This window comes from Megascapheus bottae, chromosome 2 (assembly GCF_031878675.1).
Source record: "Megascapheus bottae isolate mThoBot1 chromosome 2, mThoBot2.hap1, whole genome shotgun sequence".
NCBI lineage: Eukaryota > Metazoa > Chordata > Mammalia > Rodentia > Geomyidae > Megascapheus > Megascapheus bottae.
The window spans coordinates 46254840-46394514 of record NC_143510.1 but is presented as its reverse complement, the minus strand read 5'-3'; the positions used below and the strand labels follow the sequence as shown (position 1 = coordinate 46394514).

General features: G+C 45.7%; 5 protein-coding genes and 1 non-coding gene across 11 annotated transcripts in view; 3 read left to right on the top strand and 3 right to left on the bottom strand.

Annotated features, from left to right (window-relative positions):
* Ddx23 (DEAD-box helicase 23) overlaps window positions 1–19142 on the top strand; it is a 20238-nt gene extending 1096 nt beyond the window's left edge. Inside the window, exons 2-18 of one of the 2 annotated variants that reach the window (XM_090325077.1) lie at window positions 3965–4128; window positions 6121–6329; window positions 7371–7481; window positions 10787–10880; window positions 10986–11051; window positions 11612–11750; window positions 12222–12355; window positions 12504–12616; window positions 12851–12994; window positions 13089–13314; window positions 13617–13762; window positions 14618–14795; window positions 15545–15787; window positions 16161–16312; window positions 16899–17007; window positions 17698–17872; window positions 18217–19142. In XM_090325077.1, coding sequence (XP_090181203.1) covers window positions 6121–6329; window positions 7371–7481; window positions 10787–10880; window positions 10986–11051; window positions 11612–11750; window positions 12222–12355; window positions 12504–12616; window positions 12851–12994; window positions 13089–13314; window positions 13617–13762; window positions 14618–14795; window positions 15545–15787; window positions 16161–16312; window positions 16899–17007; window positions 17698–17872; window positions 18217–18440 — 2463 coding nt within the window. In that variant the 5' untranslated portion in view covers window positions 3965–4128 and the 3' untranslated portion in view covers window positions 18441–19142. The remainder of the gene's footprint in view (window positions 1–3964; window positions 4129–6120; window positions 6330–7370; window positions 7482–10786; window positions 10881–10985; window positions 11052–11611; window positions 11751–12221; window positions 12356–12503; window positions 12617–12850; window positions 12995–13088; window positions 13315–13616; window positions 13763–14617; window positions 14796–15544; window positions 15788–16160; window positions 16313–16898; window positions 17008–17697; window positions 17873–18216) is intronic. The other variant, XM_090325067.1, reaches the window with a different exon arrangement.
* Window positions 4894–5018, bottom strand: LOC150066778 (small nucleolar RNA SNORA40). The gene has a single exon (XR_016534671.1). It is a non-coding gene; the product is annotated as a small nucleolar RNA SNORA40 (small nucleolar RNA).
* A 1292-nt stretch (window positions 19143–20434) lies between the features above and the next one.
* On the bottom strand, window positions 20435–32866 carry Cacnb3 (calcium voltage-gated channel auxiliary subunit beta 3). Of its 2 annotated transcripts, none has more exons than XM_090325090.1 (13): window positions 32766–32866; window positions 26043–26165; window positions 25722–25844; window positions 25213–25328; window positions 24856–24920; window positions 24624–24643; window positions 24334–24414; window positions 24126–24184; window positions 23882–23991; window positions 23165–23316; window positions 22840–22935; window positions 22573–22725; window positions 20435–21762 (listed from the first exon to the last, which is right to left on the bottom strand). In XM_090325090.1, exons 1-13 carry the CDS (start codon window positions 32805–32807, stop codon window positions 21448–21450), a joined length of 1455 nt encoding a protein of 484 aa, XP_090181216.1. In that variant the 5' UTR covers window positions 32808–32866; the 3' UTR covers window positions 20435–21447. The 2 variants fall into 2 exon arrangements, with proteins under 2 accessions (XP_090181216.1, XP_090181224.1); XM_090325098.1 differs by lacking the exon at window positions 32766–32866 and adding an exon at window positions 29875–30302.
* Window positions 32867–52674: 19808 nt separating this feature from the next.
* On the top strand, window positions 52675–76434 carry Adcy6 (adenylate cyclase 6). 3 transcript variants are annotated; one of them, XM_090325020.1, is made up of 22 exons: window positions 52675–53064; window positions 59090–59951; window positions 63912–64061; window positions 64464–64585; window positions 64678–64789; window positions 65002–65129; window positions 65608–65766; window positions 65848–65989; window positions 66350–66478; window positions 66958–66983; window positions 67203–67350; window positions 67553–67650; window positions 67800–67887; window positions 68024–68140; window positions 68433–68591; window positions 68858–69036; window positions 70954–70989; window positions 71067–71196; window positions 71935–72198; window positions 73688–73892; window positions 75358–75482; window positions 75683–76434. In XM_090325020.1, the coding sequence occupies exons 2-22, from the start codon at window positions 59091–59093 to the stop codon at window positions 75806–75808; spliced, it is 3504 nt and encodes a 1167-aa protein (XP_090181146.1). In that variant the 5' UTR covers window positions 52675–53064; window position 59090; the 3' UTR covers window positions 75809–76434. The 3 variants fall into 3 exon arrangements, with proteins under 3 accessions (XP_090181146.1, XP_090181153.1, XP_090181161.1); XM_090325027.1 differs by lacking the exon at window positions 52675–53064 and adding an exon at window positions 53149–53219; XM_090325035.1 differs by lacking the exon at window positions 52675–53064 and having other exon boundaries at window positions 59708–59951; window positions 63982–64061.
* A 1679-nt stretch (window positions 76435–78113) lies between these two features.
* Window positions 78114–112677, bottom strand: Spmip11 (sperm microtubule inner protein 11). Of its 2 annotated transcripts, none has more exons than XM_090325057.1 (5): window positions 112601–112677; window positions 107008–107185; window positions 82183–82305; window positions 79129–79273; window positions 78114–78687 (listed from the first exon to the last, which is right to left on the bottom strand). In XM_090325057.1, the coding sequence occupies exons 2-5, from the start codon at window positions 107084–107086 to the stop codon at window positions 78639–78641; spliced, it is 396 nt and encodes a 131-aa protein (XP_090181183.1). In that variant the 5' UTR covers window positions 107087–107185; window positions 112601–112677; the 3' UTR covers window positions 78114–78638. The 2 variants fall into 2 exon arrangements, with proteins under 2 accessions (XP_090181183.1, XP_090181184.1); XM_090325058.1 differs by lacking the exon at window positions 112601–112677 and adding an exon at window positions 112387–112562.
* A 484-nt stretch (window positions 112678–113161) lies between these two features.
* Ccnt1 (cyclin T1) lies at window positions 113162–131881 on the top strand. Its single transcript, XM_090325050.1, has 9 exons — window positions 113162–113340; window positions 114551–114632; window positions 116315–116443; window positions 121089–121149; window positions 122992–123054; window positions 124891–124936; window positions 127631–127794; window positions 127944–128014; window positions 129928–131881. The coding sequence occupies exons 1-9, from the start codon at window positions 113180–113182 to the stop codon at window positions 131335–131337; spliced, it is 2187 nt and encodes a 728-aa protein (XP_090181176.1). The 5' UTR covers window positions 113162–113179; the 3' UTR covers window positions 131338–131881.
* Window positions 131882–139675: the final 7794 nt, after the last annotated feature.

Sequence of the window (139675 nt, the reverse complement as noted above, 5' to 3'; positions counted from 1 at the left end):
CTAGCTAACACTTTACGACCTGAGCCACAGCACCACTTCTGGTTTTCTGGTGATTAATTAGAGATAACAGTCTTACAAACTTTAGTGCCTGGACTGTCTTTGAACCATGATCCTCCTCAGATCACAGTCTTCTGAGGAGCTAGAATTCCAGGAGTGAGCCACTGATGCCCAACTATGTTTTTATTTTACTTCCCATTCTCTTTCAAACTTGGCTCCACTCTGATGGCTATTTTACCTAAAACTGTTGAAACAGTTCCTGTCAAGGTCATCAATAATTTTTTTTCCAAATGCCCTGGCCACCTTTTACTCTTTTTCCACTTCAGTGGTTCTTTTTTTGGGTTTGAACTTAGGGCCTGTGTACTGTTCCTGAGCTGAGCTTCTTTGCTTAAGGGTAGCACTCTACCAGGAGCCACAGCAGCATTTAATGTTTATGTGGTACTGAGGAACCAAACCCAGGTCTTCATGCATGCTAGGCAAGCACTCTACCACTAAGCTACATTTCCAGCCCTTTATATGGTTCTCAACTTCTCCATTCTTGAAACACATTTTTTGTTGTTATACTTTTAAAACTCTCTTTGGGTTGTTTCTTCTTTCTGGTCTTTTTCTCTGGTTCCTTTTGAGTCTGGCTTCTAAATATTAGCTCAATTCTCTTCTCTCTTTTTTTTTCTTTTCACTGCCTATTTAGTTAATACTCTCTTATGCCTCGTGACTTTTAACAGCCATCTATGTATTTAGTGATTTAAGTTCTTGTCTCTTGACTTTTTTTTTCTGAATTTGTGTTTCCATTTGCATTCCTGGAGTTTCTGCTCTTCCTTGATTGTTGTACTGACATGTCACACTCAGTCTAGCCTGAGTGGACCTTTGGTTTCCTCCTTAATCTGTTCATTCTCTAGTCTTCTCTGGTTACTTCATGAATAATCCACAAACCAATTGGTTGCTCAAACCATATGATTTAAGGCCTTTGTATCTTCTGTTTCAATTTTTCCTGTCATTAGTGAGTCCTGTCTACTCTGCCTCTGAAATCCCAGAACTGTACTTCTGTCTCCGTTGACCTCCCTAGAATAAGCCACTGTCATCTCTTGCTTAAATTATGGTTGTTCCCTTGATAGCAGAGCAGAATTTGTTTTAGAACCCCCCGAGTAACAAAATCTCCATACAGGGGCTGGGAGTGTGGCCTAGTGGTAGAGTGCTTGCCTAACATGCACAAAGCCTTGGGTTCGATTCCTTGGTACCACATACACAGAAAAAGCCGGAAGTGGTGCTGTGGCTCAAGTGGTAGAGTGCTAGCCTTGAGAAAGCCCAAGGACAGTGCCCAGGCCCTGAATTCAAGTCCCAGAACTGGCAAAACAAAAAACCTCTAGACATGGTATATATAGTTGAGTACAATGTGTGTATACCCTCCTGTCATCTCTAGATTAATTATATCCCAGTCTAATGTAAATACTGTATAAATAACTTATACTATTTTTTTTAGGGGAAAAAAGTGTGTACATGAGCCAGGTACTGGTGGCTAATGCCTATAATCCTAGCTACTCAAGATGAGTTCTAAGGATTGTGGTTTGAATCAAGTATGGCAGAAAAGTCAGTGAAATTATTATCTCTAATAAACTACTCAGAAAAGGCTGGAAGTAGTGCTGTGGCTTAAGTGGTAGAGTACCACCTCTGAGCATAGAGAGGGTCAGGGACAGGGACCAGGTCCTGAGTTCATACCACAGGACTGTCAAAAAAAGGGGAAAAAAAGTCTGCACATCTTCAGTATAGAAATACGTGTGTGGGGGGGGGGGAGTCTTGATTTGTAATGAGTTGATCTGTAGCTGCAAATGGGTATTGATAGTTGACTATATTGTAATATCATTCTCATTGTTTTTATATTTTAAAACTATGTAGTTAGTTCTTATTTCATATTGTAAAATTGGATCTCATTGTATCTAATTTAAAGCCCATTTTCAGGTTCCCATTGCATTTGAGTTGAAATTCAGATACCTTTGCTCTGGCCTGTAACTAACATGTGTTCATGATATGACTTTCTATTTCACTGTGCGTTTTGTGTTGGCTACCCTATGAAATCACACACAAGTTCTGTTTTATTGTGTGTGTGTGTGTGTGTGTGTGTGTGTGTGTGTGTGTTTGTGCCTGTGTGTGCGCAGTTCTGGGCTTGAACTCAGGGTTTGGGTGCCGACCTTGGGCTCTTTTGCTCAAAACTAACCCTCTACTACTTGAGTCACAGCTCCACTTCTGCTTTTTGATGGTTAATTGAAAGTAAGGGTCTCATCCTAGGTTGGCATTGAACAGAGATTCTCGGAACTCTGCCTTCTGAATAGCTAGGATTACAGGTGTGAACCATTGGTACTCAGCTCACAAGTTGGTTGTTGTTTTTTTCTTTTTGCCCATTGTGGGACTTAATTCTGGGCCTGGACACTGTCCTTGATCTCCTTTTACTCATGGCTAGAGCTTTACCTTTTTTTTTTTTTTTTTTTTTTGTTTGCCAGTCCTGGGCTTGAGCTCAGGGCCTGAGCACTGTCCTTGGACTTTCTCAAGGCTAGAGCTCTACCACTTGAGCCTCAGCACCACTTCCGACTTTTTTCTATGTATGTGGTACCGAGGAATCGAACCCGGGTCTTCATGCATGCTAGGCAAGCACTTTAACCACTAGGCCAAACTCCCGGCCCCGAGCTTTACCATTTGAACCATAGCTCTACTTCCAGCTTTTTCTGTGATTAACTGAAGATGAAGAGTTTCATGGACTTTCCTTCCTGGGCTGGCTTTGGGCCACTGACTGGTACCCAGCTAACAAGTTCTTTTTTTTTTTTTTTTAAACTGCCAAGCATGCTAAGTAAGTTCTTGCCCCAGTGTTTAGTACTTTATGTTCTATTTAATATGCTTGGTTATTTCCCTTCATTTAAATCTCAGCTTAAATGTCAACTTAAGGATTGGGAAGTGGCTTAGTGGTAGAGTGCTTCCCTAGGATGCACAAAGCCCTAGGTTCAATTCCTCAGTACCACATAAAAGCAGAAAATGCTGGAAGTGGCTGGGAGTTTGGCCTAGTGGTAGAGTGCTTGCCTAGCATGCAGGAAGACCAAGGTTCAACTCCTTGATACTCCACACACAGAAAAAGCTGGAAATGGTGCTGTGGCTCAAGTGGTAGAGCTCTAGTCTTGAGAAAGCCCAAGAACAGCGCTCAGATCCTGAGTTCAAGCCCCAGGACTGGCAAAAAACTAAAAGCAGGAGGTGGGGGAAAGAAAGAAAAGAAAAAGCTGTGCTGTGGCTCAAGTTATATAGTGTTACCCTTGAATGAAAGAAACTCAGGGACAGTGTCCAGGCCCTGAGTTCAAGCTCAGAACTGGAAAAAAAAAGTCAACAATTCTTCCCTGAGCAAGCTGTCTCTTGTTTATACCCCTCCCTATCATTACTTTATTTTACTCTTTTTTTCTTTCTTTCTTTCTTTTTTTTTTTTTTTGTTTGTTTGTCTTGGGGCCTGAACTTGGGGCCCATTCTTTTGCTTAAAGCTGGCGCTCTACTACTTTGAGCTACATCGACACTTTCATTTTTCTGGTGGTTAATTACAAAGTCTCACAGGGACTTTTTGGCCTCAGCTGGCTTCAATACCCATGATTTTCAGATCTCAGACCTCTGAGTAGCTTAGATTACAGTCATGAGCCACCAGCGCCCAGCTATTCTTTTTGTTACTGCTCATTACTATTTGAAATTCTTGGCTACACTGGAACTTAAGATCATTAATACAGACACTTTGTTATGTTTATTATTGTGTTTCTAGTACGTAGAATAATTTCTTGCTCATAGTGGATGCTCCGTGAATATAGGATTTGAACTTGGGGCTTTGAGCATATTAAGCTGGTAGTCTACCACTTGAGCCACACCTCCAGCCTGCTTTTTAGTTGTTAGTTTGGAGATGGAATTTAGTGAAGTTTGCTACCTGGGCTGACTTTGAATTTTTATTCTCCAGATCTCAGCTTCCTGTGTAGCTAGGATGACAGACATTATCTGTTGGTGCCCTGACATTTTCTTAAGCATATATGTGAGGAGATGACATTGGAAAGAAGGATTATAAGCTGAAGCCCTGATTCCAATTGAACTATTCAATGAAAAAGAAGAAAATCTGAGAGCCAGGTGAGATGGCTCCTAGCTACTTAGGAGGCTGAAATCTGATGATCACAGTTCAAAGCCAGCCCCGGTTCAAAGCCAGCCCTGGCACTGAAGATCTTGAGACTGTTATCTACAGTTAACCACTAGAAAAGTGGAAGTGGCACTATGGCTCAAGGGGTAAGGTGGTAGCCTTGAGCTGAAGAGCTCAGGGACAGCACCCCAGCCCAGAGTTCAAGCCCCATGACTAACAAAGAACAAACAAAAAACAAACCAGAGAAATATATCTGAAGTCTTAATGATGATAAAATGAGAACATGGAGTATAGGCAGAAATCCTGGCTGAATTAGGTTTCCTAGTGCAAGGAACCTTTGACAGTATGGTAAAGTGACCATTGTTGCCCACGTAGGAAGAAACTAGATCAGAGTTGCTCATACTCTTTGAGACAGGGTAATTTAGACCATTAAGACTGTGAAAATATGAGTAGGGAATGTGAGTCAAGAGCTCTTTAAATTTTGGTAAGTTTGTTGTTTTATTTTGAAATATTTCTAGATGTCCAGAAAGGCAGGGAAAAATGTGCATGGAGGTCCTGTGTCCTTTCATCAGGTTTCTCCTATTGCTTAATTAGAGGTACAGTTCTTTTAATCTGAGTAAAATCATATGTGTGTGTGTGTGTGTGTGTGTATATATATATATATATATATATATATATATTTAGCTTTTATATCAACTTTATTCTCAGAGCTAACCTGTGAATTAACAAACCCCCACATTGCCAACTGTTGTGGGAATCGTATTTCTTCTTACATTTACCAAAATCTCATATTCAGCAATGAGTTCTGGGTTGCAAAAGAGGCTTTACTGTACATTTGGTTTTTTTAATGCACATTTTTTGTGCTGATTATAATGCAAATGTCAGAGTTGAGTGTTTTCTTTTTTGAGCTTTCTTCATGAGTCAGGAGATTTGGTTTTCCTTAGATGAGTTTATGTTGATTGGTCCTGATAGGCTAGCATATCTGATAGACTCCTAAGAAGTAAACTCCCAAGTAAGGTAAGAAATATGTGGGATGTTTCTAGAAATAGCTGGTACACTGCTCATTCATTAACTTATTTTTAATATTCTTTTGTAGTCTAATGACAAAAATATTGTATATTGGGGCAGGGAGTTTGGCCGAGTGGTAGAGTGCTTGCCTAGCATGCACAAAGACCGGGGTTCGATTCCTTGGTACCACATACACAGAAAAAGCTGGAAATGGTGCTGTGGCTCAAGTGGTAAGTGTTAGCCTTCAGAAAGCTCAAGGACAGTGCCCAGGCCCTGATTTCAAGCGCCAGGACTGGCAAAGAAAAAAAGCATACTTATTGTATATATTTATGCAGTGAACCAGGATTCCTGACTTTGGGGGTGAAGACTGGGAAAAGAAAAAGATGGGTTGGGAGGACTACAGCCTAAGTCAGCATAGCGCCGTTTATTTCAAGTTCCAATCTTAAATATTTTTCTTAAAACCAGTAAACTGCCAGGGGTTACATTCATACAAAACAGCAATCAAGTCTCAAATAGGTTAAATGAGAAGCGATTGACATAGCCCAAAGTCGTCATGATAACAGCTTACTTCCTTGTGTACTCAATTGTGCAGGTCCAAGGTCACTGACCCCATACTCGGTCCCCAACATATTTAGATGTGAACAGGTTAAAAAGGACACAGTATGATACAGTAGTATGGGTAGACTCTAGTGCCAGACTGTTAAATGTTAAAACTCTGCTATTTACAACTTGTGTGGTCTCAGGGAAGCTAATTTATGTACCTAAACTTCATTTTTCACCTGTAAAGAGGTATGTATATTCTGTACCTAGGCTCATTTTGAGATTTGGTACTACATGTAATAAGAACTCTTTTTTTAAATTTTTATTGTTATTATAAAGGGATATACAGAGGGGATACAGTTGTATGTCAGGTAAAGAGTGCGTTTCTTTTTGGACAATGTCACCACTTCCCTTTGTAATAAGTACTTTTACAATAGATGGCAGGAGAGCTGGCTGACAAAAAGGACCGAGACATATCACCCTCCAAGGAGGAAAGGAAGAGATCTCGTACTCCTGACAGAGAGCGGGATAGAGACAGGGACCGGAAGTCTTCCCCATCGAAAGATAGGAAGCGGCATCGTTCAAGGGATAGACGTCGAGGAGGCAGCCGTTCCCGTTCCCGTTCCCGCTCCAAGTCTACAGAAAGGTAAAGTGACTGCATGTTGCCTGCATGAGAAGGCAGAGTACAGTTCAAACTCTTTGTAGTTCTCATGTGTGCTTTTCATATATGAATCAACCCCTGTCACAATGGAGCATGGAAGAAGTATTTGCAGTTTCTTTCCCTCAGTGACCCACACTTTCTTCCTTGAGAAATGCAGTCTCTCTGTGTATCCCAGGCCGGTGTCAAACTTCAGATCCTCCTGTCTTACCCTCTCAATTGAGGGAATTACTGATCTTAGAATTCCCTTGGGAAATACGTTCTCCAGATTTGTAAAACATTACTTAAGGGAGAAAAGAACATGGGAACTCAGAGCTGCAGAGAAAGTCAGATACTCCGGAGGTAACCATTTATCTCTTTCTCTGGGTGTCTGTTTCTTTCTTTCTTTTGCCAGTAGTGGGACTTAGTTTGCTTGCTCAGCTAGTACCCTACCACTTGGGCCATGCTTCTAGTTTGACTTTTCCCGATTATTATTTATTTATTTATTTAGTTTTTTGTTTTTTTTGCCAGTCCTGGGCTTGAGCTCAGGGCCTGAGCACTGTCCTTGGACTTTCTCAAGGCTAGAGCTCTACCACTTGAGCCTCAGCACCACTTCCGGCCTTTTTCTATGCATGTGGTACCAAGGAATCGAACCCGGGTCTTCACGCATGCTAGGCAAGCACTTTAACCACTAGGCCAAACTCCGGCTTATTTTTATTTTTTATATTTTGCCATTCTTGGGTCTTTGAGCTTCTTTTGTTCAAGGCTAGCACTCTACTACTTGAGTCATAGTGCCAATTCTGGCTTTTTGTGTACGTGGTACTGAGGAATCAAACCTAGGGCTGCATGCATGCTAGGTAAGCACTTTACCACTAAGCCACATCCCCAGCCCCATGATTAGTTTTTGGAGATAGGGATTTGTGAACTATTCTGTTCGAGTTGGCTTCAGACATCAATCTTCAGATCTTAACCTTTTGAGTAGCTATGTTTATAGGCATTAGCCACTGGTGCCCAGCTCCTAAGTGATCACTTAAACTCACTGTCTTCTAGAGATCGGAGGCACAAAGAACGTGAACGAGATAAAGAACGAGATCGGAATAAGAAGGACAGAGATCGAGACAAGGATGGACACAGACGGGACAAGGACCGGAAGCGATCCAGGTACTTTAGGAATGAGAATAGGTTTTGGAGGATGCTCCTGTCTCCAGATCAGCTACCTCAACTGCTTAGGAAAATAAATTTCTCTTAATATATCTTATAGGTACTTACTGTAGAACTGTCTTCCTTAGCATGTCTTTTCTTTCTTTCTTTTTAGTGTGGGTACCAGGGCTTGAATTCAGGATTTTGCTATTGCTCAGCTCATTTTTTCCCCTCACAACTGATATTCTTCCACTTGAGCCATTCCTCCAGCATTTTGCTGGTTAACTAGAGATACTCAGCTCTCAGCCTCCTAAATAGCTAGGATTATAGACATAGAAGCCACAGGAGCCTGTTGTCTTCTTAAGAAAGTAACAAAATAACTTCCAACAAAGTATATATTTATATTAGTTGTATAAGAATGTTTCATTGTACCATTTCAATCAACCACACCTCCTCCCATTTGTGTGTGTGTGTGCACACGCACGTGTGGAGAGAGGAGGAGAGAGGAAAGAGAGAGAGGGAGAGAGAGATACTAGGATTGATTTGAACTGAAGGTTTCCTGATTGTTCAGCTGGTGCACTATCACTTGAGTGATGCCTTCAGCCCGAATCTTTGCTGGTTATTTTGGAGATGGAGTTTTAGACTTTTTTTGTTAAGATGACTTCAACTGTGAACCTCTGGATTTCAACTTCCTGAGTAGCTAGGATTACAGGTGTGAGCCACTGTCAGCTGGTTCCCTTTGAAGGGACCTCTCTCTTGATTTCCCCCAAAATCCATCCCCTATAGGCATTTCCCTTCTTCTTGAGTACTTGACTCAAGGTGGGAGCTGTAAAATCCCTGATAACAGCTCAGATTACAAAAGCAATTAAACCAGGTGGAGTTACCAGAATTCCTCCCCCTTGGCCTGCCAGGAAACTCTCTCCCTTTCCTTTATAGTCAGAGAAGTGCACCAGAAGCCCACCTAGATAATAGGTCAGTTCAAACAGCAAAGGTGTCAGTGGTTGCCCTAGCCATCACTCAAGTATGTTGAGATTCCATTGGCCACCTGTATGGCCAAGCCCAACCACAGGGCTGGTGGCCTGTAAAAGCAGCCTGTGAGATTAGACGGGGTCGCTCTCTCACTCACATCTTAGAGACGGCCCTGACCGGTCAGTATGATTCTCCAGGCGCAGAATAAAACTCTGTTTAACTTCTGCTTTTGTGTCAGACACGTTTCTTTGATCACGGACCCTAATATTGGGGGACTAGACCCTAACACCCTTTCCCTTTCTTCAGGTCTTGTTCTATTTTCATTTATACAGATAAAGTACTGCTGACCATTTTCACCCTCATTCACCCTCCAAGAGCTCTCTTATCATCATTATTAATTTCAGTTTGTATGGATTGTACTAAAGTATTTCACCATGTTATTTTGCACATGCATATCTTATATTTTAGTCATAGTGATTTCCTCTATTGCTTTATATTTCCTGTATTTCCATCCCTGTGTTGTTCACAACAGCTTCTACTTGAGTTTTCTTTCTCTTTTTTCAAGTCCTGAGACTTGAACACAGGGCCTGGGCACTGTCCTTGGACTTTCTCAAGGCTAGAGCTCTACCACTTGAGCCATAGCACCACTTCTGGCTTTTTCTACATATGTAGTACTGAGGAATCAAACCGAGGTCTTCATGCATGCTAGGCAAACACTTTACCACTACTAGGTCAAACTCCTGGCCCAAGTTTTTCTTTGGCACAAAAGAATATTTTTATTTGTTTTAAGAAGAGTGCATTTTTTTGTGTGTGTAGCAAAGGGAAATATAGAGGCAGTTAAAATAGCCTATATTAAAACTTGAGGCAGGGGGCCAGGAGTTTGGCCTAGTGGTTGAGTGCTTGCCTAGCATGCACAAAGACCCTGGTTTGATTCCTCAGTATCACCTACATAGATAAAGGCTGGAAGTGGTGCTGAGGCGCAAGTGGTGGAGCTCTAGCCTTGAGGAAAGTCCAAGGACAGTGCTTCAGGCCCAGGACTGGCAAAAAAAAAAAAAAAAAAAAAAAAAAAATACTTGAGGCAGTGAGATTTTTTTTCCTGCTATCTTCATATATAGATGCAATATATTTCAATACTGTTTACAGTCCATCATTTACAACTTGTTCTTGGACCTTAGAAATTAATTTGACTTTTTATTTTGGCAGTGCCAGGGGCTTACACATGCTAATCAAGTGCTTTACTACTGAGCTGCATCTCTAGCCTAGAAATTGATTTGGAAAGATTACCAGCCTACAAGACTTTCTGATAGTTTCATTATATCATTCAGTTTCTGTCCAGCATATACAGCATGTGGGTATTGAATGTGCTTAATGTCCAGTGTCTTAAGCTCTTCCCTTTGAAAATTTATATAAAATTCTGATCAGGTTCTGAATGGGCAAGTTAGAAGTCAAGGCAAAGTACAGAATGCTCATAACAGAATGCTCAGTGGGGTTCTCTGAGACCGCTCATAGATTAAGCATACTGCAGGCAAGAGGAAAAGATTGTTGCAGCTGATAGAACAGACTGGTAAGAAGGGGATAAATAACAGTATGTCCTTGGCCTGGGGTGAGGGTGGGGATGCCAATGATCTAGGCACAATTTATTAGATATTATAAAATGAAGGAGTTTCGTTTTTCAGTGCACGAACTTCTATTTGAAAATTCTTTTGGTGGGTTGTAGGGCTTGAACTCAGGGCCTGGGCATGTCCCTCAGCCTCTTTGTGCTCAGGCTAGTGTTCTTTCCACTTGAGCGTCAGTACCACTTAAGTTTTTGAGTGGTTAATTGGAGATAGGAGTCTTAGGGGGACTATTCTGTCCGGGCTGGCTTTGAACCATGGTCCTCATATCTCATCCTCTTGAGTAGCTAGGATTATAGGTGTGAGCCACTGATACTCAACTACTTCTGGCATTTTAGTGATTAATTGGAGATAAGAGCCATATGGACTTTACTTCCCTAGGCTAGTTTTGAACTGTCATACTCAGATCTCAGCCTCCTGAGTAGTTAGGATTGCAGGCATAAGCAACTGGCACCCAGCTTGGAATTTTTGATGTTTGTAGTGAAGGCTCCTTCTCAGAAGAAGATGGACATAGTCCGAGAAGGAGGCCCAAGTAAAATGGGGCCAAGACAAGCCATAACTAGTTTTCCAACTAGGCAGAAGACTTAGAGACTTGGGGATACACATGATGTGTTATGGATTACCATGGGCCAGTCTTACTGTGTCATGGGAAAACTTCCAATTTTTTTAAGTGGCTCAGCCTAAACCTTCTCCAGAACTAGGGTAAGGCAATGATAAGGACCTTCCTGTAATTTTTCCTTAAAGCTTATCTCCTGGTCGAGGAAAAGATTTTAAATCTCGGAAGGACAGAGACTCTAAGAAGGATGAAGAGGATGAACATGGTGATAAAAAGCCTAAGGTAAAGAATGGGAATTTTTTTTTTCCCATCTTCAGCTTGGGTCCTGCTTTGTTGATCCACAAGGAGAAAGGCTTTATGAACTGAACTCCTATGTATTATCTTCAGGCCCAGCCACTATCCTTGGAGGAACTGCTGGCCAAGAAAAAGGCTGAGGAAGAAGCTGAAGCTAAGGTAAGACCTCAACTTGGTGGTCTGAATTAGTGTGCTTGGGCTTTCATGACAAAATAACCACAGACTGGAGTCTCAGCGACAGAAATTTATTTTCTCATAGCTCTGGAAGTTTAAAGTCCAAAATCAAGATACCACTAGGGTTATTTCTTTTGAGGCTCTTGCCTGGCTCATAGATACCTTTTTTCTGTCTTCACATCATCTTTTTGTGTCCTTTTGTCCTTAGTGTCTCTTTGTGTCCAGGTTTCTTATAAAGACTTCACTTACATCAGCTTTAAATGAGACTAAATGATTAAGCCTCAATAGGCTTATTTTTATAAAGGCCCTGCCTCCAGGTAGTCATATCTTGAGGCAGGAGGGATTAGAGATTCAGTATATGACTATGGGGAGTGGGGACAGCACGTAACCCAGTTCTAGGCCTGCTATGTGTGTTTTTCCCAACAGGTTTAATATCTGAGAAAATGTTTTTCTATTTTTCTGTGGCTCCCTGTGGTCTCTCTAGCAGTGATGTGATTGTTCCCAGCTCCCATACCCTTTGTTAACAATTCCCATCTGTTTTGTAGCCCAAGTTCCTCTCCAAAGCAGAGCGGGAGGCTGAAGCTTTAAAGCGGCGACAGCAGGAGGTAGAGGAGCGGCAGAAGATGCTGGAGGAAGAGAGAAAGAAAAGAAAACAGTTCCAAGACTTGGGCAGGAAGATGCTCGGTTCGTCTTTTCTGCCTTGTGTCAAAGGAGAAGGATAGCATTATATATAGTGTCATCTTCAGAGAGATAAAAAGCTGCTTACCCAAAGGGAAGGGGATGGGGTAGAAGTATATGAGAAAAATATCTGTTAGATCTCCTTTTCCCCATTATCATAAATCTGCCCCTGTGTTTTTCTACCCCTGGGCCCCGTTGTCTGCATTTCCCTTTATTACCTCTCCTTTTTTTTTTTTGCCAGTCCTGGGCTTGAGCTCAGGGCCTGAGCACTGTCCTTGGACTTTCTCAAGGTTAGAGCTCTACCACTTGAGCCTCAGCACCACTTCTGGCTTTTTTCTATGTATGTGGTACCGAGGAATCGAACCCGGGTCTTCATGCATGCTAGGCAAGCACTCAACCACTAGGCCAAACTCCCGGCCCCTACCTCTTCTTTTTCTTTGCTTGAGCTCTTCTGCAGCTTTTCTGTTTGGTCTGCAGAAGACCCTCAGGAACGGGAACGTCGAGAACGCAGGGAGAGGATGGAGCGGGAGACCAATGGAAATGAGGATGAGGAAGGGCGGCAGAAGATCCGAGAAGAAAAGGATAAGAGCAAGGAACTGCATGCCATTAAGGTGCAATCCTTGGCTCCATCTTAGCCCTGTTTCTCCTACTCTATCCTCTGTCCCCCACCAAAGAGGCTTAGCTATTTGACCATTCTAACCTCTGTGGGCAAGATCTGGGCCTAGAGCTTCATGGGCTTTGTGCTTTCTTCCTGGTTAGGAGCGTTACCTGGGTGGCATCAAAAAGCGGCGCCGAACAAGGCATCTCAATGACCGCAAGTTTGTCTTTGAGTGGGATGCTTCTGAGGATACCTCCATTGACTACAATCCCTTGTGAGTGGCTCTTGGCCTGCAGGCTGGGGCTTTGACATTGGGTCTAGACAGAGCTATTGACAACAGAGATAGGAAAAATAAGGTGAGCTGGGATGGGGAAATTGGTAGACTAGCATTCAGCCAGCTCTGTGGACGCAGAAAGATGCTGGCCAGAGAGGAGAACTGACACATTGGCAGTCTGCCCTTCCTTCCTGCTGCCTAACTATATCTTTTCCTCCTCTGACTCAATCTCAGGTACAAAGAACGGCACCAGGTGCAGTTGTTAGGACGAGGCTTCATTGCTGGCATTGACCTAAAGCAACAGAAACGAGAGCAGTCACGTTTCTATGGAGACCTAATGGAGAAGAGGAGAACCCTGGAAGAAAAGGAGCAGGAAGAGTGTGTGATTGGGGCTAGGGCTGATGGGGCAGGGCACAAAGTCTCTACCAGAAGTAAGATCCTGATTCTGTTTAATTTTGGTATCTTGCTCCAGAGCAAGACTCCGAAAGCTTCGTAAGAAGGAAGCCAAGCAACGCTGGGATGATCGCCATTGGTCCCAGAAGAAGTTAGATGAGATGACAGATAGGGACTGGCGGATCTTCCGTGAGGACTATAGCATCACCACCAAAGGTGGCAAGATTCCCAATCCCATCCGATCCTGGAAAGACTCTTCTCTGCCCCCACACATCCTGGAGGTCATTGATAAGTGTGGCTACAAGGTAAGGGCAGATTGGCCCTACAGATCTGCCCCTTCCTACATTCTAGTTTAGAAATTCACAACTTTGTTCTTTAACTGTTGGGTGTCTTTTCTGTCTGTGGGCATCAGACTGACAATGTTGATCGCTTTCTGGTAGAAGTCTTGGCTTATAGGGATGGTGTTTCTTTTGGGCCTTCTTTCCTGTGAACTATGCGTGGTGTTCTCTGAAATACATTGCATTTGCATATGTACCCACTGTATTAGCAGTAGCCCTGGTGGTGTGATCATCTCTACATCCATTACCCTTGTTCTTGATTACCAAAGGAACCAACACCTATCCAGCGTCAGGCGATTCCCATTGGGCTACAGAATCGTGACATCATTGGTGTGGCTGAGACTGGCAGTGGCAAGACAGCAGCCTTCCTTATTCCATTGCTGGTCTGGATCACGACGCTCCCCAAAATTGACAGGTGGAGTCAGCTGGCATCAGTTGGGGTGGGTGTAGCTAGGTAGGAAAGGTAGAAATGGCAACAAATGAGTGCTTAGTAACTATTTATTTTTGCCAGCCTGGGGCAGGACCTCAGGGCCTGAGCACTGTCCTTGGACTTTCTCGAGGCTAGAGCTCTACCACTTGAGCCACAGCACCACTTCCAGCTTTTTTCTAAGTATGTGGTACCGAGGAATCAAACCTGGGTCTTCATGCATGCTAGGCAAGCACTCTGCCACTAGGCCAAACTCCCGACCCCTGATTTTTTTTTTTTTTTACTTTATTATTATTTTTTTTACTTTTGGTGCTGTCATGCGATTTTTGAATGCAAGGCCCTGGTACTACCCCTGTGCTTCTTTTTGCTCAAGGTTAGCATTCTACCCCTTGAGCCACATCTTTTCTTGCTCATAGACTTTCCTGCCTGGGCTGGCTTTGAGCCATAATCTTCAGATCTCAGCCTTCTAAGTAGCTAGGATTATAAGTGGCACCCAGGCCAGTCTGATTTTTTCTGCCAGTCCTGGGCTTGGGGTCAGGGCCTAAACAGTATCCTTGGGTTTTCTCAAGACTAGAGCTCTATCACTTGAGCCACAACACCACTTCTGGCTTTTTTCTATGTATGTATGTATGAACCTGGGTCTTTGTGCATGCAAGGCAAGCACTCTACCACTAGGCCAAACTCCCAGCCCCAGTCTCTAATGTTTAAGTGGGATCACTACAGCCTTCTCCCACCAGCCTGCCTATTCTCATAGCTACCCTAAGAGAGTCTTTGTCTTGCTCCTCTTTGTGGTTAAATAAAGATGAAAGCTCATGAAACTGTGGAACACCCCATTTACCACAGGATTGAAGAGTCAGACCAGGGCCCTTATGCCATCATCCTGGCTCCCACCCGTGAGCTGGCTCAGCAGATTGAGGAAGAGACCATCAAGTTTGGGAAGCCACTAGGCATCCGCACTGTGGCTGTCATTGGTGGTATCTCCAGAGAAGATCAAGGCTTCAGACTTCGAATGGGTTGTGAGGTTTGTTTTCCTAGCCAGCAGTCACCTCCTGTTGGGAAAGGCTGTGTCTTGGGGATTTGTTTCAAGTTTCTAGTCTAGATATGGAGTAAAATGAAGAAAGGACTAGATTTGTATGTTAATCATTGAGACCATGTCCTATGTGTATTGTATACACATAATATGCTCTCCCTCTTTCCTTTTCTCTCCCTCCACCCCCATTCTCCCTATGAGGCTAGGAAGCCATATCTCCATTTTAAATAAAGTTGAAGCTCGGGGTAGTAACTTGCCTGAAATTCCACACAGCTGGTACTGGGCAATGGAGGAGGGAACAGTTCCTATGCAAACCCTGTGTGCTTACTGCTGTCCCAGGTCATGTCATTAACTTTACATGTTACCTTCTTCCAAAGAAAGGGGACCAGATCTTTCTGGAAGTCTGCTGTAGGAATAGAGTGCTGTGTAGACTTCAGTATAATTCCTTTATGTAGCCTCTTGCACAGCACTCCTTGGTTTTCCTTCCATCTAAGGAAGTTCCTTCCTAGCCTGCTTCTTGCTTAGCCCCAAGATCTTTTGCAGAAACACCACTTATTCCTAAAAAACAAAAATCCAAGGCAGTAACAAGTCATTTCATGTCAGTTCTCAGGAGCCTTCACTGCCAAACCTGACTGGAAGTTGGGGTTCAGGTTCTTTAGCACTGAGTTCTGTTGCTCAAATAGGTATATAGTTCACAGCAGAGAAAGGAAGGGAGTACCGTATGATTCCACTGTTTCCAGATTGTGATTGCCACCCCGGGACGTCTCATTGATGTGCTGGAGAATCGTTACCTGGTGCTGAGCCGCTGTACCTATGTGGTTCTGGATGAGGCAGATAGGATGATTGACATGGGCTTTGAGCCAGATGTCCAGAAAATTCTGGAGCACATGCCTGTCAGCAACCAGAAGCCAGACACGGATGAGGCGGAAGACCCTGAGAAAATGTTGGCCAACTTCGAGTCAGGAAAACATAAGTACCGCCAAGTAAGTCTCTTTCCTTGGGTTTGGGGAAATTTGGGCAAGTTTCTAAAACTGCCATCAATCCCTTTTTGCCTAGGATGAACCCAGGTTTATGGTTCCAGAATAATGAGGTGTGCCTAGGTGCAGCCTTCTGATATCTCGGGTGGGGCTATTTAACTTAGCCTGGATCACAGGTGCTCTTTGCCTTTCCTGACGTCATAAGACGTAATGTGCCTTGATGAACAGGTAGTAGGGAAAGAGGGGAAGGTAGCAACACTATTTCTTAACAGTTATCAGACTTCTGGGTAATTTAACCTGGGCTTAGCTGCAGGTGATAACAGTGGGCTCTGTGGTTATATTTGTATGGGCCCAGACTGACCCTCCTGTTTCCATATAGACAGTCATGTTCACAGCCACCATGCCCCCAGCCGTGGAGCGTCTAGCCAGGAGCTATCTTCGACGGCCTGCCGTGGTATACATCGGATCTGCAGGCAAGCCCCATGAACGTGTGGAACAGAAGGTCTTCCTCATGTCAGAATCAGAAAAGAGGTACAGGCACAGCTAAGTTGAGAGGAACTTTGGTGGAGAGATAGCAGGACATTGAGAACTTGCTTTTGGGTTTTAGTTTTCTGTGCTGATAGCGTGGCCTATTGATAAGACTGCTTGCCTTACATACACGAAGCCCTAGGTTCGATTCCTCGGTACCACATATACAGAAAAGGCCAGAATTGGTGCTGTGGCTCAAGAGGTAGAATGCTAGCCTTGAGAAAGCCCAAGGACAGTGCTCAGGCCCTGAGTTCAAGTCCCAGAACTGGCAAAACATTATATGTATATATATACATTGGCTCTGGTTTAGTTTTCTTTTGATGCCAATACTGGGATTTGAACCTAAGGCCTGTGGTTTTTGCTCCCCTGCCCCTTTCATGGCTGGCACTCTGCCACTTGAGCTATACCTCCAGTCTATGAGAACTCCTTTCGTGATGAGGGGCAGCTGTGGGGTGGTTGCTGTGCTGTGAAGAGTTTCAGCTTGCTTTTTCAGATTGTCACAGCATTTGAAGATCCTGGCATTGGTGTTCATAGGTCCAGGCTGGAGTGGGAGGTATTCTACATCTCCTTTTTCTCTTTCTCTTCCTAGGAAAAAGCTGCTGGCAATCTTGGAACAAGGCTTTGATCCACCCATCATCATTTTTGTCAACCAGAAGAAGGGTTGTGATGTGTTGGCCAAGTCTCTGGAGAAGATGGGGGTATGTTTGGTGGGGAGTCTGGTCCCAGTAGTGTTGTTTTCTGAAGGTGCCTACTGGGTACCTGCTTTTAGTTCTCACCTATTCCTTAACCTTTTCAGTACCAGCATGTCAGGGTCACAGGAAAAAGGGCGGTTTGAGGGGTTAAGAAGAACTGATCATTTGCTAGCACTCCCTGCAATCCAGCAATGCAGCCAAAGCTGTGGGTGGGTGCCACCAGGGAGAAGCATTTGAGGCACATCCAGGCAGGATCTGAGGGTGTATGCTACAGAAGGTGGGCCTGTTTGTGTTTGTGGGTGTTTGAGAGAGGGGATGGGTCAGGAAGGAGGTGTAGATAATCAGCGTCTAGTACTGGTGCTTGAGGGAAGAGGGTGTCTTCACTCAACTCTTCATTTTCTTGAAATGTTTTATCTTTACATTCTACCGTAATCTCTCCCTGGTTTCTGTTTTTGTCTGGTTCCAGACTGATTTGCTTTTAACCTTAACCTTGTCTGCCTTTGACCCACCCTACCTTCTTCTATCCCATCCCTTGCTTCAGCTCACCTGTGCTCTTCCTGTCTTTCATTTGCACTCCTTTCTTTCCTCCTTTCCTTTCTCTTACCTGTTTTTCTCCCTAACCCTTGTTCCACATCCACATTTCTTCTTCTGTGTCAGCCTATGAGCCCATTGTTCTCTTCACCATTCTTCCAACAGTACAATGCTTGTACACTGCATGGTGGGAAAGGCCAGGAGCAGCGAGAATTTGCACTGTCCAACCTCAAGGCTGGGGCCAAGGATATTTTGGTGGCTACAGACGTGGCTGGTCGTGGTATTGATATCCAAGATGTGTCCATGGTTGTCAACTATGACATGGCCAAAAATATTGAAGGTAAGTGCTGGGGAAGGCAGCTTCAATCCAGGAGTGAAAAGAGACTTTGACTTCCTCCCACTCAGAGTCCCAACCTGAGGTGCCCCTAACCCTCAACTCTGCTGTATTTATTCTCCCAGCACATGGGCTGACACTTCAGTCTGCAGAGGTGTGGAGAAAATGGAGCTAGGAGATACTTACAGTCAGTAGGGAGGTGGGGAGGGCAGGCAGCCAGCAATGGAAAGTTTTGTGCCAGATGCATTTCCTGCCTGTGGAGGTGTAGGAGGAAGACGGCCCTGTGGGTGGATACACTGGACAGTAGTCGCCAGGGTATCTGGTCTGACGTTCTTCTTCCCACTCCCTAGATTATATCCACCGCATTGGCCGCACTGGACGAGCAGGCAAAAGCGGGGTGGCTATCACCTTCCTCACCAAGGAGGACTCGGCTGTGTTCTATGAACTGAAGCAAGCCATCCTAGAGAGCCCAGTGTCTTCTTGCCCCCCAGAGCTAGCCAACCACCCCGATGCCCAGCATAAACCAGGCACCATCCTCACCAAGAAGCGCCGGGAAGAGACCATCTTCGCTTGACAGGACTCTTCTTTTGGGTTGACAGGCATGCTTCAAGGCTGCCTGGGGCCTGTTCTTCTGGACCTCCACACCTCTCTTTCTAGGCTCTCACTCCTGGGCTATGGGAGTATAGGAAACAGACTCTCACTCAGGTCTCCAGGCCTGAATGTGAGACTGCAAAAGGACAGGAAGTTGCTGGAGGCAAGGAGAGCCAATTTATCAGATTTTGCCTCGGTTTTACCTTTTGCAGGGGCCATGGAATGTACTGGGCCATCAGCTCTAGCCTGCTGGGTGATAGGGTAGCTGGTTGGCGCCACCCCTCCCCCCCCCCCCTGGCCTGGACACCTGGATGGCCCCGCTTCAGCACAAGATCGTGTGTAACCAGATCGTGTACAGTGCAGCAGCGTCATTGCCCCAGATGACCCAGGGGATCTAGCACCAGGCAGATTGTGGACCTTGGACTCTGTCTTTTGACAGCTGTTTTTCCATTCGGAGTATATCACAAATCGAGAGCTTTTAGAACTGTGCACGTGCCAAGGGGTGCTGTGCACTCTAGGCGTCTCTCCCCCAGGGGATTCTTTTATTTCTTTTTTTTAGTAGATATGGGGACAGAGTAAGCTGACTGTGTCCATCTTTAAGTCACTGAGTGAAATTTTGCTTTTTTTATTCTCTGAGAAGATAAGTTTGTATGTTCTGAGAATGAATACATGAACATTAAGGTTGTGTCTAGTTCTAGCTGAATTCACCTTCTAAGTTCTCCCTGGCACTACAGAGAACAGGAAGGATAATGGGGCCTGGTGGGTTGGCTGGGAAAACAACTCACATTGAGAGGAAGGTTTAGAGCCAGGCAGGTGGCTTCCACCTGTAATCCTAGGTACTCCGAGATCTGAGGATCGTGGTTCGAAGCCATCCTGGGCAGAAAAGTCTGTGACATTCTTATCAGAAAAATGGAAGTGGCACTGTCGCTCAAAGTGGTAGAGCCCTAGCCTTGAGCAAAGGAGCTCAGGGACAGCACTCAGGCACTGAGTTCAAGCCCCCAACTGGCAAAAAAGTTGAGTTTAGGATCTCAGTTGATGATCTTAAATCTGTAGGTGACACCGGAGGGGATGGCAAAGTATGCCAATAGCATTTTAATTTCTCTTCTGTTCTCATCTCATGGAATTTATGGCGCTAGCCTGTATACCTTTTTAAAAAGCTTTGTATAGAATAAAAGTGGGACCAGATCCTGGTGGCTTCAGGCCTATAATCCTGGCTACTCGGGAAGATAAGATCTGAGGATCTCGGTTCCCAGCCAGCCTGGACAGATAAACTATTAAGATTCATCAATTAATCAGCCAAAAAAAAAAAAAAAAAAAGGCCAGAATTAGAAGTGTGACTCAAGTGGTAGGGGACCAGCCTGCTGTTACTGAGTGAACAAGAGGGCTTCAGTTAAAGCTCCATTACTGGGACACACACACAGGATAAAAAAAGGGAAGCAGATGTGAATTTGGGCAGTTGAGGCAGTCAGAACAGAACTCTTACCCTGTCACCCATGTGACTGATACCTGGTCTCAGTACTTTTGCTAGAGGCTCCCCAATTGCTGAGTTACTGGTGGGAAGGGATGAAAGAGAGGCATCAAGTGATGGTGAGCTGAGTGCAGCTGAGTTCAGAGGATCATCGACCCTGTTTCTACCCCTACTCCCAACACACACCCCTCTTACTCCCATGTTCTTCGCTATCCAGGGCTAGGCAAGTATGTCACTGAAGACAAGTGCTTGTAAGCATCTCCCAGCCTGAGACAGGGACAATGGAAAACAGACTAAGCTTCTCACCAATTAGGATGTCTCTTCTGTGCTGTCAAATTTCTCTTGATACCAGGGCAAGAAGGGGCTGGTGTATTCTTGAAGTATGAGTCTTGTGGCTCTGTCCTTTTCCCTCTTGTCCTTGGAAAGAGATCAAAATACCACTCTCTACTAGGTTTCGACCACATAGAAAAGCACTTGGCTACCTGATCCAACACAAGAGACACATGAACGACTGTGCATGGTGTTTTATTGGTGATGACAGTGAGGTTGGGGCAGGGTCTTGTGGAACATGCTCTGTAGGTCACACACTAGAGCCATATGGCAGGATAACCAGGTAGGGCCTCTGGGCTGCCCACTGTGTCCTATGTCTCCCCATCTAACCCTAACTTAACAAGCAGCAATATGAGTCAGGGAATAATCTTGAAAACTTATCATTCAGGAGGCATGAAGGGGAAGAACAAATGACAGGATGCAAGGACAAAAGAATGAGAAAGGCAAGGAGGCCCCCAAGCTGTTCCTTCTCCCTTCAAACCCCTGTCTAGGTTGGCTTCTATCTGCCTTCTGGTTTGACCATGCTCCAGGTCCCTTATCCTGTCAGATGCTAAGCTTTCTGGTGGAGTAAGGAGTGCCCTTTCCTCTGAGAGCTGTTGCTGTGAGGTCTTTGGCCTGACCTCACCTGCCTGCTGTTCCAGTCTTGAATATGAGTTTCTGTCCAGAAATGCCCCCAGGTTGGGCTCTGATTGTCTCATTTCTGATGTGTGGCAGTGAGGTGAAGAGAGGCCTGTGTAACCCCTGAGTCCCTTTGACTGTTAGGAGTTGTGCCTGCTCAGGAACCTTCTTTCTTCTTCGGGCCGTGTTGCCCACACCCCTATCCTCTGTTAGGCTGAGGGGATATCCCTTCCCTGAGTCTGGCAGGAAGGCCCCCTGCTAGAGGGATCTTGGCCTGAAGGACTTGCCCAGTGGGGCAACTTCTTGTGCAGGAGGCGAGGAAGGTGCCAGGGGTGCAGAACACAGCTAGTACCTGGAATGGGAGTCTATGGGGGTCACTGTGCCCAGGAGGTGAGGGGCCCCCTGTTTCTCCCAGAACCTTTAGACCACAGGCAGCCCTGGAGCTGGGGCTGGGCAGGGGGTGGTGGGAGCTGAGCCTAGTGGCAGCCTAATGCCAGTCTAACTCCAACCTGCCTGGAGTGGGTGCCCCAGCCAGCTGTGCCTATGCCTGCTAGGGTACGGCAGCAGGAGGCTGTCAGTAGCTATCCTTGGGCCAAGGCCGATTGCGTTGCCAGTTCCGGTCATTGTGGTTGTGCTCCGAGTCTTGGGCTAGGAGCCGGTCCTGGGGGTCGTGCCCATTAGCACTGGGCAGCCCCGAGGTGTGTTGGCGGTGAGGCTGGTACAGGTCCCGGTAGGCATCTGCATAGTCCTCTTCCAGGTGGCGGGAGCTACGCTGTGAAGATCCCGTCCAGGCCTGGCGGGAGCTCTCGCTGGCTTCATCTGAGGGCATCAAGCTGTCCCGTTCCAGGGGTGAGTGCTCCTCGCCTCGCTCCCCCAGCAACTGCTGGTTCTGGAGACCACAAAACAATGCAAAGTGAAGCATAATTCCCTCCCACCTCTAGTAGGATAGGGAGTCTTCCTCCTCCATTCAGTTCTCAGATACAGGAATTAATGCATGCTAGGCATTCTTCCAGGTCAGGTATAGATGACTGGAAGTCTTTTTGTGTTGTTATTTTTGGTGCCGATACAGTACTAGGGCTTGAATTCAGGGGCTTGGGCACAGTTACTTAGCTTTTTTGTTTTTGCTCAAGAGTGGCACTCTTCCACTTGAGCCACAGTTCCACTTCTGACTTTTTGCTGATTAATTAGAAATAAAATAAGACTTTCATGTCCTTTTCTGCCCAGACTGGCTTTGAACCACTATTATTATTATTATTTTTTTGCCAGTCCTGGGGTTTGAACTTGGTCTGGGCACTGTCCTTGAGCTTTCTCAAGGCTAGTACTCTACCACTTGAGCCACAGCACCATTTCCGGCTTTTTCTATATATGTGGTATCAAGGAATCAAACCCATGGCTTCATGTACACTAGGCAAGCACTGTAACACTAGGCCATGCTCCTAGCCCCTGAACCATGATCTTCAGATCTCAAGCTCCCGAACAGCTAGTCTTTCTATTCTATTCTATTCTAACATCTAGCTAGAAATTAAGGTTTTGACTCCTGCAAATTCAGGTTCTACCTGAGAAGAATTTGCAGATGTTTCTCTTGACCCTTAGAAAACCTAATCTCTTGATTACCCATCTTACTGATTTACTGTCTCCCACCAGAAATTTCTGTGTGCACTAGGTTGGTACCACAGAACTGGAATAGCTGAAGTAGTACCTGAAGTCCTGGGATGGCACTTGGAGGACCCAGAAGTCCAGGGCCAGGGGGGGCTGGGTGGTGGGTAGCCCTCCAGTAAACCTCTAGGTACTCAGCCAGGTGTTCACAGGCATCTTCCAATTGGTTCTCATCCAGAATCACATCAAATGACTCCTGAGGAGGGAGTGGGGGAAATGGAATTCCATTTCAATAGTAGCCCCTCCCCATCTTTACCTCTCCTATGCTCTGGAAGTGTGGGCAGAGGGAGCAGCTGGCTTGGGTACTCACAGGTGGGCACTGAACCAGCTTATCATAGGCCATCATTTGGACAGTCAAGTGCTTCATCTGTGACTTTCCCCGGGAACGGATGAGCCGCTGGAGTACCTGAGGTGGGAGGGAGACAAGTCATAACAAGGTAAGCGTATTGGAAAGAGCTAGCTAGGCCTGGAAAGGACTGGCTATGTCTTTTATTGGTGATAAAGAATCGGTAGCTGATAAGGACCCAGAATGGTGTTAAGGGGCAACAGGAAAAGGGAGCTTAGGTGCCCAAGGCTGGGCCCAAGCAGACATAAAGCAGCTCTGTGGGCCTTCCCCTTTGTCCCTGCTGTCTTACCTTGGGTGAGGACACTTTGACAAAGACAATGATTGGGGCCAATGAAGTCTTGGCCAGCTGTGCTGGGTGGTTGATTGTGTCAGCATCCAACACCACTAGCTGTAAGGATTTGGCCAGTTCGAATATGCGCTCAATCTCACTCTGTACTTCAGCTAAGAAGGAAAAGAAACACTGCTTATCAGGGCCTTCATTCCCTGTCTCTCCCCCTGCCTATTTTTTATCTTTATTTATTTATTTATTTATTTATTTATTTATTTATTTATTTATTTATTTATTTATTGTGGTCCTGGTCCTGGGGCTTGAACTCAGGGCCTAGACATTGTTCCAAAGGTTTGTTTTGTTCAATGCTAGTTTTCTACCATTTGAACCATAGCTCCACTTCTGGCTTTTCTTGGTGCTTAATTAGAGATAAGAGTCTCATACACTTTTCCTGCCTGGGCTAGCTTCAAACCAGGATCCTCAGATCTCAGCCTCCTGATTAGCTAGGATTCTAGATGTGAGTCACTAGCGCTCAGCACTCTTTGGATTTTGAGGGCTCCCACATGCTGGTCAGAAAGGGCCTGGAGGCCTAGGCAGGCAGAGGACTGGGGAAATGAATGGTGGGAAGGGGCAGGTACAGCAGATGGACAAAAATAACAAGGAGCCAGAGAAAGAGGAAAAGGTAGTTTTTCACTACCACCACGTGAGCAGAGAAAGAGAAGACAGGGGACTTCTCACCAATGCTGGAGCGGGCAGAGGAGCGCTCGATGATGGTCCTCTTGCCAGGATTGTTAAGCACAGACCGCTTTGCCAGCGAGAGGTCAGCTGTGACACGGGTGATGGAGATCCTGAGGGTGGGTTGAAGAACCACAGCTGGCTTTTAACCTAAAGCTTCAGCCTTACCCAGTGATGTAAGTTTCCCTTTAGACGTGCTATGGGGATGGGGATGAAGGCAATTATCTCCTAGGCCAGGCCAGCTTACCTGCCATCAAACCTATGTTTGAGGAAGTCAAAGAGGGCCTTCTGCATCATATCTGTGACCTGGGAAGAAAGCGCGCAGCACTGACAGAGGGCACTCCTGGAGTGGGGCATCACACCATGACTGAGTCTACCCTTTCCACACGTCCCCTAGAGAATATCCACTGTCCCCAAAGCCTTTCTAAGACAGGCTTGGGTCAGAGATCTCTCACCTCATAACCTTTCAGAGAGGGTCCCACCAACACCACAGGCCGCATGGAGGGCACCACATCATATGGGGGCACATGTTCTGCCTACAGAATGGACAGGAAGTTGGACAAAATTATAGCCCTGGTGTCCACCTTATGCCTGACTGCTAGGAGGACAGAGCCAGGAGTTCCAGGCTCCTCCCCTCTGTTTTGCCCCTAAAACAATGAATTTCTACCCAGAAATTTATCCCCAGAGCCATGAGCAAGATCTCCCCCAGCCCCACGCTCCATCCCAGATCCCTTCCCTGACTCACCTGCTTTTGCTTCTGCTTGGCTTTTTTGGAAAAGGAAATAAAAGGTTAAAGTGGGTGAAGGGAAAGGGCCCTGGGGCATGGTTATCCCTCCCCCAGGGGAGATACTGGGCTTTCCAGACTCCCTTTATCCTTCCACCAGCCCCTTCCCACACAACTCACTATGGGGGGGGGAACCCCCTGACCCTGTGTCTAGTACCCATCTACTCAAGCAGGCAGGTTTGGGGCAAGCTACCTAGGGATGGAGGAGGGGACCTTCGGTTGCCAATGTCACTCAGACTGGAAGGGTTCCCTGATCTCCTGAGACAAGAAAGAGAGGGAGGAGGAAGGGAAGGAGGGGAGAGGGAGGAGAGAAGGAAAAGAGAAGACTTATGAATGCACCTGTGTAGGTTCTAGACATTATTTAATAATCATGTGCAAATTTCAGTCTACCTCTATGAGAGTACGTGTGCTACCTGTGCCTGTGGACTTGTAGATGTTGTGTGATGGAGAAATTGTGGCTGTGTCTTTGTGGGGAGGGATGTGTCTACAGGGTGACAGATGTATACTGTGGATCAGCTACATGTGTACTGAATCGCAGCCCTGTGCTTACCTGGCCTTCTGCTCCTGTTTGAGGCGGATGCTCTCCAGACGCTGGGGGCTGGGGATGAAGGCAATATCTCCACCCTCTTTCACTAGCCGCCCGATCCACCAGTCATTGCTGTATTTCTGGGGGTGGGGTGGAGGAGGAAGGGACAGTGAGAGGAGCCAGCCTAGGCCTCTGCCTGGCTTTTCTATGTGAAGGAGCCAGGGAAGGCTTCAGGAAACGTGTCTGAAGAACTCAGTACCAGGAGTGGTCGGCAGAAGATATCAGAGAGAAGGGCAGCCATGTTTCAAAGTGTGGCATTCTAGTGGTCACAGAGGACCTCAGAGGCAGCCACTTTCATTGGACCAAATCGGGTCTCAGGACCTTAGATGGGCAGGTCAGATCTTGGACATGAAGGATGGACAGGTATGAATATAGGTTAAGAGTGGACAGAGAACGGAAGTAACTGGCACTACAATTGGGAAGAGGACTAGAAAGGTGGTAGAGGCCACAGAGGGAAGGGGAGCGCAAATCACCTCTTTAATATGCAGAAAATCTTTGGCTTCAAAGTTGACTCCTGAGCCTTGGACTGGGCATTCCTCGTCCAATACACCACAGTAGCTGACATTGGTCCTCACAGCAAATGCCACAGGTTTGTGCTAGAGAATGTGGTCATCATTCACCTCAGGGGATCCCTTTCTGGCTTCAGCACCCCATCAAGGAAGATGAAGGCCCCAGTGGAGAAGGGTATCAGGCAGAGCCTCTGTCAAACACATTCAACTACACTCGAGACATTGTGCCATTCACCCCAGGGACCTAGGACCCAGTACAGGTGTCTACCTGCCCAGAACATATACCTTGGCCCTCTCTAGCTGCTGCTGAGCCTGGCTCTCCACCTCCCGCCGGGCACTCTCCCGGTCCTCCTCCAGGGAGACGTCTGAATCTAGAGATGGACGACTGGTGTAGGAGTCAGCTGAACCCTGGGATGAGAAAGAGCAAGTCGTGACCTCTGGGTGCAGGTATAAGTCATCACTGAGATGATACTATTCTAGTACCTTGTTATACCCAGCTTTCCCCTCACTTAGAAAGTGGTTGGACTCTCGATACTTAGTCCTGTCTCAGAGACAGGCACAATCCATGTATATGAACATCAGGGCCCCTTCCTCAGGCCTATTAAGTCTGAAGCCTTGAAGAGAGAAAGCCTCAACCTCTCCCTCCCCTTCCTCCCTTCCACCCTATGCCCTGAGGAAGAGGGAAGAGGGCTATACTGGAAACGATCTATTGAAGATGACTGTGAATCTAAACTGTCTGGACATTATCCCTTTAAGATGCCTGGCAGGAATGTAAGCAGTCAGCAAATCACTGGTCTTGGCACATCACTGATTTTTTTTTCCTGGTCCTTGGCACTGACTCTGAGCTTTTGTGCCTCTACCATTCCAGCCACAGCTCTACTTCCATTTTTTTGTGTTTAATTGAGATAAGAGTGCCACTAACTTTTCTGCCTGGGCTGGTTCTGAACAGTTCTCAAATCTCAGCCTCCTAAGTAGCTAAGATTACAGGCATATAATGCCTGGCTTTCTGACAAGGTTTTGAAGGCTTCCAGATGATGAGCTCTTGCCCTTGTTGGGTGAAGACTGACCCCAGGGCTGTCAACTCCTGGAAAATGCCTTCTCTTTAGTCTCCCTACTACTAAATTTCTCCCCTCCCACTCCTGCTGGGGCAACTGACCATGTGTGAACAGCAAGTAAGACAGAATGGGAGAACAACATAAAGCCAGAGGTGAGGCTGGGCCACACCTACCACTTGGCCTACATTTCTCCACCCCTTTTTGGAGTCCAGGGAATATGGAGTCAGAGGGAGTATGTGCTGGTGCTAGGCAACCCAGCTGAGATGCAAGACCTTGAGGAGGCGGGGAAGGGTGGAGGAGCAATGAGAAGGAGAGCCCCTGAGTCTTGTCCAAAGGAAGGACTTGGGGGTAGTAAGGGTATATGTGAAGGTTTGCAGAGTTTTGTCTTCAGGGCCATACGACAGATGCCCAAGTGAGTAAGGACAGTTAGATTTTGAGATAATGGCTAAAAATGATGCCCATCCTTCCTCTCATTCTAGGGATAAAGGAATCTTACATCATCTGTCTTTTCTCCTCCTTATCTGCAGATACCTGAAAGGATACTTCTTACAATTCTGAGATGTCAGCAACAGAGAGACAGCAGGAGTTCTGATAAAGGGTTCTGATTAAGTATGTGTAGAAGAGGCTCTAGAATATTCTCAGGTTAAAGATTATTCCCACTAGCATGATCACCCAGAAGATAGCCAAGGCCAGACACTCAGTGGAGAAAGTAGAACCCACTGTGTCCTCTGTCCCAACTCTATCTTGTTCAAAAGCCCTGGCTGGCTTAGTGTAGTAGTCCAAAAGCATGATGACAGCACAGGGGGAGAGTGGTTCCATTTTACAGCAGACAGCCTGCTGTTCTCCATCCCTCCTGAGACTAGAACTGGCAGTAGGACAGTGAGGATAAGCCCCAGAAAACAAACAAACAAAAAAACAACAAAAGAGCAACCTTTGCACAGGGTAAACGACCTTGGTCTCAGGGGTCTTAGGATATAAATGCTACCTTCACCATGGCTGGCTAAGTGGACAAAAGTCAGCAGGTCAGGAGGCAGAAGGCGAGGTAGAAATGGCCGCACATGGAGTATATATATCAGATACCTCCTAACCGCCCAGAGCGGTATGGGAGAGGTGGCCAGCCTCAGCTGTCCAGGCTCTCAGATTAATTTAGTCATCTTAATGTTCCTATTCGGAGGAGGAAGTATCTGGGTTAGGTGACCTCTCACCCTAGGAAGGGAATGACAGGCTATCTTCCCTAAATATTTAATGAGTTGTGTTTGGAATGGAATTGAGCATCCAGATTCTGAAGTCCTCAGGGCTAACCCATCTTGATCCTACTCTGCTTATATTACTCCAGGAGGCCAAAGGTACAGTGATGAGTACACGCTGGGGGTCTTACCTTCCCCACCCCTTGCTCTGCCCAAACAGCCAGAGGCTCAGTACTTGGGAGCTGCCAGAGTTGGCACAGTGCCCTGGTGGTGCCCCTTGCTTGGTGAGTGTGTGGGCAGGCTGCAGCTCCTCTTGCCTGGCACGGGGGAAGATGAGCCGGTGGATTTATTTAGAGCCTGATTTCCCTCCTACTGCTTCAGAGGGGGGCCTCAGGGAGAGCAAGGAGCCAGGCAAGAGGAAGGGAAGGGGGGAGGGCGGTGATCCAGAAACTAGACAGCAATCTGGAGGGAGCACAGGGTCAGCAGACTGCCCTCAAACACCAGCCATGTGTCAGTCTTTTTCCATGCGACAGCACTTGCCTTCAGGGGGTGGTAAGAACCTTCTAGGGCCCTGTAGCCCCACAAAGAGGTTTGTTCTCAAGCTCACCTTGGCACCCTGGGCTACACCAGCTGTCCCTTCAACTGTCAGAAAGAGGTGTCCACCAGAGCCTTGAAAAATCATCTGCTCTAAGCGGAAATGTAATTAGCCCTAGAGGTTCCATGGAAAATTGGGCCTTGAAGAAGCCCCATCCCAGAAAGGACTGACAGCTGCTTATTCTTCAAGCCAGCAACTCATCCATCCTCAGGTCTGGTAGTGGTGCAAACCTGACCCAGTGTTCAATCGGGTCCAGTGTGCCCCACCCTCCTCCACACCTAGCAACCTGACCATGCCATGGAGAGGGCCTTTCCTATGAAGGCCTTCTTTTGGGACATGGAAAGAAGGTTGGCTAGCTTTGAGGGGCTACAAAGCTGCTCCTCATTCCTACCCCATCTTTCCAAGCATTCTCTCTGCTTTCTGAGCTCCGGGAATCACTGCCTAATGAGCTGATTTGTCTCAGTGGGTCAGGAGATAAAAGCAGAGGAGAATTAAATATTTATCGGTTGCCTGGTTTTCTGAGCAAAGAGCTTCCTCTCCATCCCCAGGCCTTCGGCTCTCCTGGCCTCACCTCCAAGGCATTCCACGCTGAGCCGGAGCTCAGGAGGCAGGGCGCTCTAAGCCAGCCTCTGCAGGGGACTGGGGAAATGGACCAGGCTGGGTCAGCTGCCCCCCCCCCCGCCCCCCATGTGCTGGGAGAGAGAAACTGGGCTACAGGGAAGATGAGGAGAGAAGACAATGCCCAGAGAAGGAAGGTAACGGGGACTGATGCAGCTCCTCAAGTTTTATGACTCTACCTGAGGAGGCTGGTACCCAGACTCTTCGGATGTTCTCCCAGCTTCCTCGTCTGTCATTTAGTTGAGGCACAGGTCTAGAGTGTTCCCCTTCCCCCTTCTCGGAGAAGCCCAAGCTTCTCTAACTGTTGTGTCCAGATCTCATACACCCAGAATTTGGAACTCCAGACCTGGCTTGTTCCCTCTTTAAACCTGGGTGCCAAGGGCCTCCAGACCTTCCTCCTGCCCCTTCTGTCTTGGACTTCGGGGCCACCTGCTCGAGCCTTTTGGCGCTACCCCCTCTGTGCGCACCGGATGTTACAGATCTGGGGTACCGGGGAGCCCTTGGTATGAAAACCCACCTCCCCACTTTCCTACAGCCTACTCTCCTTACGCACCTGGCCCCGACACCCGAAGTCTTGAGTTGGGGGTAGGGTTAAAGGGAGAGGAGGTGTCACCCCAAACTCCCCCGTCCCCCCCCCCCGTCCTCTCCCCGTGGGCACTCACCGCCTCCGAGTCCTCAAACCCGGGAACGTAGGAGTCGTCATACATGGGGGAGTCCGGGTGGGGGGGTAAGCGAGCGGCGCCGGTGGGGGGCGGGAGCGGCCCCGAGGCAGGGGCGAGGACAGCGGGCCGCGCCCGAGACGCCGCCGAAGCCCCGCAGCCCTGCGGGCGGCGGCGGGGAGCGAGAGAGCGCGAAGGAGCGCGAGCGAGCCGCGAGGACCAGCTGCTCGCAGCTCGGATCACCGCTCCCCCTCCCCCCCGCCGGTCCCACCCCGAGGCGGCTGAGGAATCTGGCGCCGGCTCCCACAACAATAGTGCCCGCCCACCTGGCCCCCCTCCCGGGAAGACGCGGGTGGCGGGGGCACCGCGGGGAGGGGTCCGCGGAGGGGGCGGGCGCCCGGAGAGAGGAAAGTGGGTCCTCCGCCCCCAGCACCTCCGGGGCCCGGGCGGCGGGGGAGGGCGCGAGGAGAGGCTGCGGGCGGGGCGGATCCGGGCAGGGAGGAGGCGGGGCGAGCCGAGATGCGGAGACCCAGACGCCTGCTCGGCAACCCAGGAACTACTCCGCCGGGAAACAAAGGGCTGGCGCGGGGGAAGGGAGGGGGCGCGGGGCCCGGGAGGCCGGGGAGCCGACGGACTGGGGGGGGGGGGAGAGAGGGGGGTCGTGGGAAGCGGGATCTCCGATCTCCCCGATCGGCCACAGGAGAGGATGCTGGTGATGGGGAAAGCTGGCCGGAAAGAAAGGATCAAATGAGATCCAGGCTCCGCGCGGAGAGGCAGGAAAATGGAGAGCCAGCGCAGGGAGACCGAATCGGCTGGAGGGGTGGGAGTGGCGGGCGGGCGGCGAGCGGAAGGGGTCCAGGTGAGAGGGCGTGTCTGCACCCGCCGTCCACGAGACTCCAAACGCAGTCCCCTCCCGCCGAGAATACTTGGGGAGGGGGCCAGGGAATGACGACCCCAGGCCGATGTCGCGGAAGCAACCCCCTACCCCAAGCGTAAGCCCAGCCCTCTCGTTCCGAGCACAGGGCGGCGTCGCTCGACTGGACCGAACGGGGGAAGCTGAGCTGGGGAGGCCTCCTCGCACCTGTTGCGCCGGCAGATTTTTTTTTTTTCATCCTGGTTGAGCCAGGATGGAGGTTCCCTTTCTCATTTCCCTGCCAAGGATTGTGCCAGACATTGCCAAGACATCCGTGGGAATTGGGGTGGGGAGGAAGGGGCTGTTTTAGGTGAGCATAAAGAGAGGAGGGAAACCCGAGGATGGGGTAAGTTGTGGGTAGGACCCTGGCACCCTAGAGAGGTAGGAAGGGGTGGGATGCAGAGTATCATCCGGCGGCCACTCGAAGGACTACTGAGATTTGACAGGACAGGCCAGTAAACTTGGAAGAGTCTTTCTCAAGGATCTGTCCATTTGCACCCCCTCCTTTTCTCACCTGCTGAACATAACTGCCCCTTTGAATTGTGACCACCCACTTGGGCACCCCACGAGGAGAATGTTGAAACAGACATGGATTGGACTTAAAGCATACTCTCTAGTCTGAGCTCTTGTCCCTGAGCCCAGTCCCCTTTTCATTCCCGATTCCTCACACCTAGGAAAATCACTTCAGGAATCTGGTCATCCCTTTATCTTTCTGGGCTAGCGGGAAATCAGACACTCGGGAGGATTTCATAAGCTGTATAGTAGAAGGCACAGCTGGCTTCCCACCTGTGTCTCCTCTTTTGAGTTTTCTTGGCTAGAAAAAAAGAAGAATCCTCATCTTAACATGGTCTCTACTCTGCCTCTTCCTGCTAGAATCGGCAGACACGTTTTGTCAAAGCCCCTGTGGCTGAGGGTAACACACATGACAAAAGGACCCACCTTTCACAGTTCCTGAATCCTACAGGTTAGGATCCTATTGTTAGTGTATTAGATTCTTCTATATTAGAAATTCCTAGACATTGTCTTCTCTATTTCTCAAAACTCCTTGTATTTTCCCTTTTCATTTCTGTCTCTTGAATTCTTTCTTTCCTTCCAAAGGGTGGGGAGGTGAAAGAATAATATCCTCAAGAGGCTCTTCCCCTGGGCGATGGGTGTAAAGGTTTTCTCCTAACCTTGAGTCTCAGGGGGCATTCTCCCCACCCACAGGAGGGTCCTGGGACTGTGACCGGGAATGTGCCATCAGCAGGCTCTTTCCTCAAATGCCTCATTGTTTCCATCCCCAGTTGGGACAATAGCATCTAAGTCTGCTTCAGAGGCAATTAGGTGCCATGCCAACCACTTCCCAAGAGAGGGATTCCTCATACCTGGGCCCATCCCTTGGGTCCAGCAAGTCTATGGAAGATTTCCTCTCCCCTTCTTACACCCCTGGGTGGCTACCGAACGCTCCAACGCTCCTTTTGTTTCTCATCTCATCTACACCTGCCTACTCAGGTTCTCATGTCAGCCTAATTGTGGGTGCAGGTCATAAAAAGAAAACCCTAAAAGGCCAGGTTTGGGAGTTGGAAGTCTTAGGAGCCTCCAAAATACATGTCATTCACCCTAAGTGCATCAGGAAGCTGGCAGGTCCCAACCCCCAGGTGTTGCATGGGGAATCTTGAGGCAGGGCTAGGGTTTCTGTAACAGGTGGACGTCCCCTAGCCTTCGGCTGCTAGGCTGTCCCTAAGGAACTCAGAGGGCCACCGGTAAAAGAGGGGAGGGGGTGCGCCTGGCAGCCCTCCTCTCTAGTCCCTTTCCAGGCGCCTCAGTCAATTTTCCCCTCCCATTCGGAGGGCTTGGGAGCTGCCGGCTCTAGCGGACCCCTCCTCTCCTAGGTCTCACCTCCCCAGGCTGCAGTCTCCCCCAAAGGCGGGCCCTCTTCTTAGCTTGGAGCAGAGCTCTCCTCCCACCCGCTGGAGATGGAGGGAGGGGTCCCCGCAGTTACCTCGTTCAGCAGGAAGGTTGCACTGGAGTCAGAAAAAGACATAGACCGGGCTAGTGGCCTCTCCCCCTATCCCCGGGCCAGGGGCTCCGAGGCGGGAGCAGGACCCAGCCGGCTGCTCTGCACACCAATCCCGCCTGCACGCCTGGCCTCGCCCCACGCCCGCCCCGCGCCGCCGCCAACTCCCTTCCCTCGCTCCCGGTTCCTCCCTCTTTTCTATTCCCTCCCTCTCTCCCTCCTCCCTCGCTCCCTCTCCCTCTCTCCACCGCCTCCCTCTGCCACTCACGCTCCGTGATCGCCTTTCAGTCCAGCCTCTCTCCACTCCCGTCTCTCCTCTCCACTAGCCCCACTAGCCCATTCTCCCCTCCCCCTCCCTCCCTGCCTCCCTCCCTCTGCCCCGCCCCTCCCTCCTCCCAGGCTTCCTTCACGCGAGCTCCAGAAAGCATCCAAAGCACTGGAGCTCTACCTCGGCAGGTGGAAGGGCAGGGACGTGGGGGTTAGGCGGGAGGCTCTGCGCCTTTCTAGCCCCAGCTTCGCACACCTAACGCCCCGCCGCCCGCGCCCCAGCGGCCGCTGCGAACCCGATCTCAGCCAGAAGGACGCACGTTCCAGTTCGACGCTCTGGTCCCAGCCTCTGGGCTTCGGAGAAGCCACGTTCATCCGTCTCTCCCCGGCCTTAAACCCTGTGGCTCCCGGAGGATCTGTTTGGAGACAGCCTAGCCGGGATGCACCTCGAGCCCAACAAGTCTCTAGAGGCACCCTCTGATCCCAGCTCTGGCTTCAGGGTGGGCTCCGCAAGGGGGAAAGGTCAAAGCCCCGCGCCCCGGGCGCTCCCCGCCCGCCCTGCAGCGCCCCCTGGGCTCGCGGGGCCCGGGCTGCGCACGCCCTCCAGGTGGCGGCGCCCGCCCGGGGTCTGGTTTCCTGCCAGCAGGAGGCGCTGCCCGGGAGGGCTCAGACCCCGCGGGACCCCCGGAGGACCCCCCTTCCCTCCCTCCTCAGAAAGTGCGACCCCGCCTCCACACCCCGGGCTGGGACCCCCGGGGCCCACTCACATCCCTCCCTTGCCCTCCCGGGCTCTCCTGGAGCCCAGGCGGTTTCCTACCTCCATCCTGGTCTCAGGGGGGAGCTCCTGGTCCAGCCAGCCGGGACTGGGCAGCAGGGAGCACAGAGTGGCAGGACGGCTCCTCGGGTCAGTACCCCCCTCCCGCCCCCTCCCGCGGGCACGTCAACCAGGACAAGCCCAAGTTCTGGCGGGGGAAGGGGGGAGCGGGTGTGTAGTCCCTCAGCTTTCTCATCGCCACACTTCAGAGCGGACCAATCTCTCATTGGTCGTTCCAAATCTCCCAACACCCAGGCTGGACCCCCCCTTTTTTCATATTTAAGATTGGGGTTGGGCATGCGGGGAGGAGGAGGTGACCAGACCGTCCAGACAGACAGACAGACAGATGAGAAACCGAATGACCCGGGTCGATGCTTCCTTTTCCAGCCCTTTTTAAGTAAGCCATTTTTTTTAAGGGTCCTAGGGACCCCTTCCCTTAGTCCTCCCCTTCTCCGAGTATATCAGAAGACAATCCTTCTCTGTTCAGCTGCTTCTCTACTCCCATTCCAGAGGGAGCTAAATTAGAAGATAATCGATTATTATCAGCATTATCTGTACCCCTCCCCCAACAGCTGCTCCTTAGGCTGAAATGAACCTACAAAGCCTCCTCTCTCTGTGATCTAGACTGGCTATCCAGGGATCCCCTAATGCATACCCACCCCCAAGTTATTCGGCCTTAACCCTTCAGAGAAGATGAACTGGTGTGTGTGTGTGTGTGTGTGTGTGTGTGTGTGTGTGCGCGCACGTCCGTGTTTGCGTGCAGAATGAATGTGGAGGTGTTCATGTTTTGATTCTGCTTGGGGCCCTAATGGATGGAGCAAAAGCTTTGCCTTTCATTTGGCAGTAAGACCTGGAAGGAAAGAGCCCTCCCTTCTGCCTCCCCTCCCCTGCTGACCACAGCTAATGGACTATCTCCTCTGGGCCCTGGGGCAGCTTGCTTTTCCAGGGGAGAATCAGTTGTCCCTGGCTTCCCCCTTCTTTTCTTCCCTCCCTCCACACTCTCTGCCAGAACCTACCTGCCTTGAGAGTATCTCCATGTCTTTAAGATAGAAATTACCAATTACTTCTCCCTGGCCTATCAGAGGTGAAGGCGGGGGTCAGTTCCTTTCTTCCCTCTTCTTTCTTTTCTTTCCCTTGCTGGCTCCTTCCTTCCTTCTTCCCTCCCTCCCTCCCTCCCTTCCTTCCTTCTTTCCCCTCCCTCCCCCCTCTCTCGCCTCATTTCCACCCTAGCTGCTAGACCATACATTTCTTCCTTATTACACATTCGTTATACGGAGACTAGAAGATTGGAAGCTTTAGAGCTGGAGCTGGGAGTTACTGCCTCTCCCAGGCCATTCTGAGTGAGAGGACCATAGATTCTTTACCCTCTGGGACCTGCTCAGTTTGCATTCCACTTGAAGTCTTTCAGCCGGTCTTTCTCTGGCTCTGACCTCTAAGTCCTGGGGCTTGAACTCAGGACCTGGGCACTGTCCTTGGACACCTTTTTGCTCAAGGCTAGTGCTCTTCCATTTGAGCACCACCGCCAGCTTTTTCTGAGTACGTAGTACCAAGGAACCGAACTCAGGGCTTCGTGTGTGCTAGGCAAACACTCTACCACTAGGCTATGCTCCTGTGTCTGGGTCCAGCTTATCTTATTCCCTGACCTCCCAGACTTCAGGTTGCCAGGATGTTGGGTAGGGTCCCTGCTGGCCCTTCTGCCTAGAAGCAGGTGTGCACTAGGGGTTTACCCTGGTGGTGGAGACCTGGCTTTCAATCTTACCTCCCGGCATGGTATAACCAGATACAACTCTGCCTAGTGACTGGTGCTTGAAAATCTGTGCACCACTATGTCCATTGCTTTGTATTTATTCTACCACACTGAACAAAACGTGCCTGATCTTTCTCTTTGGAGAAAATTCTGGAGAACTAGCTTCCACAGGGAATCCCCATGGCCATCTCCAGATATTACTCTGAGGAAGATCCTCCCAGTCAGTCTTTTCCTGGGCTCTGCTTCTGGGCTTATGATGTTATTTGATGCTTTGAGGTGCTTTCAGGCTCCATTCCCTGATGCAGCATTTGCTATAAATATGTTTGAAGAGTTTCTTGCTGACATTGCCCAGAAAGATTGCACCTTCCTTCCTGCAAGCAGGCCTCTGGGGACAGAGAAGGAGAGAGAAAAGAGAGAGAAAGAGAGGTGAGATATAACTTCAAGACCCAACCCCTTGTCTACTCTGGAGCAGGCAGACAGTATGATTGTTCTGTGCATTTAGGGGGTGAAGGGGTCCTCCTCTTAACTGAGGAGAGTGAGGAGAGGAAGAGGTGAGCTGGCTAGATGCTTGGCTTTCCTTCTTTCATTGCCCAGAGGCAGACAGCCCAGTATACAGTAGTGCTTGATTTATATTTCTTTCTTTTTGCTATATATTTCCATTTTTTTTTTGCCAGTCCTGGGCTTGAGCTCAGGGCCTGAGCACTGTCCTTGGACTTTCTCAAGGCTAGAGCTCTACCACTTGAGCCTCAGCACCACTTCCGGCTTTTTTTTTTATGTATGTGCTACCAAGGAATCGAACCCGGGTCTTCATGCATGCTAGGCAAGCACTTTAACCACGAGGCAAAACTCCCGGCCCTATTTCCATTTTTTTTTTGTGGTCAGTTGTGGGGCTTGAACTCTGGGCCACGGGCATGCTCTCCCTGAGCTCTTAAGCTCAAGTGCTCTCTACCACTTGAGCCACCGCACCATTTCTAGTTTTTTGGTGGTTAACTGGAGATAAGAGTCTCATGGACTTTCTTGCCCCTGCTGCCTTTGAAGCATGATCTTCGGATCTCAGCCTCCTGAGTAGCTAGGATTACAGGTATAAGTCACCAGTGCCTGGCTGTTTTTTTCTTTTTTTCCTTCCTTTGTCCTTTTTGTAGGCTATCAGTCTCGAAGTCAGGGCCTATGCATACACTGTCCCTGGGCTTTTCCTCTCCAGGCTAGTGTTCTACCACTTTGAGCTACAGGTCCACTTCTGGTTTTCTGGCACTTAATTGGAGATAAGAGTCTCATGAACTTTCCTGCTCATTCTGGCTTTGAACCCCAATCCTGAGATCTCAGCCTCCTAAACAGTTAGTACAGGTGTGAGTCACCAGTGCCTGGCTTGGTTCATATTTCTTTGAGTGTTATTGTTGTTGCCAGTCCTGAAGATTTGTACTCAGGGCCTGAGCACTGTCCTTGGGCTTTCTCAAGGCTAGAGCCCTACCATTTGAGCTACAGAACTACTCTGCCTTTTTCTGTGTATGTGGTACTGAGGAACCGAACCCAAGGCCTTTGTGCATGCTAGGCAAGCACTCTACCACTAGGCCAAACTCCCAGCTTGCTAGTGATTCTAATTACACAGGGTAGATCACAGGAGGAATGGGTCTGAGATAGGAGGAGAATGAATGCTCAGGCTGTCCTCCAGAGTGAGTGAAGGGTGGAGGGGTGGATGGGATAAGGCACCCAAGTAGAGACCTTAGATAGCTGGGAAGGAGAATGGCTTGAATTTTATTGCTTTTTCCTCTGGAGGCAAAGCCTGTTCAATCCAGACTCCGTAACACTTTAGGATTCAAAATCACAGCACTGGGCAAGGGGTCCATTCCAATCCTCCACCTGTACATGTTTACAAGCTTTGTAAACAGCAGAGGTTAGTCAGAGAGGTTGAGGTTGGAGAGATGGCAGTGGGTGTGCATGGTGATCCTAGGAAGAGATTTTTGGAATGTTTGACTCAGATTACAGGCCAAAATGGTGGTGGAGGTTCTATGGAAAAAAGACTTCCTGAAATAGGAGCAGTTCAAACCTACCCCGGAAACTTAGGACAGGGGACAAATGCTCCTTTAGGGAGCCTGGAGGCTCAGAGATGGGGAAGGACAGCTGGAGACTGTGGGAATCTTCTGCATAGATTTCTCCGGCTCATGGCAGTGTGCGGGCTTCGTTATCTCTCTTTGGAACCCTGCTCTCAGCCAGCTGGGAACACTTCTCTGACAAAGATGTCAGCATAGATTTGAGGGTTGGGTATTTGCTCCACCAGTTCCCTTCTTCCCAGCTCCCCTCAACAAGGTTCTGAGCTATGATAGCCACCTCTGGCTCAGAACGAGGCCAAGGTGCCTGCAGCCTCCTGGAGAATGAATTATTGAAGAGGGCATAGAGCTGGCAGTTCACAGCTGCTGCCCCCTGGGCCCAACATTGCCTTTCACTGTTTCTCACTGTTTCAAGTTCCCCCTCCCCCCTAAGGGGGATATTAAGGAGAAGTAGGAAAAAGATAGGGATGGGAAAGTGGGGTGTTGGTCTTGGGGAGAAGCTGGAAAGGACAGAGTGAGCTAATAGGGTTAGCTGCCCATTCTCCCCTATTATAGATAAAGGGAGCTGGCAGCCTGGGACCAGGCTGAGAGACCCTTGGTTCAAGTAGCTGGAAATTTGGACTCCCATAAGCCTCTGGGAAGGGGCCAGGAGTATGGCCTAGTGGTAGAATGCTTGCCTAGCATGCACAAAAACTTGGATTTGATTCCTCAGTACCACATACATAGAAAAAGCCAGAAGTGGTGCTGTGGCTCAAGTGGTAGAGCTCTAGCCTTGAGAAAAGTCCAAGGACAGTGCTCAGGCCCTGAGCTCAAGCCTGGGACTGGCCAAAAATAAAAGACCAAGGGGAAGTTCTAATTCTACCACTTGACATTTCTGGGGAAGTTAATTATTCAGAGCCCCCTTAACTGTTTGTTGTTGTTGTTGGTTATGGGGCTTGAACTCAGGCCTGGGCACTGTTCCCAAGATGTTTTACTCAAGGCTAGTGCACTAGCATTTTTTTTTTGTTTGTTTTTTGTTTGTTTTTTTTGCCAGTCTTGGACTTAAGCTCAGGGCCTGAGGATTGTCCTTGGATTTTTCTCAAGGCTAGAACTCTACCACTTGAGCCTCAGCTTTTTCTGGCTTTTTCTAAGTATGTGGCACGAAGGAATCAAACCCAGGTCTTCGTGCATGCTAGGCAAGCACTCTACCACTAGGCCAAACTCCTGGCCCTGCACTAGCATTTTGAGCTACAGGGCCACTACCAATTTTCTGGTGGTTAATTGGAGATAAGTCTCATGGACTTTCCTGCTGCGGCTGACTTCGAATCATAATTTTCAGATCTTAGCCTCTCAAGTAGCTAGGAATACAGATATGAGCCACTGGCAGCCCCATATTTTTTTGGCCTTCTCTTTTTTGGTCCTGGGGATTGGACTCAAGATATTGTACCTGCTAGGCAAGCACTTTGCCATTTAGCTACATCTCAGCCCATAAATTCCCTTTTTAAAAGGAAAAAGAAGAATACTCCAATTTATGTGAGCATTCAGCAGGAACACTTGCATATTGCAAAGTGTAAATTGGTCTATTAAAATTCTTACTGGGGTGGTAGTAGAAATATCAGAAACCGGAAATAGCACATAGTGGAAAGATCCAGCAGGGAGACAGTGGAGAGGAGGGGTTAGGCCTGTGACTCACCCACCCACAAATGGACTTTAAAGCTCCTTCAAGTGGTGAGATTCAATGACTGGTCAATGGCCACTGTTGGTGGATTCAGATCTGGATCTTGCAATTTTAACTCCTGGGTTCTTCCTATTGGACTACTGGAGACTTTCACAAGCTCAGCAATTGGGACTCCCTCCCAAAACTCCCCCACAGCTAGATGCCACAGTGATTAGAATTTCATTCCTTTGTATTATGCGTGGCCACACCCCTTTCTTCTTCAGGAATAATGCAGTAAGTACATTTCTTAACTTTCCCCAGAGGCAGAATGAATAAGGTTAACAAATATTTGGAATGCAGTTCTTAAAATAATCTTTTGTTACAGAAGCAATGCCTGTGTATTTTTTTAAGTAGAAAATACAAACTGGCAGTAAAAATTAATCAACCATATTGCCAGTCAGATTTTACCACTACTAACATTTTTGGTAGAATTTGTCTGGATTCTTTTTCTTTTATTTAGTGGGATTGCCCTCACCCTCTCCCCCAGTCCTAGATACAGAAGCTAAGGCCTTGAGCATGCAACCTCTGAGCTACATCTCCATTCCCTGTGTGTGTGTGTGTGTGTGTGTGTTGGTCCTGGAGCTTAAACTCTGAACCTGAGCACTGTCTCTGAGCTTTCTTGCTCAAGGCTAGTGCTCTGTCACTTGAGCCACTTCTCCACTTCTGTTTTTTTGGTGGTTAATTGGAGATTAGAGTCTCATGAACTTTTCTGACAGATCCTTAGATTTCAGCCTCCTGAGTAGTTAGAATTACAGGCATGAATCACTGGTGTCTGGTTGAAGTTTTTTCCTTAAGAAAAAAATATATGTTGTGGCTCATGTCTATTATATCATTGAGACCCCATCTTAACAAGATAAGTCACTAGTGGCCTGCATCTGCCATTCATGCTATATTGGAGGTCACTGGTAGGGAGAGTCTTGACTTAGTGGGGTAAGGAACTAGAGATCCTACTTGAAAAATAAAAAAAGGGCTGGAGTGTGGCTCAAGTGGGCACCTGCCTAGCAAGTGCCAACCTCTGAGTTTGAACTTAGTACCACTAGGGGAAGGGAAGAGGAAGAAAAAGGCACCAAATGAAATAATACCCCAGGACTGGGGGAAAAAAAAAAAGAGCCACACATTGTATACACATCATGTTGGGGTGGAGATCTATCTTGTGAAACAATGCCTTTCCTAAATCGGTGCAGGCTGTTTGCTGGATACATTCATTCTTTGCCATCGCACGCAGTCTCTTCAGAGGTCTACTCCCAGAATAGCAGGTTATATCAGAGAGCCTAGAAGCTGTTTAATGGGTAGTTGTTGAAAAGGACAAATAAATTCTGGGGTTTGTCCATGTCTATTCAAATTGGCTGGAATCCAAGTGTCCTTGACTGACCAGTTCCATATAGCACAGTGGGGTGGTAAGTAAAGGCTTGTGTGCAGAGGAGGGGAGAGCGGAGCCCAGCAGAGTGACTGAAGGAAGGCTAGGAAGCTAATGGCTTTTGCAATAAAGCTCCTTTCTCCTTAGAGTATAATCCTATTGTGTCAGTTCTTCTTTAGTAACAACAAGTGGTTTGTGCCATTCAGGAGGCTAAGGTCTGAGGATCCCATTTGAAAGCTAATCAGGGCAGGAAAGTGAGACTCATATCTCCAATTAACCAGCAAAACACTGGCAGTGGAGCCATGCCAAAAGTGAGTTTTTCTTTCAATGCTGTCACTCTACCACCTGAACCACATCTCCATTTCCAGCTTTCTTCTGGTGGAGATAAGAGTCTCTGGGACTTTCCTTCCTGGGTTGGCTTTAAACTGAGATTTCAGATCTCAGCCTTTTGAGTGGCTGTGATTATAGGCATGAGCCACTGGTTCCTGGCAGCACTGATGCTTTTGAAGAATACAGGCCAATTATCTTAGAATGACCTGAAATTCGTTTCCCCATGATTAGATTCACATTGTACATTTCTGGAACAAATGCTACCTAGGTGCCAATGTGTCTTCCTTAATGCACCACTCTAATGGCCTGTGATAACCGTTTGTCCAATTTTGGTGCTCTTAAATTTGATCCTTCAACCAGGTAGCTCTCAGGGCATTTTTCTTCATCAGGAAGGACATTACTTTCCAGAGGAGAGAAATGAGGAGAGCTGCCAGGAAGAATGGTAAGACCAAAGAAGTGAGGCCCAGAAAGGATAAACCATAGTTCTTCATTTTTCTTGAGGCAATACTGCACGAAGCACGGGTGTTACATCTGCTCCCCGGCATGGAGGTAGCAAGCTTGGCGAAAGCTGGCAAAGCTGAGCATGGCCACAATAAGAGTACCTACCCTTGCTGTAAGCACTAGTCCTGCTAAGGACTGAGATCCACCTGGGGCAAAACCAAATGAAAAGAGAATCCTGGTCCTGAGTGTCTGACACTTAATCATCTCTGTGGTGTGGTGTGCTGGCAGTGAGCGGAGAGTTACCTGGTCTCCATTATTTGTAGCCAGATACAGGCCAGATATGAAGTCCTCTGAGGCTCCCTCCCTCCTTCCTTTTTTGACTGGGTCTTGCTTTGTAGCCTCTAACTGTATCCTCCTGCCTCAGACTCTCCGGTGCTGAGATCACTGTGTTCTGAATCATCATATTCAACTAATATTTTCCAGAAAGAACATTATTCAGGGCTGGCTGTGTAGCTCACTGGTAGAGAGCATATCTATTATACATAGGGCCCGATTTCAAATTTCTGAATTTGTAGGAGGAGTTCATTTTGATGGGTTTGGGTTGGGGAAGGACTTAAAAAGCCATCAAGGAGGAAGTGGGATTTTGTCATGGCCTAAATGATGAGTAACAGCCGCCTCACTTCGGTGAGCATGCCAAGATGGCCACAAATGAGCCTCATCTCATAGTGTTTGTGCTCTTGTATATTTCCCTCCCCTCGAGTAATAGCTAGCCACATGACTTGTTTCTAATTCATCCACAGCAGCTTGGATGGAAAGGCACTTCTCTGAATCCTCTCAACAACCGCATGAGCTTAGAATGGGATCCTTCTTTGTTCTGGTCACTCATGAGACTAAGGCCCAGCTGATTCCTTGATTTGTGCTTCTTGCTAAGCCACCAATCTTCCTGATAGGTTGAAACCATGAAATGTATGTTGTTTTTATGCACTGTAATGATTTGGTGTGCGGTAATAGATAGCTCAGATCCGTATTTACAAGAACGATCTTGATGAGAAAGTTGTTATTCCCCCACTGTGTGTGTATGTGATGTGTGTGTGTGTGTGTTGGTACTAGGGCTTGAATTCAAGGCCAGCTGCTGCCCATTAGTAATTTTGCTCGAACCACAATCCTCAGATCTCAGCCTCCTGAGTAGCTAGGATTACAAGAGTGAGCCACCAGCTCCTGGCCCACACACCCACCTACACCCACACACATGCATAAAGGTAAATAATTAAATATATATTATTTATTTTACTGTTATTATAGAGGTGATATACAGAGGGATTACGATTGCATGAGTCAGGTAATGAGTATATTTCCTTTCCTACAGTGTCTTCCTTTTCCTCATTCTCTCCCAGTTCCTCTCTCCCGACTCCACTCATGACACAGTTCACTTTTATCAGCACGTATTTTTTTAGATATAATTCTTTCAATATTAAAAAATGCTTTTCGTAGGGGCGTCTGATCACCTGAGCTTAGATGGGCTCAGCACACAGCAACTGGGATCAGCTCACAACAGGTTCTCAAAAATGGTTTAACCAGTCAGGTGCCAATGGCTCACACCCGTAATCCTAGCTACTCAAGAGGCTGAGATCTGAGCATCACAGTTCAAAGCCAGCTCAAGCAGGAAAGCCCATGTTACTTTTCTTCAATTAAGCAAAGAAAGGAAGGAAGAAGGAAGAAAGGAAAAAGGATAAAAGAAAGAAAGAAAAAAGGAAGGAAGGAAGGGAAGAAAAGTTGGAGTAGAGCTGTGGCTCAAGTGGCAGAGTGCTAGCCTTGACAGGGACAGCACCTAGGCACTGCTGGACTGGGGGAAAAAATAAAAAGATTTAATCAACAATGACCAGAATAGGTGAAGAACTAACTCATGTGTCATAGTCTCTGGAACTGAGATAGTCCCATGGCCTAAAACAATGACACTCCAAGTACTTCCCAGGATTTCCAGAATTTCCCATACTGCCCCTAGAAGTGAGAAACAACTGAGTATCAAAAAGCTGGGAGTAAGGCTGGGAATGTGGCTTAGTGGTAGAGTGCTTGCCTAGCATGCATGAAGCCCTGGGTTTGATTCTTCAGTACCACATAACCAGAAAAAGCCGTAAGTGATACTGTGGCTCAAGTGGCACAGTGCTAGCCTTGAGGAAAGTGCCCAGGCCCTGATTTCAAGTCCCAGGACTGGTGAAACAAAAGAAAAGCTAAGAGTTGGGATGTAGCTCAGTGGCAAAACACTTGCCTAGCATGTGCAATGTCCTGGGTGTTCGATCCCCAATACCAAAAAAGACAAGACAGACAGACAGACAGACAGAAAGAAAGAAAGAAAGAAAGAGAAAGAAAAAGAAAGAAAAAGGCTGGGAGATGTATTATGGGCAGCAGTGCTGAGAATAGACCACCAGAGGGCATGTGAGAATGAAATTTGCCAAAGGGGTGGTACAGGATAATAGGGTGACAGAAAAAGCTGAGGAAGTCTGGCATGAGTAGAGGTCTGACAGGTGGGCTCTGGGCACACCGAGAAAGACAAACAGTGGTGCCATACCAAGAGTATGAGCACAACCAAGACTGTATGCTTTCCCTATTCTGGGAGCTTTGGCTTCCCCTACATTTTGTTCTAAGATCTTAAGAGGACTTTGAACTCTGTCTTCTTTTATGGCATCAATTCTCTAACTGTAAACAACTCCCCCTTTGTCCCCCATCAATTCCTGTTCAGCACTGGAAAACAGGGCAGGGATGGGGGAGGGGCAGGCATGCCTCTGGCTTTGTGGCTGGACAGGACTAGAGTGGGCAATAGCTGTCCTGATATATAGCTTCCTGTGGGAGTGGAGCAGGAGGAGATGAAGTATTGCTTCTCTTCTGGACTGGAACTTTCTGTGCCCAGCACAGGGCCTGGTACATAGTAGGCACTCAGTATTTGTTACCTACCAAGAATGATTTGAAAGATTGGAGGCATGGTCCAAGTAGTAGAGTGCCAGCCAATGAGTGAAATCAAGCATCAGATGGCAAGTTCAAGTCTAGGTCTAGTTGGGGAGGGGCAATGATTTGAAGTTAGACTCTGGAGGCTTGTATCTGTAACCCTAGCTACTCAGGAGGTTGAGATCTGAGGATCATCATGGTCCAAACTAGTCATGGCAGACAAGTCTGTGAGACTCTTATCTCCAATTAACCAGCAAAGAACTGGAAGTGGAACTGTGGCTCAAGTGGTAGAGTCAAGCTTTAAGTGAAAAAGCTAAGGAACAGTACCCAGGCCCTGAAGGTTCAAATCCCAGGACTGGCACAAAAAGAGGATGATTGGCTGTGGATGAGTCACACAGAAAAACCTAGACAGATCATTAGGGATCTCCAATTCCACATTTCTTGACTTCTTTCATTTCTCAACAGCCCACAATTACCATTTTTGCCCAAGCCATGGTCTCTCCACCTGGACCACTATAATAGCTTCCTAAGTGGTTTCCTGTGCATCCCTTGATCCCACAATTCATTTTCCACCTGGCAGCCAGTATGATCTTTTAAAACCATAAATCAGATCATGCCACATCCGAGCTTAACACCTTCTAAAGGCTTCTCATTACACTTTGAATGGACTCCAAACTCCTTCTACTGGCCTATGAGCTTCTCCAGCCAGCCAGGGCATGCCTCCTTCTCTGACCTATCTCCCAGCTCCTCAACCTCACTGCCTTCCTTTGTGTGTGTTGAGCCCAGTGAGCTTGCGATCGCCTCAGGGCTCTCACATTAGCTGTACCCACTTCCTGGAATGCTCTTTACCCAGATTCTTCACACGGCTGCCTCCTCGTCATTCAGATCTCCGTGTAAATGTCACTTCCTGAGAGCTCTGTCTTGACAAGAAACCTGGGTTTCTCTCCCTGTCACTTTCCAACCTATTCCTGATCCAGTGGGTGTCATTGTCAAGTGTCTACTCATCTAGTCATTCGTTCCTAGAAGGCAAGCTCCATGAAAATAGAAACTGTCTATTGAGTTCAACTACTATACCTCTGTCATCTATTAATAGTAAGCATTAGTAAGTACTCAAATATTTGTATAGCTGGGCACTGGTGGCTCATGCCTGTAACCCTAGCTATTCAGGAGGCTGACATCTGAGGATCACAGTTCCATGCCAAGCCTGAGCAGAAAGGTCTGTGGGACTCTTATCTTCAATTAATCATCCTAGAACAACAGAAATGGTGCTGTGGCTCAAATGGTAGCGTTCTAGCCTTGAGCAAAAGTACCCAGGCCCTCAGTTCAAGACCTACAACTGGCACCAAAAAAAAAAAAAGGTAAAATTGGGAAATGGTTCTTTGCTTTGTCTGAGTTTAGCTGTAACTCAGACCTATCCACTCTATAATACGTGGTTTTTGCAACACTGCATTTTTTGGAAGGTGGGTAGGTGGTCATGGGGTTTGAACTTAGGCCTCTGTGTTTGCTGGGCACATGCCATACTACTTGATCCATACTTCCAATTCTTTTCCCTATGATTTTTTTCCCCTGCTAGGCACTGTCCTACAGCTATTTTACTCAAGGCTGGCACTCTACCATTTGAGCCATAGCTCCATTTCCTGTTTTCTGCTGGTCAATTAGTGATAAGAGTCTTATTTTCTCTCTCTCTCTCTTTCTCTCCCCCATTCCGAGGGCTCAGGACCTAGGGACTATTCCTGAGCTTCTTTTGCTCAAGGCTAGAGCTCTACCACTTGAGTCTCAGTGTCACTTCTGGCTGTTTTTTTTTTCTTGCTTATATAGTCCTGAGGAGTTGGACCCAGGGCTTCATTAGAGCAGGAACTCTACCATTAAGCCACATTTCCAGCTCTCTTACAAACTTTCTTTTCTGGGCTGGCTTTGAAAGATGATTCTCAGATCTCAGCCTCCTGAGTAGCCAGGAGTGAGCCATTAGCGCCCATCTCCATAAGACTGTCCTTGCCAATTAACTACTAAAGAACAACAAAAACAACCAGAAAAGGTGCTGCAGCTCAAGTGGTAGAGCATTAGCTTTAAGTAAAAGTACTCAGGGACAATGCCTAGGCCTTGAGTTCAAGTCTTAGGACCAGTATCAAGAAAGAAAAAAGAAAACGAACAGTTGAGTATGCATTTCTTTGATGACTATGGTCTGTATTATAAAACCCCAAAAGGCCACCAAGACGTTGGGTGCTGATGGCTCACGCATGTAATTCTAGCTAGTCAGGAGGCTGAGATCTAAGGACTGGGCTTCAAAGTCAGCTGGGGCAGGAAAGGCCTTGATACCCTTACCTCCAATGAGCCACTAGAAAACGGGAAGTAGAACTGTGGCTCAAGGGGCCAGGAGTTTAGCCTAGAGGTAGAGTGCTTGCCTAGCATGCATGAAGATCCAGGCTTGATTTGTTGGTACCACATATGTAGAAAAAAAAAAAAGCCAGAAATGGTGCTGTGGCTCAAGTGGTAGAGTTCTAGCCTTGAGAAAGCCCAAGGCCAGTTCACAGGCCCTGAGTTCAAGGCCTAGGACTGGCAAAAAGAAAAAAGAACTGTGGCTCAAAGAGGTAGAGCACTAGCCTTGAGCAAAAGAAGCTCAGGGAGTGTCCCAGGCCCTGAGTTCAAGCCCCACAACCACTACCAATAACAAAAACCAAAAACCAAAAACAAATGAAAACAAAACAAAAGAACACCAAGACCAAGGTCAAGCTGGACTTGTAGAATGGAGGTAGTTCCAGTCAACTGTGTCTCTTTACTTCTGTCTTTTTGTCAAGCCTGAAATTTCTCCAATTATTTCCTGATTTGCAGTCTATTTTTCCACGGAGGGATAAGGAGGTTCTTTTTGCATATCTTACTTCCTGCAGTGGTTTTCAAAGTAGACTTAGAAGGGTTCATGTTCCATGAATTGGATCAAGGGGCTTCGCTGAAAACTGAATATGAAAACTGAATAATAAGGGACTTGTTCCAATTCAAAGAAAAAAAATGGTAGAATTTTCTCTATCTTTTAATATTCTTTCCTTCCTTCCTTCCTTCCTCCCTCCCTCCCTCCTTCCCTCCCTCCTTCCCTTTCTTCCTTTCTTTTGCCAGTTCTGGGGCTTGAACTCAGGGCTTGAACAGTGTCCTTGGGCTTTCTCAAGGCTAGTGCTCTACCACTGGAACCACAGCACCAGCTTTTTCTGTATATGTGGTACCCAAGAATCAAACCCAGGGCTTTGTGCATGCTAGGCAAGCACTCTACTGCTAGGCCATATTCCAAGCACTCATATTATTTTCTAAAACTTGTGGTCCCTAATTTTTTTTTTTAGACTTTATTAGGTCTGTTGTAGCACAAAATCATGTATTGAGTTGATTTACTATATTACCTTTTCATCCTATTCTGCTTAGGATACGAGATACTGTTTCTTTTGTGTGTGTGTGGGGGGGGGGGGGTCATGGGGCTTGAACTCTGCCTGGGCACTGTCCCTGAGTTCTTCAGCTCAAGGCTACTGCCCTACCCTTGAGCCAATCCCCGCTTCCCATTTTCTGTAGGTTAATTGGCTATTAGTTCTCATCTGCTTTCATCACTAACTAATGTGTGACTGAGTAAGCCATCTTGCATCTCAGGGACTTCTTGGTTTTCTCCCCACTCCCCCCCCCTCCTCTTCTCCTTTTCCATCTCCCCCACTTCCTCCTCCTTCTCCTTCTCCTCCTCCTCCTCCTCCTCTTTCTCCTTCTTATTCTTCTGGCTTGAACTCAGGGCCTGAGCTCTGTCCCTAAGCATTTTTACTCAAAGCTAGGAGTTTACCATTTCCAGCCACAGTTCCATTTCCAGTTTTTTTGTTTATTTATTTATTTTAATGGTTAATTGGAGACAAGAGTCTCAAGGAGTTTCCTGCCAGGGCTGGCTTTGAACTTTGGTCCTCAGATCTCAGTCTCCTGAGTAGCTAGGATTACAGGTTTGAGCCACCAGTGCCCAGCTGACTTCTTGGTTTTCTGGTTATTATAAAAGAGTATTTGTGAATATGGAATCAGAAGCTAGACTGCAAGGGGTCATAATCTGAATCTGCCATTTACTTACTGACTGGAGAAATTGAACATTTCTGTCAATTATTTGTCATATCTCCAAGCTATAGTTGATAAAATAGCATTAGAAATTGTTATGAAGACTCAATGAGCTATTTTATATCAAAGGCCTAGAAGAATGTTCAGCACATAGTAAACACTTGCTATTCTACTTAATAAAATAGAGCAGTTGAATTAGATAATCTTTAGGACTCTTCCTTCCTTGAATATCCTATAATCCTATAAACTTTAAAATCCAGTAATTAAGCCAGGTATTGGTGGCTCACATCTGTAATCCTCAACATTCAGGAGGCTGAGATCTCAGGTCACAGGGTTTGTGTGTGTGTGGGGGGGGGGATGGTCGGTTTTGTTTTGCTTTTGCCAGTCCTGGGGCCAAACTCAGGGCCTGGGCACTGTCCTTGAGCTTGAGAAAGCTCACTTCACCTTTTTTACGTATGTGTTACTGAGGAATTAAACCTAGGACTTCATGCATGCTAAGCAAGCACTCTACCACTAAGCCACATTCCCAGCCCAGATCACAGTTTGAAGTCAGCCCTGGTAGTAAAGTCCATGGGACTCCAATAACCAGCAGAAACCCAGAAGTGGAGCTGTGGCTCAAGTGGTAGAGTGCTGGCTGTGAGCAGAGATGCAAAATGAGAGCTCAGGGCCCTGAGTTCAAGCCCCAAGACTGGAAGAAAAAAAATCAATAATTGAGCCTTTCCTACATTATTTGCATTTGCTGTGTTTTCTACCAGTGAATTATGTGGCTAGAAGAATTCTGAAGGCTCGACACTCCACAATACTAGAAATAGACTTATGGAGGGAACCCAGGAAAGGTGCTGATGGAGGACCCATGCATCAAGAACTGAAAATGGAGCCACAGAGGAACGATGAACACACAAGATTTCTACTAGGGTAGAGGTAACAAGGATGATTTAAAGTGCCCAGAGAATTACTCCAAGCCGATTTCTTAAGCTTTCTTGGTGGCTGTCCAAATTTTCTTTTTTAACTCGAAAATAAAATGTAAGACAAAGCCTATAATTCCAAAGTACATTTCACTTTGGGCCTTACTCTCATTTGGAATTTCCTTCTTTCTTTTCTTTTTTTTTTTTCTTTTCTTCTTCTTCTTTTTTTTTTTTTTTTTTTTTTTTTTTTGCCAGTCCTGGGGTTTAAACTCAGGGCCTGAGCATTATCCTTGGGCTTTCTCAAGGCTAGGGTCTACCACTTGAGCCACAGAACCATTTCTGCCTTTTTCTATGTATGTGGTACTGAGGAATCGAACCTGGGTCTTTGTGCATGCTAGGTAAGCACTCTACCACTAGGTCAAACTCCCTGTCCCTCCCTCCCTCCCTCCCTTCCTTTCTGTGTCTTGTATTTTTGTTTAAATTTTTATTGTTTATTGTAAAAAGTGATGTTCAGAGGAGCTACATTTATATATACATATACAGTTATAGATACATATGTCAGGTAAAACCAGTACAATTATTTTTGGACAATGTCATCTCTTTTCTCCCTCTCTCACCTTGGATTTTCTTGCTCATGGCAAGAAAGTATCAAGTATCACTTAAACTATGTCCCCAGTTTGGCAGCTTCTTCTCCTCTTCCTCCTTTTCCTCTTCCTCCTCCTCCTCCTCCTCTTCCTCCTTCGCCTCCTCCTCCTCTGCCTCCTCCTTCTCTTCCTCCTCCACCTTCTTCTACCAGTTCTGGGGTTTGAACTTGGGGCCTGGGTGCTGTCTCTGATCTTCTTTTGCTTAAGGTTAGCACTCTAGCACTTGAGCCACAACATCACTTCTGGCCTTTTCTGTGATACTGAGGAATCGAACCCAGGGCTTTATGCATGCTAGGCAAGTACTCTACCACTAAGCCACCTTCCCAGCCCTCTTCTTTTTTAGTTTTTAAATTGGAGATACAACCTTCCAGATTTGTCTGTCCAAGAATGGTGTCAAATAGTGATCCTCAGATCCCAGTCTTCTGAGTAGCAAAGATTATCATCAGGAGTCTTTGGCAACTGGCTATTGATCAACAGTTTTTATTTAAATTCCTTACGTCATCTTCATACATAGTTACTCACCTACCTTTCTTCCTCCCTCCCTCCCTTTCTTCCTTCCTGATTCTTCTTCCTTCTCTTTCCCCCTTTCTCTCTTCCTCCTTCTCTGCTTCCTCTCTTTCCTTTCTCTTTCCTTCCTTCTGTTCTTTGCTCTTTCTTTTCCTCCTTTCTCTCTTTTCTTCCTCTAGTATTTAATTCAGGGCCTCACGCACTAGCTCAACTCTTTCACTCATGGCTGATACTCTACCACTTGATCCAAACCTTTAGTCCAGCTATTTGCTGGTTAGTTGAAGATAAGTGCCTCCTAGATTTGTCTGCCAGGGCGGGCTCCAAATCCTAATTCTCAGAGCTCAGCTTCTTGAATACCTAGGTGGGAGCCACCAGTGCCTGCCTCCTTTTAGTTTTCAGAGGCCTTTTCATAATGATTTCCTTCCATATTGATTTCCTCAGTGATTGCACTCTTTTATATCACCACCAACAATGAAGGTTCCTTTTCCATGTGTCCTTCACAACATTTGTTATTTTGATAATTACTACTGTGATTGGGGTGAGATAGAATCTTAGTTTAGTGTTTGTGTGTTGGGGTAGTCCTGGGACTTGAACTCAGTGCCTGATCACTGTCCCTGAACATCTTTGATCAAGATGTCTACTTGCAGAGCTATATTGCTCTTTTGGTAGTAAACTGGAAATAATAGTCTCACAACTTTTCTGCTCGTGCTGGCTTTGAACCATGATCCTCAGAAATCAACCTCCTGAGTAGCTAGGATTAGAGGCAGAGGCCACCCATTTCTTAATTCCAAGTGCTATAAACCAACATCTTAATATCTGAGCTTGAAAACCCTATGAGAAAGGCAGTGGCTTTATTCCCATTTTACAGGTGAGGATATAAGATGGTAAGTGATTTTATCCAAGCATGTCCTTTACTATGACAGATGACTGATAAGTGAAAAAAAAAAGTAGTTTTCCTAACTTCCCTTCTCCCCTCCAATCCAATCGCTCTGTCCTAGGTTTAAGTGGTGGAATTGGATTGACAGGAGGGGAAAATGTAGAGATGGTTGGGTCTGGAGGGAGAATGACAATAATTTCAGATTCCTAGGTAGTGGAGAAAAGGCTGCCTGGGGCCTGGGCTGGATTGAAGGTGGAGTACAGGGCTGGTGGAGGGTATGATGAGGGGATTCAAAGGGAAGCTAGTAAGCTGCCTTTTTCCTCTCAGTTGCTAAGGGCACCCCCCACCCCCCTTTAAAGCCAGACCCACCTCCATCCTGGGAATTAACCCTTCTTCCCTTTCTACTTCTACTACCATTCTAAACCTCAAAGGGTTAAAGCAGTTTTCACATGATTTCTCCATCTCCCAGGTAACTTGGGCAGCTGCTTCGCAAGGGGAAATAAATAAATGTTCCAAACAATTTCTCCCCTTCTCAAACCTAGCAAGGCGTTCCCCTCACCCGCCCGCCCCGCCCTTCAGAGAAGCACATCCTTTGGGGTAAAAAGTGCCGGGGAGGGAAGTACTCAGCAAATTGGCAGGTGCAGAGGGCTGCCCAGAGAGCCGTGGGGCCACGCACGGGGAGCATCCCCCCCTTCCCGCCCTCCCTCCCCACTTCTGGTTCTGGGTTCAGTAGGTTCTCGCAGGGGCCGGTGCCCGAGGTGTGGGGTGTGCGTGTGTGCGCGCGGGGGGGAACGGAAAGAAGTGGTGTGCGGGCAAGCGGGTGCCAGGCGCACACACCTGGCGCCTTGTGGAATGAAACCTTAATTAATTATTAAACTGAGTTCCCGTGGGAGGGAGCAGGGCAGTGGCAGGGAGGGCGGGCGGGCGCGGCGGGGTGGGGGCTGGGGTGGGGAGGAAGGGAGAGGTGAGGAGGGGGCGCGCAGCCTGGGGGACCCCGGCCTCGAGGGGGGGAGCCGACCCCCCGGTGGGGCGAGGAGGGGCGTACTCACCCGGCGTGAGTGGGAGTTTTGGCCGGTGCGCTGGGGACCCCTGGGGTGGGGTGGGCGGGAGCGCCGGAGGCCGCGCGGGGTGGGGGCGGGGGCGGGGGCGGGGGCGTGCCCCCTCCTCCCCACGGGTCTCGATCCCAGAACAGAAGCCGCTTGTTTCCCCTAGCCCGGGGGAGGAAGCGGCCGCAGGGGAGGAGGGGGCGCGCGGAGGGAGGGGTCCCATTCTTTCACACACCCCACCCCCGCTGCCACACCCGGGTCCATCCCGGGGAAGCGGGGAGAGGGTATCCCTGCCCACCCCCAGTCCCCGCTTCTGGGGAGGGGGAGGGGGTGCCCAGACAAAAGGAGCTTGTGCCTTTAAGGCGGGGAGTCCGGGAGACGGCGGGGAGGGGACTTCTGGATCCGGGGTAGAGGGCGGCTGCGCTGGACAACAAGGGAGGGGGCGAGGGCCGGACGGACCCACGGCCGGCCGGACCGACGGACAGCGGGCGGGACGGCCGGGACGCGCGGGCTCGGAGAAGGACCGCGGGACAGCCGGCCGGCGGGCCGGAGCCCGCGGGGGCGGCGGGGCGGGGGCCCCGGGGAGGCGCCGACCCGGGCCGGCAGGTGAGCCCGCGGGGAGCCGCGCAGGCGGGGGGGGGGGGGGGGGGGGCGGGAAGCGGCCGCGCGGGGTTCGGGGGTTCCAGGCTGGAGCCGCGGCCGCGTGGCTCCGGTGCGGCGCGAGTTGGGGGCAGCGTCGCCTGGGATGGGCAGTGCTGACGGTCTTTATTATTTTTTTTTCGGGAGGAGGGAGTGGGGTGAGCCCGAGGCGCCGGGGCTGGCGGTGGGGGGGGGAGAGGTCCTGGTGTAGATGGAGGGGGGCGTCAGGAGTTCGCCCGTCCCCCAGGCTGGGCTCCGGGTTCCCCACTGTCACTCTCCACTGGCCGATTCCCTTCCTCCACTTGCTGGAGTTTCCAGGCTGGCCCGGAGGAGAGCCGGGGAGAAGGCATGTACTGGGGGAAGGGTTGTCCTGAGGGTTTGGCATTGGGGGAGTGGGGTGGGTCTCTGAAGTTTAGGAGGGAGTGTGGTTGCCTTAGGGGGGGTTCAGGAAAGCCTTCTGCGGGGCGCCCCCTCCCCTTGTTCTTACTCCAGACATTTGCAATAAAAAGGGTAGTGTCAGCTACCCAAGGCCGGCCTGGTACTGGCTGGGTGGGCAGCCAGGGGCAAACTTGATTGGGAGTGCGCTCTGGGGCCTGATTGGCCCCCCTCCAAAAAAAGACAGGAATTAGGTGGTGGGAGACCCTGTCCACATCACCCTTCCCAGCTTACCCCTCCTTCTCCTTGGAGTGGTCCTGGTTGCTGGAGGACTCCGGCTGCGGTGTTATCTGGTTAGGATTGGGTTGGGAGCCCTTTTGCCTTGTTAGCAAGTGCCAAGGCTGGGAAAGAAGGAAAAGGCAGCAGGAAACTTCCAGATGAAGGCCCTGGGAAGACTCTTGTACATCTGGAAAGGCCTGGAATGGAGGCACATCCCAGCAAAGTGGGCGGTAGTGTTGGCACTGCTGGGCCTTACCTGTATTCTGGGCAGAACTTTCTTAAGTCATTTGGGGAAAACAAACAAACAAAACAACCTGGGAGGCTCCCTTGTCCAAAGAAGACGAGAGCAGATGGGCCCTGGGGACAGGATAGGTGAGAGGTGGCCTAGGAGAAGAGTTGGGTGAAGCAGTGGGCAGAGCTATCCTTAGGGCTGGGCTTTGGCCTCCAGATTCCAGTCTCAGGATGCAGGATGGGAGGAACTTGAAATCTAGAAGGCCCTGGGCCTGGGCCTCAGGCTGCATGGGATATGGCTGTGGGAAAGAATGGTGTATGGAGCAGCAGATCTGGGAGAGAAGCGAAGGACCAGGACTCAGGGGAGGAAGGGGGTCAGGAGCCTGACTCTACAGATGAGGGAGGTGGTTTTGCATCCCTGCTCAAAGTGATGGTTCCTGGACAGGGAGTGTTGGGGGAAACCGTTTAGAGGAGTTTTGTGTCTTGGAACAGTGCCCTCCTGTTTCCTGCCATACTAGCCTGGCATCGAGCGCTAGGAGTGCTGGGAGTTCTTTGGGATGGACAGTGCCTGGAGTAGAGCAGGGAGGTGGGGGGGAGGATGGTTGTAGTTAGTTGGACAGTTTCAGGGCTCCAAAGCCATCCCCTTGTGGGGTCAGAGTGTTCTTGGAAGGGGCATGCATTCCCCTGATAGTGTTTGCTCCTTCCTCTGTGGGTAAGAGCCAGATGCTAGGATATGCTTCCAGAGGCTGGGAACATGGCCAAAAATAGGCCCTGTGGGAACAGAGGTCTAGGCCAGTGGTAGTGGGGGGAGATAACAGGGCTGGGGACTGGAGAATGGAAAGAAGCTAAAGCAAAATGTCATGGCTGGTGTGGGTGGGGGGTAATGGGAAACCTGCTTGCTTACTCTGGGTTCTGTCTCCAGCAGTTCTGGGGATTGACAGCTGAGGACACAGGGTTGATACAAGCAGGCATTTCATTGGCTGGAGGGATGTGTGTTCTTGCTTGTGTCTCTCTTGTCTTTCTGTCTCTTGGGCCCTGGCAGAGGTTTGGGCTCAGAAGGTTGGTTATAGGGTGGAGAGAAGAATTAATATTAACAAGTGTTTACTACATGATGGGTATTATTGCATTCTTTCTTTAGAGTCCTTTTAATTCCCATTTTACACATGAGATTAAACAAGCAGGGAGGCTAGGTAACTTTTTCAAGGCAGTATAAGTAGCAAATAATTATGGTAATGTCTTGCACCAAAAATGGATCTGCCTGCCTGCCTGCCTGCCTTTCTTTCTTCCTTCCTTCCTTCTCTTTTTTCTTCTTTTATTGTGCCAGTACTGGGGCTTAAACTCAGGGCCTGGGCACTGTCCCTTAGTTCTTTTCACTCAAGGCTTGTGTTCTACCACTGGAGCTACAACTCCAGTTTTGACTTTTTGATGGTTAATTAGGAGGTAAGAGTCTCATGAACTTTCTTGCCTGGCTTAAAATCCTGATTCTCAGATCTCAGCCTCCTGAGTAGCTAGGATTATAGGTGTGAGCCACCAGTGCCCAGGGGTTATGCTTTCCAGGAAGCACTTGGAAGATCTAGGCCTTCTTTGGTGACCTCTTTCAAATGCCAGCTGACCAAAAGTCTTGTACACCTGCCCTGCCCTTTGAGATGGCACTGTTGGTGATGTTAAGGGGTTGGAGGGTATGCTACTCTGTGGCATATGGAAGTGCCAGGAGAACTTGACTAAGGATGACCAGGGATGGAGTTTGGGATATGCTGTCTGCTTTGGAGGCTCTAGGGTGCCTGCTTGGAGTGTTGGTCATGCTTCCTGAGTGGCTGGTTCTGTGGCCACCTGGGGTAAGTGCTAGGTAGGTTCCACACTAGTTCCCCAGCAAGTACAAATGTCACTGACATTTAAGTACAAACGGCCCCTCATGGTGCCCTGCGGGCATGAAGGAGCATGATCTTGGTGGGGAAATAGTATCTGTGGGGACAGTACTTTCATGGTTTGGGCTCAGTGAGGAGACCTGGCAAAGCTGGTGTTGTGGAGTCTACCCAGTTTCAGATGCCTCTCTCCAGGAAACCTGGGATCTCAAACTGTTTGGGTTACCCAACTACAACTACAACTACCCTATTCTGGTCTTTTTAGTTTCCTTCTTTTTTTGGGGGGGGGGGAGAAGTAGGGGTAGCGGTCCCAGGGTTTGAATGTATTGCCTGGGAACTGCCCTGAGCTCATTTGCACAAGGCTTAGGACTCTTATCACTTGAGCCACAGCTCCATTTCCAGCTTTTTTAGTAATTAATTGGAGAGTTTCACAGACTTTCTGGCCTAGGCTGGCTTTGAACTGTGTCCCCTACTTAGATCTCGGCCTTCTGAAGACTTAGGATTATAGATGTGAGCCATCAGTGCTCAGTTTACCATAACCTTTGACTTTAGTTTATTCCTGTCTCAGCACCAGCTTCACAAGGCTTTGGAGAAATTCAGCTGGAATTAGGCATGTGAAAACACTTTGAAAGGTTTAAAACACAGAGAAGAAAAAACAATGGCCATACATCTACTCAGTCAGTGTCGATATCTCACTTCTACTAGGTGTTGTAGCTCCTGTAGTAAGCCAAACAAAATCCAAACCCTTGCCTTTATGAAGTTCAAGTCCCACTTAGGAGGAGAGACAGACAAGAACAAAGAAATGTATAGAATGGCAGTTGCTGATAAGAGCTGTGGAGAAAGAGAAAGTATAAAGCTGGGAAGAGAGATAGGGAGCCCTGGGACAGGGAGTTGCTATTTTAAAAAAGTGGTCAGAGTTTCTCCAATAAGGGGGACTGTCTCCAGACAAGGAGACAGTAAAAACCAGAGTCCCAGGCTCAACTGAACTTGGTGTGTTGGGGGAGAGTGAGGAAGATGAAAAGTTAGGATAATTATTAGCTGTTGTTTTGCATTAGTTTTGAGTCCATGTGTCATTGAGCTTGCTGGTTTTTTTTATGATTTATTTATTTTGGTGCAGGTGTTGAGGCTTGAACTTATGGCTTCAGATATCAGGCTTTTGTTTTCATTCAGGGCTTGTACTCTACTACTTGAGCCATGCCTCCATTTCCAGCTTTTTGCGGGTTGGTTGGAATTAAGAGTGTCATGGGCTTTTCTGCCTGGGCTGGCTTTGGGCTAGCTGATTAAGTTAGGATTATAGGCATGAGCCGTCAACTCCTTCATTTTTTAAATGGGATTGAACCCAAGCCTTGTGTATCCAAGTACTTTGTCACTGAGTTACCTCCTCAGCCTGTACATTTATTGAGTCCCTACTGTCAGTTCTAGCTGGTCACCAGTGGCTCATGTCTAAGATCCCAGCTACTCAGGAGGCTGAGATCTGAGGGTTGTGCTACAAAGCCCAGGTAGGAAAGTCCATGACATTCTCATTTCTAATAACCTAAAAAGCCAGAAGTGGAGTTATGGCTTAGTTGATAGAGTGCTAGCAAAACAGCCCAGGGACAGCACCCAGGCCCTGAATTCAAGACCTAGGACACACACACACACACACACACACACACACACACACACACCCCAAAAAGCATTGACTGAAATTCTCACAAAACTTCTAGTCTGATGGGTAGAGACATACATTAAGTACGAGTGATTTAATTATAATTACAGTAAGGAGGAAATGTACAGAGGTAAAGTAGCTGGAAAATTTTTCCTAGGAAGTTATACTTGAGCTGTGACCTGTGGGAAGTTGAATTTAGCATGTTGAAGTGTGTGTGTGTGTGTGTGTGTGTGTGTGTATGTGTATGTGTATGTGTGTGTGAGAGATGAGGAAGGATGTGGAAAGAGATTCCCCTTTGTTCAGAGGTCACCAATTGGCAGCTCATAGGCAGAATTCATTCCACAGACGTGATTTATTTGGCTTGCAGTACTGAATTATGGGGAGTCATTGCCAACACCAGCTGGACACTGGTGGCTCAGGCATAGAATCTAGCCTCTTTGGAGGTTGAGATGTGAGGATTGAGGTTTGAAGACAGCCTGGGCTATGGCTCAAGGAGTAGAGTGTTAGTCTTGAGTAAAAAAGCTAAGGGAATGGGTGCTGGTGGCTCACATTTGTAATCCTAGCTACTCCGAAGGCTGAGATCTGAGGATCATGGTTTGAAGCCAGCCCAGGCAGAAAAGTCCACAGGAGACTATTATCTACAATTAACCACTCAAAAACCAGACGCCAAACTATGGCATGATCATATGGTAGAGCACTAGCCTTGACATAAAAAGGCTCAGGGATAGTGCTCAGGCCTTGAGTTTAAGTCCTACAATTGCCAAAAAAAGCTAAGGGACATTACCCAGGCCCTGAGTTCAAGCTCTAACACGGGCATAAAAGAAAACAAAAACATATGAGATGTCATGTTGCCATTTGAGGTTTTCTTCTAGACCAATCTGGAATAGTGGTGGTTACAGTCTAGTGGTGCTGAGTGGCTTCTTGTCCCCATGCTTGAGTAGGAACTTGACTTCTCCTCCTTTGTATGGGTGGACTGTGTCACTCCCTGAGTATGTGATTGCACCCCCCAAAAAATTTTAATTTTAGAGGGAGGTGAATTTTTAGGTGTATGACTTAGGGTCAAACAAATCTGTTTTAGACTTTTACTTATTTGGTTGTTGTTAGATATTGGGCAAGTTTCTCTACCTCCCTGTATCCTGGTGTCCTTGACCTGTTTTCACCTGTTGCACGGAGATGCTATTGTTTACTTCGGGATTGTGTGTGTGTGTGTGTGTGTGTGTGTGTGTGCATGTATATGTACCATACTAGGTTTTGAACTTGACCTGGACCCTGGCCCTTAGCTTTTTCATGCAGAGCTGGCATTCTACCATTTGCTTCACAGCTCCACTTCAGCTTTTTGGTAGTTCATTGGAGATAAGTGTCTCATGGGCTTTCCTGCTTTGTCTGGCTTCAAACCATGACCTTCAGATCTCAACCTCCTGAGTAGCTAGGATAATAGATGTGAGTTACCAGCGCTGGCTACCTCAGGAATTTTGTGAGGATGGTATATATGCATGTGCTTCATTCGTTCCTGGGAAGGGCTCAGATGGTGAGCTCTTACATGAGGCAGTAGCCCTGATAGTGATACTAATGCCCTCTCATACTTTTCTCCCAGCAGCATGTCATGGTTTAGTGGCCTCTTGGTTCCCAAAGTGGATGAACGGAAAACAGCTTGGGGTGAACGCAATGGGCAGAAGCGCCCACGTCATGGGACTCGAGCCAGTGGTTTCTGTACCCCCCGCTACATGAGCTGCCTCCAGGATGCCGACCCACCCAGCCCCACTCCCGCAGCTCCTGCACGGTGCCCCTGGCAGGATGAGGCGTTCCTTCGGCGGGCTGGCCCAGGCAGGGGCATGGAGCTGGGGTTGCGGGCTGTGGCCCTGGGCTTTGAAGATACCGAGATGACAACAACAGCTGGTGGGGCAGCTGAGGTGGCACCTGATGTGGCATCCAGGAATGGACGATCGTGCTGGTGCCGTGTGGTGCGGGTTTTTCAGTCGAAGCAATTCCGCTCAGCTAAGCTGGAGCGCCTATACCAACGCTATTTTTTCCAGATGAACCAGAGCAGCCTAACGCTGCTGATGGCAGTGCTGGTGCTGCTCACGGCCGTGTTGCTGGCCTTCCACGCCGCGCCCGCCGCTCCTCACCCCGCCTATGTGGTCCTGCTCGTCTGTGCCGCCATCCTCTTCGTGGCGCTCATGGTAGTATGTAATCGACATAGCTTCCGCCAGGACTCCATGTGGGTGGTGAGCTATGTGGTGCTGGGCATCCTGGCAGCTCTGCAGGTTGGGGGTGCCCTGGCAGCCAACCCACACAGCCCCTCAGCAGGCCTCTGGGTCCCCGTGTTCTTTGTCTACATCACCTATACACTCCTACCCATCCGCATGCGGGCTGCAGTGCTCAGTGGTCTGGGTCTCTCCATCCTACATTTGATCCTGGCCTGGCAACTCAACCGTGGAGATGCCTTCCTCTGGAAGCAGGTAGGTGTGTGCAGGAGAAGGGTATGGGGGGGGGAGAGGGAAGGATGAGTGAGTCATGTGTGGATCCTGGATCGCTGGGGTGTCTGGCTGTACCTAGGAGGCCAGGTTTCAGGGATGGGCCTCCTTTTAGATCCTGGAGCAGATGGCACCACTGAGAGGAGGGAGGGCCCCAAGACCAGAGCCTGAATGCTGTCACCATAAGCCACAGTCAACAGCAGCTCTTTATCTTCAGGCTGCTGAAGTAACAGCCTGGGGATATGTAATATAGGATGCTGGAAGGGCTGAGAAAAACAGTTCAGGCTGGGTCTAGGCCTTGGCATCTCTGTCTCCAGAGATTACATGCCCTGATGCCATCCTTGAGAAGAAACTCTTAAGTGGTGATCTGGATGGAAGATGTCACCATGTCCTCTTTCAAGGACCAAAGTAGTTTTTAATTTTTTCTTGTGCTGGTCCTGAGGCTTGAACTCAGGCCTCAGCGTTGTTCTTTATTTAGCTTTTTCATTCAAGAGCTGATGTGCTTTCACTTGAGCTACACTTTCACTTCTGGCTTTTTGCTAGTTGATTGGAGATAAGAGTCTTACAGACTTTCCTGCCCAGGCAGGCTTTGAATCACAATCCCCAGTTCGCAGCCTTCTAAGTAGCTAGGATTACAGGTATGAGCCACCAGAAGCCAGCTCCAAAGTAGTTTTTGAGAGGGCAGGGAAAGAGGAGGACTTCGGTTAGGTCTCTCCTGGGCCAGGAGTGATTTGAAGGGCATTGGACAAGAGAAATACAGTAGTGTAGGAGCCTGACATCACCTCCCCTTTGCATCCTGGTCACTGGGGGACCTGCAGCCCTATCTTGACGTTCTGTCCTGCTATACCAGCTATTGCCTTGGGGTTCTGATTGTGAGTAAGTGGGACTTAGTAGCTGTGTGGGGTGGCTGTCCAGTGAACTGCATTCTGCCCCCATGGGATCTTAGACAACTCACTCCATCTCTCTTGACTTTAGTTTCACAGACTGCAAAATGGAATTAAAAAAATACTTCATGGAGTTAAAAATACTTCGTGCAAAGTATTACTGTTAGGGCTCCACCTTCTCAGACAGAGTGGGCCCTGACAGGGCATGGTTCTCATCGGAGGGTGGCCAGTTGTGCAGAAGGCCAGCAGGGCTTTGGGGGAAATCACTTTCAGAGGGACACGTTTGTGTGGTCTGCCATCTCATGTTACCCTCCTTGGCCAAGAAGCAGAGGCTGAGGCCTGGTTGCCATAGGCACAGCCCCAGTCAGTACCATCTTGGTGCTGGAGTGTGGTCGTCTGTGTGGGAGTGTGGGAGGGACCAACTGTGGCCGGCCGTGTCAAAGGCTTCTGACCTATAGCCCTCCATGGCCTCATGCACAGAGAGGAAGTTGCTTGGGATTCCTGGGGTGAGAGACTGGGTGCTCTGGCATGATGCCCATCCCCGCCCAGCCTGCACTCCTGAACAGAACGTACCTTTTTCAAAGTAACTTTATAGCTGGTTTGTTTGTGGAGCATGTGCCTGCTGGGCACTATGAGATTTCTTAAAGGGCCAGACCTTTCTGCTCAGGCTAGTCCCCCAGACTCTCTTCAGATGATCTGTCCAGCCCGGGTCTGAGATTGGATTGCCCTTCTTAGGGGAGAAGGAGTTGGAAGGCAGTGCCTCCCCTCCCCCTTCCTCTTGGACTGGCCAGGAGCTGGGTGTGTTTCTCGTTCCTGCTCTCAGCTGGCATGGTGCCCAGAGCCAGGCTGAGTACTGATTGGGGAGGCTCAGCCTTAAGGAGGACAGGACTGCCAGCCTCCCATCTCCCCAGGGGTGCCTGGCTACAGTCTGATCCCCATGGGTTTTAGCACACACACACACACACACACACACACACACACACACACACACACACACACACCCCTTATGGTGGAAAAAGCCATGCTGCTGCCCAAGCCTGCCTGGGGGAACTGAGGACAATTCCTGGTGTCTCTTTGGGCCTGTGGGTTTCTGGATGGGGTGGAGACTTGTGGTCTCTTTTCTAACCTCTTAGGGTAGTCCTTTCTCAGCTCAGGTGAGAAGGGCCTTTCTTCCCAGACTCATTCACATGTGGATACGTGGAACACTTTTATGGAGTGACCCCAGCATGGGCATCCTTTTTCTTTTCTCACAGTGGACAGGGATACGTGTGGACAGAGTTATTTCAGTCTCTCATCCCTCTTCCCCTTCCCTCTAGCATGACTCACATTTTCCTTTAGGGCTCCTGGGGCTAGGAAGGGAAGTTGCCTGGTTTGTGCCCCCCCTTTCTTTTCTGTTCTACTGGGGACTATTCTTAGAAGCCCCCAAGGGAGATAGTGTGCCCCCTCTTCACCCCGCTGCTGGAAGGGCAAGATCTGCTTGGGCCGTTGGAGACCTTGTGCTGTGAACAGGGAAGGGAAGTTGGGAGACTGATCTTAAAGGGTCAGAGCTGAAATGCCTAGGGGTTAGACCACAGTTTTACACAGAAGAAGCCGAGGTCCTAAAGATGGAGTGTCCTTTCCAAATCTGTAGGACTAGTTCTGGTTCAGGGCTGTTGGTGAGCTTTCCCTCCCTTCTCCCCAACCACAGCCCTGCCCTAGCCAGCTCTGGGGTGGAGCTGCAAGTCCCAGGTTAACCCCTGAGTTTCCAGCAACACTGAAGCCAACGTCCTGTGGACTTGCTCCCTGCACAATGCAACTGATGGTGACTGAGGGCTGACTGTATCTGGGCAAGGGGCCTTTCCTAAGTGTGGGCCTGACAGGTTACAAGTGTGTGTCAGGGGTGGTGGTAGTCAGGCACAGTGAAACCTCAGCCCCAGAGAAGGGTAGTTCCTGTGTCAGTAACATGGATGATTCCTAAACCTGATCTCTGAGGTTAACCCTCAAGAGTGAGGATCAGTGGAGAGAAGAGGACCCCCCCCAAACCTGGGATGCACTAGACAGTGAGATTAGGGTATAGAAATCAGTATCTGTCCTGGACTCAAGTTCCCATGCTAGCCACAACCCACAGTGCAGCCTTGGGCAAGTTAATGAGCTTTTCTGTGTCAGAGTCTCAATTTTGAAATGAGATACTGTTACCTAATTCACAGAAACGCATTAGTTAATATACAGAAAGGGCCCTTAGAATCTTAGCACATGTCAGGTGCCAGTGGGTCATGCCTATAATCCTAGATACTCACAAGGCTGAGGCCTAGGGTTCTTATCTCCAATTAACCACCAAAATGCCAGAAGTAGAGCTATGGCTCGAGTAGTAAAGCACTAGCCGTGAGCAGAAAAGCTCTGGGGCAGTAAGTAGGCCCTGAGTTAAAGTCCTAGGACTGGCACACACACAAAATCAAAACAGATTGCTGGCATATTGCAGGTGTTCAAGAACTGGCTATGACAATAATAACAACAATAGTAATGGTATTAATTATGTTTATTTAGTCTGCAGGGCAGGGAGAGACTTTACAGATCTCATTTCCCCTATCTGGGTTACAGATGAACATAGGCCCAGAGAGGTGAGACAACTTGTCATGGGTCTCACACAGGAGAAGAACACAGGCCTTCTGGGTGCTGGCCTCCTGGAGAAAGAGTCAATACAGAGGAAGCAGCATTTCTCTTTTGCTTGAGATACTTGTGGGTCAGGAGATCAGAGCACTGGGGCTGGACTTCATGACCTACTTGGCCCTAGTTGGTGCTCTTGCTCCCTAAAGCTGTGAAAAGAACACTGTTGTAGTCCTGGAGTGATTCAGGCATAGCTCTGGGACCTGGAAAGCTGTAGGGGAATGGAAGAGATGGATTGCAGAGTGGACACAGTTTGGAGACAGATAGGGTATAGGACCCTCTCCTTGCTCAAAGAAACATGTTTGTGATAGTTTGGCAGGAGAGAGTGTGTGTGTGTGTGTGTGTGTGTGTGTGTGTGTGTGTGTGTGTGTGTGATGTGGAGGGGTGGTCACCATCTGCCTCTGCCACCTTCCTGCAGCTTGGTGCTAACGTGGTGCTCTTCTTCTGCACCAACGTCATTGGCATCTGCACACATTACCCGGCTGAAGTGTCTCAGCGCCAAGCCTTTCAGGAGACCCGTGGTTACATCCAGGCTCGACTGCATCTACAGCATGAAAATCGCCAGCAGGTGTGGCTGCTTCCCCTGACCAGGGTGCTCCCTCACCACTCCCCACCTCACTACCAACTTATTTGATGACTGGATCCGCTGCTTCGTTGGAATCTGTAGAGCATGGTCTGAATGGTCCTGTTAGACTGCATCGCAGATTCCTTTGATTCTGGGGGCCTAGGCTGTCCAAGGGTGGAACAGAATAGACAGGAGCACATTTGGGGGGTTGAAGGAGCTGGTCAAGAGATGGATGTCTGCTGGGGCTCAGGTGGGTAGAGTTCAAGCCATGGTCCAGAATGGGAAGTGAGAGCTCAGATCACCAGAAAGGTACAGGAGTGCCCTGGCAGCGCCGAGTGGCTGGGGTGGGGGATCAAAATGTGAAACCAAGAAGATAGCAGTGCCCTGTTGGAACCACTGGTCTAGGAGCGGCTGCTGCTGTCAGTGTTGCCCCAGCATGTTGCTATGGAGATGAAAGAAGATATCAATACAAAAAAAGAAGACATGATGTTCCACAAGATCTACATCCAGAAGCACGACAATGTCAGGTAGGGATGTCAGGGAGGTGGCGGCGGCGGAGGGTTTGAGAGTTTCTTTGAGGACCTACATGGACTATTTTGCCTTTGGTTGTTGTCCATAGCATCCTATTTGCAGACATTGAGGGCTTCACCAGCCTGGCCTCCCAGTGCACTGCGCAGGAACTGGTTATGACCTTGAACGAGCTCTTTGCCCGGTTTGACAAGCTGGCAGCGGTAAGGGTGCTGGGGCATGGGGGCAGTTCAGACTGTGGTGAGAACACAGATTTGCTGCTGGTGGCTGGGGTGTTTGTGTGTGTGTGTGTGTGTGTGTGTGTGTGTGTGCGCGTGTGTCGGGGGGGGGGGTGTATCCAAGACTGCAGTGAGGATGGTGGGCAATAGAATAAAGACCTTTCTTTCCCTTCTCCCCTTCCCCTCTGCCCTTTTAGGAAAATCATTGTCTGAGGATCAAGATCTTAGGTGACTGTTACTACTGTGTGTCAGGTCTGCCAGAGGCTCGGGCAGACCATGCCCACTGTTGTGTGGAGATGGGGGTGGACATGATCGAGGCCATCTCGTAAGCAGTGCCCCCTTCCTAGGCTTCCTGGAACTGGGTGTCCCAGAATGCTTTTGTTCTATTCTTTGATGTGTCCTCAAGAATTTCGCCTAGGCTTGGCACTTGATCTTTAAGATCTGTTTATCACTTGGGAAGGGAGTGAGTTTTTCAACTAGACTCCTGTGCATCTTTGCTGGCTGGAGAGTAGAGGAAACTAGGGAAAGGGGCATGGGCTAGGGGTGCTGAGAATCCTAGGTAAGCAGTCCAGAGAACTGATGCCTCTTCTTCCGGCTCGATCTCACAAGATTCGGCTAGCCCAGGATAAACACAGATTCTTAAATCTTTGTTCTTAGGCACCACGTCACCTGCCCAAGTCCAGCCAAGGCTATGCTCCTGTCCCTTGCATCTGGGTTTCTCCTTGCCCACTGGGATGCTGGGTTTCTGGGCTGGGGAGAGGGGAAGACTGTCCCAGGGGTTGATGTGAGCTATATCTTCCCAGATTAGTGCGTGAGGTGACAGGCGTGAACGTCAACATGCGCGTGGGCATCCACAGTGGACGTGTGCACTGCGGTGTCCTTGGTCTACGGAAATGGCAATTCGATGTGTGGTCTAATGATGTGACCCTGGCAAACCACATGGAGGCTGGGGGCCGGGCTGGGTGAGTGGAGAGATTCAGAGGGCTGGAAATGGAGAGGAAGTGGGAGAACCAGTATCTCACCTCCTGGCCCCATCCATACAGCCGCATCCACATCACTCGGGCCACGCTGCAGTATCTGAATGGAGACTATGAGGTGGAGCCGGGCCGTGGCGGTGAGCGCAATGCATATCTCAAGGAGCAACGCATTGAGACCTTCCTCATCCTGGGTGCCAGCCAGAAACGGGTCAGAACCAGGGCAGAGTGGGGCGGGGGAGGGGCAGGCAAGGACAGGGACAGGTGGGGAGGAGCCAGTAAAAGCCTTCTGTTTTTGTTGGTGAGGGTGGTGATCGGGCACTATCCCTAAGCTGTTTGCTGAAGGCTAGTGCTCTACCACTTTGAACCACAGTGCCACTTCCAGTTTTCTGGTGGTTAATTTGGCAGTAAGTGTCTCATAAGACTTTCCTGCCTGGGCTGGCTTAGAACTGTGATCCTCAGATCTCAGTCTCTTAAGTAGCTAGGATTATAGGCGTGAGCTGCCAGTGCCAGGCTAGCAAGAGCCTTCTTGAAGTCTTTCTTTGAGCTTTTATCCATGCTGCCCACACAGAAAGAGGAAAAGGCCATGCTGGCCAAGCTGCAGAGGACACGGGCCAATTCTATGGAAGGACTGATGCCCCGCTGGGTGCCTGATCGGGCCTTTTCCCGGACCAAGGACTCCAAGGCATTCCGCCAGATGGTAAGGAACCTTATTTTCTCATCTCCCTTAGCACTCAGTTATTCCCTTCTGTGGTTGCCTTTTCCATATATGCTTTCTGATACAGGGAATGGGAGGCATGGCTTCCTTCCAAGGGCCCCACCCCCAAGTCTTTTTTTTTTTTTTTTTTGGCCGGTCCTGGGCCTTGAATTCTGGGCCTGGGCACCATGCCTAAGCTTCAGTTGCTTAAGGCTAGTGCTCAGTCACATAAGCCATATCTCCACTTTTTTTTTTTATGATTAATTGGAGATAAGAATCTCATGGACTTTCCATCCTGGACTGGCTTTGAACTATGACCCTTAGATCTCAGTAGCTAGGATTACAGGTGTGAGCCAACAGTGGCTGGCCCCAAGTCTGTTTGGGGAAAACCTTAGCATAGTTGGGAAGGGACCTGGGAAGAGACAGGAAAGCAAAGGTGGCTGGCCCCTTACCTAACTTATATACTCTGTCCCTTTCTCCAGGGCATTGATGATTCCAGCAAAGACAAGTAAGTCAGGACACTGAGGCGAGGGGGATGAGAGAAAAGGCCCTGGGATGGGACTGTGGGAACTGAGATTCCCCTCTCTCCTGGGCCTTCCATGTGCTGTGTGAGAGCAGGAGCCACACATGGTTCACAGGCCCTCCCTTGGCAGCTGCTGGAGCCCCTCCCTTTATCACGTGACCCTTACTGCCCATGCACCTGGTGAAGCATGTCCCCTGCCCTCAGCCGAGGTGCCCAAGATGCCCTGAACCCTGAGGATGAGGTGGATGAGTTCCTAGGCCGTGCCATTGATGCCCGAAGCATCGACCAGCTGCGGAAGGACCATGTGCGCCGGTTCCTGCTTACCTTCCAGAGAGAAGATCTGGAAAAGAAGGTTTGGAGGGATACAGGGCAAAAGGATGAGGGCTGAGCAGAAGTGAGGGATCAGGAGTGATCACTGGGAAGTTGGAGGGGGAACTATAGAGTAGAGTGGATATTCGCATTGAATGGGCCAATTCTTTCTTGCCTAAAGCCCCTGGTAGCCCTGGGCTTGTCCCAGAGCAGGCCCAGCATCCAGCTCCATTTCTTCCCACTAGTACTCACGGAAGGTGGATCCCCGATTTGGAGCCTACGTTGCCTGTGCCCTGCTGGTCTTCTGCTTCATCTGCTTCATCCAGCTCCTCATCTTCCCACAGTGAGAGTCCTGTCTCTCCTTACCCCTTCCCCAAACCTTCCTAAATACCCCCACAAGAGCCCTGTTTCTTGGTGCCTGAACCCTGGCCTGTTTTGAGGGTGGGACGAGCATGCCCACATCTTCCTGAGTCACATCTCCCTGTGTTCCAGCTCCACCCTGATGCTTGGGATCTACGTCAGCATCTTCCTGCTGCTGCTGGTCACCGTGCTGATCTGCGCCGTGTACTCCTGTGGTTCTGTACGTGAGGGGACTTCCCCTAGGCCACCAAATACTAAGGGAGAGGAGGCCGTGCGTCTCTCGCTGGGCCTCATCCCTGGTTAGTCTTCCCCCTTAGTTTACATGGTGTCCACTTCTTGGTCTCTTGCTACTCCAGCTGTTCCCCAAGGTCCTGCAGCGTCTATCCCGGAGCATTGTTCGCTCCCGGGCACACAGCACAGCCGTTGGCATCTTCTCAGTCCTGCTTGTGTTCATCTCTGCCATCGCCAATATGGTAAGGGTCCTGTGAGAATGGTGCCACCTCTACTCTATGCCAACCTCTCTTTGGGTACTGGGAATGCAGAGGGGAATGATGTATGTCCTGCCCTCAAGGTGCCTGCTAGCCCTGAGGAGAAGGAGGAGGAACAGGGAGGAGGGGGGAGGGGAAGAGGGGGAGAGGGAGATAACTCCAGTCCTCCCTCTTTGATTTTCCCCACTTCTTGTTATCTCACAACTCAATCTCTGGAGTAGGAGGCACTTAGGTGTTGCTCTTGTAACCTTTTGTCTTCTGCACCGAATTTTTGCAGTTCACCTGTAACCACATGCCCATACAGACGTGTGCAGCCCAGATGTTGAATTTAACACCCGCTGACATCACCGCCTGCCACCTACAACAGCTCAATTATTCTCTGGGCCTGGATGCTCCCCTGTGTGAGGACACCGCACCCACCTGCAGCTTCCCTGAGGTGTCCGAGTAGTGTTCAGACAGGGGGGTGCCCCCTCTAGGCCAGGCCTGGTGATGGGCACTGGGGATCCAGAAACTCACCAGAGTCCTCCCCCTATCCCCCGCCAACTCCAAGAACAACTAACAGTCCTGGGGTAATATAGGCTGGGCATGGAGGATGAAGGGAGTTTGAATTTGAGGGCTTTGGGGGAGGATAGGTCAGGAAGGATCCTGAGTGCCCTGGCTTCTGCTGTCATCCAACTCTGCCTCTGCCATCGTCTCCCCCAGTACTTCGTCGGGAACATGCTGCTGAGCCTCCTGGCCAGCTCTGTCTTCCTGCACATCAGCAGCATTGGCAAGCTGGCCATGACCATTGTCTTGGGACTCATCTATTTGGTGCTGCTCCTGCTGGGTCCTGCAGCCACCATCTTTGACAATTATGACCTCCTGCTTGGTGTCCATGGCTTGTAAGTTCTCAGCTTTCTAAAGTTACCCAATGAGTCTTCTTGAGGCTGAAGGGTTACTGAGAACCATTGATGCCCATTCCCTTGTGCTTTTAGAATGCTGCCACTTAAGCTAGGTGCGGTGGCTCACACCTGTAATCCTAGCTACTCAGGAGGCTGAGATCTGAGGATCAAGGTCCAAAGCCAGCCCAGGCACAAAAGGACCTAGAAAACTGGAAGTGGGGCTTGGCTCAAGGTTAGGGCGATAGCCTTGAGTTGAAGACAAAACGCTGCCACTTACCTGTGCGAGAAAGGAAGATGAGGGACTTTCCTACTACCCATTATCTTAACCACCTACAGACCATACTGCTGCTTGGTGGCAGAGCCACACTGCCTAGGAACCAAACCTTTGACTCCTGGTTTTTAGAGTTTATTTTTCTGGGCGGGGGAGGGGTCAGTTGTGGGGCTTGAACTCAGAGCCTGGATGCTGTCCCTGAGCTCTTTTGCTCAAAGTTAGTGCCCTACCACTTTTATTTTATTTTTGCCAGTCCTGGGGCTTGGGTACTGTCTCTGAGCCTGTCTGTGTTCAAGACTAACTAAGTTCAAGACTTACTTGAGCCATGGCATCACTTCTGGCTTTTTCTGTTTATGTGGTATTGGGGAATTGAACCCAGGGCTTCATGCATTCTAGGCAAGCCCTCTATCACTGAATCATATTCTCAGCCCTGCAATGAGTCACAATGAGTTTGAGTCAAAATGCCACTTCTGATTTTCTGGTGGTTATTGGAGATAAGAGTCTCCTTGACTTTCCTGCCCAGGGTTCGTTTTGAACTTGGATCCTCAGATCTTAGCCTCCTGAGAAGCTAAGATAATTGGCATGAGCTACTAACTGCCTGCTTGCCTCCAGTTTTAAGGAGTTTTTTGGATACCTTATTGGCTCTCCCTCTGTAAATCCCCATCTTTTGTGATTTGTAGCCATAGTTGGGTGTGGTTGAAAGAGCCTCTGGAGCTGGGCACTGATGGCTCATGCCTGTAATACTGTTTAGGAGGCTGAGATCTGAGAATTGCAGTTCGAAGTTAGCCTGGGCAGAAAAGTCCCTGTGAGTCGCTTATCTCCAATTAAGCACCCCAAAACTGGAAGTGGGACTGTGGCTCAAAGTGGTAGAGCACTAGCACTAGCCTTGTGTAAAAGAGCTCAAGGATAGTGTCCAGACCCTGAGCTCAAGACCCAAAACTGACCCCTCCCCTCAAAAAAAGGGTTATAGTAATTAACACTTACGAAAGCTTGCTGCATGCCAGGCACAGGCAACATGTTTTATGTGTATTATTTATATCGCTCACTATTTTACTGAAGAGAAACTGAGGCATAGTTTTAAGCGACTTGTCCTAGGTAAGTAGAGATCCCACTACTAAGAAAAGAGGTTCTTGGGCCAGGAACATAGCCTAATGGTAGAGTGCTCGCCTAGTAGGCACAAAGCCCTGGGTTTGATTCCTTAATACCACATACACAGAAAAAGCTGGAGATTGTGTTATGGCTCCAGTGGTAGAGCCCTAGCCTTGAGCAAAAAGTGTCCAAGGACAGTGCACAGGCCCTGAGTTCAAGCTTCAGTGCTGGCAGAAATAAATAAGATTAGTTCTTGTAGCTGTTGCTCCAAATGAGTTAATTTCCCCAAGAGCCCTGACTCAATTGTTTTTTAAAAATATTTCTTTTATTGTAAAGGTGATGTATAGAGGTGCCATGGTTATATATGAGGCAAAAAGCACCTTTCTTTTTGGACAATGTCACCCCTTCCTCGCTCTCTCCCAGTAGACTTGGTTCTTGAGGAGTGGGTATAGGCTTGGCAGTGTAGCCTCTCTCCTGTGTGATTCTTCCCGTCTTGACCTCCATGACCTCCCTATCAGAATGCACCAGTGACTTTGTCTTTTGTATTTTCTTGCCAGAGCTTCTTCCAATGAGACCTTTACTGAGTTGGAATGGTAAGTGAAGGTTCCAGGGAGGCCAAGGGTAAATCCAGCAAAACAAACACCAAGCATACTTCTCTGCTTATCCTCAGCCCAGCTTCCGGGAGGGTGGCCCTCAAATACATGACCCCTGTGATTCTGCTGGTGTTTATGCTGGCACTGTATCTACATGCCCAGCAGGTGGAGTCCACAGCTCGCCTGGATTTCCTTTGGAAACTGCAGGTGACTTGGGTGGGGGAGAGGGAGTTGCTGGGGGCAGAGTCTAGGTCAAGTTGCAAACTCAACTCTTGCTATCTGGCCAAGACGCAGGCCCCTAAGTCCAAAGTCCTTCCTGTCTCCATGCTTCTTTGCACCCATTTTCTGTCTCCTACTCCATTCTACCCCATTCTGTGTCTACCCCCTACATTTCTATATATGTGTGTGTATGTGTGTGTGTGTGTGTGGGTGGGTGGGTGTGGGTTTGTGCGCGTGCACGCGCGTGCGCGTGTTTATACTGGTCCTTGAACTCAGCAATAACCCGTAGCTTTTTTGCTCGAGGCTGGTGCTCTACTGCTTGAGCAACATCTCCACTTCTGGCTTTTTGCTGGTTAACTGGAGACAAGAGTCTCAAGGACTTTCCTGCCCAGGGTTCACTTTGAACTGCAATCTTCAGATATCAGCCTCTTGAGTAGCTTGAATTACAGGTGTGAGCCACCAGCACCTAACCCTTTGCCTGGTTTTTTTTTTTCCTTCCCCTTTCAGTTATGGGATTTGAACTCTTTCTGAGCACTGTCCCTGAGCCTCTTGGAGCTCAAGGCTAGCGCTCTACCCCTTAAGCTGAGCCACAGCACCACTTTCTTGCCTGTTCTTTAGGCCTCATCTGTCCTAAGTTTTTCTTTCTGCATGTGGTTCTCTCTGGACCCCATCTTGACCACTGCACTCCTCCTTTGTGACTGCTGCCCAATGGTGTGGTGTCCACAGGCTACAGGGGAGAAGGAAGAGATGGAGGAGCTCCAAGCTTACAACCGGCGGCTTCTGCATAACATTCTCCCGAAGGATGTGGCTGCCCACTTCCTGGCCCGGGAACGGCGGAATGATGAGCTCTACTATCAGTCGTGTGAATGCGTGGCTGTTATGTTTGCCTCCATTGCCAACTTCTCAGAGTTCTATGTGGAGTTGGAGGCGAACAATGAGGGCGTCGAGTGCCTCCGGCTGCTCAATGAAATCATTGCTGACTTTGACGAGGTACTTGTCTATTGGCTGGTGCTGGCTGAACTGGGAGATCTGAGTTCTAGAGTTGAAGAACCTGGTTACAAGGGGTGGGTGCTACTGGGAGGACAGGAGGTTTGATGAACATAAAAAACTTGTGTGGGACAGGATAGGTACCAGGTAGTATTATTAAAGAAAAGCAAACTGGGTACTGGAGACTGACAGCTATAATCCTAGCTACTCAGGAGGCTGAGATCTTAGAATGGAGGTTAGAAGCCAGCCCCAGCAGGCTTATTGCTTATTAACTACCAGAAAATCTGGAAATGGAGGTGGCTTAAGAAGCTTAGGAGGGGCTGGGAGTTTGGCCTAGTTGTAAAGTGCCTGCCTACCATGCATGAAGACCCAGGTTCAATTCCTAGATACCACATACATAGAAAAAAAAAAAGCCAAAAGTGGTGCTGAGGTTCAAGTGGTAGTGTTCTAGCCTTGAGAAAGTCCAAGGACTAGCAAAAAAAAAAAAAAAAAAAAAAAGAAGCAGCTCAGAAACAGGCCAAAAGTTTGGCCTACTGGTAGAGTGCTTACCTAGCATGCATGAAGATCCAGGTTTGATTCCTTGGTACCACATATATAGAAAAACCCAGAAGTAGTGCTGTGGTTCAAGTGGTAGAGTGCTAGCCTTGAGAAAGCCCAAAGACAATGCCCAGGCCCTGAGTTCAAGCCTCAGGACTGGAAAAAAAAACAAGAACTCAAGAACAGCACCCAGGCCCTGTATTCAAGTCCTAAAACCAGCACAAAAACAAAAATAGAAAAAGAGGAAAGCAATAGTCTAGGGGATGACCCCTATGAGGCCAAACAGCAAAATGATCCCTTGAGAAAAATGGAGCAAAACATTAGAAAGGATCCTGAATACCCGGGTCAAGAACAGACCTTCACTGGGCACTGGTGGCTAATGCCTGTAATCCTAGCTACTCAGGAGGCTGAGATCTGAGGATTGTGGTTCAAAGCCAACACCAGGGAATTAAGTATGATATTCTTATCTCCAGTTAATCACTAGAAAACCAAAGGTGGCACTGTAGCACCAAGGGCTAGCCTTGAATGAAATAACAGAGAGACAGTGCCCCGCCTCCCCATGACCAGCAAAAACAAAACAAAATGAAACCCCAGACCTTCACTGTTCTAGAGGAAGGTCCTTCCTCACTATGGGACTCAGTTTCCCCAAAGGAGTTAATGCTTAACCCTTCTTCTGCTGTCCCATATTCTGTGAGGAGCCATCCCACTTAACCTTTCAGAGAAGGTTGTATGCCTCATTCTTGTCCTAGGGTCCTGAATTGTCTGTCTGGTTTTCTGACTCCTCAGACCTGCCCTGAAAGTAGTCATTGGAATGGGCCCATCTACCAAACGAGGGGCCCTGTTGAGACAGGGAGGAATGGGAGCCAGCCAGCCAAAGCAGGCATGGAATGGAATGTGGGACAAGGCTGGGGTTGGTTTCTTGGCTTTGCTAGCCAGGTCCCCTGTGCTTGTCCAGATCATCAGTGAGGAGCGGTTCCGCCAGCTGGAGAAGATCAAGACCATTGGTAGTACATACATGGCTGCGTCTGGGCTGAATGCCAGCACCTATGATCAGGTGGGCCGCTCCCACATCACCGCCCTGGCCGACTATGCCATGCGGCTCATGGAGCAGATGAAGCACATCAATGAACACTCCTTCAATAATTTCCAGATGAAGATTGGTGAGAGGACCTGGTCCTTTGACAGGTTTCCCCCAGGGCTTGTTTCCAACCCAGGGCTTGTTTCTGGGTGAAGCTAAGGGTACAGGCTGGGATGAGGTCACAGGTCCTCAAAGCTCCTGGTGGGAAAGAGATTCCTCTTTCCTTTTTTTTTTTTTTCTGGTCATGGAGTTTGAACTCAAGGCCTGAGTGCTATCCTTGAGCTTTTTGGCGCAAGGTTAGCACTCTATCATTTTGAGCCACAGCCACTTAGGTTTCTGTGGTGGTTAATTGGAGATGAGAGTCTCGGGGCTTTACTTTCTTGGACTGGTTTAGAACCTTGATCCTCAGATTTCAGCCTCATGAGTAGCTGAGATTATAGGTATGAGCCTCCAGAGCTCAGCTTCCTTCCCTCCTTTGATATCAAGCCTCATATCAAGAAGACTGGACTGAGAACTAGTGGCTCTCATCTATAATCCTAGCTATTCAGGAGGCTGAGATCTGAGAATTATGGTTCCAACCCAGCCTAGGCTTCTATGAGTGTCTCATCTCTTAACTGTCCTTCAAAAAGTCAGAAGTGGAGGTGTGGTTCAAGTGCTAGAGTGCTACCTTGAGTGGAAAAGCTAAGGAACAGTGGCCAGGTCTCTCTCTCTCACACACACACACAGGAACAGAGATCATTTACTATGCCTCCACAGTATGCTAGACTCTAATATTTTTAGCACTTTTAAATCCTCACATTATTATCCCCTTTTTTGAAGATAAGGAGATTGACTCTCAGAGATTATTCAGTCAAGGTCAAATGACTAGTAAGTGGCTGGACAGGAGAGAGACATCAGTTTTATCTAAACTTCACTACTGACATCCTTATCTGTAGCCAGTCTGACAGAAGTACTTCCTCTCAGATGAATCAGTGGTGGGCAGTGATTAATAGATGGTTCTGTAGTCAGACTGGCTTGCTACAGTGACTGCCCCATTTACTGTTTTAGTATCGCCCCAGAACTTTGAATATAAGATATGGGTGCCACTGCCTACCTTTGAGAGGTATCACAGAAGCAACAGTGTAAAATGCTTCCTCTAGTATCTGGCACAAAGTAGCCACTATTACAAGGTTTTCTAGCTTCTAAAGAGAGATCTCCATCTTTTTGTGTTTGTGTGTGTTGATACTCGGACTTGAACTCAGGGCCTGGGCACTGTCCCTTAGCTTTTGTGCTTAAGGCTGATGTGCTACCACTTGAGCGTCACCTCTGCTGTTTTTACTTGAGATAAGACTCTCACAGACTTTCTTGCCTGGGCTGGCTTCAAACTGTGATTTTCAGATCTCAGCCTCCTGAGTATGGAGGATTATGGGTGTGAGCCACTGGCCCTTGGCTCCTTTTCTACTTTTTGCTCTGGCTCCTTCTCAAGGTGCCAGCTGGTAGGAGTAACTCCTTGGGGTGGCCCTGGAGCAGCCACTAGCCTTGCTGTCTTGCTGTTCTCTACATCTCAGGACTGAATATGGGCCCAGTTGTGGCAGGTGTCATTGGGGCTCGGAAACCACAGTATGACATCTGGGGAAACACAGTGAACGTCTCTAGTCGTATGGACAGCACAGGAGTTCCTGATCGAATACAGGTAAGGGGCATGAGAGTGAGGGCGGGGAGAGGGGCATGGAACAAGAGAGCATCCAGGTCTATGGGACAGAGGCGGGGTGGCAATCTTCTATGGATGACAGGGTGTGGGAGGGGAGCTAGCTTGGCTAGAGAACACATGGTCTTCTAAAAATTTAGCAAGATGGATTCTGGGCTAAGCAGGTTCCTCTTCTACTCCCCTAGGTGACCACGGACCTGTACCAGGTTCTAGCTGCCAAGGGCTACCAACTGGAGTGTCGAGGGGTGGTCAAGGTAAAGGGCAAGGGAGAGATGACCACCTACTTCCTCAATGGAGGCCCTAGCAGTTAGCAGGGCACAGCTACCCATTCAGCTGAAGGGATCAAGGTGGGCATTGAGTGAACTCTGCTTGCTTGGGCGAGCTGTGGCAAGTGGCGCTGAGCCTCCAGATCTTGCTGATGACAAAAAGGGAACACCCCAGCAGGCTGTGCTTGGACCATGCTTGCCTGTCCTCCTGACTGGCAAAGGAGGAGTATCCAAGAAGCGATTACCCAAGCAACTTTCTTCTTTTAATTGGGACAGACCTGTTGGCTCTCCATTTTCTTCCAATTTTTGGGACCAGTTGAAGGGACAGCAGCAGAAGTGGGGGTAGCCCTACTTCCTGCCTGAGGGATTTAAAGGGCAACTCTTGCCATGCCCAACTGTTTTCCTATCTGGGCAATGGGCTTAGGGCTTGGTCCTTCCTCCCCCCACCCGGGAATATTTTGTACAGAAACTGGGGCAGGCATGAGGAGTGCCAATGCCATGCTTGCCTTTGCTATGCCTGTGTCTCCAGCACTGGTTTTGGGTACCACTAGCCTCAGGTAGGTGTTTTTTCCCCCCTAACTGCAGGGCAGAAGAAGGGACCCAGCTCTGTTCATATTTCAGGGGAATATTTCCATTTGCCAAATCCTAAGTCCCATGATCTGTCCCCAAAGGGGAACTCTGATAGCTCAGAGTTAAGCCTCAATTCCTATATGCTCCAGGAAAAGGGGTGCCTGGGCCTCACTGGTACTGTGAAAATGCCCAGCCAGAGAGCAAGACTGTGTATGTGTGGATGTCAGAAGATCAGATGCTGGACGTTCACTTACAGGTGCCAAAGAGTGCAGGAGGCCAGGGAGGGGCCAGGGTTAGCTCCTTCAGTGGCTCTTCTGGCTGTCTGCAGGCAAGGGGGGTGGGTAGGGCATGGAGCATCTCTACCCCTTCTGCTGCCAAATAGAAAAGGGTCAGGGAACACCAAGGGAGATAACCCTGATCCCAAACTTGGTCCCCCCAACCCTCAAGACTGGCACTGGGGAGGGCCTGTGTGTTTGTGTAACTGTGTGTGCATGTTGCTTTTTGTATGCATATCTGTGTCCAGGTCTGTGTGTGTTCTTGTGCTCCTGTTCCTCGGCTGTCTGTCTGGGTTGCCTCTCCTAGGGGCTTCTGTCTTCTGGGATTAAGGCACGATTTTTCATGTTTCAAGAGATGGAGAGAGATGTCCAGGTAGCACAGAGAAGAATGGGGTGTGACTGAAAAAGAAGGATGGGCCTGGGAAAGGAGTCCTTTTTTTTTTTCTTTTGTGCCAGATCCCTAAGTGCCGTTTGGGGGCCACATGTGCAGTATGACTGTCTCCCCACCTGGGGCAGGGACTCAATGAAGCACCTGCTTGAGCTCCAGTGCTCCATGCACTTCAACTGTCTGGGGTTTGGTGGGCAAAAGCCCAGAAATGTCCTGGGCTTGCCAGCTTATGTCCTGGGATGTCATATGCATTGTGACCAGGGTAGCATGGGTTCCCTCTGAGGACCCAGATACTGGTACTAGGGGATGGGGGCAGGGACACCTTAAACCTAGCCTGAGGCTAGCCTGGCTAGACTAGTCCCAGCTCCCAATCCCTGTGAAGCGTGCAAGTGCTGGTAGACAGGAAGTTGGACTCTAGATTCCCTTCCTGTCCTTGCTTTCCCTTTACCTCTTTCCTTGCACCCTCCTTGACTCTGGCCTGAAGTAACTGGTGCCTTGGATTCTTTTTCTGTACCTATTTGAGCCAGAGGCATTAGCCTGAGTTTTGCTTGAAGTTGACTAGAAAGGCCGAGGAGAAAGAGGTTGGGGGTAGGGAGGAGTAGAAGGGACAGGAAGTTTTCTTGCCTATCCTTAGGCATCTTCTGATACCAGCTTCCTGCAAGAGGCCTGGTTTCTGGCTTGGTACTGCCTGCTTTGGAGATTTTCATGAATCAACAAATGGGCCACCAGGCAACTCATTTGCCAAATCAGAGAAAGGGATGGGGGGGTGGGGTGGGAAACCTATCTGGTCTAGACAGAAGATCGACTCCCCTTCCCTCAGCCATATCCCTGAATAGGAAGGGAATGTTTGGTGCCATGGAGCACCAAAGAGGGGCTAAATAAGCCAGAGTGGGAAACCCTGGGCCGGGTGAGGGGGGGGGGACCTGGCTTCTGCCAGATGGGAGGGGCCTCTCCACACCCTGGCTCCCTGTACCGCAGTGCCAGCCATGCCCTTCCTCTGGGTTACCATTGGTCTTTTTCCTCACCGCTTGGTAGGGGAAGCAGGGGATGAGAGGCCATGGACTTTGGTTTTCTAATGTAACCACTGTGGGAGTGGGGGAAGGTGGTGTATCATGTATTTCAGTGAAATATTTAATATATTTAAATATCAATAAAATCAAAAACTCTTTGTAAAATTCCCTGTTCTCTGCAGCTGTTCTGAGCTCTGGGTTGGGTCAGATGTGGCAAAGCCACATCAGTCGTTTCTTGCCCCAAAGCTCTCAGGGCCTATTTCATCTATGGTCAAGAGCTTCCTGTGGCTTTCTACCTGCCAGGATGAAGCTACAGTGCCTTGGGAGAAGCATGAGGCATGGAAGAGACCATTGTGTTTTCCCAGGTGTGTCACACTGACTCCTGTTGTTTTCTTTCCTGCACCTTGGCCCCTCCAGACCTTTCATAGCAAGGCCTGGACTTCTCAGGAAGCTCCCACACCTTTCTTCACAGGAATCAGAGCAGTGGGATCATTTCGCTGTTCCCTACCCCCAGTGCACACAAGGGGCATCTAGTCCCATCTTTTACTCTGCTTCATTGAGCCCTCCTCCTCCCATTAGTCAGTCACTACTCCTTCTGCACTCCATCTTGTCCTTCTGCAACCACATGCTCCTCAATAGAGACTGAAGGTCCTGTCGCTGAGAATGGAATGCTCCATAAATCTGAAATGGAGAAAAAGCATTTCAGGTTCAGTTAGGCCAGGCAGGAGGAGGTATGCATCCTGGGGGTACCCTTAGTAATACTCCCTAAGATTGTCTCAGGATAGAATGGGAGCCATAGTACTGATAATATAGGACTACTGCCAGAGGGGTGGTGGTCGGGAGGAGTGGAAAGACAGAGATGAAGAGAGTAGAAACATCCTTGGCTGCTACAGGAATGCTATGTACATTGGTGTTGGGCCTACTCAGAGGTAAAAACCAGGGACATGTTTTTAACTCCACTGAATTTTTACACTGTCCGGGTTCTGGCTCCAGCTTACCCTAGAAGACCCAAATCTCTCATATTCCCCCATTGTGAGTGAAGCTGAAACTGGTCTGAAGGGTTTCAGTAAGGAGGAGAGAAGTCTTTCTTGGTGTCCCCACCCTGACCCCTCTCAGTCTAACCTAGCCATTGAGCTCTTAATGAGGCAATGGCGTGGATTCCGAATCCAAGGAATAGCTTTTTCAGGACTCACTCCCGCCTCATGGGATCTCCAGAAGCTGAAGTTCTGAGCATCAGTCACAGGGACTCTGAAGACCTGATTGGGAACTGGGTTGGAAGAAAAGCAGGTGTTTAGACTTCAAATTCACCATAACTAAAGAATAGGCCAGTAGCTGGGCCTGGCCAGGAGCTAAAAGGTTCTTGGAATGTCATCACTCACTGCTTCACTTCTAGATTCCAGCATTCATTTACGCCCTTCTTGGTCTGGTGAATTAAACTTCGTTCTTCCTGCTGCTGCTAAGCCCCTATCTAAGAGTGCTGTAACAGTTAAAAATGAAGTGATCAACTTGCTTCCAAAGATGGGGTCCACTGAGATAATGTTTTTCTTTTTCTTCTTTTTTCCCCCGAGTTTAATCTTCATTTCTTTTCTTTCTAAAATAAATCACTCTAAGCAAATTTCTGAAACTTAACAATCTCCACCTTACTTAGAGATACAAACATATCATTTATCAACTGCTTATTATTTTAGATGTTGTAGCAAGTGCTTTAAAAAACTGAAGTTATGGGATGGGAGTTTGGCCTAGTGCTAGAGTGCTTGCCTAGCATACACAAAGCCCCAGGTTAGATTCCTTGGGACCACATACATAGAAAAAGCCAGAAGTGGTGCTGTGGCTCAAGTGGTAGAGCTCTAGCCTTGAGCAAAAAGTGTCCAAGGACAGTGTCCAGGCCCTGAGTTCAAGCCCCAGGACTGGCAAAAAAAAAAAAAAAAGATCAAGGTTCAAAGCAAGCCTAGGTACAAAAGGACCTGAGACTCTAATCTCCAATTAACCTCTAGAAAATGGGAAGTGGGGCTTGGCTCTAGGGGTAAGGTGGTAGCCTTGAGCTAAAGAGCTCAGGGACAACACCCAGACCCAGAGTTAGAGCAGTAGCCTTTAGCTGAAGAGCTCAGGGACAGTACCCAGGCCAAGTTCAAGTCCTAGGACTCACAAAAAAAAAAAGGGTTAATGAGACTCCTATCTCCAAGAAAGGCAGAAGTGTAAGTGCTGAGAATACTAGCCTTGAGCAGAAAAGCCCAGAGATAATGCCCAGGCCTTGAGTCTTCAGAATGGATGCTTTTTTTTTTTTTTTTTTAATATCAGGCTAATCAGCTCAGTGCTAATGGCTCACATCTGTAATTCTAGCTACTCCTCAGGAGGCTGCGATCTGAGAATCAAATTTTAAGCCAGCATGGGCAGGAAAGTCCATGAAAGTCCAGTGAAACTTACCTCCAATTAACTACCAAAATGCTAGAAGTGAAGTTATAACTCAAGTAATAGAACACTAGCCTTGAGCAAAAGAATCTCAGGCCTTGAGTTTAAGACTTAGGACTGGTATGTACCTGTGCACATGCATGCACTTGAGTCTCACCCCTCTGACAGATTTCCCCAGAAGATAAATATATATGTGCGTGTGTGTGTGTATGTGTATATATATGTATACACACACACATATGTACGTATATATTTGGGGGAGTGGAGCTAAGTGCAGTAGGCTCGTGCCTATAATCTTAGCTACTTGGAAGACTGAAAGCAGGGTGTTCTCAGTTCAAGGTCAGTCTGGCAGATCCCCTCTCAATCCATAGCTGAGCATGAGGATACATATTAGTCATTTTAGTCATGATGGGAAGCCTAAAATAGGTAGGCCAGCATCCAGGTATGGCTTTGGGCAGAAAGTATCCCCTATCTCAAATACAAAATACACAAAAAGGGCTGGAGGGCCAGGAGTTTGGCCTAGTATAAAGTGCTTGCCTAGCATGCATGAAGACCCGGGTTAGATTCCTTGGTACCACATACATAGAAAAAAGCCAGAAATAGTGCTGAGACTCAAATGGTAGAGTTCTAGCCTTGAGAAAGCTCAAGGACAGTGCTCAGGCCCTGAGTTCAAGCCCCAGGATTGGCAAAAAAAAGGGGCTGGAGGCATGACTCATAGTAGATGGCCTAGCAATCTCAAGCCCTGAGGTTCAAATCCAGTACCACCAATATTTTTTCCTTTGGCAGTGATCAATGGGATGTAGTTTAATGGGAGAGTATTTGCCTAGTATATGTGAGGCCCTAGCTTCCATTTCCAAGAGCATATGGATGACAATTACTATTACTATATAAAACTTGACATTGTTATGAGTTGTACATGCATGACCCTATCAGTCCAGCTATGAGGGAAGCATAAATAGGAGGATTGTTGTCCAAGATGACCTCAGCAAACAACAGAAGACCTTCTCCCCAAAGAAGGCAAAAAGCACTGGGGGTGTGGTCCAAATGGGAAGAGCCATTGCCTAGAAAGAACAGAGCCCTGATTTTAACCTCAGTACTGCCAGAAAAAAATTCAATACTTTTTTTTTCTTTTGGTGGATCATGGGGCTTGAACTCTGGCCTGGGCACTGTCCCTGAGCTCTTCAGCTCAAGGATACCACCTTACACTTGAGCCAAGCCCCACTTCCTGTTTTCTAGAGGTTAATTGGAGATAAGAGTCTCAGATCCTTTTGTGCCTGGGCTGGCTTTGAACCTTGATCCTCAGATCTCAGCAGATTAATAAAGGATAAGTTTGGCCTAGTGGTAGAGTGCTTGCCTAGCATGCCTGAAGACTGGAGTTTGATTCCTTGGTACCACATACATAGAAAAAAGCTGGAAGTGGTGCTTCAGCACAAGTGGTAGAGCACTAGCCTTGAGAAAGCCCAAGGACAGTTCCCAGGCCCTGAGTTCAAGGCCCAGGACTAGCAAAAAAACAAAAAGACAAGTGACTGAATAAAGTGAGATGTTGAGGCAGAAGTAGGACTTAAACCAGACCTTGTTTGGGCTTCCAAACTGATTGAATCTTGATTATGTCATTCTCACTCTCCATTCAAGTCTACTTCTACCTCTTGCCAGTCTCCTCCAGGTCCCTCCCCTTCTTCTTCTCTTTCTTCTTCCCTTCCCCAGCTATTCTTTAGGAACTTGGGCACATCTTTTTCTATGCCTAGCCTGGTACCCATTCCAACTTACATGTCTTCAGCGACACCTTCCGTACAGCTTCATGGTATCTCTTGTGGCTGTTCTTGTGCACAGAATAATTCCCAGTTTCTGATGTAATAGGTGGAAGCCTAGTGGGCACTGACTCCTTCTGGACTGAAACAAGAACAGACTCATTCTGAGAACTTGGTAAATGAGACTATTTGATTCTTGCTCTCTGTGCCTATGAGGTACATGGCGGGATCTCTCCTAATTCACATCTGATTATCTTGTCTGTGGCAGGGGGAAATAGGGAGAAGACAGTGATTATAAGAGTTCCCTCACTGCTCCTGATTCTAGGGTGTTTTGTGTGGTCTCCTGTTAAGACTCATGAAACTGGACAGATACTTAGGTTTTATGCAGATGAACATGTCCTCTTACCTGTGTGAATACTCCTATTTATAGGACTGGCCTATTTATAGAACTTCAAATGGTCTAAAATGGGAAGTTAGGTTTGAGCTAAGTCCTGAAGGGTAAGTAGGAGTTCATGGGCCATAGCGGAAACAGGAAAGGCTCTTCAGGTAGCAGGACAGGAAATGCATTAGAAGCATTAGAGAGGCAGCAGAGAGCTTTCTGTTGCTTTGGGTCCTAAGTGATGTGGGGACACACAGGATGGGGCTTGAAATGTATTGTAGTGGAAACCAGGCACTTATTTTTGTGTTTAGGAATCATCTTTTATGAAACAGATCCTGTATCTCACTGTAGAAGCCTAAAGGACCAGATCTCTCTCTCTCTCTTTCTCTTGTCTTTTCTTGGAACAAGGGCTGGAGAAGACATCTGGTTAGAGCAGAAGTCTTATTTTTTTCCTTTTGCTGTTGACACTGGAGCTCGAACTTAGGACCTAGATACTGTCTCTGAGGTTTTATTTTGTTGTTGTTGTTTTTGTCAGTTGGTGTGGGGCTTGAACTCTGGGCCTGAGTGCTGTCCCTGAGCTCATCAGCTCAAGGTGACTACCTTACCCCTTGAGTCCCAATGCCACTTCTTGTTTTCTGATCGTTAATTGGAGTTAAGAGTCTCACGCACTTTAGTGCCCGAGCTGGCTTTGAACTGAGACCCTCAGACCTCGGCCTCCTGAGTAGCTAGGATTATAGGCATGAGCCACTGTGCCCAGGTTGGGCTTCTTTTGTTCAAGGTTAGCACTCTACCATGTGAGCTACAGTTGTGAGCCACAATTCAACTTCTAGATTTTTTTTTTAAATTTTGGGTAATGTATAGAGGGACTTGCAGGTACATTTGACAGGCAGTAGGTACATTACCTTTCATACATTGCCTTTTGGTTGTTTTTGTAGTTTGAGATAAGAATCTCATGGACTTAGGGGCCAGGAGTTTGGTCTAGTGGTAGAGTGCTTGCCAAGCATATGCAATGCACCTGGGTTCAATTCCTCAGTCCTACATACATAGAAAAAGCCACAAGTGGTGTTATGGCTTAGGTGGTAGAACACTAGCCTTGAGGAAAGCCCAAGGACAGTACTCAGGCCCTGAGTTCAGTTCCCAGGACTGGCAAAAAAAAAAAAATCTCATGGACTTTCATTCCAGGCTGGCTTTGAACTACGGTCTTCAGATCTTAGCCTCCTGAATAGCTAGGATTATAGGCATACGCCACTGGTACCTGGTTTGGCTAGACGAATTAAACAAATCTGCTCTAGATTCTGAATCAAGGATGAGACTGATAGGGGGCTATGACCATATTTTTTGCTGGTAATAAACATTAGTATCCATGGCATTGCCTCTTGTTTCTCACAGCAGTGCTCAGGGACTTTGGTGCCACAATAGCCCAAAATGCAACGGTGTGTATCTCAGAGCAGGTAGGTGAGATGGTTCTGAACATTATTTCTGATTACCATCTACTGAGTGCAGTCCTCCCTTTCTCTTGCAGATTTTATATGCTACCCAGTATTCTTTCCTTTTTTTTTCTTTTATGTCCCTTCTGGGGGCTTGAACTCGGGGCCTGTGTGCCATCTCTTAGCTTTTTCAAATCCAAGGCTGGTTCTCTACTATTGGAGCCAAAGCTCCATTTCTGGCTTTTTGCTGGTTAATTGGAGGTAAGTCTAATGAACCAGCTCAGGCTGGCTTTGAACCTTTATCTTCAGATCTCAGCCTCCTGGGTAGCTAGGGTTTACAGGTATGAGGCACTAGTACCCAGCCTCAAATATTCTTTTAATACATCTGGGTTCTGCTTCAGTAATCATACATAGAGTATGGCTTGTGAGGCAGTTGAAAAGAGGGAGGTGTCTGGTAGGGGGTTCCAAGATTTCTATCTCTTGACTATTCATTCATTTTGTCATCTAAGCCAGAAGAAGCAAGGCCTCTTGCCCTATCTTGCCTGAAAAGTCTCAGATGCAGAATAAAACCCAGCTGTTCATCTGTTGTTTTCAGCACTTCTGTTCTGCTTTCACTGGGCCTTTTGTCTTTCTTGTTTATAGATGCTTGTCAGGACCTAGATCAGCATTTGTGTCCTTGCTGGAAATTGTTAAGATCTGCTGACTCATTTCTGATAGAGGGTGGGGATGCTACTTCCATCATGGAGTTCTTTACCAGCTCCTGCTCTTTTCCCTGTCTTCCTGGTCTCACTCAATATATCATCTCTGTCCCTCCTCTTCCCTTTTGCTCCAATGGAAATCTCCTTTAACCATCTGAATCTAAGATAATGCACCACTGGCTCAAGGCACAATCTGAACCTCCTTCCTTATATGGCTGAGGACTTAAAAGAGATTGAAGTTATGGTTAGAGTGTAGACAGGGACTGGTCTGTATTCCAACACAGGTTACAGCAATGAGAGGTCATTTGAACTTGGTTATTCAAATTTGAGTAAGGTAAGGTGGCAGGATGTCCATAAAAAAAGTAGGTGTCGATTAAGGAGAAAAAAAACAAGAGCATATTCCTAGTGGGTAATGGGATCTGGACTGGAAGTAATTGCTGGTCTGAGCTCAGTGAACACTCACTGAGGGTATAACCAGCTGATAGTGTTTCTCTGTTACCTCCCAATGTCCAGTCAGGACAGCCAGTATCCTATGTGGATGGTCACTGTGTGCCTGTAATTGTGCTGGACAGTTTCACCTACTTAAACGCCTTTTCTCCTATATTAAGAAGCATTTGGAGCTGAGCACAGGTAGCCCATGCCTGAAACTCAGAAGGCTGAGATCTGAGGATCTAGGTTTGAAACCAGACTGGTCAGACAATTCTGAGAGTCTATCTCCAATTAACCAGCAAATGCCTGGCTGCAAGTATAGAGTGGGAGAACCCAAACAGTGAGTGAAAAAGCTGTAGGCATGAAACCCTGACTTAAAAAGCCTCAGTAGCGGTCAGGAGTTTGGCCTAGTGGTAGAGTGTTTGCCTAGTATGCACAAAGACTTGGGTTTGATTCCTTAGTACCACATATATAGAAAAGCTGGAAGTGGTGCTGTGGTTCAAGTAGTAGAGCATTAGCCTTGAGGAAAGCCCAAGGACAATGATCAGGCCCTGAGGTCAAGGCCCAGAGCTACCAAAAAAAAAAAAAAAAAGCTTCAGTATGGGACAGAAAATTAAAATTCCTATTTAGGAGGTCCTATCAAATGTTGGGCATTAATCTTAACAATAATTGATTGGAATATTAAGATGACTAAAATAGGTTAAAATATGTGAAAGGCTATTTTGCACTTTCTTGATACGGAGACATTATCAGTGCTTAGAGAGGAAGTATACCATGAGGGAAGCACTAGGCTAGGGTACCAGGTCAATCTCCAGGGCATATTTTCCATGTGGAAGCAGTCATTTTGCCTTCTACAAATAACTTCGTTGATGTGCTTATTCAGGATTCAGAACACAGAGAGTGTGTGGGGCGTGAGGCCTTAGTAGTCTTCAGTGCTGGTTACAGACTGCTGATGAAAATTGAAAGCCTGGGTGCAGGTGGTTCATGCCTGTAATCTTAGCTACTCAGGCGGCTGTGATCTGCAAATCATGGTTCAAAGCCAGTCTAGGCAGGAAAGTTTGTGAGATTCTTATCTCCAATTAATCCCAGAAAAAGCTGGAAGTGGTGCTGTAGCTCAAGTGGTAGAGCACTGCCCTTGAGCAAAAAGGAGCTTAGGGACATCACCTAGGTCTAGAGTTCAAGTTCCAGGACTGGCACAAAAGAGAGAGAGAGAGACAGAGGGAGAGAGAGAGAGAGAGAGAGAGAGAGAGAGAGAGAGAGAGAGAGAGAGAGAGAGAGAGAGAGACAGACAGACAGAGAGAGAGAGACAGAGACAGACACAGAGACAGACAGAGAGAGAAAGAGAGGAAAATTGAGTACAGTGATATAGCTTTTCCAGAGACAATAACAATAAAAATAGCTAATAATTAATGTGCCTGATACAGCTCTTGGAAAGTAGGCACTATTATTATTTTACAAAAGAGACACAGAGGCACATAATTTGCCTAAGTTCACATAATTAGCATGTGGCAGAGCCCTGAGTTTAACCCATATAGTTGGCTCTGGAGCTCATGCTCCAAGATTCTAAACTTCCTCTTGAAATAATAACCTTCCTCGGGCTTCTAAGAAAGACCAAGGATTTGGACTAGTAGCTTTGGCCCTGTAATAGGGCTTGGAGAGAGGACATCTGACTGGGGGGGTCCTGCCAAGGGTGTCTGCTCCCCCACAGAAACTTGGATAGAGACACAATCCACCACTTAGATCCAGAGGCACTCAAATATGGAGCATCATTTCCCATGGCCAGCCTCAGGGGGGCAGACAAGAGTGGAACTTGAGTGGGTCACTCTACCAGTGGACTGAGTCAGTCTCCAGGGGGAAGGCCAGTAGGGAAAGGATGAGCACCTGTGGGAAAAGTAGCTTGCTCACTGCCTATAGACACAGTCACTAGCCTGGAGGTGGACCTACTAGCTAAGTTTGGCAGTACGTGGCTGTAAGTAGCATGAATACCTCCCCCTCTACTTTTATGGATATAGGCTATGATGATCTACGGTAGTGATGAGACACTATGGTTGTTTCCAACATATATTCCAATATCTCCAGTAGGAAAGGCAGAGGGGCTCAGACTCTGGATCATTCGTATTTCTGTGTGTGTATGTGTGTGTGTATGTGTGTGTGACTCAAGGGCTGGGTGCTGTCCCTGGGTGTTTTTGTTCAAGATTGGTTCTCTACCATTTGAGCCACAGCAGCTCCACTTCTAGCTTTTGGGTAGCTCATTGGAGATGATTGGAGATAAGTGTCACAGACTTTCCTGCCCAAGCTGGCTTTGAACTGTGATTCTCAGATCAAGCCTCCTGAGTAGCAAGGATTGCAACCTTGAGCCACATATCATAGCCTAGCTAGTTCATTCTTAACTATTGTATCATTTAGCCTCCTGTTTCAAAAGCCAGAACTACAGTGCCCTCTGCTGGAGTTAAATAAGAATGACATTTCTAGATTCCTCCCCACCCCCCTCTCTCTCTCCCTTTCTCTCCTCTCCCTCTTCCTCTCTCTCATTCAGGGCCTGGGCACTGTCCCCAAGCTTTTCTGTTCAAAGCTAGTGTCCTACCATTTCTTGCCTTTTGGAAGTTAATTGGAGATAAGGCTTATGACTTTCCTTCCCAGGCTGGTTTTGAACCATGATCATCAGATCTCAGCCTCCTGAGTAGCTAGGATTACAGGTGTGAGCCACTGGTGCTCTAGCTGTCTCTTAACAGGTGGGTCAACCAGTCAAAGGAGCCAGAGAAGCCAGGAGGACTAGGAGAATGTGCATACTAGAATTAGGAAACCACCTGTTGCAATAAGAACATAGGAGTGAGCCAGGTGTGGTGGCTCATGCCTGTAACCCTAGATACTCTGGAGGCTGAGATCTGAGGATCATGGTTCAAAGCCACCTCCCCTTCACTAAAAACCTTGAGGCTCTTTATCTCCAATTAACCTCAAGAAAATGGGAAGTGGGGTTGTAGCTCCAGGGGTAGGGCAGTAGCTTTGAGCTGAAGAGCTCAGGGACAGTGCCCAGGCCCAGAGACCCCCAAAAGGAGGAGGAGGAGGAAGAGGAGGAGGAGGAGGAGGAGGAGAAGCCAAGAAGAAGAAGAAGAAGAAGAAGAAGAAGAAGAAGAAGAAGAACAACAACAACAACAACAACAACAACAACAACAACAACAACATAGGAGTCCAGTCTTTCTTTAAAGAAATTCATTTAGAAGTTGAACCGAGAGCAATTCAGTAAATTTACCTATAGGTAAATTCCTCAGGGAAGTGAAATGAGACTCTTAGAATGGGCATAGCCTGGAGGTCAGTGTGCTTGTGGCTACATAATGTAGCTGGAAAAGTCTTTTGTCTCAAGAATAAGAATCTCAAGCTGGTGACTCATACCTAGATATTTAGGAGGCTGAGTACTGAGGATTACAGTTTCAAGCTAGGCCAATAATCTCCAATTAACCAGCAAAAAGCTAGAAGTTGAGGTGTGGCACAAATGGTAGAGTACCAACCTTGAGTAGCAAAGTGACAGTGCCCAATCCCCAAGTATGCGCGTGTGCGCGCACACACACATGCATAGAATAGGCAAAGCATCACAAAAGACATCTTATCATCCAACACTCACCCATTTTGAGATTTCTGTCTGTGGGCAGTGTCTTAAGTTCCTGCACCTGTGTTATGGTACAATCTAGACAGACCTAGGGTCTTCAGATAAAAGGCTAGGGAGCTGCCTTGGCAATGCTCCAGACTAGAGAGGATTTTTCTGAAATCAAGACCAAGAGGAATACATAGGTATGAAACTAAAAATGGGTAGGAGAACAGGGCTCAAAGCAGGCAAGACCATGTTAGCAAAGGAAAGGACAGAGATGTAAAGTCTTGCTCCCCCTGGATAGAACAGATGGGGAACTTCATGCACTCAAGAGATCAGTAAACAAACTCTAGAAGCTAGGCTGAAGCTGTAGAGGATCCCATATTTAGGATTAGGAAGGAGGAGTCTAGAGAAACAGGAATTTGATTAGTGGATATGAAAGTTCTGGTCACAGGTGCAGGGGTGTTCTTCTGTGGGCAGTGGTGTTTGGCTAGGCTCTTTCAGGGCATAGATGCTATAGTGTTCAAAGCTAGCTAGCATTTCTTGTTCCTCAGAGAATGTTAGTTAAAAATATTCTTGGGCCAGGAGTGTGACCTAGTGGCAGAGTGCTTGAAGCCCTGGGTTCAATTCCTCGGAACCACATATACAGAAAAAAGCCAGAAATAGTTCTGTGGCTCAAGTGATAGAGTACTGGCCTTGAGAAAGCCCAAGGACAGTGCTCAGGCCCTGAGTTCAAGCACCAGGACTGGCAAAAAATATTCTGCTTGCTGGCTGAGAATGTGGCTCAGAAGTACAGAGGTTACCTAAGCATTCATGAAGCCCTGGGTTTAACCTCAGTACCATATTAACAGAAAAAGGCAGAAGTAGTGCTGTGGCTCAAGTGGTAGAATGCTAGCCTTGAACAAAAAAAGGTTCATAAACAGCACCAGGCCCTGAGTTCAAGGCCCAGGACTGGGATAAAGAAACAAACAAAAAGTATTCTGCCTTCTGGGTACTTGCTGGGCCTGTAATCCTAGCTGTTTAGGAGGCAGAGATCTGAGGGTCAAGATTCAAAACCAGCCTTGGCAGGAAAGTGGAGACACTTATCCCCAATAAACTACCTAAAAGTCAAAAGTAGAGCTGTGACTCAAGTGATAGAACACTATCCTTGTGCAAAACAAAACTCAGGAACAGTGCCCAGGCCCCTAGTTCAAGCTCTAGGACCAACTCACACACACATGAAAATATTCTGCTTTCCAGGCATCCTTTCCTGGAAAGTATGTCTTAAGCAGTGGACAAAGAAAAGTATATGTGCATAGTTAACTTAAATATATTTTATGAGTTTTCCTTTAAAAAAGTCCCATGATATACTGTGTGGTGCATTATGTTCCATATTTAAACACCACAACCAAAAAGTAGATGTTATCTCCATTTACAGTTGAGGAAGCAGAAGCATTATATATTTGCTTAGTGTGATTTATCTCCCCCAAAGTGATTAATCATGAACTGATAAAAACTATCTGGTGTGGTGGCTCACACCGGTCATCCTAGCTACTCAGGAGGCTGAGACCTGAGGATTGTGGTTTTAAGCCAGCCTGGCCAGAAAGTCCATGAGACTCTTATTTCCAATTAATCACAGAAAAAGAGGAAAGTGTTGCCATGGCTCAAATGGTAGAGTGCTAACCTTAAGCAAAAGGACACCAGGGAAAATGCCTAGGCCCAGAATTCAAGACCCATGACCAGCAAATCCAACAACAACAACATAAACAAAACCTCCTTGGGGCTGGGAGTTTGGTCTAGTGGTAGAGTGCTTGACTAGCATGCATGAAGACCAGGGTTTGAGTCCTTGGTACCATATACATAGAAAAAGCTGAAATGGTGTTGTAGCTCAGGATTCCAGCCTTGAGAAAACCCAAGGACAGTGCCCAGGCCCTGAGCTCAAGCCAGGGATTGGCAAAAAACAACAACAACAACAACAACAAAAAAAACAAAACTCCACACTACTTTCCTTTTTGGCTTTTTTGTCAGTTGTAGGGCTTGAACTCTAGATCTAGGTGCTGTCTCTGAGTTCTTCAGCTCATGGCTAGCACTCTACCACTGAGCCACAGCACCACTTGTGATTTTCTGGTGGTTAATTGGTGATAAGAGTCTCACAGACTTTAGTGTCTGGGCTGACTTTAATTGCCATCCTCAGATCTTAGCCTCCTGTATAGCTAGGATTACAGGCATAAGCCACCATGCCCGGCCCGGCTTTCTTTCTTTTTTTTTTTTTTTTTTGCCAGTCCTGGGCTTGAGCTCAGAGGCTGAGCACTGTCTTTGGACTTTCTCAAGGCTAGAGCTCTACCACTTGAGCCTCAACACCACTTACAGCTTTTTTCTATGCATGTGGTACCGAGGAATCGAACCCGCGTCTTCGTGCATGCTAGGCAAGCACTCTACCACTAGGCCAAACTCCCAGCCCTCTTTCTTTCTTTTTTTAAACTTTAGTTTCTCCTCATAAGTCAGAAAAGGGTGGGGAAAAAAAAAAAAAAGAATGTGGGCCAGGAGTTTGGCTTAATGGTAGAGTGCTTATCTAGTATGCACAAAGACCAGGGCTCAATTCCTTGGTATCACATACACAGAAAAAAGCCGGAAGTGGTGCTGTGGCTCAAGTGGTCGAGTGCTAGCCTTGAGGAAAAAAACCCAAGGGCTCAGGTGCTGAGTTCATGCCCCAGGACTGGCAGAAAAAGAAAAAAAGAATGGGGGCTGGGAGTTTGGCCTAGTGGTAGAGTGCTTGCCTATGATGTATGAAGACCTGGGTTCGATTCCTCAGTACCACATACACAGAAAAAAGCCAGAAGTGGTGCTGTGACTCAAGTGGTAGAGCATGTGTGTTGACTCACCCCTGAGATTTCACTACTACTATAATAAGAAAAGCATGAATGAGCTCTTCTGAACGCTAATACACTCACATCTACTAGTAGGAAGAAAAAAAAAAATCCTTCAAATTAAAATTGTGAGTGATGGGGCCAGGAGTTTGGCCTAGTGGTAGAGTGCTTGCCTAGCATGCATGAAAACCCAGGTTCGATTCCTTGGTACCACATACTTAGAAAAAAGCTTTAAGTGGTGTTGAGGCTCAAGTAGTAGAGCTCTAGCCTTGAGAAAATCCAAAGACAATGCTCAGCCTCTGAGCTCAAGTGCAGGACTGGCAAAAAAAGAATGTGAGCAACTTAAAATGTATCATGATAGTAAGAGTGTAAGAATGAAAAGAAGCCAGGTGCTAATGCCTCAAATTGGTAAGTCTAGTTACTCAGGAGACTGAGATCTGAGGATTGAGGTTTGAAGCTAGCCTGAGCAGAAATGTCTATGAGACTCTTATCTCCAATTGCCCAGCAAAAAGCTGAAAGTGGAGGTATGGCTCAAATGGTAGACAGCCCAGCCTTCTGTGAAAAAGCCAACTGAGAGCTTACGGCCTCTGTATTGGCACATGGGGGGCAGAGGGAGAGAAAGAAAGAGCAAAGAAGGGGGAAAAAAGGATGACAATATTAATGTTAGTTTTATAGTTGCTGTTAAAAGCTAAGCTGAAGCTAGGCATTAGTGGCTCACACCTGTAATACTAGCTACTCAGAATACTCAGAAGGCTGAGATTTGAGGATTACAGTTTGAAGCCAGCCCAGTCAGGAAAGTCCCTGAGAGTCTTATCTCCAATAAACTACTCAGAAAAGGCTGGAAGTGGTGCTGTGACTTAAGTGATAGGGTGCTAGCCTTGAGCCAAAGGAGGTCAGGAACAGTGCCCAGGCCCTGAGTTCAAGCTCCAGTTCCCTACCCCCCCTCTCCTGGCAACACACACACACACACACACACACACACACACACACACACACACACACACAGAGAGAGAGAGAGAGAGAGAGAGAGAGAGAGAGAGAGAGAGAGAGAGAGGGAGAGAGCGAGCGCTAAACTGAGGGGTAGGGTAATAATGTAGCTGCTAAGGCACATGACAGAAAGGATCAAGTGTCTGAGAGGTTATGCAGTCATCCTCTTTATTTTGGGAGGATTTGTTCTAAGACCTCCAAGTGTAAGGGGAGTCAATCCTTCAGTGAGCCTGAAGCCATGCAAATACTACATATAGAACAAACATATAAATACAGTAGTTTAATTTATAAATTAGGCACAGCAAGGGAGTAACACCAACTAATAATAACATAGAACCATTAACAATATATTATAATAAAAGTATGTGCAGCTGGTGGATCACATCTGTAATCCTAGCTACTCACTCAGGAGGCTGAGATCTGAGGATCATGTTTCAAAACTATCCTGGGTAGGAAAATCTGTGAGACTTTTTTTTTTCTGTCGGTCATGGGGCTTGAACTCTGGACCTGGGTGCTGTCCCTGAACTCTTTAGCTCAAGGCTAGTGCTCTACCACTTTGAGCCACAGCACCACTTTCTGTTTTCTGGTGTTTAATTGGAGATAAGAGTCTCACAGACTTTTGTGCCTAGGCTGGGTGAGATCCTCGGATCTCAGCCTCCTGAGTAGCTAGGATTACAGGTGTGAGCCACCAGCTTCCGGCTTCTGTGAGACTCAACCCCAAATAACCACCAACTAACCACCAAAAAAAAGCTGGAAGTGGAAGTGTGGCTCAAGTGGAAGAATAATAGCTTTGAAGGGGGAAAAAAGGCTCAGGGACAGTGCCCAGGCTTTGAATTCAAGCCCCAGAACTCCCCCCCCTGCAACATACATACAAACCCACACACATCATTATGTGCATGTGGTGTGGTCTGTCTCTCAGAAATACATTATAGTATATTCACTCATCTCATAATGCTAGATACTACTGTGCCTATGTGATGAGATGAGGTAAGCCAATGACATAGACCTTATGATGTAGCATTAGGTTACTCTTCTAAGACTTACTAGAACATAAACATGCTGGTACCAGATAGTAGATCTGATAACAAAGACAGCTACTATGTAACCAACAGGGGAGTTCCTATATGGTATGGACATGCTGGACAAAGGGACAACCTGATCTGGGAAGAACAGTGTGAGCTCTCACCATGTTATTGAGTTACAGTGTATAATATAAAACCTATGAAATGCTTATTTTTGAAATTGTTTCTTTTCTATTTTGTGGTTACAGCTGATTACAGGCAACTGAAATAGCCAAACATGAAAGCATGGATCAGGAGAAAATTGATAAGGTAAAACCAGGCAGAAAGAAACATGACCAAGAATCACTGGAGAGAGATTATAAATGTGAGACTTTCAAGAATGTCTGATTTGGGGCCAGGAGTTTGGCCTAGTGGTAGAGTTCTTGCCTAGCATGCACGAAGACCTGGGTTAGATTCTTTGTTACCACATACATTAAAAAAAGCAAGAAATGGTGCTGTGGCTCAAGTGGTAGAGCTCTAGTCTGGAGAAAGCCCAAGGACAGTGCCCAGGCCCTGAGTTCAAGGCCCAGGACTGGCAAAAAAAAAAAAAAAAGAAAGAAAAGAAAAAGAAAAAGCCGGAAGTGGTGCCGTGGCTCAAGTGGTAGAGCACTAGCCTTGAGAAAGCCCAAGGACAGTACTCAGGCCTTGAGTTTAAGTTCCAGGACTGGCAAAAAAAAAAAAAAAAAAAAAGAATGTCTGATTTGTGGGACTAAGGGTGAAGACTGGGTGATAGTGCTCATATCTGTAAGTCTAGAAATTCAGTAAGCTAAGATCTGAGAATCATAATTCAAAGCCAGCCCAGGCAGGGAAGCCCATGAGACTCTTATCTCCACTTGACCAGCAAAAAGTTGGAAGTGGATCTATGGCCAAGAGGTAGGCATGCCAGCCTTGAACAAAAAAAAGGGGCAGCACCCAGGCTCTGAATTCAAGCCCCGAGACACACACATAGAAAAAAAAGAAAAAAAATAATGAGGACAGGGAAGGGAGGAAGTGCTAGAACTATGAAGAGAAGGTATAGGAAGATCCACAAGAGAGGAACAAGGAAATATAGTTGATCTTTCAGTAGTCACAAAGACCCACTGGAGGTTAACAATCATGATTTTAAAGCAAGGCCAACCAATATGGACATTCTTTTTTTTTTTTTTTTTTTTTTTTGCCAGTCCTGGGCTTGAGCTCAGGGCTTGAGCACTGTCTTTGGACTTTCTCAAGGCTAGAGCTCTACCACTTGAGCCTCAGCACCACTTCCGGCTTTTTTCTATGTATGTGGTACCAAGGAATCGAACCCGGGTCTTTGTGCATGCTAGGCAAGCACTTTAACCACTAGGCCAAACTCCGGGCCCAATATGGACATTCTTTACATTGTGAGTATAAACTCTTTCTAGCAGTTTTGTTATCACTGGGGATAGCAGAGGGGGAAGGAGAGTGGAGAAAGAAATTGGGACAAGGCTGGGAGTATAGCTTAGTGGTAGAGTGCTCGCCTTGCACACACAAAGCCCTGGGTTCGATTCCTTAGTACCACATACATAGAAAAAGCTGGAAGTGGCTCTGTGGCTCAAGTGGCAGAGTGCTAGCCTTGAGCAAAAAGTGTCCAAGAACAGTGACCAGGCCCTGAGTTCAAACTCCACGACTGGAAAGAAAGGAAAAAAAAAGAAATTGGGACAATAGTCTGAGGGGACTGTGTGGTCAAGGGAGGACCCTCTTTGGAGGGCAAGTTTAGATTACTGCCTTACCTAGGGGTTTTATATGTTCTGAATATTACTAAATAAATTATATATATGAATACATATGTATGTGTTTATATGTGTGTCCCATATTGTATTGTGGTAAACGTGGACCTGTCTTATTCCAGATCTGACAGAAGTTTCAGCTCTTTTCTATTCAGCCTTATGTTAGTCACTGGATAATTAATTATATATGGCTCTTATTATCTTGATATATATATGTATATATATATGTTAATGCATATATATATATATATACACACACATATATACATATATCACACACACACACACACACACATATATATATATATATATATTTTTTTTTTTTTGCCAGTCGTGAGGCTTGGACCCCGGGCTTGGGCGCTGTCTCTGAGCTCTTCAGCTCAAGGCTATCACCCTATCCCTGGGCCTAGGAGTTGTTCCTGAGCTCTTCAGTTCAAGGTACTGCCCTAACCCTTGAGCCACAGTGCTACTTCTAGTGATTAATAGGAGATAAGAGTCTCTCAGACTTGAATGTTTGGGCTGGCTTTGAACTGTGATCCTCAGATCTCATCCTCCTGAGAAGCTAGGATTATAGGGGTGAGCCATCAGTACCAGTTATATTCTTTTTATATCTAGTTTTCTCAGTGTTTTTGTTTGTTATGTTTTGTTGCTTTGTTTTTTTTGTGTTTTGTTTTGAATCAGGGATTTTTAAAAAAGTTCTTTTTCTGAGCCAGGTGCTTATGACTCAAGCTGTAATCCTAAGGCTGAGAGATTTGATGATTGAGGTCTGAAGCCAGCTCTAGCAAGAAAGTACATGAGATTCTTATCTCCAATTAACCACTTGAAAACCATAAGTGGTACAGTGGCTTAAAGTAGTAGAGTGCAAGCCCTGAGCAACAAAACTATAGGCCCTGAGTTAAAGTCCCATGACTGACAAAAAAAGATCCTTTTCAGTATTTACTGAGATGATGTTTGTCCTTTACTGTTGATTTATGATTGCTATACAAGTATGTTGAAGTATCTGGGATAAATCTCATCTCTCTTTTTTTTTTTTGGTCAATCATGGGGCTTGAACTGTAGACCTGGGTGCTGTCCCTGAGCTCTTTCTGCTCAGGGCTAGTGCACTACCACTTGGAGCCACAGCGCCACTGCTGGTTTTCTGGTGGTTAACTGGCGATAGGAATATCTTTCCTGCCTAGGCTGGCTTTGAACCACAATCCTCTGATTTCAGCCTCCTGAGTAGCTAGGATTACAGGTGTGAGCCACCAGTGCCTGGTACTCACATGATCTTTTTTTTTTTTTGGCCAGTCCTGGGCTTGAGCTCAGGGCCTGAGCCCTGTTCTTGGACTTTCTCAAGGCTAGAGCTCTACCACTTGAGCCTCAGCACCATTTCCAGCTTTTTTCTATGCATGTGTTCCAAGGAATCAAACCTGGGTCTTCCTGCATGCTAGGCAAGCACTCTACCACTAGGCCAAACTCCCGGCCCCCTCACATGATCTTTTTGATGCAGAGTTTGGTTAGTTAATATTTTGTTGTGATGTTTTGCATCTGTGTTCATTAAGAATATTAGTCATCCTGGGCTGGGAATGTGGTGTAAGGGTAGAGTGTTACCTAGCTTGCTTGATTCCTCGGTACCACGTAAACAGACAAGGCTGGGAGTGGTGATCAAGTGGTGCCAGGCTTGAGCAAAAGGGACAGTGACCAGGCCCTGAGTGCAAGCCCCAGGATTGGCAAACACATGCACACACACACACACACACACACACACACACACACACACACACACACGTCATCCTTATTTTTATGAGAATGGAAGGTTTTGTTGTGGTAACCCAGACTACTCTTAAAGTCCTTGATTCAGGTAGCCCTCTGCCTCAGTTTCCTAAATAACCACTATGTAGGCTTTTCTCATTTATTCTTTTATTATTCTTTCTTATATATTTTTTCTTCATGTATTTATTCTTAATTTATAGAAGTTCATTTACTTGTTTACTTAGAGATAGTCTTTCAACCTCCACTACCAAAAAAGATAATATTAAAAAAGTACAGTTAAGGGGGCTGAGAGTTTGGCCTAGTGGTAGAGTGCTTGTTTAGCATGCATGAAGACCCGGGTTCGATTCCTCGGTACCACATACATAGAGAAAAGCTGGAAGTGATGCTAAGGCTCAAGTGGTAGAGCTCTACCCTTGAGAAAGTTCAAGGGCAGTGCTCAGACCCTGAGCTCAAGCCCAGGACTGGCAAAAAAAAAAAAAAATACAGTTTAAGGGCCTGGAGTTTGGCCTAGTGGTAGAGTGCTTGCATAGCATGCACAAAGACCCGGGTTTGAATCCTGGGTACCACATACACAGTAAAACCTGGAAGTGGCACTGTGGCTAAACCGGTAGAGTGCTAGCCTTAAGAATGCCCAAGGACAGTGCTCAGGCCCTAAGTTCAAGCACCAGGACTGGCAAAAAAAAAATAATATAGTCAGACACAGGATCTATATTTATATAGTTTAGAATGGTCTCAAACTGGGCCAGGAGTTTGGCCTAGTGGTAGAGTACTTGCCTAGCATGCGCAAAGACCTGGGTTCGATTCCTCGGTACCACATACATAGAAAAAAAAAAAGCTCAAGTGGTAGAGCTCTAGCCTTGAGAAAGTCCAAGGACAGTGCTCAGACCCTGAGCTCAAGCCCAGGACTGGCACACACACACAAAAATAATGGTCTCAAACTCAACATTCTTTCTCAGCCTCCTGAGTGCTGTGATTATAGTTTTGTGCCACCACGCCTAGTTTTACAAAGAGATTTTCTTTTTTGCCAGTGCCCAGGATTGAACTCAGGGCCTGAGCACTGTCCTTGGGTTTTCTCAAGGCTAGAGCTCTACCACTTGAGCCACAGCATCACTTCTGGCCTTTTCTATGTATGTGGTACCCAGGAATTGAACTGGGGTCTTGGTGCATGCTAGGCAAGCACTCTACCACTAGGCCAAAGTCCCGGCCCCCAAAGGGTGTTTTAAAACATGAATTGTAATTTTAGTTTTTAGTGAAGCATAACATATATATATATATATCTTTTTAATTTGCCATATAGTGTATTATCAGTATTATTTTGTGCTAGTAATGGGACTTGAACTCAGAGTCTTGAGCTTTCTTCCTCAAGGCTAACATTCTTTTTTTTTTTTTTTTTTTTTTTGCCATTCCTGGGCTTGAGCTCAGGGCCTGAGCACTGTCCTTGAACTTTCTCAAGGCTAGAGCTCTACCACTTGAACCCTCAGCACCATTTCCTGCTTTTTTCTATGTATGTGGAATCACCCTGGTCTTCGTTCATGCTAGGCAAGCACTCTACCACTAGGCCAAATTCCTGGCCATACCAACTTTTTTTTTTTTTTTGTAATAGCACAAGCAAGATGTTTTATAGAATATTCCTTAATTTGGGTTTCTCTAATGCTTGTTATGACTGGATCTGTTAGGCATTTTTGGAAGGCATAAGTAACATGTCATCAGTACCTCACATCAGGAGGCTCATATTTTTATCCCATCCCTGGAGTGTTAGCTTTGACCACTTAAGGTAATTTGCTAATTCTCTCCTCTATACAGTTATTGTTTTCCCTTTTTATAATTAACAATTTCCTAGAGGCTGCTTTGAAAGGATGTAAATCACATTCTGAAGCTGGCCCTAGGCAAAATCATGTGACCCTATATGAAAAACAAGCTAAAAACAGTGCAAAGATTGGAAGTGTGGCAAAAGTGGTAGAACACTTGCCTAGTAAACACGAGCCCCAGAGTTCAAGTCTAAGACACACACACACACACACACACACACACACACACACACACACACACGAGAGAGAGAGAGAGAGAGAGAGAGAGAGAGAGAGAGAAGAGAGAGAGAGAGAGACAGACAGACAGACAGACAGACCCAGAGAGAGACAGACAGAGAGAGAGAGAGACAGAGGAAGGAAGGAAGGAAGGAAGGAAGGAAGGAAGGAAGGAAGGAAGGAAGGAAGGAAGGAAAGGAGGGTGGGAGGGAGGGAGAGAAGGAAGGAAGAAGGAAGGAAGGAAGGAGTCTCAAGTACAGTAGGAGTGTTGCAGGAAAAGTTTAAGAAAAGCTTTTGTTGTATATAAAATTTTGAGCTATATCTAATGTATGTAATGTTTGAAAACATCAGAAACTAGGGCATCTTAATTACTAATAAAAATTTAAATGCCTTGCTCTGGACCAAGTTAGAGACTCCCAAATATTAATAAATTCAGAATGTGAGTCAGCACATAGGAAAGAGAAAATGTCAGATCCTGAAGCCCAGGACTGGCAAAAAAAAAAAAAAAAGAAGTTGCTTTGAAACAAGGACAGGGAAACTGTTCTAGATTAAAGAAGACTAATGTAACAAATTTACCAGATACAATACTTGATCATTAATTGGATCCTGGAAGGAATAGGACAAGTGACTATGGACTACAGGGAATCAGCTAATAAAACTATCAGTGTCAGAGGAGCACGGTGGCTCACGTCTGTAATCCTAGCTACTCCGGAGGCTGAGATGTGAGGATCTTGGTTCAAAGCCAACCCAGGCACGTAAGTCTGAGAGACTCATCTCCAATTAAGTGCTGTTGTGGCTCAAGGGTTATGGCATAGCCTTGAGCTGAAGAGGTCAGGGACAGCAACCAGACCCAGAGTCCAAGCCCCACAACCTACAGAAAACAAAACAAAACAAACTCAAAACAAAACAAAACAATACCCCCCTACACACACACATATACAAACTCTACCCGTGTCACCAGTATTGTGGATAACCATTCTTAGGAAATACAAACAAATAGAATTAAAGGTATATAATATGAACAACTTAGCTAATTCTCAACTAGCTAGTCTAGAGACAATGCAAAAGCATTCTATAGAAAAGTGATGAAATAGCAACCATTGGTTAAATTGGGAAAATGGTATAGGGAATTTACTCTTATGGCTCCTGCAACTCTTCTGTAGCTTTGAAATCCACTATCAACATTTTTTTTTGCCAGTCCTGGGGCTTCTACTCAAGGCCTGAGAACTGGCCTTGAGCTTTTTCAAGGCAAGAGCTCTACCACTTGAGCCACAGCACCACTTTGGACTTTTTCTATGTACATGGTACTGAGGAATCAAACCTGGGTCTTCATACATGCTAAGCAAGCACTCTAATACTAGGCCAAGGCCCTCAACAATTAAAAAAAATGGATCACGGTTTTATTTGCTGTCCCTCTTAAATTTCTAAAATGACACTTTCCTCCTCTTCCTTATCCTTACATATTACAATTCTTCCATTTAATTATTAGCTATGAGTATTAATCTCTTACTCTGCCTATTTATAAAGTAAACTTTATCACAGGTATGTTTAGGGCAAACAAAGCAGTACACATAGGGTTGGTACTGTCCAATTTCAGGGCTCCACTAGGATATTAGAAAGGACATTAGTAACTGGTTGAGCTAGTGGCTTACCCCTATATCCTAGCTGCTTAGGAGGCTGAGATCGGAGGATTATATCTGGAAGCCAGCCCAGGTAGGAAAATCCATGAGACTCATCCCCAACGTGGAACTGTGGCTCAAAGTAGTAGAACATAAGCTTTGAGCACAAAAGCTTAGGGACAGTTCCCAGGCTGAGGTTAAGTTCCACAACCAACAACAAAAAAAGGGAAATGATTGTAATAGCTACAATAAAATGCTCTGACGCAAAGGAACAGTGGCTTCCACATTTCTATAAATTCTTTTTGGTATTTGTTTACACTTTAAGAAGTGCTGGGTGGGTGGCTCATACCTGTAATCCTAGCTACTCAGGAGGCTTAGATCTGAGGATCAAGGTTCAAAGCCAGCCCAGGCCTAAAAGAACCTGAGACTCTTATCTCTAATTAACCTGTAGAAAGTGGGGCTTGGCTCAAGGGTAGGAAGGTAGCCTGGAGTTGCTGAGCTCAGGGACAGTGCCCAGACTGAGTTCAAGTCTCATAGTCCACAGAAAAAAGAGAAGTGAGCTTAACGCCAGTTGTTGGTGGCTCACAGATGTAATTCTAGCTACTCAGGAGGCTGTACGTTCTAGTCCATGATTGTTTTGGCTCTTTATCACCAGATGAGGTAGCACATAATAACATGAATAAATAGTAGAGCAAAATCATTTGCCTGAGGTCCCTGGAGAAAGGAGGAAGAGACCACAATCCCATAATTCCTTTCAAGGACACATTCTCAATGCCCTAAAAGCTTCCTATCAGATCTACCTTCTCCCCACTTTATAGGTTCTACCACCTTCCAACTTTTCAACATATGGGTTTTCTGAGGCAATTTATAACCAAATTACATCACAAATAAAAAGGTAGAAGTAGGCTGGGGACATAGCACAAGTAGTAGAATGCTTGAGTAATAAGTATAAGGTCCCGAGTTCAAATTGCAGAACTGAACACACCCCCTGAAAAAGAGGAGGAGAAAGCATTTGCCAAGAAAAGGTAGATGTGCACAATGGCTCCTGAGACTTGGTCACTAAAAGACCTTTTCTGCTCTCTCTCTTTCCCTTGATCATTTGTCTTGAGGAAAGCTAGCTGCTTAAATAAATACGCTCAATTTACAGAGACACTTGTGTGATGAGAACTGAGTTGTCTGGTTATAGCCAGAGAGGAACTAAGGCTTTAAGGCCTCTTAGAAATGAATCATCCAGCCACCTCATCTCTAGCTATTACAGGACTATAGACCCTGCTGATATCCTGTCTGCAGCCACATGACAAATCTTATCCTAGAACCTGCTAGCTTAGCTACTTCTAGATCCTAGAGGAAGTAAGTATTTCTCTCTATTTTAAGGTAATTTGTTACATAGTAATAGAAAAGAAGTACAGAAAAGTGCAGGTGAAATTGAGAAAGTGCGAGTGAATAATAATAAAATATATAGAGATTAAATTAGAAAATGAGCTTTTTTTTTTTTTTTTTTTTTTTTGCCAGTCCTGGGCTTGAGCTCAGGGCTTGAGCACTGTGCTTGGACTTTCTCAAGGCTAGTGCTCTACCAGTTGAGCCTCAGCACCACTTCCGGCCTTTATCTATGTATGTGGTATCCAGGAAGCAAACTTGGTTCTTTGTGCATGCTAGGCAAGCACTCTACCACTAGGCCAAACTTCCGGTCCCGGAGCGTTTTGTTTTGTTTTTCTTTCTTGCAGCATTGAGGATTGAATTCAGCAGCTCATGCTTTCTCAGTAAGCACTGCACCACTTGAACAATGCTTCCAGGCTAATTCAGGAGGTTTTGCAGATATCAAAAAGAGACTAGAGAAAAAGAGACTAGAGAAGATGACAGTAATTTTTTTTAAAGACAAAATTCTCAAAAATGAAGGACATCAATTTCTCGGATGTTCATGTAATGTCTTATCACAATGAAAGTGAAAAAAGTCATATGAAGTCATAGACCAGTATGAAATTTCAGAACAAAAAGAAAATTTAAACTGGTTGCCAATGGCTCATGTCTGTATTCTTTGCTACTCAGGAGGCTGAGATCTGGAGGACTGGAAGTCATCCCAGACACAAAAGTCTGTTAGACTCTAATCTTCAATTAACTACCAGAAATGCTGACAGTGAAGATGTGTCTCAAGTAGTAGTGTTAGCCTTGAAACACAGAGCAGCCAGAGCTTAGTTTTGGAATGGAGAATGGAAATTTATGAGTTTCCCAAAGGATGCATTTCTTTAAGTCAGGGTATAAAGAAACCATTATTTGGAAATAAGAATAGCCCTATTCTGAAACCCAGTGGGGAAGAACTGAGTAGGGAGAGTTAATATAGAGCTATTAAGGGATTTCTAGGGTCCATTGGGGATCCTTTGTACTAATTACCTGGAAGCTGGATAGTAAAACAGAACCTTGGTGGAATTAGAGGATATGAGACTGTTCTACCTACTTCTCCACTTCATGCATTCATACCTTCTTGTTTTTGTTTTATTTTTTTTGCCATTCCTGGGCTTGAGCTCAGGGCCTGAGCACTGTCCTTGGCCTTTCTCAAGGCTAGAACTCTACCACTTGAGCCTCAGCACCACTTCCAGCTTTTTTTTGTATGTATGTGGTACCAAGGAATCGAACCCGGGTCTTCGCTCATGCTAGGCAAGCACTTTAACCACTAGGCCAAACTCCCAGCCCGCATTCATACCTTCTTGATCATCTCTTTCCTACTTCGACATAGTTTTGGCCTTCATGTATTCCACCTGAAGACCTTTAATCTTTTTTTTTTTTTTTGCCTTTTCAAGTTTTTATTTTTATACATTTTTTTGTATTAAAAAGAAAAGCATAATTACCACAATTACAAAGGACTAAAGCAGGACTAGAATAATGAATGAATCACTTCAGCCTGGAAAGCAGATACTCTCAATAATATTAATGTTATAATACAAGCTCATTCAAGTATTTTACATTTTTTTTGTCCTTTTAAATGTGATATCCTAGAGCGCATGGTAGGTAATGTACTATGAGCGTAAAAGGGGGAACCTTTCTCTGCAAAGCCAGATGAGTTTTCTTCTCCAGTGAGAAACGGGCTGAAAGTTCTTACCTTCTCCACCATCAACATGGCCGAAGGAGGAGGGGATGGGGCTACGAGGGAGAAATCTGGGACCCTTCCACAAGAGAAGTATTTCGGGGTTCCTATTCTAGGGTCCCGATGATCCAGACTAAACTCTACCCAGACTTTTGGCAACCCCTCCCCACCCTCCTCCCCACTTCCAGGGCCTTCTGAGCAGCTTGCTTTCTTTTGTAAATCAATCATCGGAAAAGGGGGGAAAAAAGAGCTACAATGGAACAGAACAAAACAAAACAAAAAACAAAAACATTGAACTACTACTTTGACCTGGGGCTCAGCACCTCCACCTGAGCCCCGAGGACCCGGGCTGGAGCAGGGCGGGCAGCCTTCTCTCGTAGTGCATTTGCTCCCGGGTTCAGAGGGCAGTCTAGAAAATCTGCCCCTTGCCAGGACCCAGGCACATGGACCTTCTGGTTGCTGTCCAAAGGGTGCTCTGCGAGACCAACCCTGGAAAGGCATGGGATGAAGAGGGGTCTGGGAGGCTGCTGCCCTGGGTCTCACTTCTTAGATCCCTGTGGGAAGATGGTGGATGGGAAGTGGCCAGCCAGCCTCAAGGCCATCATCCCACTCCTGGCATACTTGTCACAGATACATCGGTCCTAAATTCAAGTGTGAAGACCTTTAATCTTTTTTTTTTTTTTTTTTTTTTTGCCAGTCCTGGGCTTGAGCTCAGGGCCTGAGCACTGTCCTTGGACTTTCTCAAGGCTAGAGCTCTACCACTTGAGCCTCAGCACCACTTCTGGCTTTTTTCTATGTATGTGGTACCGAGGAATCGAACCTGGGTCTTTGTGCATGCTAGGCAAGCACTCTACCACTAGGTCAAACTCCCGGCCCCAAGACCTTTAATCTTAAAAGGATTTCCTATTTTATAATTATTCAAAACCTTCTATTCACTTATCCACCCCACAAATGTTTAAGTTTCTTTTATGTCTGAGGCATAGACAGGCACTGTGAATGTTGATGAAATATTTCCTTACCACATAGTACAAGTTCTTCAATATTTCCTTATAAAGCTAAAATTCTTGGCATAGTTAGCATATCTTCAGTTTACTTGGCACCTACTTCAATTTCAAGGCATGTTACTTTAGCTTACATCTGTATTCCCTTTTTGTTTACCTGATGGGCTTTAATGATTCTTTAATAGTCAAAAGAAAGCATTTCTTTTTGTTTTTTTTTTGCCAGTCCTGAGCTTGAGCTCAGGGCCTGAGCACTGTCCTTGGACTTTCTCAAGGCTAGAGCTCTACCACTTGAGCCTCAGCACCACTTCCGGCTTTTTTCTATATATGTGGTACCGAGGAATCGAACCCAGGTCTTCATGCATGCTAGGCAAGCACTTTAACCACTAGGCCAAACTCCCGGCCCAAGAAAGCATTTCTTGTGTGAAGTCTTCTCTAAAGGAGTCTCCCATTCAATTTTAAACTTAGTACTATTGTCTGGTTCTGGTGGCTCATGCCTGAAATACTATCAGGAGATTGGGAACAGAGTGTCTCCTTTGAAGTCAGCCTGGGCAGGAAAGTCCATGAGATTCTTTTTTTTTTTTTTTCTGCTAGTCTTGGGGCTTGAATTCAGAGCATGAGCACTGTCTCTGAGCTTCTTTTGCTTAAGGCTAGCACTCTATAACTGGAGCCATAGTACCACTTCTAGCTTTATCCATTTTGTGTGGTACTGGGGAATTGAACCCAGGGCTTCCTGCAGGCTAGGTAAGCATTCTACCATTAAGCCATATTCCTAGCTTCCTGATTCTTTCCAATAAATTACCAAGAGGCCAGAAGTGGAGTTGTGGTTTATGAAGTAGAGCGTTAACCTTAAGCAAGAAGCTCAGGGACAGCAAAGCTCATGAGTTCAAGCTCCAGTACTGGCACAAAACAAACTCAGTACTATCTACTTACTCCTTTGTGGTTACATAGCAATTCACATTTAATTTTTTTGGTTTTGCCAGCCTGGGGTTTGAACTCAGGGGCTTTGCTTGGCACTGTCCTTGGCCTTTCTCAATGCTTGTGCTCTACCACTTGAGCCACAGTGCCAGTTACAGCTTTTTCTGTGTATGTGGTACTGAGAACTCGAACCCAGGGCTTCATGCATGCTAGGCAGGCACTCTAACACTAGGCCACACTCCTGGTCCTCGTATGTAATTTATTCATAAAGTATATCATTTTTTCTTTGCAAATTTGTCTTCCTTATTAGATAGCTATTTATTTATTCATTTATTTATTTTTGCCATGAACTCAGGGCCTGAGTCCTGTCCTTGGTCTTTTTCCTGAAGGTTAGTACTCTTCCACTTGAGCCATAGCACCACCACTTCTGGCTTCTGTATGGGGTACCAAGGAATTGAACTTGGGTCTTCATACATGCTAGGCAAGCACTCTACCACTAGGCCAAATTGCCGGTCCATTAGATAGCTATTTTATAACAGAGGCCTTAGTGTATCACTACTCTATTTTTGGAACCCCAGTCACTAACATAAAGATTGATACAACATTGGTGCTTAATGTTGGTTAAATGAACAAATGAATTTAGATTACATTTATTTGGTCTGCGAAATTATGTATCTTAATAAGGATTTTTTTTTTGTCGAACCTGGGGCTTGAACTTAGGGTCTGGGCACTGTCCCTGAGCTCTTTTTTTTTTTTTTTTGTGGCTCATGGGGCTTGAACTCGGCAGGGTACTGTCCCTGAGCTCTTCAGCTCAAGGATACCACCTTACCCTTGAGCCAAGCCCCAGTTCCTATTTTCTAGAGGTTAATTGGAGATAAGAGTCTCAAGTCCTTTTGTGCCTGGGCAGGCTTTGAACCTTGATCCTCAGATCTCAGCCTCCTGAGTAGCTAGGATTATAGGCATGAGTCACCATGCCTGGCTCCCTGAGCTTCTTTTGCTCAAGGCTAGCACTCTACCACTTGATCCACAGTGCCATTTCTGGCTTTGATTCCTCAGGAATCAAACCCAGGGCTTTGTGTATCCTAGGCAGGCACTCTACCACCAGGTGAAACTCCAAGCCCCTTAATAAGGGTATTAAATGACTGGAGAGTGAAGCTGAATAAATCTGGTCTCTGCTGCTTAATTTCTTAATTAGGGTAATTGCTGATCTTAGATGATAAATCTCTAGCCCAAGATAGGAACGGAAATGACTAGGAAGCTATGAACTGGCTAGGAAAGACATGGCCCTTACATTCCTTCAGTTTAAAGTGCCCTTACTTGTTTCTTCAGTTGTATCCCTTTTCTTGCTCAGAAAGTAATCTTGATATCCCAAAAAATACAAGTCGAAGTAAGCCATCTCAGCTCTTCCTTGCCCTCTTCTGGAATGTCCACATTGGAGCACTGAATTCTGGTAACTATGGCAACCACCTGAAGAATTACCACATCCTTTCTTTGTCTAATGAGGTACAGGATTTATGAGTTAATAGGGTGAATAATTTCAAGAAAAGGGACAAATCAAGTATCAACAACCTTTTTGTGACCCAGTTTCCTACTGTTTCAGAAAGCAGTGAGTAGAAAGGGCACTAACCTTGAATCCACTGTAAGTTTTGCCATTTTCTAGGTATCTAACTTTGAATAGATTAAGTTTTCGTTTTTACTTTTTTTTATCTCCTGTTCTAGAGCTTGAACTTGGGGACTTGTGCTCTCATTTGGCTATGCCTCCAGTTTGGATTTTCATTGGTTATTTGGAAAGTGTCTATCAGACTGTTCTGCCCAGGCTAGCTTCCAACTGCCATCCTTTGATCTTAGCTTTCTAATTAGCTTGGTTTAAAGGTGTGAACCAAGGGTACCTAGTTTTTATTTTATGCTTCATTTTTGTGCTAATACTAGGTATTGAACTCAGGATCATCTCCCTCTTCCCTCTTTCCCCTTCTCCCTTCCTCCTTCCCCCTTTCTCCACCACCTTCTTCCTCCTTTCCTCCTCCTCCTCCTTCTTTTTCTTATTCTTCGTCTTGGTGCTTGAATTCAGGGCCTGAGCACTTTCCTTGGGCTTTCCTCAAAGCCCACTTGAGCCACAGTACCACTTCTAGTTTTTTCTATGTATGTGGTACTGAAGAATCAAACCCAGGTCTTCTTGCATGCTAGGCAAGCACTCTACCAGTAAGGCTAAACTCCCAGCCACTCTTGTGTTCTTTCTTAAGGCTGGTGGTCTACTACTTGAATCACAGTTCCACTTCTGGCTTTTTGCTGGTTAATTGGAGAACAGTCTCATGAACTTTTCTGCCAGGTTTGGCTTTGAACTGGGTTCTTCTGATCTTAGTCTCCTGAGAAGCATGGGCTACCAGCTCCTGGCTTTTTTTTAAATTTTAAAATAATGATAAAGATGCTGTCTATTAATAGTTATGAGTCTTAAATATTACATACAAATCTCCCTAGTACATATTCAGTATATAATGGAACTTTAATTGTATTTAAATCTGAATATACTGATGAATCTTTATCAGTGGCATGCCAGTCCATGCTATCTTTCAAAACTTTGCTATATTAAAAGCCAGACTGGGTGCCACTGGCTCACAACTGTAATCGTGGCTACTCAAGAGGCTGCTGAGCTGAGGATCTTGTTTTGAAGCCAACCCAGGCCGAGAAATCTGTGAGACTCATGTCGGATTAACTACCCAAAAAGCTGGAAGTAGAGCTCTAGTCTTAAATACAAAAGCTCAGGGACACTGCCAGGCCCTGAGTTCAAGCCTCAGGATTGGCAATACAATAATAAAAAAATTAAAAGCCAGACATAGTGGTCTATGCCTATAATCTTAGTCCCAGGCCAGCCTGGGCAAAGATGCCAGCCTCAGATAATATGCTATCCCCAAAACAAAATGCAGACAAAAGGGCTGGCTTATGACTCAAGTGTTAAGAGTTATTGCCTACCATGGAAGAGGCACTGGGTTCAATCCTTAGTACTTAAAAAAGTCAAAATTTACATTGGGAAAAGTTATATTTAAAGTCAGGCACTGGTGGCTCACACCTGTAATCCTACCTACTCAGAAGGCCAAGATCTGAAGATTCTGGTTCAAAGCCAGTCCAGTTACTAAAGTCTGTGAGACTCTTATCTCCAAATTACCATTAGAAAACTAGAAGTGGCACTGTGACTCAAAGAGGTAGAGTGATAGTCTTGAGCTGAAGAGGTCAGAGACAGTGCCCAGGCTCAGAGTTCAAGCCCCATGACTGACCAAAAAACCAAAAAGTTATTAGAAAAGAAAGGTACTGCTGGATGCCTATGCTCAGGCCTATACTCCTAATCAGGGGCTGAGATCTAAGAATCCTGGTTGGAAGTCAGCCCAGCCTAGGCAGGAAAGTCCATGAAACTCTTATCTCCAATTAGCCACCAAAAAGGTGGAAGGGGGCTATGGCTCAAATGATAGAGCACTAGCTTTGAACAAAAAAGTGTTTAGGGTAGTACCCAGGCCCTGAATTCAAGCTCTAGGACAAGCAGACACAAAAAAGCTAACAAATACTAAAACTAGATATTTTCCTATTTTTTACTATTACCTGTAGTTATGAGTTCATATATATACATATATATCTCATTTCTCTTTGCTTTTCAGTTTGGGAAGTTCTATAGAACTATTTTCAAGACAATTGTCTCTTTACTTATGTGCAGTCTATTGATTAACCCACCCATTCTTATCTGTTATAGTGTTCCTTCTTTTTTTTGTGTGGGTCATGGGGCTTGAACTCTGGGCCTGGGTGCTGTCTCTGAGCTCTTCAGCTCAAGGCCTTACAACTTGAGCCACAGCCCCACTTCCCGTTTTCTAGAGATTAATTGGTGATAAGAGTCTCATGTTCTTTAGCCCAGGCTGGCTTTGAACTGAGAACATATCTCAGCCTCCTGAGTAGCTAGAATTACAGGGTGAACCACCAAACCCAGCCTTTTTCTCTTTTTGTTCAGTGCAGGTCCTGGGGCTTGAACTCAGGGCCCATGAGCTGTTGCTTAGCTTTTTCTACTCAAGATTAGTGCTGTACAACTCGAATCACTTCTCTACATCTGTTGTGGGTTTTTTTTTGGCCGGGAGGGGTAGGGGAGGGGGAGTGTCGTGGGGCTGGAACTCTTCAGCTCAAGGCTGCCACCCTATGCCTGGGCCTGGGCATTGGCCCTGAGCTGTTCAGCTCAAGGTTACCACCCTACCTTTGAGCTAAGCCCCACTTCCTGTTTTCTAGGGTATAATTGGAGATCAAAGTTTCAGGTCTTTTTGTGCCTGGGTGGCTTTGAACGTTGATCCTCAGATCTCAGTCTCCTGAGTAGCTAGGATTATAGGTGTGAGCCACTACACTTGGCTTACATCTTTTTTGCTTGCTAATTGTAGATGAATCTCATGGACTTCCCTGCCCAGACTGGCTTCCATCTATGATCCTCAGATCTCCACGCTCCTGAGTAAGTAGGATTATAAGCATGAGTCATTGTTGCCTGGTTTTGTGTGTGTGTGTGTGTGTGTGTGTGTGTGTGTGTGTGTGTGCATATTCATGTGCACACTCGTGTATTTGCCAGTCCTGGAGCTTGGATTCAGGGTCTGGACACTGTCTTTGAGCTTATTTTGCTGAAGGCTAGCACTCTACCACTAGAATCACAGTGCACTGCTTCTGGCTATTTTTGTTTATGTGATACTGAGGAATTGTACCCAGATTTCATGCATGCTGGCAAGCACTCCAATACTAAGCCACATCCCCAGCCCAATTTCCAACTTCTAATTCTTTTAATCTCCTGTTACCTTACACTACCCCTTTTTTTTGGGGGGGGGGTATCTGTTCAGAGGCTTGAACTCTGGGCTTGGGCATTGTCCCTGAGCTCTTAAGTTCAAAGCTACTGCCATACCTCTGGGCCTGGGCATTACCTCTGAGTCCTTCAGCTCAAGGCTACTGCCCTACCCAGGAGCCACAATGAACTTAGGGCAAGCATGTTAGGCAAGCATTCTACCACCAGGCCACACTCTTGGTCCCCTTAAGATTCTTTTTTTTTTGGCTGTGGGGCTTGGACTCTGTCCCTGGGTTCTGTCCCTGAGCACTTCACAGTTTTCTGGTGATTAACTGGAGATAAGAGTCTCTAGGTCTTTAGTGCCTGGGATGGCTTTTGAACCATGATCCTCAGATCTCAGCCTCCTGAGTAGCCACCACACCTGGCTTTACCCTTCTGTTCTTACATGTCCTTTACTATTAGTCTTTAAAGTTTTTTTAATTGTAATTAATAGAAGGGTTACAATTTGCCAGATATAGGGTACATTAGTTCACACACATTGATACCCCTTCTCATGTTTTTGTCCCCATTTCCCTCCCCCCATATTCTATTAGTCTTTAAATATTAAGTTTATTTTAAATTCTCAGTCTAACACTTTTAAAACTTCTGTAATATATAAATTTGATTCTGATACTTATATATATATATATATACATTTTTTTTTCTTGTCAGTTGTGGAGGCACAGCTCCAGTTTCAGGGTTTTTTTTTGTTGTTGATTTTTTTTTTTTTTTTTTTTTTGTGCATCATGGGGCTTGAACTCTGGGCCTGGGTGTTATTCCTGAGCTCTTCAGCTCCAGGTTACCACCCTACCCCTGGGGCTGGGCACTGTCCCTGAGCTCATCAGCTCAAGGCTACCACCGTACCCCTTGAGCCACAGCCTCACTTCCTGTTTTCTAGTGATTAACTGGAGATAAGAGTCTCTAGGTCTTTAGTGCCTGGGATGGCTTTTGAACCATGATCCTCAGATCTTAGCTTCCTGAGTAGCTAGGATTACAGGTATGAGCCATCCCACCGGCCACTTTCAGGTTTTGCGTGGTTAATTGGGCATAAGCATCTCATGGACTTTCCTGCCTAGGCTGGTTTCCAACACTATGATCCTCAAATCTCAGCCTCCAGAGTAGCTAGGATTACAAATGTGAACCATCAGCACCTGGCTTTTTAGTTTTCCTTTTAATATGCTACATATACAAATATGTGTATGTACACACATCCATTTGTGGGGGGGAGAGAGAGAGAGAGATTCATCTCCAATTAAGTAGCAAAAAGTTGAAATGGAGCTGCGCTAGCCTTGACAGAAAACAAAAACCTAAGGAAATGTGGCCCTGCACAGGCACAAGAGCAAACAAAAATCTTTGGCAGTAAGAATCCACAAAATGTACATCTCCAGTACCAGGAATATTTTAATTGCCTTTCATTAAATTTTCATTTCCTCACTTTTGCAACTTAAACACTGGCACTATCATTTATCATTTATATAAGAGGTACAGAAGTTAATATATTTCCAGGCTCTGGGATACTTGACAGAGGTCATGACCTTTCAAAATTTCCATGAGCGGGATGGTGGTGGAACTTTCCACCAGTTTTAACTCTCCCACAAGTAAACAAGGATTAGAATAACATTTTCTTTCCTGAGTTACACCGATTAAATGGAACAACACATTTAAGTCAGTAAGTGTCTGGGAATCACCTCTTAGCCTGGATCACTAGCTAGCTTAAGACCCCGAGTGAGGGAAGGGGGAAAAAAAGTATTGTGTCAAGTAAGCATTAAGTAAGAGATATTAATTTGTATCTCTGTGCCTGTAAGATAGGAATCCCTTCAAATAGCTACTATCCAAGTACTTTACATTGTTACCCACAACTGAAGTACCTTGTAATTGCCTAATGTTTGGATTTAGAGCTGGGATTCCCGTGTCTCATTACTTTTTGGCTTCCGGTTTGAGTCAGTCCTGGGGCTTGAACTCAGGGGCTGAGCACCTTCCGCTCAGGAGTAGAGCTCTACCTTCTGAGCCACAGCTCCACTTCCGGGTTGGGCGGTGATTCATTAGGGCTAAGAGTCTCACGATTTTCCTGCGTGGGCTAACCTTGAAGGGTCTTAGATCTCGGATTACAGGCGTGAGCCACCAGTCCCACTGTTTCTCAGCGTTCTGACAGGCTCGCCTCTCTTCCCATCAGGTTCTCCACCACCGGCCTCCGAAGACCCCATCGCTCCCAGACGCCGCAGAGCGGCGCGTGGGCGTGCACTCGCGCAGCCGCAACACCGTCCTCTCGTCGCGGCTCAGCCTGGTTCTCGCGCGAAGAGACGTGATTGTATTAAAAACTCTCTCTCACACACACACACAACACAAAACCCCAACCAAAACCCTTCCAATTACACCGTAATTACCGAAGGGTCACGCGGCTCGCACCTGCGCCCTATGTCAAGGTAGCTCCTGGTCGCCGAGCGGCTTCATTCGGTCATCGGCAGGGTATCGCGAGATCCAATCCGGAAGTAGCCCCTTTGACTTTCGCTTCCTTGGCGGAAGCGGGTCACCATTTGGCGGCCGATTCTCGGAGGAAGTGCGTCACGTCGCAGTTGTCTCGGCACAGCGGATGTGTGTCGCCGCTTAGGTGACGCTGGGAAGCGCTTGCAGCCTTTGCCGCTGCCTTTTGGTTGAAGCACTATGGAGGGAGAGAGGAAGAACGACAACAAACGGTGGTATTTTACTCGAGAGCAGCTGGAAAATAGCCCATCCCGTCGTTTTGGCCTGGACTCAGATAAAGAACTTTCTTATCGCCAGCAAGCAGCCAATCTGCTCCAGGAGATGGGACAACGTCTTTACGTGTATCCTTGCGGCCTAGGCTTTCGGCCTTGGCAGTGGGCCCTGCCATGCTTCGGCTTGCTTGGCTCAGGCTCCGGCGGGGACGGAATTGAGTAAGAAGATGGCAGGAACTGATCTCTCCCCCCCCCTCTTAAACTGGGGAGAGTTTCATAATGGCGCGGGTTGAAACTGGGCGAGGGAAACGAGGCGGAGTCAATTTCCCGCTCGCTCGCCACCGACCTTGCTGAAAATTCGAATGTTTTCCCGGCTTTGTGTTCTAGTCTGTCTTCCCTATCGGCTCTTCAATGTATTCTGACCTGGAGGTTTCCCCTTCTGATGTGTCCTACAGAATTTTACTGTGTAAAGAGAGTTAGGGGGAACTTGGGGTGATCTAGAATTAGTGCCCCAGCTGCGGCCTCAAAATCCGTTCCTCATACTTTTTGGTTGTTATTTTAAGTTACCTGTCATAATCTTAGTCGTTTTTGTCTGTAGAAACGCTCGATTCGATTTCCATCACAACGCTTGGCTTTCGGACGTTCTAATAGTAGCTGTTAAGAGTTGTACAGAATTTTAGAGAAAGATGTTGGTTTACGTTTGTAAAGAATGTGGATCCATAGGTCTAGTGATAAAATATTTTGGAAAATAGAGTAATTAAAGTTGTTGCCACCTGGGGGTTGTGTCGTCTATATACTTCATGTGCCTGACAGGGTCTTTAGAAGTAAAGCACTGAAAGGTTTTTCTTGACCTGCAAGTACAAGATCCTGAGGTGTGTGCTGAGGGGGGGAGTATTTTCAGTGAATGAATATCAAGTCATTCCAAGTGTGTATGGCCGCTGGGACCTCTACTTGAGAATTCCAGAAAGTGAAATTGAAGGTGTGTGTGAGAGAAAAAAAATGGAGTATATGCCCTAGGACTAGGTTAGGGAGAGTCTTCTAAATCTGATTAAAGATTTGTGGGATGCAGATGGCAAAGAGAAAAAAAAAAGGTTTAAGATCTTAGGTGCTTTCTATTCACACATCCTGAGAAGTTTATGGTCTGAACCTTCTTATTCAAGTATTTGTTGTGTGGAAAATAGCTGCTGTCAATTGCAGTTATTATACTGAAGAAAAAAAAAAACCCACAACTCCACAGACCTCCACTTTGAAGATTACTTCCACTTAGGACTAGCTACTGTGTTTGACCATTATTTTGGGAGGGAGGAGATGAAAATTGACCTTAACTTGAACGCTTCAGTTCACAATTGACTATCAATACTGCTATAGTATATATGCATCGATTCTACATGATCCAGTCTTTTACGCAGTTTCCTGGAGATGTAAGTACTATTTATTTTCCTTTTTGTGACTGATTTCAGTGGCTGCTTGCTTTTGCTTCTAAGTTGGGATGTGAATTTTAGAACGTCAGCCTGATCCTGTGAGGTGACTAGGTTTCTGGTTGGTTTAGTATGTCCTTATGATGGGTGGATTCCCCAATTAAAAAAACAGATTATTCAGCACTTAAAGTTGGAGGAGTAACATTAAAGGGAAGAAGCATATTCATGATTTATTTTTTTTTGGGGCCAGTCCTAGGGCTTGAACACAGGGCCTGAACACTGACCTTGAACTTTCTCAAGGTTAGAGCTCTACCATTGAGCCACAGCACCACTTCTGACCTTTTTTCTATGTATGTGGTACTGAGGAATTGAACCCAGGCCTTTGTGCATGCTAGGCAAGCACTCTACCATTAGGCCAAACCCCTGGCCCTCTTATCATTTTAGAGTGGTAAATAGCAATATAATCGTAGAAAACCAAGTGTATCTTCAGTTTTCCAAAAATATGAAAAAAAATTATTGGTGGGGAGGGTACAATATGTGATAACAAGTGAGACAATGACTCTTGTTTTTTTGTTTTTGTTTTTGTTTTTGTTTTTTGCCAGTCTTGGGCTTGGGCTCAGGGCTTGAGCACTGTCCTTGGATTTTCTAAAGGCTAGCACTCTACCACTTGAGCCTCAGCACCACTTCTGGCTTTTTGCTATGTATGTGGTACTGAGGAATCGAACCCAGGTCTTCATGCATGCTAGGCAAGCACTCTACCTCTAGGCCAAACTCCCGGCCCCGACAATGACTCTTAAGACAGGGCAAAAATAGGTATTTTAAATACAAAGTACTTTATTTTCAATATAAGATACGTTATTTCCCGTGGACAGAATTGTAATTGCAGTAGTGCTATTTTCAGTTTAATTACCTGAAATGGTCCCATTTAACAGTACTGTAAATCCCTTGGAGATGTATTCATAGTGATAACCCAGTGCAGGTAAGATTATATTTGTTTAATAATATCTCAAGGTAATAAAGGATAAACTTGGTAAACACTTCACGTGGGTTTAATAATTCTTTTATAAAGCTTATGTTTTTGAGGAATCTTGTTTCATATTCAATAGTGAAACTATTACTTACATTCTAAGAGCTGTTGTCCAGCTATACAGTACCTACAGTATTGGGGATGAAGAAAAACAAATTTCCCAAAACCTATTACCCAAAGTATGAGTAGAAATCTCAAGGTTTTTTAAGGTTTTTCTCCTTGCTAAGAATCATATTTTAAATAGAAAACTATTACTTGTAGAATTTATCGAGGATTGTTATAGGCAAAAAGATGAGAGGAAAAGATAGTACTATAAGAAAAGCATAATAGGGCCGGGAGTTTGGCCTAGTGGTTAAAGTGCTTGCTTAGCGTGCATGAAGACCTGGGTTCGATTCCTCGGTACCACATACATAGAAAAAAAGCCGGAAGTGGTGCTGAGGCTCAAGTGGTAGAGCTCTAGCCTTGAGAAAGTCCAAGGACAGTGCTCAGGCCCTGAGCTCAAGCCCAGGACTGGCAAAAAGAAAAAAAAAAAGAAAAAAGAAAAGCATAATAAATGAGAGGCGGTGACGTAGTGGCAAGCCATGAACTTGATTTGTTTGAGATCCTCCTTAAGTCTATCTTGATCTGAAAATAAGCCTGACATTTTATTTCTATGCAGTCTGTGGCTCCAGCAGCCTTGTTTCTAGCAGCAAAGGTGGAGGAACAGCCCAAAAAATTGGAGCATGTTATCAAGGTAGCTCATGCTTGTCTCCATCCGCAGGAATCTCTTCCTGACACTAGGAGTGAGGTAGGTACTAATTACCTGTTTTTTTTTAATGGACTATTATTATTTTGATTGTGGTTTATTAAAGGAACTGTTTAATTAGTTTTTATTAAAATGATTTTTTGGGCAAGTTTATTGTAGTAAAAGGGAAAAATGTACAAGAACGAAGAAAATGTCACATAGATACATTTTGGACAGCAGGACATAGACATAAGCGAATCACTATAGTCAGCTACCTTTCTGTGAGTAGCTATACATATGTCTGCATTTTCTTTCTGAAAATGTCTAGGTGGAATTTTATAACATACATGTATATACCCAAAACCATTCCTTCTTTATGAAGTATAAATACCTCTAGGTTTTTATTGAATGCTATGTGCATTGTCATTGATAAATTTTGTTGTGGATCTTTTTTAAATTTTTTTTTTTATTTTTTAGGTGAGCACTCTACCATGTTTAGGGCTACATTCCTGGCCCTAAACTTTTTTTTTTTTTTTTTTTTTTTGCTGGTCGTGGGACTTGAACTCTGAGCACTGTCCTTGAACTCTTCAGCTCAAGGTTACCACCTTACCCCTGGGCCCACAGCGCCACTTCTAGTTTTCTGGTGATTAATTGGAGATAGAGATAAATCTTAAGTACTTTAGTGCCTTGGCTGGCTTTGAACCTCCATCTTGGAGCTCAGCCTTTTGAGTAGCTAGGATTACAAACATGAGCCACAGTTCTCTGCTGTCATGGATTCTTTAAAAAAGTTACTAGTCGGGCTGGGAGAGTGCTTGTCTAGCATTCATGAAGTCCTGGGTTTGATTCCCTGGAACCACATACACAGAAAAAGCTGGAAGTGGCACTGTGGCTAGCAGAATGCTAGCCTTGAGCAAAAAGTGTCCAAGGACAATGTCCAGACCCTGAGTTCAAGCCCCAGGACTCCCCCCCCCCCAAAAAAAAAAAAAAACCCAAGAAAGAAAATTCTGTTTGTGTGTGTGTGTGTGTGTGCGCGCGCGCGCACCCGTGCTCACTCGCGCTCGCTCGCACTCGCGTGCACCAAGCACATTTTATTGATCCATACCATTGTAGGGCATCAGGAACTATTTGCATATTTTGAGTATTATGAATAGTATTGTAATGACTAAGAATGCTATTCCTGTATCTAATAGGTGGTTGTTTTTAGAGTTTTTTTTTTTTTTTTGGTCTGTTGTGGGGCTTGAATTCTTGGCCTGGATGCTCTCCTTGAGCTCTTCAACTCAAAGCTAGTGCTCTACCACTTTGAGCCACAGTGCTACTTCTAGTTCTCTGGTGGTTAATTGGAGATAAGAATCTCACAGACTTTTGTGCCCTGGCTGGCTTTGAACCATGATCCTCAGACCTCAGCCTCCTGAGTAGCTAGGATTACAGGCATGAGCTACTAGAGCCTGACTTGTTTTTGTTTTTGAGGAATCTCCATAATGACTTCCATAGTGCTTGCACTAATTTACTTTCCTACCAACAGTACATTAGGGTTTCTTTTTCTCTCACATTGTCATAGGCATTTGTCCTCCTTCCCTCCCTCTCTCCCTCCCTTCCTTCCTACCTTTTCCTCTCCCCCCCCCCACCCTTTGTCCTGGGGCTTGAACTCAGTTGTGTCTGAGCTGCTGCTGCTTCTACTTCCTCCTCCTCCCCCCCTCTTCTTCTTCTTCTTCTTCATTTTAATTGTAATTAATAGAAGGGCTACAATTATACTCACCAGGTAGAAGGTGCATTGCTTCACATTGCTTCTCATATTTTTATCCCCATTTCCCTCTCCCCACCCCCTCAAGGCTATTCTACCATTTGAGCCACAATGCTATTTCTGGCTTTTTCTGAGTGGTTTATTGGAGATAAACTTGTACTTTCCTGCCTGGGCTGGCTTTGAATGGTGATACTCAGATCTCAGCTTCCTGAGTAGCTAGGAATACATGTGTGAGCCAGCAGGGCCTGGCATTGTTCATATTCTTTTTTTTTTTTTTTTTTTTTAACCAGTCCTGAGCTTGAACTCAGGGTCTAGACACTGCCCTTGGACACTTTAGCTCAAAGTGGCCCTAAACTTGAGCTATAGTACCACTTCTGTTTTTTCCTCTGTATTTGGTACCAAGGAACACAGGGCTTCATGCATGCTAGGTGAGCACTCTACCACTAGGCTATGTTCCTGGACCAGATATTGTTCATTGTTCATATTCTTGATGATGGCCTTTCTGTTCTGACTGGAGTGAGATGGAATCCCCCTGCCTCCGCCCCCCCATGTAGGTACTGAAGCTCAAACTCAGGACCTTGTTCTCTTACCCAGCTTTTCCATTCTCAACTACCACTCTGCCTCACTGCTGTTTTGAGGTGCATTGTGCATTTCATTTCCTTTATGGCTAGGGATGCTGAACATTTTTTCATGTATTTATTAGCCTTCATCAGAGACATATCTGTTTAGGTCTTTAACCCATTTATGAATTAGGTTATTCTGTTGGTGGATCTTGTGGGGATGGCATCTGACAGTATCTCAGGTTGACCTTGAATTTGTAATCTTTTTGTTCCGGCCTCATGATTGCTATGATTACTAATACCTCTTACTACTAATAGCCCTTATTGATAACAAAGTTTTCGTTCTGTATTGTTATTTAGGTTTGAGACTACTTCTTAGAATTAACCAAAATAAGAACAGACACAAAGTGTATTAATCATTATTATGACAAACTACTTTAGAAAACAATTTAAAGGAGAAAGGATTCATTTTGTCTGAGTTTCTGAGGCTTCAGTCCATAGTCAACTTGGCTGTGTTGCTTTTGGGCCCATGTGTGTGTAGAACATCATGGTGAGGAGCATGTACTAAAGAAAGGTGGCTTACTTTGTGGCAGACAGGAAATGGAGAGTAGTAGGGACAAGATATACCCTTCCAGGACATACATCCAGGGACTTCATCTACCTCTTAGTTTCTGCCATCTCCCAAAACTGCCATCAAATTCTGAATCCATCAGTGGCTCAATCCACTGGTAAAGAGACCTTCATGATATAATTACTTCCCAGAAGCTCATCAGCTGCTACCAACCCTCCTGTGTATATGTGTATGTGAGGAAGGGGCAGGGGGCAAAGACAGAGACAGAGAGATGAAGAAGAGAGAGACATGAAGAGAGAGATACTCAGAAAAAAGAACAATATTGGGGTTTGAACTTAGCTTAAGGTCTTGTTCTTAGTACTCAAGTACCACTTGAGCTATACTTCTGGTTGACAATTTATACTAAGCACATGAACCTTGGGAGGGCATCTCATATTCAAACCACACCCAAGTAATACTTTTTATTACTTTTCCAAAACATATTTAGATTAATTATTCACTTGAATTTCTGGTTCTTATGAGGTGGTCAGGAGGAAATGTTTTATCCGTTAGATGGAAAGGATGGACAACTGGCATAAGTCTTTGCTAGATTTATTGAAGATGTAAAGTTGAGGGCTGGGAGTTTGGCTTAGTGGTAGAGTGCTTACCTAGCATGCACGAAGACCAGGGTTCGATTCCTCAGTACCACATGTATAGAAAAAGCCAGAAATGGTGCTGAGGCTCAAGTGGTAGAGCTCTAGCCTTGAGAAAGTCCAAGGAGAGTGCTCAGGCCCTGAGCTCAAGCCAAGGACTGGCAAAAAAAAAAAAAAAAAGTAAAGTTTAGCTGGGCTTTGGTTTCCTTTGGAACCATGATTCTTTTTTTTTTATTATTAAAAGATTATATTAACACTGATTGTTTTAGATCATATTTCAAATGTCAAGTTTAACAAACAAGTATTTAAGAATGGAATCTATGCAATCACTGGCACATAAATTAAGAACAAAAGTAAAATTAAGCTGAGACTTTGTATGTCATAGCTATCTATTGATCTGTATAATAGATAGATATGTATAGAATATATATCCCATCATAGATTTATATGTCTATATAGTTAGATCTTAAGTTCATGTCAGTTACTTTGAGTACCCAAGTATTGAGTCATCACTCTTATACTATTTGGATCTAATATCAACATGTCAAGGAGACCATGCACCTTTCATTTCTTTGGTCTTGGTTTATCTCATGCAACATGATTCGCTTTAGTTCTATTCACTTTCCAGCAAATGCCATTATTTTCTCTTGTTTGTTGGCTGTGTAGAATTCCATTGTATATATGTACCACATTTTTTGTATTCATTCACCTGTAGTGGGGCATCTGGGTTGTTTCCATCGCTTGGCTATTGTGAATAGTGCCCCAATGATTATTGCTGTGCAGGTGTCCTTATCATATCCTGGGTTATGCTCAGGGTAGATGTGTAGGAGTGATATGGCTGGGTCGTAGGGAAGGTCTATTTTTAGCTTTTTGAGGAACCTCCAAACTGCTTTCCAGAGTAGTTGTACTAGTTTACATTCCCACCAGCAGTGCAGTAGGATTGGAATCATGATTCTTAAATCCTAGCTTCCAGAATAGCTAGGATATAGATAGATGTAAACCTCCAGCACCAGTGCCTGGCTGCCTTGCCGCCTTGCCAGTTGTTTCTTGTTTTATATGTGTATATATGAAGGTGTTTATTGAATTGAGGGGATAGCTTTAAGGATTGTATCTTACTGTTTCAGTTTACCTGGGAAAGGGTGTTAAAATTGTTTACATTTTTATATATTCCTTTTGGAAGAATAATTTTTCTTTTCCTCTGTAGGCTTACCTGCAGCAAGTTCAAGATCTAGTGATTTTGGAAAGCATAATTTTGCAGACTTTAGGTAAGTTTATTTTTTTAAACCTTAAAATTTGTATGACTCTATCTATCTATCTATCTATATCTCTCTCTCTCTCTATATATATATATATATTTTTTTTTTTTGCCAGTCCTGGGCTTGAGCTCAGGGCTTTGAGCACTGTCCTTGGACTTTCTCAAGGCTAGCACTCTACCACTTGAGCCTCAGCACCACTTCCGGCTTTTTTGCTGTGTATGTGGGATACCGAGGAATCGAACCCAGGTCTTTGTGCATGCTAGGCAAGCACTCTACCACTAGGCCAAACTCCCGGCCCGACTTTAAATAGGAAACAGGAGGAAAATCCTTTGGCAAGATTTGTTTCTGAGTAAGAATGGTTATAGATTCATAATTTAACCCTGGATGATATCTTTTTTTTGTTTGTTTGTTTGCCAGTCCTGGGCTTGAGCTCAGGGCCTGAGCACTGTCCTTGGACTTTCTCAAGGCTAGAGCTCTACCACTTGGGCCTGAGCACCACTTCCAGCTTTTTTCTATATATGTGGTGCCGAGGAATTGAACCCGGGTCTTCATGCATGCTAGGCAAGCACTTTAACCACTAGGCCAAACTCCCGGCCCCTCTGGGTGATATCTTAAAGGGAATGAAAGGACCCTTGAATGGTTATAGATTCATAATTTAACCCTGGTGATATCTTAAAAGGAATGAAGGGACCCTTGAAAAAGCAGTTAGTGAGATTTTTATTTTATTTTTTCCCCCATGCTTAGTACTTTTAACTTGAGAGGGACAAAAATCTGAAAGACCATTTTCTTACTATTTTTATTTCAGTCAGTCATTGTTGGATAAGAACATTTTGCTTATTTTTTTGGATTGTGTGTGTGGTGAGCATGTGCATGTGCGCACATGCTTTCTCATTGAAGGATAGTATGCTACCTATTGAGTCACAACTTCACTTTTGCTTTTTGGTGGTTAACTGAAGGTAAAGTCTCAGATTTTCCTGCCTGGGATGGCTTTGAACTGTGATCCTCAGATCTCAGCCTCCTGAGTAGGTAGAATTACAGGTTTGAGCTACTGGTACCTTGCTTTCTTGATCTTTTGAGCTATTATTTTTTTCTTTTTCTTTCTTTTTCTTTTTTGTGGATCATGGGGCTTGAACTTGGCCTGGGCACTGTCCCTGAGCTCTTCCGCTCAAGGCTACCACCCTACCCTTGAGCCAAGCCCCACTTCCCATTTTCTAGAGGTTAATTGGAGATAAGAGTCTTAGCCTCTTTTGTTCCTGGGTTGACTTTGAACCATGATCCTCAGATCTCAGCCTCTTGAGTAGCTAGGATTATAAGTGTGAGCTGCCTCACCCAGCTCTATTTTTTTTTTTCATTTCTAAGGGTAGGAACTCATGAAGTTTGTTTGAAAGATTGATACATAAAATGTGTTGATGAAATTATGTTAAAACTTATTGGTTCAGCTGCATGAACTCAGGGCCAGGCCACTGTCCCAGAGCTCTTTTGCTCAAAGCTACCACTCTTCCACTTTGAGCCACAGCTCCACTTCATTTTTCTGGTGGTTAACTGGAGATAAGAGTCTCATGGACATTTCCTGCCTAGGCTGGTTTCAAATTGTGATTGTCAACTCTCAGCCTCCTGAGTAGCTAGGATTATAGGCTTGAGGCACAACAGCCTTGTGATCTTACCTAGATTACTCAGCTCTTTGAAGAGCTGTAACTTATAGGAGAAAATGCTGCTTAGAGACTATACTACATACTTCTTAGCCCCTTTACAACAATTCAGGGAAAGTAAAAATAAGGAAGACCTTAATAATTCTAAAGAAGTATGAAATATGTTGAGTAACTTTTTAAAGAGCTACATTTTTTCTTACAGGCTTTGAACTAACAATTGATCACCCACATACACATGTGGTAAAGTGCACCCAACTAGTTCGAGGTAAGGAATTCCAGCTATCTTAAATTGGTTTTTCTGTGGACAAGTACATAACAATTGTTTTGTCTAAAAGTTATACTGAAAGGCGTACTATCAGAATATTTAGTCTGAGTTGTACTTTTCCTGTTAAAATTCTTTTTTTGGGGGGGGGGTCAGTTATGGGACTTGAACTCAGGGCCTAGGTGCTGTCCCTAAGCTCCTTTGCTCAAGGTTAGTACTCTGCCACTCTGAGTCCCAGCTCCACTTAAGTTCTTGTGGTTAGTTGGAGGTTAGTGCTCTACCACTTTGAGCCACAGCTCTACTTCAATTCTTGAGTGGTTAGTTGATGAGATTCAAGAGGCCTTTTCTGCCCTGGATGGCTTTGAACGTCTTTTCTCAGATCCTAGCCACCTGAGTAGCTAGGATTATAGGCATGAGCCACTAGCACTGCCTAAGATTCTTAAAATTAATGATTTTAGGTGACTTCCCAATTAAGGAAAATTAGCCTTTCTTTAGTTGAAGGTGTTTATCAAACCTATCAGCAGATTTTGAAGTCTCCAAAACCTTAAATATGGTGGTAGTGGTATGTTTGTGTGTGTCTGTATTGAAGATTGAACCTGTCACCTGACAAAATACTTATCATTTAAGTCACTCTGTAGTTTTGTTTTTTTTTTTTGCTAGTCCTGAGGACTGAACTCAGGACCAGGCACTGTCCTTGGACACTTTTGCTTAAGGCCAGTAACACTTCTGTTTTCTTTCTGTGTATGTGGTTTTGAGGAATCAAACCCAGGGCTTCCTTCATGCTAGGTGAGCACCATACCTCCCTAGGCTACACTCCTGGCCCTCTTTTTGTTTTCAAGACAATGTCTTACTTTACTTTGCCTTATCCAGTCTTAGATTTCTATCCTCTTGTTTCCCAAGTAGCTGAGAGTAGTTTACAGTTTACAGAGATTACAGCTTGTATGACCTCCCTTGACTATTGGCAATGTTAAGGAAGTGAGTGATCTTAATTCTAGGGTTGATTACATCCCCTGCAAATGACTACAAGGAATTTGTTTTCATGATTGATAATCTCTTGGCTAGACTTTCTTTTTTGTTCTGATTTAATTATAGTTCCTATAGTTGAATGAAGCTTTGTTCTCCTTAGTTAATTATTATCATATTTTTGTAGTAGAAATTAAACTCAGGGCTTCACACATGCTAGGCAGGTTCTCCCCCCTTTTTCTCTTTGCCTGGGTACCACATACACAGCAAAAGGCCGGAAGTGGTGCTGTGGTTCAAGTGGTAGAGTACTAGCCTTGAGAAAGCCCAAGGACAGTGTCCAGACCCTGAGTTCAGGTTCCAGGACTGTCCAAAAAAAAAAAAAAAAAGCTGCTGGAATCATAGTTCAAGTGATAGGGGACCAGCCTAGCACAGCACAAAGCTCTGAGCTCAAACCTTAGTACCACTGTCTTTGGGCTTTCTCAAGGCTTGAACTCTACCATTTGAGCCACAGCACCACTTCTGGCTTTTTCTGTGTATGTGGATGTATGTGGTACTGAGGAATCCAACCCAGGTCTTTGTACATGCTAGGCAAGCATTCTACTCCTAGGCCAAACTTCCAGCCACACCATGAGACTCTTATCTCCAGTTAATCACCAGAAAACCAGAAGTGTCTTGCTGGAGAGCTCAGGAACAGTGCCCAGACCCAGAGTTCAAGTCCCATGACTGACAAAACAAAACAAAAACCCACCCCTCACTATTGAGGTTAATAACATGTTAATAGCAAATGATCAGGCAGAATTTGTATTTATTTGCTGTTCTTTTGTAGTACTGTGAAAATACTAAATTACTAAATTGTTCTTTTTCTTTTTTTTTTAGCAAGCAGAGATTTAGCACAGACATCTTACTTCATGGCAACAAACAGGTTTATATTTTAATTTTTCCCCTTTCTGTTTTCGGGACTGAAATTTATCTGAGTTGGAATTAGCACCTTTTGAGGAGTATATCGAACTATGTAGTAAGTTAGAACTCAGTGATTTGGAAATAAGCTCTTACACATTGTGCTGAGGAAAGTTCTTTGGGGAATATTGGTTTTTCAGCAGTTTTTATGTTATCTTTCACATTTCTATGGTGCTTTTTAATATGCTATGGTAATTGTTTAGTATGGACTTTTTGATAGCCTACTCAATCTTTGCCTTAAAATATTTGAGAACAAGAATGGTGATATAACTCAGTAGTATAGGGCCTCCCTTAGCAAATGCAAGGTTCAGAGTTCAAATCCCATTATCCCCAGTAAAGAAAAAAAAATACAAGTGCACAGCTTTAATGTAATTAATGTAAAGTTAATGTAAATTTAGGATTCAGTGATAATAGCTAAATCTAAATGGATTTTGCAGTGAATAAGATGGTTTAAAAGATCTTTTCTTGTCATGTACCCAAACAAATGAACACCTACCTGTTAAATATTGCAGTACTTTAAAAAAATTTTTTTTCCTTGACAGATGACTTGCTTGTTGTCATCTGCTTTTTGTTGTTGTTGTTTTTTTTTTTTTGGCCTGGGTGCTGTCTTTGAGCTCTTTTGCTCAAGGCTAGTATTCTGTCACTTTGCGACAGTGCCATTATTGTTTTTTCTTTTTCTGTGCTTGGCCTATGGCTTTAACTTAAAGCCTGGCCCTATTAGTGAGCTTCTTTTGCTCAAAGCTACCACTTTTTAGCCACAGCTCCACTTGATTGCTGTTATCTTTCATCATTATTATTGATAGACAATCAAAGGTGCCCTTTATAACCATCAGAACTGAAAGGCTAAGTTTTACTAACTTAGTAAAGAGATAATTTTGAAATATGCTTGAAGTCAAGTATGTTCAGATTTGAGTAATAATTGTTCATTTTATGTACTTTTTTTGGTGCCTGTACTGGCTGGAGCTTGAACTCAGGGTCTGGCCACTCTCCCTGAGCTTCTTTTGCTTAAGCTAGTGCTTTACCACTTGAACCACAGTGCTACTTCCAGTGTTTTCTGAGTAGTAAGACTCACAGACTTTCCTGCACAGGCTGTCTTTAAAAACCTTTATCCTCATATCTTAGTCTCCTAAGTAGCTAGTATTACTGACATGAGCCAGTGGGCTGACTCTGAACCATGATCCTCATTCAGGTCTCAGTCTCTTGAGTAGCTAGAATTACAGATGTGAGTCACCAGTATCTGGTGATACATTTACTTTATGTAGTTGTAGTACTGGGATTTGAATGCAGGACTGTTTTTTTTGTAAGCAGGTACCACTTGAGTTATACTCTTTTTTTTTTTTGGCCAATCCTGGGCTTGAGCTCAGGGCCTGAGCACTGTCCTTGGACTTTCTCAAGGCTAGAGCTCTACTATGTGAGTCTCAGCACCACTTCAGGCTTTTTATCTAGGTATGTGGTACTGAGGAATCAAATCTGAGTCTTCGTGCATGCTAAGGCAAGAACTCTACAACTAGGCCAAACTTCCAGCCGAGTTATCCTCTTTTTGGGTGGTGGTGGTGGTTATGGGAGCTTGCACTCTGGGCCTAGGCACTGTCCCTGAGCTCTTTAGCTCAAGGCTACTGTCCTACCCCCTTGAGCCATAGCTCCACTTCCCATTTTCTAGTGATTAATTGGAGATAAGAGTCTCACAGACTTGCTCCTGGGCTGGCTTTGAACCTGGGCTGCTTAGAACTACAATCCTCAGATCTCAGCTTTCAGAGTAGCTAGGATTACTGGTGCACCACCATGCCCAGCTTTTTTTTTTTTTTTTTTTGCTTTTTATTATTTTTCCATTAGGGTTTTAATTTTTATCTGAGCTGCTTTAGATCACGATCTTCCTGTTTTATACTTCTGCATAGCTGAGGTGGTAGGTAGGCACTACTATGCCTAGATTAAAATAATCTTTTTTGGTACCTGTCCTGGGATTTGAGCTCAGGGCCTGGGCATGTTTTCCCTGAATTTTTTTGCTCAAGGCTGACCCATACTTGACCCACACTTGACCTATACTTCTACTTCGGACTTTAGGAGATTAATTATATAGAGATAAGAGTCTCATAGACTTTCTTGCCCTGCTGGCTTTGAACTGTGATCCTTAGATCTCAGTCTCCTAAGTAGTTAGGATTAAAGATGTGAGCCATTGGGGCCAGGCTTGCCTAACCTTTTATTGGTTGAGATGGCTTCTTACCAAGTTTTTGCCTGGCCTGGAAGCAACTGGTATCACAGACATGAGATACAATTTTTGAATACTTATTTGATTTGGTGATTAAATACGCACACACAATTCACTTAAGTTCTGATCTTATTCTCAGAATAATAGGTAATAAACATTGATTTCTATGCATAGATATTGGTGTAGAAACCAATATTTCAAAAAACAAAAATAGTTTTTCCCTTTCCTTTGTGGACTGATAAATACAAAATTTAGAAGGGTTGTTAACCCATTATATCGAGTGCTGAATCAGCAGCACAGGATAGTTCTCTTTAGTTTTCTTCTTGCTCTCCTGTAGGTTTTTTCTTTTTTTTTTTTTCTCTCTCTCTTTTTTTTTAAATAATGGAGAGTTTTAGTTTTGGGTTGAGAATTGAGAGCTCATTACACTCTCTGTTTCCTTCCCTCTGGTGTCAGCCTGCATTTGACCACATTTAGCCTGCAGTACACACCTCCTGTGGTGGCCTGTGTCTGCATCCATCTGGCTTGCAAGTGGTCCAACTGGGAGATCCCAGTCTCAACTGACGGGAAGCACTGGTGGGAGTATGTTGACGCCACTGTGACCTTGGAACTTTTAGATGGTAAGTTTTAGAGTAAGGGACCTTAAAAAGCACTTGGTCTGTTATGTGTCTGGCCAACAGCAACTTGATTCAGATGATAATAGTTAGTTGAGGTTATCTTGTTTTATTACCTTTGTCTTTCTGAGTATTTCTTGACTTTTTATTTGTAGAATTGACACATGAATTTCTACAAATTCTGGAGAAAACTCCAAGCAGGCTCAAACGCATTCGGAATTGGAGGGTAAGAATTATTCCTGTCAAACCTCTTCCTTTTGACTGTATTAGTGAATATGCTAGAATGTGCCTTATGCTTGGAATTTCCCTTTTTGTAGTTACACAGTAATCATGACATCATAGCTTGGATTCTAGCCATAAAGTGAGTGTCTGTAGCTGATTGTAGATTTTGCTATGTGTTGTGCAATACCTACTATGCGATTATTTTTGGTCAACAACCTTGACTTATTTTTTTTTGATAGTTCTGGGTTTTGAACTCAGGGCCTCATACTTGTTAGGAAGATACTTTACCACTGAACTATACCTCTAATATGGCTGAACTTTTTTTTTTTTTTTAAATATATGGAGACTATTAAAAAAACTTTTTATTTTGACTTTTCTGAGTTAGAGTATTGTCTGGTCAAGAATAGATTGATATAATTACAAGGTTAATTATTTTATTCTTAAGAGTACTTTTATTTTTTTTGCTGATACTGGGGCTTAAACTCAGGACCTTGCTCTTTTGTTGTTCACAACTGTGTCTCTACTACTTGAGACATACTTCCACTGTTTTGCTGGTTACTTGGAACTGAGTCTTGAGGATTTGTCTACCCAGGCTGCTTGTAAATTGCAACAATCTACTTTCTTTTTTCTTTTTTTTTTGCTTGGTCATGGGACTTGAACTCTGGGCCTGGGCGTTGTCCCTGAGCTCTTCAATTCAAGGCTACTGCCCTACCCCTTGAATCACAGTGCTACTTCCGCAACAATCTCCTTTTAATATGAGTTTAGAACTTTTGTATGAGTTGGAGTCCAAAGTTAAAAAATCGTTTCATATATTTTTCAGTCTTTGAATAATGCAGTGTCTCCACCCCCCCCACCCCCACGTATCAGATAGAAAGCTTAGAAATATTTACCTTGCCAGGCACCCAGTGGCTCATGCCTATAATGCTAGCTACTCAGGAGGCTGAGAATTGAGAATAGGAGTTTGAAGCCAGCCTAGGTAGACACCATACATACTCCAATTAACCACCAAAAGGGTAGAAATGGAGCTATAGCTCAAGTGGTAGAGCATCACCAGGCTTGAGCAAAAAAGCTAAAGGAATATGATGTAAACATAAGCCATAAAAAAAAAAAGCTAAAGGATAGTATCCAGGTACTAAGTTGAAGCCCTACTACCAGCTTGGGATCTGAGTGTGTAGCACAGTGTTAAGACTTAACCTAGTATGCACAAGTCCCTGGGTTCAGTTTTAAACACTCATAAACAAAATCTCAGATATGTCATAAATTCTGACTGATAGGTTTAATTTCATTTTCCTAAGTAGAATGAGTTACAGAAAATAATTGTGTCCTCTAAGCCTCATAGTTGGAAGTAGACTTGAGAGCACATTTACTTTAGCTTTTTTTTTTTTTTTTTTTTTTGGTGCCAGTCTGGGGCTTGAATTGAGAGCTGCTAGTGCTCTACCACTTGAACCACAGCACCACCTTTGGCTTTTCTGTGAATGTCGTATTGAGGAATGGAACCCAGGGTTTCATGCATGCCAGGCAAGAATTCTACCACTAGGTCATGCTCCCAGCCAACCAGTTCTTTTGAATTTGTTGAAAGACTTTATTTCAATGTTTTTGAATTTTATGTAAAGTACAGTTGGAGGCATAACTTGGGAGCTCTAACCAACATGTGTCATATACTATGTTCAAGTTCTGATCTTGGGACTAAAAAAAGAACTTTATTTAAACCTAAATTGTTTTGTTTTGTAATACTGTTATTGACTGCTACTTCCCTTGAAGGTCATATTTATTGGCTTTCAGTGTGTACAGGGGTGGTAAATAGAGTTCTGCTGTGATCTATCTAGAACTTCAGTGTTGCAACACTGTCTCAGTGTTTTTCTACTTAATAAATTGCCTGAAGTGAAGAATATATACATATATATTGTTTCCTTCTAGCCATGCCAAGCTGCCCAGAAAACAAAAGTAGATGGCCGAGGAGCAGATGCAAACACTTCTGAGCAGACAATCCTCAACATGATTTCCCAGAGCTCTTCAGATACAACTATTGCAGGTTTAATGAGCATGTCAACAACTTCTACCACAAATGCAGTGCCTTCTCATCCAGCCTCTGGGGAATCATCAAGCAACTTAACCAGTGTGGAGATGTTGCAGGGAGAACGTTGGCTGTCCTCTCAACCTCCCTTTAAACTAGAATCTGCTCAGGGTCATCGGACTAGTGAGAATCTGTCACTTGTAGGAGCAGATCATTCCTTGCAAAAGGAGGGTGCAAGTGCATTTATTTCCCAGAAGCCGGGTAATAAGAGTGTGCCATCAGCTAAAGTATCACTGAAAGAATACCGTGCAAAGCATGCAGAAGAGTTAGCAGCTCAGAAACGGCAACTGGAGAACATGGAGGCCAATGTGAAGTCACAGTATGCATATGCTGCCCAGAATCTCTTGTCACATCATGACAGCCATTCTTCAGTCATTCTGAAAATGCCCATAGAGGGTTCAGAAAACCCTGAGCGTCCTTTTCTGGAAAAGGCTGACAAAACAGCTCTCAAAATGAGAGTCCCAGTGGCTGGTGGTGATAAAACTGCCTCTTCAAAACTAGAGGAGATAAAGATGCGCATTAAAGTCCATGGTACAGCTGATAAGCACAATTCCTTAGAGGACAGTGTCTCCAAAAGCCGAGAGCACAAAGAAAAGCACAAGATTCATCCATCTAATCATCATCACCATCATCATAATCACCATTCACACAAACACTCTCACTCACAGCTGCCAGTTGGTGCTGGAAACAAACGTCCAGGTGATCAAAAACATGCCAGCCAGGCAAACACCTTAGCACACAAAACCTATAGCTTATCGAGTTCTTTTTCCTCTTCCACTTCCACTCGTAAAAGAGGCCCCCCTGAAGAAACCGGAGGGGCAGTATTTGATCACCCAGCCAAGATTGCCAAGAGCACTAAGTCTTCTTCCTTAAATTTCCCTTTCCCTCCTATTCCTTCAATGGCCCAGTTGCCTGGGCATAGCTCAGACACAAGTGGCCTTTCATTTTCACAGCCCAGCTGTAAAACTCGAGTTCCTCATATGAAACTAGATAAAGGACCTACTGGGGCCAATGGACACAACACAGCCCAAACAATAGACTATCAAGATACTGTGAACATGCTTCACTCCCTGCTGAGTGCCCAAGGGGTTCAACCCACACAGCCCCCTGCATTTGAATTTGTCCATTCATATGGGGAATATCTGAATCCTCGCGCTGGTGGAATCGCCTCCAGATCTGGCAATACAGACAAACCTCGGCCGCCACCTCTACCATCAGAACCTCCTCCACCACTTCCACCCCTTCCTAAGTGAAAAAGAAAAAAGAGGCAAGGGGGAAAAAAAAAACTTTTTTTTAAAACAAAAACAAAAAACACGCTTTTTAAAAAAAATTGACTACTGATACTGAATTAAGAAAACATTACTTATGAAATATGTCACCCTTCTTTGACTATGGAATACATTGATATTAACACATAGATGGGAGGGAGGGAGGTGGAGGGCCTTGGATATTATACCTGCTGCCTCTTGCATTTAACTATTTTATTATAGTTTTTACTGGTATTAAAGAGGTGGGAATGTGTTGAAGCTGTGAAGGATTCAGAACACTTTCTCTTGGCCTCTCCACCTTTTGATTAGTTTGATTGGAGTAGTAAATCTTCCCTCTTCTTGCTGGAACTGAAATATGGAGGGTTTGTTTTTTTCAAACAATTGTGGGATTCTTTTGATGTTTAATATATCAGAAGAGAGGAAGTATTTAAACGTCAGAATCTTTTAAGAGACTTAAAAATAATTTAAAGAAAGTAAGTTATCTGTTTAGTTTTTTTATATAATCGGGAATGGGGGGTGGGGATTTTTGCTGTGTGTATGATACATAGCAAGACTTCTTGGGTGGGGGGGTAATGGAGGGTGGGAGTGTGTGCAGGGTGGGTGGGAGGGTAGGCTTTGGCCAAGAGTTGAGGCCTAGGCCAGTTGGAAGTGTTGAGTCCTTTAAGTATGTATGTTAAGTGTGGGTGTGTTTTTAAGTATGTGTGCTTAAAAATCATGTTTTATCTTTCCCTCCACCACATCCTTTCACTTCCCAACATTCTTCTACGAGAGAATGTGTTTGGCCTTGAGAACATGAAGGAAGAAACATTTTTTTTTTGACATATTTTCCCTTTATGTCGTAATTGAGTATTATTAGCCTTCTAGTTTGGCCAAGTGTAGCCAATGACCTGACTCTTAGCAGCATTATGAAAGCTTCCTTTTTTTGTGTTGCTACTATTTGCTTTTTAATGCAAGAACAGAGATACAGAATTAAATGGGAGGGGTAGGGGGAGATGGGTTTAAGAATAACGCCAGCTTCTGCAGAATTGGATGTGTCCTGTTTTCAGGTTGGGCTTTGGAGAAGTACTCAAATGAGAGCAGTCTCAGGGTCTCTGAAGGGGAGGGGAGATGTGATGTATATATATATATACATATATATATATATATATTCATATGTTCTGCCTATAAAAGCCCAGACCTTTATGATCACAGCTCTGGGAGAAGCCTCAGAGGCAGAAGATACTGAAAACAATGAAGATGCGATCTGGAATTTTTAGGATAATGTATTTAAAATTACATGAGTGTAAGACTTGCCTTTTATCTATCTGAAGGGAAAAGGCTGCATCCTTAAATGTTTGCAGCCTTGATGACTTCGGAGATTGAAGATTGTGAATTTTAACAGTTCTGGTGTCATGAGTGAGCAAGCCTAGACGAGATACTGCTGTTTAAATTAACCATCTTTGGTGGTCTTAACATTCTAGACAGCATTGCTTGAGATCTGAGTCCTTTTTTTTTTTTTTTTTCTATTTAATGGAAAAAAAAATAAAAAAGGATGAGGAGTCTTGGGTGTGGAGTTTGATTCCAGGCATAGTGAGCATTTCTTTCAGATAATCTTGGCTAAAAAGAATTCTAAACCAAGCTATCTAACTGATAGCTACAGATCATATTATGTGCTAATTGATCGCCATGGCTTTTTTTTTTGTTTTTTACCCCCTGTGGGAAAGAAGTGCAATTTGAAATTGTCTTTTGTTTTGAATACAATTTCCAATACACCTAATAATCTTGGGAGAAGTCAAATTTTTAAAAATTGAAAGTCATAGGGTGACAAGAGTTGCACATATGCTGTTGCTTGCAAGGAACAGATTAGGAAAAACACTGATGATGTATCTGCCTACTTCTGGGAAGAAATTTGTAGGAAAGACATGAATTGAATGAAAGTGAACTCTAGTGGTCTCTGCACCTTTGAGCTGTCTGGAGTGCTAGCTCTTGCTGTGTTAATGGAAAGGAGTTCTCTGCCAACCTAAATTGGTAATACTTGGAATGCCACTGTGTAGATGACATTTTCCTCTTTCCCCTTGATACTCTGTGTTGTGACGGTAAACAGTCAATGTGTAGTTAGTTGTGCTTACTATATTTAATGTCGTCATTTAGGCTTTTGGTTAGTTGCAGTCTGCTTCCAATCCAGACCTACTGGAAAGGGAGTGGGAGTACACCATTTAGTTGCATCTGTATCTGAAGAATAGATAACTTACTTTGGAAAGATCTCCTTGGGCCTTCAGTAATTTTCTTGGATGTCACCTATTTGCTAATCACATGCCCTCCTTTACCACATATCTTCTTGTTGTCATAGCAGTTCTTCATGGTAGTACTGTAGTCAAGATCCTTAAGAATGTTGTCAGGAGTGAGCTGGAAAGCAGTGCTAATTAGTACCTTAAGAGTTGCTTTATGCTGGAGTCTGGCCTTTGCACTAGTAGGTAGTCGCTGATTTAGGTCAATTTAGAGACCTTTTTGTATTAATGCCTCCTGCTATTTTAAAAAAATACAGTGTCTGCTTTTAGGTCTATGCATATATCATGAACCTTCTCATGGATTCTGCATGAAGCTGCTGCATTATCTTTGGATTAGCAGTTATGCCTGTCAGCTAGCATGCACATTATCCAAATGCCATAAATTTAATAAGGCTTCTAAGGCTTGTATGATTTTTAAGTTGTGTCTTCCTTCTCTTCACTTTTTGATAGGGTAAGAAAGGGAATTTATATATCCAAAGTTAATCTTGTAACATGGCTTTTTTTTTTTCTTTTAATCTAGACTGTCAAGGATAAGTAAATGATGGCATGCAGGCTTGGCGCTTCAAGTTCTGTAAATATCCCTAAAATTGTGCTTGACTTCCTTCCCTACATTGACAAAAGTCAAATACCTGTGGGTTGTTCTTAGGACTTTTGTTCAGATACCTGTGTTCTTATTGGCGTAATGCTAGTGGAGTATTAATAGAGCCAATAAGGTTTTCATTGACCTATCAGTTAATGCCTTTTGGGATAATGAAGCATCTATATAATTAGTTTAGTCTTCCTGTTCATGAATCATTGTGTTTCCATATCTGGGACCTGAGGCCCTCATCATACTTTTTTTTTTTCTTTTTTATTGGTGTATGTATGAGATGTATGATGCTGGGGATTTAACCCAAAACCTTGCACATGCTAGGCAAGTAAGTGCTCTATCACTGAGCCATGTCCCTAGCTTTGCATCCTTTTTGTTCTTTTGAATGATTGTAGTTGCTTCAGTGTGTATCCTACATAATTCAGTATTATTGGGTTCACCAGTGGTGACAGAAAAGAAAAATAAAACTGCAGCTGCAAACAGCAATGGATTTTAGTATAGAAGTAAAATCATGGTCATGTCACTGCTGAGTTTCCTGAAACCTCTGCTATCTAATTCTTCATGTTGAAAACGCATGCCCTATTACCTTGCTTCTGGACAAAGGCAGTTTGAAGGGCCCTATCTATCCTAGTTGGTTGGATTTCAAAATATGTGTTTCCTTTATTTTGGGAACTGAATAATTTTTTTTAAAGATTTTTTTCTTTTGTTGAGTTGTTTTGATATTAATGCTGGTAAAAGAGAAGCTAGAACATCTTATACAACTCTTATTCTCTTATTTGGGAGAATTTTTTAAAGACATCTATGCAATCCATCAGATGGTGAGAAATAGCAAAGCCCTCTGTGGTCCTACTAAGCTTTCAGTGACTTTGATACCTCCTCAGTTGTGTTAGTGTTGCTTCCTGTTAACATCTAGCTTTGCACTGAGTCTTGGCTCCTGATAGTCTAGATACTCTGTTTTATACACTGTCAAGTGTTATATTTTCTCTCTCTGGGTATGAATTTGAAACAAGGATGGTACTATAGTATTCACCGATAAACAGTAGTCAAGAATTGGAGTGATTTTCTAAGTGGGAGAGCTCTTCATTTTAATGTTTCTGAGGTTTTAAAATATGAATTTGGCATTGGAAAGGGAATAGAGAAAAGTAATGTTTAATAAAAGGTAATGTCTACTTTTTCCGTTTATGAGTGTGTATTCCTGGTGTATGAGGAGAAAGGCACTTCGGTTTTAATTATGGAGAGTGATGCTCAACAGCATGCTAATTGAAGCCAGAACAAATAATGTCTCTATCAAGTAATCAGAAACTTTTCAGTGAAAGCTGAGGGACTGATTCATTGTTGAGCAGAATGAAATTGGTTACATCTGGAAGAGTTCTCTGGCTTACACACCCAAAGAAAAGAATGCAGCAGCTTAATTTAGGGTGAGCCTAAGTTTCTGAACTTGAAGCTGACCTTTTTCTACCCTACTTTATACACCTAGAACTGTCCGTTTTTATATCAGACCAAAGAGCAGAACGAAAAAAAAAAAAAAGTGAAACACTTTACCAATTTGTCACTCAGGTACAATTTTGTGGTGAGATTTTTTTTTTTTTGTGTGTGTGTGTGTGTGTGTGTGTGTGTTTTCTTTGTATTGCTCTTAGGAGTCTATTCTCAGTATATTATTCTGCTGTTGCCTCTGTCCTCTTTGGGGCACTCAGTTTTGGATGCTATCCTTGGGATCTGTACTGCTGTTATGTGAATGATAGGATGTAAGTGACCATTATCATAAGGGCTCTTTGTAAAAAATTTAAAAAATTGAAAAAAATACTTTAAAGAAGGATGTTGTATACATTTTTTTAGGCTGGCTATCAGTTTGATACCTTGCTGTCAAGTATGTTTCTCAATCTGTATTTATCCATCCTGTCAATAAATGTTAATGATAAAACATTCATCTGATTGTTGTTTGTACGTAACATGACCTAAATTTAGTCTTTAGTTTATTAATATGACCACTTTGCTTCAGTTTTCATAGAATTATGTTCTTAATGTGAAAGATCTTTATGGAGACTGAAGGTACATTGTAAAAACCCAGGATTTGGTCACCATAGTGAACCTGGTAGTATAAAGTGTGTTATAGTCAGATGGAAAAAACAAAACAAAACTATTGTTGCATGAGTTCCAGGAAGTATAACTTAAAAGCAAAAATTCGTAGCTCTAATATGTTCAGTATGATTCTTAATTGTATATTGTTTGAAAAGTCTGAACTGTTACGATCGATATAGCAATGGTTGTCAGAGAAAATGTGTTTATGTTGAGACAGGGTCTTGCATTGACACTCAGGCTGGCCCTTGAACCAGAGATCCTCTATCTCAGCCTCTGAGCTGTTTACAATCATGATCCACCATGCCCATGTTTTTGCTTTTGTTTTGCTGGCACTGGAGATTTAATTCAGGGCCTTAGACTCTGGCATGGTAAGGCTTCATGATGCTTAAGCCATGCAACATGTAAGTACAGCATTTTTTAGCTAGACTTGATTAGAAATGGCATCTTTGGGAATTTTTTTTCTGCCTGGGATAGCTTTGAATCAAATTCTAGCCTCTTGAATAGTTAGGATTATAAGCATGAACCAACAGTATCTGACTCATTGTTATTTTCCAAAATAAGGTAGGTTAAAGTTTTTATTTACCAGACAAGCACAGGGTACTAGAGATTGAACCCAGAACGTTGTGCATGCTACATAAAATTTCTACTCTTTCATTTTCTGCATTTCATTTTTTTCAATAATTTTAATAAAAAGCAGAAATAGCTGGCCAGGAGTGTGGCCTTGTGGTAGAATGCTTGCCTAGCATGCAAGGAACTCTGGGTTTGATTTCTTGGTACCACATACACAGAAAAAGCTGTAAGTGGCGCTGTGGCTCCAGTGGCAAAGGGCTAGCTATGAGCAAAAAGTGTCCAAGGACAGTGCCCAGGCCCTGACTTCTGTGTAAGTGACTTGAGCTGGTTTAATGTCTCGTGAAGATCAGTTCTTTTAAGTAGTTGTAGAAAGAGATTTCAATTCCCTAACTCAAATTATGAGTACAGTGCATCTCTTTATTTTTGGTGATGGTCCTGGAGCTTGAATTCAAGGCATTTGTTTTGTGTTTGAGCTTTTTTGCTTAAGGCTAGTGATCTACCATTTCAGCCGCATTTTCATTTCTGGCTTTTTAGTGCTTAATTGGTGAAAATTGTCTCATGGACTTTCCTGCTCTGGCTGGCTTTGAAGTATGATGGTTAATCTCAGCCTTTTTAGTAGTTAAGGTTACAGGTATGATCCCGTGGTGCCTAGCATGAGTATAATGCATCTTGATCAGTGTTACCCCTTCCATTGGTCTCCCCTGGTCTCTCAATTTTTAGTTGCTATAGCTTGAAATTTTTGTGGAAATTACTAATATTTTAGCAATTACTGCCTGGTTAGTCAGCCTTTGGAGGAGAGGAGGTATAAAGTTTGAGTAGCTGGGCCCCAATTGCAGGGATTGTTAAGTAAATTTTGTTTTTAGTACAGGGGTTTAAACTTGGATTCCCTCTTGTGAGACAGTCACTCAGCTGGTAAGCTACATTTTCAGACCATTTTGCATTGTTTTTCTTTTTTGTGTTGGTCCTGGGGCTTGAGCACAAGATCTTAGGCACTGTCCCTGAACGTTTTTTTTGCTTAAGGCTAGCACTCTACCACTTGCTTCCAATGTTTTAATGGTTGATTGGCAATAAGAGTCTCATAGATTTCTTTTTCTTTTTTTGCTAGTCCTGGAGCTTGAACTCAGAGCCTGGGCACTGTCCCTGAGCTGCTTTTTGCTGAAGGCTAGCACTCAACCACTTCTAGCCTTTTCTGTTTATGCGGTAACCAAGGAATCAAACCCAGGGCTTTGTACATGCTAGGCAAGCACTGTAATGCTAGGCTAAACTCCTGGCCTTTGGACTTTTTCATCTTGGCTGGCTTCAAACTGTGATCCTATGGAAAGTCAGATCTCAGCTTCCTGAATAGCTAGAAATACAGGTGTAAGCTACTGGCACCCAGCTGTGTGTGTGTGTGTGTGTGTGTGTGTGTGTGTGTGTGTGTGTGTGTGTATGTGTGTGTATACAGGTACATGCATGTACATGTATGTGTTAGTACTGGAGCTTGAACTCAGAGTCCTGAGTGCAGTCTCTTAGCATTTTGCTCAAGGCTGATACATTGCCACTGGAGCCACATCTCCACTTCCAGCTTTTTGGTGCTTAACTGGAGATGAGTCACAGACTGTCCTGACTGGGGAGGCTTTGAATCTTGATTCTAAGATCTCAGCTTCCCGAATAGCCGTGATTCCAGTTGTGCATCACCAGTGCCTAACTTGCACTGACTATTTCTGAGATAGGGATTTACTTTTTGTCTGTATTGGAGATGACAGGTACATGGCCACTGCATCAGAGCTAGGTTTCTATAGGTAGTCTGATCCCTTTCTGAAACACCTGCATGTGTCTGAAAAATTAGAAAAGTACTTTAAAGACTGCCTGCCATTATTTATTCTTCAGGAACTAGTGATAGGTGCTATGTTCTGTTTACTGATGGGAATATAGCAATAAATAGGCATCTTGTCTTTGAGCAGTTTATAAATATTTAAAGCATAAGATATTAGGAGGTGACAAATACTTAAGAATACAAAGCAAGGAAAAAAAAGATAAGTTGTGTGTGTATGTGTGTGTAAGTTGGGTTATTATATAATTGGGAGGAGGAATTGGGTAGGAAATTCCACAGGATATATTTTAGCAAATATCTAAAGGAGAGACAAAGCCATAGGAATAGCCATGATCATTACAAGATCATTTTAGGAATCATCTGATACATCAAAGGCTGAGATCATGCTGGAAATGAGTAGTTAGGAAGTCATAAGGTTCAAGAAGCAATAGAGGGGTCTTGAGTTTGGGGTAGTGATAGAGTGCTTGCCTAGCATGCACAAAGATCCTGGTTTGATTCCTCGGTACCACATGCATAGAAAAAAGCTGTAAGTGGTGCTGAGGCTCAAGTGGTAGAGTTCTAGCCTTGAGAAAGTCCAAGGACAGGGCTCAGGCTCTGAGCTCAAGCCCAGGATTGGCAAAAAAAAAAAAAAAAAAAAAAATGCAATAGAAATTCAGATAACCATACAACCTTATAGGTCATTATGAAAACTGAGGGAAGGAGCCACAGACACCATTGGGGTGGGCTTTCAACAGAGAAGTGATAATCTCAGTTTTTTTTTTTTTTTTTTTTTTTTGGCCATTCCTGGGCTTGAGCTCAGGGCCTGAGCACTGTCCTTGGATTTTCTCAAGGCTAAAGCTCTACCACTTGAGCTTCAGCACCACTTCTGGCTTTTTATCTATGTATGTGGTACCGAGGAATCGAACCCAGGTCTTCATGCATGCTAGGCAAGCACTTTAACCACTAGGCCAAACTCCCGGCCCCGATAATCTCAGTTTTAAGTGTCCTTTGGGTTGCCATGCTGAA

What these genes read in the sequence shown, in the direction of transcription:
- Adcy6 (XM_090325020.1), top strand. Translation starts at nt 59,091, where the DNA reads ATGTCATGGTTTAGTGGCCTCTTGGTTCCCAAAGTGGATGAACGGAAA. An exon ending in CTGCTTGGTGTCCATGGCTT is followed by an intron (nt 69,037 to 70,953) that starts GTAAGTTCTCAG and finishes TTTTCTTGCCAG; the next exon opens with AGCTTCTTCCAATGAGACCT. An exon ending in ATTTCCTTTGGAAACTGCAG is followed by an intron (nt 71,197 to 71,934) that starts GTGACTTGGGTG and finishes TGGTGTCCACAG; the next exon opens with GCTACAGGGGAGAAGGAAGA.
- Ccnt1 (XM_090325050.1), top strand. Translation starts at nt 113,180, where the DNA reads ATGGAGGGAGAGAGGAAGAACGACAACAAACGGTGGTATTTTACTCGA. An exon ending in TTCCTGACACTAGGAGTGAG is followed by an intron (nt 116,444 to 121,088) that starts GTAGGTACTAAT and finishes TTTCCTCTGTAG; the next exon opens with GCTTACCTGCAGCAAGTTCA. An exon ending in GACCTTGGAACTTTTAGATG is followed by an intron (nt 127,795 to 127,943) that starts GTAAGTTTTAGA and finishes TTTTATTTGTAG; the next exon opens with AATTGACACATGAATTTCTA.
- Spmip11 (XM_090325057.1), bottom strand. Translation starts at nt 107,086, where the DNA reads ATGGCTTACTTCGACTTGTATTTTTTGGGATATCAAGATTACTTTCTG. An exon ending in GGATACAACTGAAGAAACAA is followed by an intron (nt 82,306 to 107,007) that starts GTAAGGGCACTT and finishes TTCTTGTTTCAG; the next exon opens with TCCAGAAGGAGTCAGTGCCC. An exon ending in GAAGGTGTCGCTGAAGACAT is followed by an intron (nt 79,274 to 82,182) that starts GTAAGTTGGAAT and finishes CTTCCAACCCAG; the next exon opens with TTCCCAATCAGGTCTTCAGA.
- Cacnb3 (XM_090325098.1), bottom strand. Translation starts at nt 29,919, where the DNA reads ATGTATGACGACTCCTACGTTCCCGGGTTTGAGGACTCGGAGGCG. An exon ending in ATTTTCTGCATATTAAAGAG is followed by an intron (nt 25,329 to 25,721) that starts GTGATTTGCGCT and finishes CCCCACCCCCAG; the next exon opens with AAATACAGCAATGACTGGTG. An exon ending in AGCTGGTTCAGTGCCCACCT is followed by an intron (nt 22,726 to 22,839) that starts GTGAGTACCCAA and finishes CTCCCTCCTCAG; the next exon opens with GAGTCATTTGATGTGATTCT.